Source organism: Myxine glutinosa, chromosome 6 (assembly GCF_964187855.1).
Source record: "Myxine glutinosa chromosome 6, kmMyxGlut1.1, whole genome shotgun sequence".
NCBI lineage: Eukaryota > Metazoa > Chordata > Myxini > Myxiniformes > Myxinidae > Myxine > Myxine glutinosa.
Genome location: NC_136266.1, coordinates 141,383,200 through 141,517,890, shown reverse-complemented (window position 1 = coordinate 141,517,890; position 134,691 = coordinate 141,383,200). Strand labels below are relative to the sequence as shown.

General features: G+C 44.8%; 3 protein-coding genes across 16 annotated transcripts in view; 2 read left to right on the top strand and 1 right to left on the bottom strand.

The window, feature by feature from the left end:
• CCDC47 (coiled-coil domain containing 47) overlaps positions 1–2,440 on the top strand; it is a 67,879-nt gene extending 65,439 nt beyond the window's left edge. For all 5 annotated transcript variants that reach the window (XM_068121216.2, XM_078780624.1, XM_078780625.1 and 2 more), the window contains one exon: positions 1,889–2,440. In XM_068121216.2, coding sequence (XP_067977317.2) covers positions 1,889–1,969 — 81 coding nt within the window. In that variant the 3' untranslated portion in view covers positions 1,970–2,440. The remainder of the gene's footprint in view (positions 1–1,888) is intronic.
• A 14,275-nt stretch (positions 2,441–16,715) lies between these two features.
• On the bottom strand, positions 16,716–84,625 carry ALDH18A1 (aldehyde dehydrogenase 18 family member A1). Of its 10 annotated transcripts, none has more exons than XM_078780621.1 (18): positions 84,567–84,625; positions 80,177–80,255; positions 70,454–70,683; positions 70,147–70,287; positions 58,932–59,036; positions 56,671–56,823; positions 56,475–56,565; positions 56,214–56,338; positions 55,954–56,098; positions 42,317–42,390; positions 40,289–40,388; positions 39,263–39,480; positions 31,708–31,845; positions 27,096–27,282; positions 26,668–26,789; positions 23,408–23,594; positions 17,260–17,355; positions 16,716–17,081 (listed from the first exon to the last, which is right to left on the bottom strand). In XM_078780621.1, exons 2-18 carry the CDS (start codon positions 80,244–80,246, stop codon positions 16,870–16,872), a joined length of 2,394 nt encoding a protein of 797 aa, XP_078636747.1. In that variant the 5' UTR covers positions 80,247–80,255; positions 84,567–84,625; the 3' UTR covers positions 16,716–16,869. The 10 variants fall into 10 exon arrangements, with proteins under 10 accessions (XP_078636747.1, XP_078636745.1, XP_078636748.1 ...); XM_078780619.1 differs by having other exon boundaries at positions 84,424–84,622; XM_078780622.1 differs by lacking the exon at positions 84,567–84,625 and adding an exon at positions 84,085–84,159.
• Positions 84,626–106,535: 21,910 nt separating this feature from the next.
• LOC137429467 (protein FAM200C-like) lies at positions 106,536–109,321 on the top strand. Its single transcript, XM_068119418.2, has 4 exons — positions 106,536–108,350; positions 108,464–108,535; positions 108,681–108,712; positions 109,309–109,321. The coding sequence occupies exons 1-4, from the start codon at positions 106,536–106,538 to the stop codon at positions 109,319–109,321; spliced, it is 1,932 nt and encodes a 643-aa protein (XP_067975519.2).
• Positions 109,322–134,691: the final 25,370 nt, after the last annotated feature.

Here is a 134,691-nt window from a genome sequence, read left to right as displayed (position 1 = left end):
CGGCCAAACTGAGAAATCGAGGGAGAAGGGCCGTGGTAATAGAGGTGACCAAGAACCTGATGGTCACTCTGGCTGAGCTCCAGAGATCCTGTGTGGAGATGGGAGAAACTTCCAGAAGGACAACCATCACTGCAACACTCCACCGATCTGGGCTTTATGGCAGAGTGGCCAACGGAAGCCAAACAGGTCAATCTTGGTTTCATCAGACCACAGAATCTTGTTTCTCACAGTCTGAGAGTCCTTTAGGTGCTTTTTTGCAAACTCCAAACCGGCTTTCATGTGTCTTTCACCGAGGATAGGATTCCGTCTGGCTTCCGTCTTCCAACATTCTGCATGGGTTTCACTCCTACGCTGAAAGATTTTGTTTCAATCGGACATGGAGGCCATGAGCAGGTCTGAGCTTTCACTCAATTTCATTCCATTAAAAGGGTGCAACTTATCTTAGAATGACTGAATGAATGATCGTTTTAAGGCCCTTATCTTAGCTTGAATAAATTTCAGAAACATATTTTCTCATCAATATAAAAAGTTTCAGTCATGAATTTTGGCCAACACTAAGTATTTCCGTTAATAATCAGCACTATTTTATTTTGGCGTAGCCATCGTGGGTACAATGAGTTGGTCGTGCGGCGTAGTAGTATTTACACCCAGCAGCCAATCATCAGCCATTGTTGTCACAGCTAGCGCTATATTTATCCAGCAATGGCGTCTTCCATGAAGATGTCGATAGAAAAGGCGTCAGTTCCTTCGACCTCATGGCTTGGTTTTTGCTCTGATATGCATTGTCAGCTGTGAGACCTTATATAGACAGGTGTGTGCCTTTCCAAATTATGTCCAATCAATTGAATTTACCACAGGTGGACTCCAAGCAAGGTGCAGAAACATCTCAAAGATGATCAAGAGAAATCGGAGGCACCTGAGCTAAATTTGAAGTGTCATAGCAAAGGGTATGAATACTTATGTAAATGTGATATTTCAGTTTTTTCTTTTTAATAAATTTGCAAAACTTTCTAAAATCCTGTTTTCTCATTGTCATTATGGGGTATGGAGTGTAGATTGATGAGGGAAAAAATGAATTTAAACGATTTCAGCATAAGGCTGCAACATAACAAAATGTGAAAAAAAGTGAAGGGGTCTGAATACTTTCTGAATGTACTGTAATTCCCTCCATAAGTATTGGAACAGTGAAATCAAATTTGTTATTGCTATATACTTAAGTAATTTGGATTTCAGATCAAAAGATGAATATGAAGCAAAAGTAGAGAAGGTCAGCTTCCATTTCTTGTTATTTCCATGCATATATGTTTTACCATTGTAGAACAATATCACTTTTTATGTTCAGTCCCCCCATTTTCGGTAAGCATAAGTATTGGAACACATTGACTTAAATTGAAGTCGTATAATAGTTATTATTTGGTTGCATATCCCATGCATGCAATAACTGCATCGAGCCTGTGAACCATAGACATCACCAAACTCTTGGTATCTTCCTTTGAAATACTTTTCCAAGCCTTTATTGCAGCCATTTTCAGTTGTTTGTTTTTGGGGTTTTCTGGCATTCGTCTCCTCTTCAGCAAGTGAAATTGCAATTGCCGCATTCAAACACAATCCTGAAGCTAACAGGTCCCTGCATGCTTACATTGAGATTTGCTTCCTACTCGCACACGGTCCATACTATTCTATACAGTTCTTCCTCATCTAAGGTAATCTTTAACCCTCTCCCCATAAACCTTATAATATTTACATTTTCAAAGGCCTTCACCATCATTATAATAAACATTAGTATTTATCAAACCTTGTGTGAGGATTTTGGAAATTTGCACGAACAAAAATGACAGTGAGCAGATGTGCTGTTACATTGTAATTAATGGAGGTATGTCACTTGCAGGAAGCGCAGCTTCGTAAAGACCAAAAGAAGCTAGAACGGAAGCAGATCAAGATGAAGCAGTTGAAAGTGAAAGCGATGTGAGAGGCTGCACCTTTTTAACTGGTACTGTCAAGCACAGTTTGTATCCTCATCAATTGTGAGGGGACATTGCCTTGAGGATTACAATTTCCACCCATGTTTGAAATATTGGAACTTTTACAACCTTCTTCTATATTATCCTCTGTGGTCGAGTCTTTATAAAGTTGTAATTCTGCTGCTACAACTCCTTTGGAGTTCCAGTGCACCATTTGCAGGTCTCGGGGTTTATTTGAGCCAACACAGTGGAGTCAAAACCTTTTGCATGGCATGTTGCATGTGCCTGGTGTTTTGAAAAGTATCTGCACAAAATCAAATGAATTGATGAAAATGTCATCTTTGTTTTGGAATAAAAATTAACATCAGTAAATGCGAAATGATGAAAATGAATATATTTACATCAGTAAATCAAAAGTGTGACTGAACAGCTTAAAGGATATCAGAAATAAAGTTTAATTACAAGGACATGAAAAATCATTTTGTTGTCCTATTACTGTTTTTTTTTTGTTGTTTTTTTTAACAAAAGTCAGTCTAATGCAAGAGCAAACTGACAGTGAGAAATGGGAAAAACAAACAGGATGTGGCTGGATAGCTGAGCGAGTGCACCCTGGGTCTGGCTCGTAAGGAACAAAGAGTGGAGAGGGCAGTTTGGACAAGACCATGTGAATGTGGTGACAAAAATCCGTTAGGCTACCAACCTCTCTGCAGTGGGAGAGGAACAGACATTGCACCTCAACCTCCAGCAAAGTAACTCGAAATAACCTCAGTGCCTTGAATTCCACTGCTCCTTGGGCTGCAAAAAGAGATCCAGTAGCACAATCCCACAGAGGATGCATACACTCCATCACACAGTGAATGAAGGCTTTATACATGGTGGCCTGTAAGTCACATTACCCCTTATAAATTTGTAGTACATCCCTCCCTCCCTTCGCCTTCCCCACCGTGCTATGCGGCAACACTGCCTTACGGACACAGGAGTCCGTAGGAAGTTATATGACATGGCAGACACAAGTTGCCAGTGTCGAAGAGCGGTTGGATGCTTGTGTTTGGGCATATGAAAGGGCACACACAAGCTAAACGATTGCTCAAGTGCAGACAGTTTTCGTGGAACGCTTTGGAAAACCTTCTCCACCAAAGCAAACGTTGTTGAAGTAGAAAAACAGGCTTTTGAAACCGGAAATATGAAGGACAAGAAGCACAGTGGAAGAAAGGTGACAAGAAAAAGCATGTGCTGCTGTGTTGGCATCCTTGGGCTGCCAGTCCTTGGACCAGTCGTTGAAAAAGTCTACAAAAAAGAGCCAATGAATTTAGGATTCAGTGGATCACTGTGCAACCTGTATGTTATATACACATATTATACATGACGTATTATACCGTATGTTACAGACACGTTATACATGGACGTATTGTACTGTATATTACATACACCTTTTACGCGACATATTATACTGTACAGTCGGACCCCGCTATTCACAGTTCCGCAATTCACGGTTGATAAATTGCGACCTGCTTCTCTATCCATGGCCCAAGTATTCGCGGTTTTTCTCGGGCGTGAATTTTTTTTTTCCACGAGCCGCGAGCATGACAACAACAACAACAACAACATGCATTTTAAGGCCATTTTCCCGGCTAGAGCGGGGGTTAGCCTTGCGGTCCCCATGACAATCATCTCCATTTTGCCCTATTTTCTGCATCTCTCCTTGTTAACCCCCTTGCCCGCATTTCTTCTTCAACAATCTTTAGCCAAGTCTTTCTCGGTCTTCCCCGTCCTCTACTTCCTTCTACATTAATTTCCATCACTTCTCAACCAGTCACTTTCATCCTTCCTCAACACATGACCAAACCATCTCAACCTGTTCCTCTTCACAGCATCAATCACAGGCAATATTCCCATCATCTTTCGCAATCATCATTTGTCTTCCTCTCTCTCAACGACACTCCGCAGATCCATCGAACCATTTGCATTTCCACCCTTTCCAGCCTTCGTTGCTGCTCTACATTCATTACCCATGTCTCGCTCCCATAAATCATAACACTTCTCACACATGCAGCATACACCTTTCCCTTCAGCTTCAGCGACACTCTCCTCATCAGCACGCCACTCAGTTCCCGAAACTTCTTCCATGCACATCTCGAGCAACCGTTGCCGAGTCTGATCCATCTTCTCCATTCAGCATGTCTCCAAGGTAGCAAAATGTTTTCACACCTTCCAGCTTCACGCCGTCTCCAAGATCCAACTCAACATTTCCTCCATCTGCAGCTCCCTCTGTGCACACCTTACATTTGAATGTAGCTGCCACACTGGTAAATGACCCTCTCAAACCACTACATTTTTGATGAACCCACTCAGCGCACATTGTACATTGAATGGAGTTCACTCCGACACCCTTCCTGCACATGGCCACTTCCCAGTTCTTTCCACCTCACCACATGCTTTACCACTTGCCATCACCTTCGTCTTTCCGATATTCACCTTCAGACCTTTTGTCTCCACACATTCCTTCCACTTGTTCATCTTTTCCTTCAGTCCATCCATACTTTCCGCAATCAACACCAGATCATCTGCATACAACAACTCCCACGGTAAACCCTCCTTTACGTTCTGAGCCAGCACCTCCATCACAGCTACAAATAGTGGTGGACTTAGTACCGACCCCTGATGCACTCCCACCTTCACCTCAAACTCGCCACTGTTCCCGGCCTTCGTCCTTACAGCTGTGCGCGCTCTTTTGTACATTGCCATCACTACTCTGATCAACCATTCCTCCACTCAGAACTTCCTCAATGCCCATGTCAATACTTTGCATGGAACCCGATCGAATGCTTTCTCCAGATCAACAAACCCAAAAAACAACTTCTTCCTCTTCTCCATGTACTTCTCCTGCAACTGCCTCACAATGAAAAGCGTGTCTGTCGTTCCTCTTCCTGGCATAAATCCAAACTGCATTTCGTCGATCTTCACTTTCTTCCTTATCCTCCTCTCCAACACCCTTTCCAATACCTTCATTCCATGCTCCAATAACTTTATCGCTCGGTACGAGCCACACTCCAGAGGGTCACCTTTCCCCTTGTATAGAGGGACGAGGGTACTCAGTTCCCAATCCACTGGAATGCGGCCTTCTTTCACCACCAGATTACAGATCTCTGTCATTCTCTTCACACCCCAACTTCCTGCTGCCTTCAACACATCTCCCACAACTCCCGTCGGCCCTCCCGCTTTTCCACTCTTCATTGCTTTTATCGCTTCCTCAACTTCCTTCTCGGTTATCTTCTCTGCCGGTCCTAAAACTGGGTTACTCTCTATGTTGCCATCCCATTCATTCTCTGTATTCAACAGCATTTCCATATATCTTTTCCATCTTCATTTAATTCCATCTGGGTCGACAACGATTTGTCCCACTTCATCCTTCAAGCAACTCACCCCCATCACATCACACCTCTCTTTCGCTATCTGCTTTGCAATAAAAATTATAATCATTCAATTATAATCAACAATTATAATCATTGTTATACAATTATAATAAATTCCTTGTTGACGTTTTCCTTTCAATCTGTTTGTGTCTGTCCCTTTCCTTCATTGATCCAGTGCTGTCCCCGCACCTAGAGTAGACTGGAAGGTCATAATTAGCCTGTTAATTGGCTCATTAGCACCAGCGAATATCAAGCGGTAAGTTTGGCCGCCATAATTACCATCTAACATAAGGTTGGTGCACCACTGGAAGGAACGTTCCCTGATTGGAAAAGCCACGTGGTGCAGGTAAACGGTGTCAGACGGTGGACCCTGATATTGCACGACAGACCAATTGGCGTTCATAGTTGCTTAGCAACATGCCACGGTACGAAGGTATTTGTGCGCGGCAGCCTCACGTCCGGTGAGTCCGGGTAGAACTAGGGATTCCCCCTCGTAGTACACTCGGACCCCATGGCCATAACAACATACCCCCTAAATAAAAACAAACCAAAAATAAATAAATGTAAAAACAGGGTTGAAATCTCAAAAAAAACAACCAAACAAGATAGGAATGACCCCACAATACGACACCACAATCCTATTATGGATTACCATCAGGCCATCTTTTGACGATCCATCACAATCCCACAACAAAAGTAAAACGTATACAAAAGTATTCACATCACAATTTTAAGATGTATTAAATCCTGAAATCTTTCCTTAAGGATGGTTTATGCAACCAGGCCAGACTGTTTAGGATTTAAATTAAAACAGATTCCCCATAATTTTATTGGTTCAACCCGGTTTGGCATGAACCAACCAGATTCTGAAGGGGAGGCTGCATGTGAGAGCATGCATGCAGGTCGCCCTTTGTGTGTATATCTTAGGGGATTATAAATGCTCCCATCAGGTTTTATACCAGGTCCGGTAGTTAAAAACAATCATTCATTAAAAACAATTGATCATTCCAATAGGCCCCTTTGGAGAGGGACAGAACAGCAAGGCAAACTGGGGGGGGGGAGGGCGGTGGGGGGGGGGGGGGGGATGGGGGAGGGGAAGGGGCAAATAAATCTCAAAAGAGCCTTGGAGGAAAGGAGCTTGGAATTAGGTAAATTTCTGCAGTGTCCCTGCGCTAATTGGCAGGTTAGCGGGGCACTACATACTGCAGGTAGGGGTCACGTGGTGACCCGGGATAAGTGTGCGCACCGGAAGTGCAGGCCTGGCCGTGCTTGGACGCACATGTGACATGGCGCACAGGATATGACCATGCAAGGGTTGTGTTGCAAGCACGGGGGTGACTATTGCGTTGCGGGCTCGCAGAATGCAACGTGGCAGTCCAGTGAGTAAGCACCGCGGGAAAGGGGATGGGGAGGAGGAGAAGGAGGGTTTGTGGCACTTTGACGCAGCATCACAACCACGCTCTACTCTTCCTCTCATCTTCTCATCTCTCTTGTCTGCATTCCTGGATGATTGATGGCACCTGTCTCTCGTGTCTGGAGCTAAGCAACATTGTGTAGGGGGCTTGAGTGCTCGGGTATTAATCTCTTGGTGTTTTTGAACGCTGTATTTGCTTGTTATGTAAATACCTGCATCTGAATAATGTTCCTGTAAATACGTGCGTTGATTGTTCTTCTAAATACATGCTTGTGCTCATTGCCGATTACAACTACAGTCGGACCCCGCTAGTCGAGGGGGATACGTTCCTGGGAAATGTTGCGAATTGCGAAACCGCGAATGGTGGGAAGGGTGGGGCATTCTTCCAATGGAAAAAGGGGGGATTGGTTTCCAAATCACGAAAAGCCGTGAATATCGAGGAACAAACCCCAAATGGCGAGGCAAAATCCGCAAATGGTGAGGCAAATCCCATGAATGTCGACGATAATCCACGAATGTCGATGAAAATCCCGGAAATGGCGAGGCAAAACCAGCAAATGTCGATGAAAATCTTGGAAATGGCGAGGCAAAACCCGCAAATGTTGATGAAAATCCCTGAAATGGTGAGGCAAAACCTGCAAATGTCTATGAAAATCCCTGAAATGGTGAGACAAAACCCACGAATGTCGATGAAAATCCCTGAAATGGTGAGGCTAAACCCACGAATGTCGATGAAAATCCCTGATATGGTGAGACAAAACCCACGAATGTCGATGAAAATCCCTGAAATGGTGAGGCAAAACCCACGAATGTCGATGAAAATCCCTGAAATGGTGAGGCAAAACCCGCGAATGTCGATGAATATCCCGGTAATGGTGAGGCAAAACTCACAAATGTCGATGAATATCCCGGAAATGGCAAGGCAAAACCCGCGAATGTCGATGAATATCCCTGAAATGGCGAGGCAAAACCCGCGAATGTCGATGAAAATCCTTGAAATGTTGAGGCAAAACCCGTGAATGTCGATGAATATCCCTGAAATGGTGAGGCAAAACCCGCGAATGTCGGTGAAAATCCCTGAAATGGTGAGGCAAAACCCAGGAATGACGATGAAAATCCCTGAAATGGTGAGGCAAAACCCATGAATGTCGATGAAAATCCCGGAAATGGTGAGGCAAAACCCATGAATGTCGATGAATATCCCGGAAATGGCAAGGCAAAACCCACGAATGTCGATGAATATCCCTGAAATGGCGAGGCAAAACCCACGAATGTCGATGAAAATCCCTGAAATGTTGAGGCAAAACCAACGAATGTCGATGAAAATCCCTGAAATGGTGAGACAAAACCCACGAATGTCGATGAAGATCCCTGAAATGGTGAGGCAAAACCCACAAATGTCGATGAATATCCCTGAAATGGTGAGACAAAACCCACGAATGTCGATGAATATCCCTGAAATGGTGAGACAAAACCCACGAATGTCGATGAAAATCCCTGAAATGGTGAGGCAAAACCCGCGAATGTCGATGAAAATCCCTGAAATGGCGAGGCAAAACCCGCGAATGTCGATGAATATCCCTGAAATGGTGAGGCAAAACCCGCGAATGTCAATGAATATCCCTGAAATGGTGAGACAAAACCCACGAATGTCGATGAATATCCCTGAAATGGCGAGGCAAAACCCGTGAATGTCGATGAATATCCCTGAAATGGCGAGGCAAAACCCACGAATGTCGATGAATATCCCTGAAATGGTGAGGCAAAACCCGCGAATGTCGATGAATATCCCTGAAATGGTGAGACAAAACCCACGAATGTCGATGAATATCCCTGAAATGGCGAGGCAAAACCCGTGAATGTCGATGAATATCCTGGAAATGACGAGGCAAAACCAGTGAATGTCGATGAATATCCCTGAAATGGCGAGGCAAAACCCGTGAATGTCGATGAATATCCCTGAAATGGTGAGACAAAACCCACGAATGTCGATGAATATCCCTGAAATGGTGAGACAAAACCCACGAATGTCGATGAATATCCCTGAAATGGTGAGACAAAACCCACGAATGTCGATGAATATCCCGGAAATGGCGAGGCAAAACCCACGAATGTCGATGAATATCCCAGAAATGGTGAGGCAAAACCCGTGAATGTCGATGAATATCCCTGAAATGGTGAGACAAAACCCACGAATGTCGATGAATATCCCTGAAATGGTGAGACAAAACCCACGAATGTCGATGAATATCCCGGAAATGGCGAGGCAAAACCCACGAATGTCGATGAATATCCCTGAAATGGCGAGGCAAAACCCATGAATGTCGATGAATATCCCGGAAATGACGAGGCAAAACCCGTGAATGTCGATGAATATCCCTGAAATGGTGAGGCAAAACCCACAAATGTCGATGATGATCCGCGAATGCATGCCATGCCATCTATCTATAATTCCAGTAATCTCTGTCTGTACGTTTGTACGTTTGTACGTCTGTACGTCTGTTTGTCTGTGACCGCTGTTTCTCGACAACCACGGGTCCGATATACTTTTAACTTGCCAGGTATATTGCTGGGGACCCGAGGATGTGCCTTTTCAAGGTTTCATATTAATCGGACAATTACTTACCGAGCTATGTCCAAAAAACGATTCAACCAATCAGAGAGCAGCGAACGATCGCGTGTGCCGAACGTGGCGGACACACTCTGCCTCGGATGGCACATTTGAGAGCGTATTCATTTATTTCACGTTTGCAAACTATGTTGGCGCTATGTTGGCGTTAAACGATGTTTTAAAACTAATAAAAACGAATTTGCGATTCATTCGCTTTCCTGCGCGTTTGTGTACGCGATGGCGATTTCTTTACCAAACTCCGGAAGCCGTTCGCTTTGGACCGAACCATTTCATGTAAATAGAGGGGGGGGATTGTCACCACTCGCAAGCCGTTCGCTTTGGACCAAACCATTTCATGTAAATAGAGGGGGGGGATATAATTTTAGATATATATATATAGTACGGGCATGCCCTAGTTGTTTCAATTGGGGAAAAGGGAGACAGTTAATTACACTCATAGATACTGTGGAGTGTTTTCATTCTGTACAGTAACTCGCGGGGATGACGTGTTATGCAGCTGGTGGGATATCACGTCAAACTATTCACAGTGTGAATGGTGGAATATTCTGCAAAACATTGTTTACCTGTGAACGGTGGGGGGATATCACGTCAAGCTATTCAGTGTGATTGACTAGATATCCTGCAAAAACCGTGAAAACAAGAAGCACACGGCAGCGAATGTAGAAGCAGGTCATGCTGGTGGCTCGTAGAATATGTTTTTTGTGTATGTCCACCTGCTTTATGCATGGCTGGTGAAAGATGGGTTTTATAAATGTGTGAAGTTTGCGGCTTGTGAATTTTTTTTTTTGCACCTCCGAAAAACCGCGAATTCGCGGAACAGCCGCAAATAGAAAGAAAAAAAACCTCCGCGAATAGAGAAACAGGTCGCATTTTATCAACCGTGGATAGTGGGGTCCGACTATGATTATGATTGATACGTACATGATTGTTTAATAGCTTGGTAAACTGTGCTTTCAAACCTGCTCGGTTGTCCCTTTTCCTTCATTGGTCCGTATTAGATAGACGGGATGATTATACCTCAGTGATTCGCTCCACTGGTTTAGCCAACATCCAACCCATGGTTGCACTCAGCTGTAATAATTAGACAGATGGGCATTGAGTGTGCGGTGCCCCAGTTGTGGTCATTGGGTCTCCAATAGGTAACACGTCACTGAAGGCATGAGTACACTGTTAGACATAATTATCCCAAACGGCGTCCGCGGTTGCTTAACCACCCGTTGGGTCGCAAAGTTATCCATGGCCTGGTGGTCTCTGGGTCAGAGGTCAGGGAATGGGTCTGAGCCTCCCCCTCACCACGCTCATGATACGGTGGGGGGATGTGGGGGGATGTGATGTGAATATCACGTGAACGATGTCGATCAAAATTTCCAAAAATTTATTCCAAAAATACACCACGCTCATGATACCCCCAGACTCCAAACCCATTACAATATTATCAGGAAATCAAACAGGAGGCTTTACTACCTTTAGGGTACTCTGAATATTTTTCTTTTTTTTCTTCTTTGTTTACAGTGCTAAGGCTTACTGAGACAACAGTGCAGTTTTACATAAATTTCACAGACATTTGTATAGAAAATGGATAAAGAAGCACACACAGTACATGGGATTTGAGTGTACAATCATAGCTTAATCACATTTAGTGTGCAATAATTGTAAACCTATATTTATGTATCTAATGGTATAAGCATTTGACTTTCAACAACCTGTTTCCATTTCTAATTAATATTTCTCCTGAACGTGTTTCTTTTCCACTTTATTCCAATCTTCTTTTTTGTAGAAATGGCAAGCAACAAGTATGAAAGGAAAATGTAAACGTTTGACGATCTTTCTTGAAATACGTGGAGTGTTCAAAAACTTATACAAGTGAGTTACTCACGTTACCATAGTCGAAGACTCGTTCTTGCTAGTCACATCTACTTAGACATGTATGTTGATAAAGAAAAACAATGTTGGCATGTCTTGGAATATTGTGAGGGTCTTCCTCAGATTTTTGGAATGCACCGTGGCAAAATTATTGCAAAACGGCTACAATAACTAGTTTATGCTTAAAGCACCAAATTCCACCCCACACCCCCCCCCCCAACCCCACCCAAAAAGAGTATTTTCCAAAATATGGATCAGACAATAGAAGAGAGTTTAAATCAGAATGCAAGGGAAATCATTTCTTTTTGACAGGAAATTTAAGTGTCCAAAAGTATGATGGTAAAAAATTGTTTTTTAAAGCCTTTTTTTTTTCTTTTTTTTGTATACTGAATCGAGGCTCGTGAAAGAGCTAACATTTATTTCACAAACAAATCAACCAGACAAACAAAATATACAAAAAGAGGGAGCGGAAGACAAGATGGGGAGAGAAGGGGAAGCACACAACCACAACATTTGAGAGCAGGGAGAAGTGTGGGAGGGAGAGGGCTTGGGGGCAGGAGGCGTGGGAAGGGGGGGGGGGTTGGGGGGGATGGGAGAAGTATAAAACACAAGGGGACCGAAATTAGCGGGGGTAGAAAAGATCAAGGTTTTGGATGGGGGAGGATAAGAGATGGTGGTGAACAGCTGTTTTAAAGACCTGGAGGGTGGAGTGGGATTGAAGAGAGTGAGGGAGTTTGTTCCAGAGGCGGGAGAAAAGAGGAATGAAGGTGAGCAGAAAGTCTTGATTTTGGCAGTTTAACCATAAGAGGGTTGCAGGCAGATCTTCTGCGACCTGTAGGAATATTTGGGGGACAGAGCCCAGAGAGGGCTGGGGGGGCAAGGCCAGAGAGGAGTCAGTAGAAGACGGAAAGACCACCAACCTGCCTGCGGTGAGTGAGTGAAAGGCCCTTGGAGTTAGCTTCATCGCGGGAGATTCCAATGATTCTGAACGCTTTGGTTTCAACAGCGTGAAGACAGGCTAGGTGTGAGGCAGGAGCACCAGACCAGAGGGGAGAGCAGTATTCCATAGAGCTGCGGATGAAAGCCTTGTATGTGGTGAGGAGCTCAGGTGTGCCGAGGAAGGACTTCGCATGACGGAGGATGCCCAGTCGGCGACTGGCTTTGGAGGCCAGATTTGAAATGTGGTTTTCCCAGGAAAGATCATGGCAAATAGTGAGACCCAAAACCTTGAGTGACAGAACTTCTTGGAGAGGATTATTCAGAAAGTGGATGGGAGGGTTTTCCAGTCGGTCTTTTCGGAGAGACATCGTAAGAGTGTGAGATTTATCAGGATTGAAAGACATGTTCCATTTGTTTGCCCAGTCTGTGATTTTGTCCAGGTCTGCAGAGAGTGAGGAGGCTGCAGACTGCCGATCTGAGGGATGAGGAATGGAGCGACAGAGAGTAGAGTCGTCAGCAAAGAGATAGAGAGGATTTTTAAGAGAGTCAGAGAGATCATTGATGAAGACCAGAAAAAGCACTGGGCCCAGAACACTACCTTGGGGAACTCCAGCCTGAACAGGAAGAGGAGATGAGAGAAACCCATTCAGGGCCACACGTTGACTACGACCAGAGAGGAAGTCCGCCAGCCATGCGTGGAGATTTCCATGGATACCAAAGGAGGAGAGTTTGGTGAGCAGAGCGGGGTGCCAGACCGTATCGAAGGCACGTGAAATGTCAAGGGAGACGGCTCTAATTTCCTGTTTGGCGTTGAGGACCTCCATCCATTGTTGAGAAAGCAGAAGCAGCATGTCCAGAGTAGAGTGACCAGGTCTGAAACCAAATTGATGATCAGAGATCAAGCCATTGGAGAAGAGGAAAGATTTCATATCTGAAGCAATGATGGATTCCATGACTTTGCTGATAATTGGGAGAAGGCTGATTGGTCTGTAGTTGCTGGAATCTGTTTTTGCACCTTTTTTGTGCAAAGCGGAGATGTTGGCTGATTTCCAAGCAGATGGCAGATGACCTTGAGCAAAAGAGAGGGTGAAGAGAACAGAAAGAGGGAGTGAAAGAGCGGAAGCACATGATTTTAGGACCCGTGGGCTGATGCCGTCAGGACCAGTTGCAGAATCAGAGTCGAGGGTTGACAGAAACTTTTCCACCTTGTCAGGAGGAAAGGACACGGAGTCCAGGAGCAGCTGGGTACGACTGGGTACGGTGGGTACAGAGAGGGATGGGTTTGGGACACAAGATTTAGAGGCAAACACAGAGTTGAGGCATGCAGCTTTTTCACGTGCGGAGTCAGCCGTTAAGCCGTTTGAGGTGAGGGAGGGGATGGAGGAGGAACAAACACCAGAAACAGATTTGACCAGACGCCACCAGGATTTGGAAGAGGGAGACAGATAAGAGAGTTCGGTCTTGAGAACGGTGAGATATTGTTTCCTGGCTCTCCTGAGGGTGGACACACACTTGTTTTGGGCTTTGTGAAAGGAAATGAGATTTCCTTCCGTTGGATTTGCTTTCCAGGAGACGAAAGCAAGTTGTTTCAGGGCAACAGCCTCACCACAAGATTCCGTGTACCATGGACGGGAGGAAGGGTATGACAACTGAAGACGAGATTGGATAAATCTGTGCATGAGAGAGAGCAATTTACTTTGAAAGAATTCCCAGGATGAGTTGATGTCAGAGGCGGTAGAGATGGGAGACCAGTCAAAATGGAAGCCTTGCTCATTAAAACTCCCTTCAATCCCACTCCACCCTCCAGGTCTTTAAAACAGCTGTTCACCACCATCTCTTATCTTCCCCCATCCAAAACCTTGATCTTTTCTACCCCCGCTAATTCACCCCAGATACACTTTTTTTTGAAATTCCAACTTCTTTCCTGGAAGTCCTTGCAGTGTCCATATGTTTTATACCTCTCCCACCTCCCCCCAAGCCCTCCCCCTCCCACATTTCTCCCGATGTCCCTGCTCTCAAATGTTGTGCTTGTGTCCTCCCCCCTCTCTCCCCATCTTGTCTACCGCTCCCCTTATTTTGTGTTTTATGTGTCGGTTTGACTTTTTGTGTGATTAATGTTAGCTCTTTCACGAGCCTCGATCTTGTATCCCCAAAAAAAAAAATTCTCCAAGGGATGATAAGCTAATGTAATCAGTCTGTGTATAAGTCGGTGAGTGTGTCCACACGCAAATCTACTTTTGATCTATTGATCGTTCATTCTCACAGATCTACTGTACTCGGTAAGGATCAGCATTGTTATTATCACGTCCCCGTGGTTTTATGGCAGGTGAGCCACTTCCCTCAAGCTCCACATGCGAGACCCCATACGTCGATGTTTTCCTGTACATTATCAGGCTTTTCCATCCATTTTATTAAGCACTTCAGTTTGTACCATCCAAATCTCTCACTCTTACTTTAGCAGGAGTTACCAGCCCGTCCCCACACGCAGTAGTTGTGTTTTAAAACGAAATCGCTCTATCGAGCCGAAGCCTTTGTAGCTATGTGAAAGGTAATATTAAATGATACCTGACGCCATTCCTTAGTGGTTGTCGGGAAGTATTTTGATGATGACCACTCCTTTTTGTATCTTCAGATGTATAGGGCTGCCGAAGCATTTTCTTGGCTATAGGGCACAATCCTAGACTTCAACACAGGATACTCGAATGGCTCATTCATCCCAGGAAGCTGGTACTCATTTTACTGACCTTAGAAGGATGACAGGTTGAGTCAACCCACCTGGAGTTAATTCAACGGCTGACAGGGGCTTGAACTCAGAACCTTGCGACTTTTAGCCTGCCACCTTAACCATTAAGCACCAGACTTGGGGAAGTGTTTCCAGGCACCTGCCAAAAATTTTTTAGAACAAAAAAAAATTTGATTTCTTTAAAATTCCAACAGAATTAGAACAGCACTGGGAAATGCCTGGTACCCCTTCAAGTCAATATAAATTATATAGGGGAAGAAATAATAGGAGAAAATGAAAAAGGAAAATATGTAGCTGGAACAACTGCTCACATCAGCAGAATTCCTGCAAATGCAGAAAGTTTTCACTTGGATTCCTGAGAGCTATAAATTCACCAAAAGGTGACTTCATTCTGGGTATGAAGAAAGCAAACCCAAAGACCCTATATGCCCGCCAGATAGTATAGAAAAAAGAACCACCTTTCGAGGCCATTTTTTCCCCCGCAGAGCAGGGGTTGGCGTTTTTCGGGCACCTGGTCCCCTTTTTGAAGCAATGTTTTATGGCTGGATGCCCTTCCTGCCGCCAACCCTGTTAGTCGCCTCTTGCGACACACAGGGAATAAGCAGTAAACTGGTACTCAATTTGCCGACCCCGGAAGGATGACAGGCTGTCAACCCTGAATGAATGAATGAATGAATGAATGAAACCCTCCTGGTGTTAATTCAGCGATCGACCGGGATTCGAAACCCCTCTGGTGTTAATTCAGCGATCGACCGGGATTCGAACCCAGGATCCTAGGATCCCTAACCGCTAAGCCAACACTAGGCTTGCCCCTCCAGATAGTATGGAGAAATGAATCTGGCATTACGTTCAAAACAACAAATCGGTTTTTCTATGGGATATACTTTCACTCACTCACCGCAGGCAGGTAGGTGGTCTTTCTGTCTTCTACCGACTCCTCTCCGGCCTTGCTCCCCCAGCTCTCTCTGTGCTCTGTCCCCCAAATATTCCTACAGGTCGCACAAGATCTGCCAGCAACCCTCTGATGGTTAAACTGCCGAAATCTCGGCTCTCTGCTCACCTTCACTCTTTCATTCCTCTTTTCTCCCGCCTCTGGAACAAACTCCCACACTCACTTCAATCACACTCCTCCTTCCAGGTCTTCAAAACAGCTGTTCACCACCATCTCTTATCTTCCCCCATCCAAAACCTTGATCTTTTCTACCCCCACTAATTCACGCCAGATCCACCTTGTTTGAAATTCCAACTTCTTTCCTGGAAGTCTTGGCAGTGTCCATATGTTTTATACCTCTCCCACCCCCCCCCCCCCCCCTTCCCATGCCTCCCCCCCAAAGCCCTCTCCCTCCCACAGTTCTCTCGATGTCTCCATATCTCTCGGTCCCTGCTCTCAAATGTTGTGTTTGTGTCCTTCCCCCTCTCTCCCCATCTTGTCTACCGCTCCCGATGTTATTTGTTTTGTGTGTCTGTTTGTCTTTCTGTGTGATTAATGTTCGCTCTTTCACGAGCCTCGATCTTGTATACAAAAAAAAAAAAAAAAAATCTCAAGTGCCTGTGGCGAGGCACTGTAATTGGGATTGGTGATGAATGCTCGACTGCAGATAGACGGATGCTGAGAAATTCAAAAAAATGATTCGTTATCACTGTCGGGCCACAAATGTCACTCTCGCATCAACACGACACTTGCTAATGGTCACTGCACTAAGAAGAAAAGATATACGCTATTCAATGTTATTTGCAGCGACAAGCCACAGAAGAAAAAAAAAAGTTTTAATGTCTACTTCATGATGATAAATGAAATTGTGTACGGAGAAATAGCTGGCATGTCCTGCTGAACACTCAGTCATAGCACAGATTTTAGGTGGAAATGTGGACATAATTGAAAGGGAATACCTCCTATCCTCCACTTAAACCCCTTTCCCAGCTTTTTCGAGTTCCCAGACTCCCCAGGAGTTGTCTGTGGGTAAGGCCTCATGTGTATACTGATGTCCTCCACCCTCGGAAAAATCTGCTGCGGCGTGGCCGCTCCCCCGCAAGACCCATTTGGTGGACAGGAGACCTTCAAGGCCTACGGGCCCACGGGCATGAATGCGAGATGTGCTCACGCCGACTTCTGCACCTGCAATGACAAATAGTCAGCGGAGTGAGTTACAGAAAATCAATTTTCTGTATTTGAAGCACTTTTAAAATCTCCTCCAAATCAATTATACTTATTCTAAACCCCCAAAAAGATAGGTAATATATACTAATACTAATATATTTGTGAGATAAAAATTCATCTTGATGTGCAGACAGACCGAGGCCAAACCGATAACCGTCCGCGAAGCGTGTCGATGCATTCCAGAAAACGCAGGCGCTGTCCACGTGGCACAGAAAATATTCAGCTGATGGTTCTGGAAAACCACGGGATAGAGAATGAGTTAGAAACACGAGAGACTACATCACAAAGATCATTATCAAGCAGTATCTTAGTCAATGAGTCAATGCTCGTTCTTACTGATCTATTTTACTGAATTACTCCCAAATTCAATCCTCTTTTATTCTCCTTACGATATCCAATAGCTAAATCAACTGTGCTTGTATACATGAGAGTACGATTCCCGGGAGAATGGATTCCGACAACAATATTTGGCTTGTAGTGAGTGCATTGATGGAGCATTGTGGACTGGTGCAAGTTTTCCTATAGTTGGGCTGTTAAATGGTGCATCCTCTGCATTGTGGATGATAAAAATTCCTTGGTATCTTTGGCTTGGATGAAGGAGGATAGATGGTGAGGATTGTCATGTATGCAGTGCAAATGTTCACCGTTGTATCCCTACACCGGGACCGGGTTGTATCCCTACGCCAGAGCTCGGATGGCGCTGCTGTGAATCGGGCCTTGATTGGCAGAGTGAATAAACGCGTACGACAATTGATCGCAGTTTGTCGAGATACTTTACATGGCGACGAAGGTAAACATCTAGACCATGACATCTTTCGGCCATATCGATGAATTCGACCCTCATGAGGGGGATTTTGACACGTATTCTGAGCGTTTGTCTTTCTACTTCGAGGCGAACGGCATTGCGACCGAAGGCCTGATGAAGGCCGTCTTCCTGTCCGTTTGCGGAGGTGAGACGTTCACACTCGTTAAAAACCTGATTCGGCCTCGGACAATCCAGGAGCTCACGTATGCAGAGCTCAAGGCCGCTTTGAAGGAACATTGCAACCCATCTCCTTCAGTCATCCTGTGTCGGTTTAATTTTTACATGTGCAGACAGCAGCAAGGTCAGTCGATCGCAGACTTCATTGCACACCTCAAAAAACTGTCACATCTGTGTGAGTTTGGGGACACAATTGATGACATGCTTCGTGATTTGCTGGTGGTTGGCATGTCCGATGACCGCACTCGTAGACGCCTGCTTGCTGAGAGAAGACTGACGTTCCAAAATGCCAGAGACACCGCAATTTCCATGGAAAGTGCTGAACGCAACGCTACAAGCATCGGTGCCACTCGCTCATCTGGTACCAGCCCTGCTGTGAATCGGTTGGATCATGTTCAGCCACAACGTTGGAACAAGGCTCCTCGTCAGAAGCCAGTGCAGTCTCAAACCCACAACAACTGTTTTCGGTGCAACGGAAAGCACCCTCCGGAGACGTGTCGGTTCAAAGATGCCACCTGCCATTTCTGTTCGAAAACTGGCCATATTGCTCCAGCTTGCATCACTCGCAAATCGGGAAAAGGAAAAGCTGCTGACAAGATTCATCAGTTTATCGGTTCGGAGGAACCCGAGCTTGACCAGGTGAGCTCTGTTTCCGACAACTCAGAATCGTATGACCTGCTTCATATTGATTCTCACCATAGGCGGGACCCTCTTCTTGCCAATGTTGTCGTCAACAATCGACCATTGCAAATGGAGGTCGACACTGGTGCGGCCGTCTCGCTCATCAGCCATGCTGTTTTCACAAACCTGTGGAGTGATGCTGACCGACCCCATCTGAAACCTACTACCTATGGACTCTCCACCTATACAGGTGAGAAGATTGTTCCCTGCGGTACATGTGATGTCACGGTGGGCTACGATAACCGTGAGTTTCACCTACCCCTGATCGTCATTCCTGGAAAGGGCCCTTCCTTACTCGGCAGGAACTGGTTGAGCATAATTCGACTGAAGTGGGAAAGCATTCATCAACTCCGGGCAGCCAATGTTTCTCCTACCGCAGCATACACACTCAAAAATGTGCTGGATACGTACCCGGATGTCTTCAAGGATGAGCTTGGAACCTTGAAAGGACATACGGCTAAACTCAGGGTTGACCGGGATGCCAATCCTATATTTTGCAGGGCTCGCCCAGTCCCTTTCGCCCTGCGTGAGCGGATTGACAAGGAACTGGATCATCTTGAAAATCTGGGGATCATCGAGCAAATCCAGTATGCCGAATGGGCGGCGCCCATCGTTCCAGTCATAAAATCGGACCAGTCCATCCGCATATGTGGAGATTATAAAATGACCGTGAACAGGTGTTCTTCATTGGATAAATATCCAATCCCGAGGATCGAAGACCTCTATGCTCGTCTCACGGGAGGCAAGACTTTTACGAAACTCGATCTCAAATCCGCCTATCTACAGCTCTGCTTGGACGAGAATTCGAAACAGTATCTTACCATCAACACGCATCGTGGGTTGTATAGGTACCACCGACTTAGTTTTGGAGTGAAATCTGCACCTGGAATTTATCAGCGTGTCATGGACAGTTTGTTTGCTGCCGAACGCAACGTCGTTTGTTACCAGGATGATATTCTGGTTACTGGTCGTACGGACGCGGAACATCTACAGAACCTGGAGAGAGTTCTGAAGAAGATTTCGGACTCCGGCCTACGTTTGCGTCGAGACAAGTGCAAGTTTATGGTGCCATCAGTCACGTACCTGGGTCATACGATTGATGCCGAGGGTCTACACCCGACAGATGAGAAAGTCCGAGCTATCAAGGATGCTCCTTCTCCACGAGATGTGACCGAATTGAAGTCATACCTCGGTTTGCTTCAGTTCTATGGTCGTTACATCCCGAATGTGACCGACGTTTTGGGCCCCCTTTATCGGCTTTTGAGGAAAGGAGTCTCCTGGAGCTGGGGGTCTAGTGAACAATCAGCATTCCAGACCTCTAAGGATCTGCTCAAATCGTCCAATGTTCTCGTTCATTTTGATCCAGAGAAGGATCTTGTGCTGACATGCGATGCCTGTCGGTATGGAGTGGGGAGTGTATTATCGCACGTGATGCATGATGGTACAGAAAGACCGGTTGCATTTGCATCCAGAACGTTGACCCCGGCAGAGAAAAACTATTCCCAACTTGACAAGGAAGGATTGGGAATCGTTTTCGGCGTTGGCAAATTTCGCCAGTACCTTCTTGGACATCATTTCACGATTCGCACTGATCACAAGCCGCTGATCAGTCTGTTTGGTCCAACTAAGGCGACATCTGACACACTACCGCCCAGGATCATCCGCTGGTCCCTGTTTCTCGCTGCTTATGACTACACCATATGTTATAAGCCCGGTTCGTCTATCACAAATGCAGATGCCATGAGTCGGTTACCCCTTCCAGAATCCGTTGATGATTCGCCTACACCAGGATCCATTATCGCACTGATGGATCATCTGGAAGATTGTGCTGTCGATTCTGGCCAGATCCGCACTCATACTCGACGAGACCCCGTTCTGTCCAGAACTGTCCAGGCTGTACAGCTTGGATGGCATTTGCTACCTGAGGGTGACCCAGATTTTGCGGCTTTTAAAGCACGTAAAAACGAACTCAGCGTGGAAAATGGTTGCCTACTCTGGGGATGTCGTGTCGTGATCCCGAAAAATCTGCGTTCCAGGGTCATGGATGAAATCCATGACTGTCACCCCGGGATTGTGAAGATGAAGTCACTCGCCAGAAACTATGTGTGGTGGCCGAATCTTGATGCTGATATCGAACATCATGTTCGACATTGTTACCCCTGCCAGAGCACCCGGAATACACCTGCGAAAGCGCCACTGCATCCCTGGGAATGGCCCAGCGAACCGTGGCATCGCCTACATCTCGATTATGCCGGGCCTATTAACGGCAGCATGATTCTAATAATTACGGACGCGCACACAAAATGGATTGATGCCTATGTGACGCGTGGTACTACGTCAGCCATTGTCATCGAAAGACTCAGACGCTGTTTCGCCACTCATGGTCTGCCCAGGATGATCCATGTTTTTCGTGTTTTTCCAGTACCGAGTTTGCCAAGTTCACACGTCGGAACGGCATCAAACATAAGTTTGTCAGCCCACATCACCAGGCTTCAAATGGCTTGGCCGAACGATCCGTGGGAATCATCAAATCCGGATTGCAGAAACTTCAGGAGGGAACCCTGGAAACAAAGCTGTCTCGTCTCCTGTTCAAATACCGCATCACGCCACAATCAACAACCGGTGCAGCTCCGTCTGAGTTATTGATGAAACGACACTTGAGATCGACACTTGACAATCTCAAACCAGACATATCATCAAATGTTTATCAGAGCCAGCTTAATCAAAAGTTGGTGCACGATAAGACGTCCAACAGTCGATGTATCAACATTGGAGATCCAGTGTTTGCCCGAAATTTTGGTGCAGGTGCGACGTGGCTACCGGGAGACATCATCGAGAAGCCAGGTCCACTGTCCAGTGTGATTCGCCTGCAGGACGGCCGCAAAATTCGTCGACATCAGGACCACATAACCTACCGTCACTGTGAGTCGATGGAGCCTGTAGCATCGTCACAGTCAGGACAACAGTTCGACCCGCCACTGCCGGAGATCGTCGTGGCCGCTCCAGCCAGCTCGGATGCCCCGAAAACCTCTGCAAACGCTACACCCTTCGTGGAGACCAAAGGAATCACCTCGGACTCTGTATCCACTGGTACACCGCGACCCAAAGGAATCACCTCGGACTCTGTATCCACTGGTACACCGCGACGCTCAATGCGTGAGAGAAAAGCACCCGACCGGTTGAATCTTTGAAGATGTTTTTTTTCACGTTGACACATGTTCTATTTTCACGTATTTTCATTATTCTCATAACCGTTTGCACACATATTTTCACATGTTTTGGAAATGTTGCTTTTGAAATGTCAATTCTGGAAATCTAGCACGTATATTGCTCTTGGTAATTTTGGACTTAAAGGGGAGGATGTCATGTATGCAGTGCAAATGTTCACCGTTGTATCCCTACACCGGGACCGGGTTGTATCCCTACGCCAGAGCTCGGATGGCGCTGCTGTGAATCGGGCCTTGATTGGCAGAGTGAATAAACGCGTACGACAATTGATCGCAGTTTGTCGAGATACTTTACAAGGATGGATGGTGTTCACGACTTCCAGAAGGAGGTCTGCAAGTAAGCATGATGGAGAGCTTTGTGAGAAACCGGCTGAAGTGGGCCTGACACTTGGTGCGGATGGGGAAGAGAGAATTGCAGAGAGCGGATAGGTTGAGGAAGTAAGGTGGGAGGAAAAGAGGTTGATATATGAATATTGTTTGAGGAGGGATATCAATAAGGTTGGAGAGTGGAGAGAGTTGGCTGGGGGCAAGGACATTCAGTTCTCGTAATGTTCCCACTTGGCCATCTACAACCTTTCCGTGTGCACCCCCAAGTAAAATCACCATTTTCAACCCATTCCGTCCAGAAATTAAAAGAAACACACAAACAGTATGATGTGATAACTCCCCCACTTCTATGATATCAATATTTTCATGCAGAGAATTGCACAGTATTTTATTACCGGTGGGCAGAGGTTAGGTTTTCACCCCTTCCTGTTTGTCTGCCTGTGCGCAGGATATCTCAAAAAGTTATGGATGGATTCGGACGAAACGTATTGGACAGGTTGGGTGTGTGACAAGGAATAATTGCTTAAATTTTAGTGAAGATCCGGATCCGGATAAGAGGAATTTTAAGTGATTCTTCAGAGAGATAGGGCCAAAATATAGCACGATATTTTAAATCATTGTGGATGGATTCGGACGGAACTTGGTTGATGAGTTGAGTAGGTTATAGGAACAAGCCAATTCGATTTTGGTTTAGGTCTGGATCCAGATCCGGTCTATCAATGGTTTACAAAATGTAAAATGGTATGAAAGGTGTGCGTTCTAGTTATGACTTGTAATAACCCCTCACATCAGGCATGGCGCGACATGATACACATTTACAAAGCCAATTCTCAAAACCCTGGGGGCTATGAAATATTGGTATCACTTAAAACCTTTCCATGTACACCCCTAGTACAACCACCAGTTTTCAACTCATTCCTTCCAGTGGTTATGGAATGCATAAAAGTCAAACAAACCCACACAAAGACACAAACAGTATGACAATTGACTTTACTATGAGTATTACTGGACTGTTTTCTTAAAGTGTAATGTTCTACGAAAATGTTGTAAGAAAATTGGGCAGAGACCATCCTCAGTGACGATGGTGTCTGTGTGCCCGCTTCCATAGTGATGAATGTGGGACACGGCTGCACGGACGTTGTCCACGACTTCCAGTGTACAGGCCAGTCCACCGTACTCAGTCCGCAGGTTGGCCGCCGTTGTTGGCCCAAAGGCCAGCTCCTTGGATAACCGTGGACCAGCCCTTATCTGTACCTGTATGCAAAGAAGTCAACATAACGAGAGACTCTAGTTTATGTCCACAAGATTGAGGGAAGAAGGTAGCATGCTCTATCAGAAACCTTGCTGATATGAAAAGCTCTGCTTTCATTTCCTTTGTTAACTTGTATAAATCAAATAAAACAAGAAAAAGAGCAATCAGAGATTGCAAACCCTCGCCAGGATGTATTTTCAGTGTTTTTTTTAAAGGCTTTTGTGTTAAAACAAATATGGAGGCCGAACCACGTGACTGATGACGTCATGATTTTTTTTTCTAAACTAATTTATTCCTAGATTATGCTCAAGAAATTTCATCTTGATCGGATGAAGTTTGTACTTGTCGAATTATGACGTCATAATGGAGGCACCTATGAAATCATAATTAACATATTTTATTCCCCTTGGAGAGTTCTTTACAATGAGCCATGTCTCAATTTTTTCTATTCAGCACTTTCTGAGATATAGATGTGTAAGTTTTTTCGATTTTTCCAAGATGGCGGCCGAACCACGTGACCTATGACGTCATAATTATCATTTAAAAATTCTACTGGTGGAGATGCACCTATGGTGAAAATTTCCTGTCAATTGGACCAACGGTTGCAGAGAAAATCATATTTATTCTGTGCGGACAAACAGACAAACAGACAAACAAACAAACGGACTCAAATGCAATACCCTCTCCTCTGGCGAGGGTAACAATGTCTCCGTGCCACACGCATTCACACTTATCCATAAACAGAGATAACAGCACATAAAGAGGCTAAGGAAGGTTGAATAAGATCATAACAGAGCAAAGAAAATCCGTGGTGAGGAGTGAAGAGCAATGGCCGGTAAGGTAAGTGGTTAAACTCGAATCACGTAGGATGCACATTGCTTGATCAACCTTGAGCTCGATACACACACAGATTTTGGATTCAAATCAGATAAGGGAAAAATCCGAAGAGTGGAAGAAAATTTACGCTGTAATCTATCGATGTTATAAAAGAAAAGGAGCGGATTAACGGATTTCCAAAAATCCAACTACGGTTGATTTGGGTAACTCCCGGGAATGTTCGTGATCCCAATTTTTTTTTTATGGGTACATGGACACGCATATCAAAACTGCAAATGCCAACATGTGACGTTGGTTATCCCTGTACGGAGAGCAGGATCTCCCAGGAATCTTTTTTTGTTTCTTCCCCCATAGATTTGTCATCGCAGCAAAGATTGGTATGTCCGTCAGCGAAGCGACGGGTCTTATATTCTTGTTATTGACAGAACATGAAAAAAGCAGTGAATTATACAATTACACAAGCTCAAGCTTTTATTCATCCAAAAGGAAACATAACCTCGGAAATTTCAATATCAAAATTATTTATTTCATTGTTAATAACAACATGTAATCAGATCTCAAAGTAATTAGTGTAATAATAATAATGGAATCTTCTTCTTTAATAGCCACTATTATTCCCACTTGTGAGGTTGGCCGGGAGAAACTTGGCCCGAGTCTTTACGAACCGGCTGGCCTGGCCTGATGTTCGACTAGTAAATTTGTAATTTGTTCATGGTGCCTGCGATAGCTCACCTACTCTATTGCAAAGGACACTGAAGATTCTTTAACGTCCACCAAATAACTCTGGCAGACAGGACGTCCGCTTAACGTCCATCCGAGGGACGGCACATTGATGAATCGCACTGCCTGTGAAACACCAGGATGACAGTTTATAGTTGGGTCAAAGAATAATGGAATAAAATATTAAAAACTAGTACTGTACGAAAATACTAGTACGAAAAACTAGTACGAAAATATTTTTAAAATAAATACTCCTATGGTGAAAATTTCGTGTCAATCGGAACAACAGTTGCAGAGAAAACGAATGTCAAAGGGAATAAACCCGCAAAATGCTGGCGGAAGGGACATACATACATACATACATACATACATACATACATACATACATACATACATACGCTGTTCCAGATGGCATTGCCCTACGTGCTATGCCTTAAAAAAATTAACTTTTTCAAATTGAATTATATCTAGTTTGAAGGGATGAAAGTATAGATTTCCTCGAGAGAGGTCTCCTCGGTGTTATCAAAGACAACAACCACGAATGGGAAGTGTGCAAGGCTATGTTAACCTTCTGTAGAGTTATGGTAGGAAAACTCAGTGGTCGAACGCTCGCCTCTGAGATGTCTAGTCTCTGTTAGATTCCCAACTGAATCGTGCTTCGCATGCAGTCCCATGCACGTCGGATGTTGTGTCACTCGGTATGCCATCTTTTGAAGAGGATGTTAAGTTGTTTGCCCCATTTACTGACATTTGCGTGTGAATGTTATAAAGATCCCACATCTTTTAAAAGACGAGTCCGTTGCATGGACTTACTTCGGCGAAATTCCAAATTTCTGTTAATAACGTGCACAAATTCCCAATGGATGCCAAATTGAGAAGGCAGCTCTGAATGAGGGCTGCTTCCAGCATCACCATGTGATGGAGCAGTAATCCATCCAGAGCGCATTCTCAACAATGGAAATGCCTACGCTTTAGTTTTGGCACTCAGGTGACTCTGATAAGGGGTATAGTAGTTGCTGGTAAAAAGTCCGTCAAAAATGACGTTGGAACAGTTTATTGGACAGTACAGCGTTATGAGCGTGACAGTCTGAAGCCTCGGCCTAGTGTCAGGTCCATCTGAGCTGGCCTGGTCCATTATATCTTCTTTATTTATTAGACATCATACGGATGTAAATAAACACTCATTTTACTCTGCGTACGTTGCACATCATGTGCAGAGAATTTCACCTCCCTGCGTCTTGTATTTATTACTATTTTAAAAAACCCTTCTGTACACCGCCCTTGAGGCTCGGTTTACAAGCCACCGTCTACAATTCCAATAGAAGAACCATAATTACTCTTTTATGGAAAATATTTTTCGAGTTTGTTTTATCCTCAAAAATAGACCGTACTGCGAAAAGGTTAGCCTTTAAAACCTACCTTACGAAGGGGGACTGACCTCTGTAAAAACACACAAACTGACATTGTGTTTTATATGGTAGATTCCAGAGTTATGGTCTCAGAAATGAAGTGACTTACATTTTCTGAGTGCAGCATGTCCACCAGTTGCTCAAAAGAAGGAGAACGGAGCAATGAGCGATGGATCAGCAAGCTTTCCATGGCATTGCAAGCCGCAGGGTAGTCACACTTGGAATCACGTACTGAAGCACAATATCACACCTTACATGTGCCCATTGAAACACAACACACCACATTACCTGTGCACACTATAATGCAACGTCACATGTTAACTGTGCATACTGAAACACAACATCACATATTACCTGTGAACTTGCATTCCTAACCTACGTCATTTCTGCCAATAACACCAGCTCCTACTCTATCATCTTATGCCTGATGTTCATCATCAGACGAGTACATCGTTCTATCGAACAAACACTGACATAGAAATAGAAATTTAAATTGAAATAGGTCAATATTCCCCACAATAAACGAGCCAACAGTACCGATCTTGAGTGCCATATTCATGCAGGCATGCTCATCCACGTACACATGGCAAATGCCCTCGCTATGCCCTAGTACGGGCACCGTGCCAGCAGCCTTTGCCACCGAGCGCACCAATGCAGAGCTTCCCCGTGGGATGGCAAGATCCACCAACTGGCACACGGCGGCCACGTCCTCTCGGCTGTTTACCTGATGTACATGAAACATAAAGACAGTGTCTGAGCTGCAAACAAAGCACATTTACAAGAAAATTTTAAGGGGCATTACAGGAGACATTTTCAATTAAAAGAGGTTTTCTGCCAATTTATTCACCCACATCCCACAAAGGTAACTATAACAACCATTGTACGTCAGTACTCATGGAGCTATATGACAGTCGGTGCCGCTTACTGTGATGATAAGGAAAGGAACCAGAGCACATTTCATCCTGAAATCTCTCTTGATTCTAAGATGATTGTTGCACAAATCTCTTTTTTTCAAGTGTAAGGACACGATGGTCACAGGTTAAGGTTTAACTATATCCTTGTTTTTCAACAACTATTACATCACACTGGTTTAATGAATTTTTTGGAAGCATACTGCATTTCTCAATGAAATGAGTGAATTCTATCTAAGATGACTTTATAACAACTTTCTAATTCAGAACAAACAAATCAATACTAAAAATATGCTCACAGTGGCCTGACTTTAAAAGCAAATTACACCATTGGTGGACTATTATGACAGTTTAGCACAAAAACAAGAACAGTGACGTCACGGTTTCTAAATGTAAATTCTTTTAATCACACTTTGCATTTTAAGAAAATTATTGAGGTGAATATAAAAACAATTATAAGCGAATCAGCAATACTAGAATGTCTCAAGTGGCCGTAAGGATCCATATGCTACAACTTAGTAAGCAAATTACTTTGAAACTATAATGCTGATGTTGACCAATTATGCCTCCGCCCACATTATTACATCATTATACACACTTGTCCCCAAGTTTGACTTCCATTCAGCTGTTCTCAAGCATGACATTTTTACCCGGCATGATCTCTGACCTCTCAGAAATCACAAAATCACCTCACTCCTCTCCTTTGATGCCAAAATCTAATCACTTCATCTTTGTATCATAATATATTCTTATACCAAGTTTGGTCAAAATCCCATCACTGGTACACAGATTGGTGCGGCAACATAATTGTTACTTAATGTGACCTCTCACATTTGGCCTCTTGACCTCAGAATGTAATCAGTTCATGTTTACATCATTATACATACCTGTACCAAGCTCGATTTAAATCCCTTCAACTGTTCTTAAGTTATCACATTTTCCCCTGACATGACCTCTGACCTTTGACCTGTTGATGCCATAATCCAATCAGTTCATCTTTGCATCATATATACTTATACCAAGTTTGTTCAAAATCCCATCACCAGTTCAAAAGTTAGAACAGTAACATAATTTTTACTTAACGAGACCTCTGACCTCTGACCTTTGCCCTGTTGACCCCAAATTTTCATCATTATAATACTTGTACCAAGTTTGACTTATGCCTTATCTTATGTTATCACAGCAACGAAAACCTATCACAGACGGATGGACGGACAGAATGACGGACAACCCGAAATCATAATGCCTCCGGCGACTTCATCAGTGGAGGTATAAAAATGAATGCTCCGACTCAATCTATCAATATAACTATATAATCTGTCTATAACTACAAGAGAGATGTTTGTGTCTGCGTATGTCTGTCACCATTTTTCTTTTCTCACACCATGTGTGCCAGAAATGGTCAAACTTTCAGAGGTTCAATAGTGAGTGCTGGAGTGCATTTCAGGCAAAACAAGTTTTTTGAAAAATTTTCAAATCGGATTTTTAATCGGATTTAATCGAAAATCGGATTTGGATTTATAAAATCGCTCTGTCGAGCCCAAGCCATTGTAGCTTTGTGAAAGACAATATTAAATGATCATCGACCTATAAACTAGAGAGGTGTGATGTGATGGGGGTGAGTTGCTTGAAGGATGAAGTGGGACAAATCCAGAGTAACCCAGTTTTAGGACCGGCAGAGAAGATAACTGAGAAGGACGTTGAGGAAGCGATAAAAGCAATGAAGAGTAGAAAAGCGGCAGGGCCGACGGGAGTTGTGGGAGATATGTTGAAGGCAGCAGGAAGTTGGGGTGTGAAGAGAATGACAGAGATCTGTAATCTGGTGGTGAAAGAAGGTCGCATTCCAGTGGTTTGGGAACTGAGTACCATCGTCCCTCTATACAAGGGGAAAGGTGACCCTCTGGAGTGTGGCTCGTACCGAGCGATAAAGTTATTGGAGCATGGAATGAAGGTATTGGAAAGGGTGTTGGAGAAGAGGATAAGGAAGAAAGTGAAGATCGACGAAATGCAGTTTGGATTTATGCCAGGAAGAGGAACGACAGACGCGCTTTTCATTGTGAGGCAGTTGCAGGAGAAGTACATGGAGAAGAGGAAGAAGTTGTTTCTTGGGTTTGTTGATCTGGAGAAAGCATTCGATAGGGTTCCACGCAAAGTATTGACATGGGCATTGAGGAAGTTAGGAGTGGAGGAATGGTTGATCAGAGTAGTGATGGCAATGTACAAAAGAGCGCGCACAGCTGTAAGGACGAAGGACAGGAACAGTGGTTGAGTTTGAGGTGAAGGTGGGAGTGCATCAGGGGTCAGTACTAAGTCCACTACTATTTGTAGCTGTGATGGAGGTGCTGGCTCAGAACGTAAAGGAGGGTTTACCGTGGGAGTTGTTGTATGCAGATGATCTGGTGTTGATTGCGGAAAGTATGGATGGACTGAAGGAAACGATGAACAAGTGGAAGGAATGCATGGAGACAAAAGGTCTGAAGGTGAATATCGGAAAGACGAAGGTGATGGCATGTGGTAAAGCATGTGGTGAGGTGGAAAGAACTGGGAAGTGGCCCTGTGCTGTGTGTAGGAAGGGTGTCGGAGTGAACTCCATTCAATGTACAATGTGCGCTGAGTGGGTTCATCAAAAATGTAGTGGTCTGAGAGGGTCATTAACCAGTGTGGCAGCTACATTCAAGTGTAAGGTGTGCACAGAGGGAGCTGCAGATGTAGGAAATGTTGAGTTGGATCTTGGAGATGGTGTGAAGTTGGAAGGTGTGAAAACATTTTGCTACCTCGGAGACATGCTGAATGGAGAAGGTGGATCAGACTCGGCAACGGTTGCTAGAGAGATGTGCATGGAAGAAGTTTCGGGAACTGAGTGGCATGCTGATGAAGAGGGGAGTGTCGTTGAAGCTGAAGGGAAAGGTGTATGCTGCATGTGTGAGAAGTGTTATGATTTATGGGAGCGAGACATGGGTAATGAACATAGAGCAGCAACGAAGGTTGGAAAGGGTGGAAATGCGAATGGTTCGGTGGTTTTGTGGAGTATCGTTGAGAGAGACGAAGACAAATGATGAATTGCGAAAGATGATAATGGGAATATTGCCTGTGATTGATGCTGTGAAGAGGAACAGGTTGAGATGGTTTGGTCATGTGTTGAGGAAGGATGAAAGTGACTGGTTGAGAAGAGTGAAGAAATGAATGTAGAAGGAAGTAGAGGACGGGGAAGACCGAGAAAGACTTGGCTAAAGATGGTGGAAGAAGAAATGCGGGCAAGGGGGTTAACAAGGAGAGATGCAGAAAATAGGGCAAAATGGAGAAGATTGTCATGGGGACCGCAAGGCTAACCCCCGCTCTAGTAGGGAAAATGGCCTTAAAATGCATGTAGCAGTATCGACCTATAAACTATTCACGTTGAATTCAGTGTTGTAGATCCACCTTCAGAGGTCATTTTCCCCACAGAGTGGGGGGTTGGCCTTTTTTGGGCACCGTGGTCCCCTTTTTGAAGCAATGTTTTGCAGCCGGATGCCCTTCCTGCCGCCAACCCTGTCAGTCGCCTCTTGCGACACACAGGGAATTACCAGTGAACTGGTACTCAATTTGCCGACCTCGGAAGGATGACAGGCTGAGTCAACCCCCCTGGTGTTAATTTAGCGATCGACCGGGATTCGAACCCAGGATCCTAGGATCCCAAGCCGGCACCCTAACCGCTAAGCCAACACCAGGCTTTGAATTCAGTGTTATAGCACAAGTAATAAAGCTATAATCAGAATTTTTATCATGCTGTCAAATAAGTTCGACAATAGTCGTCACTTTTCGCTCTTCCAACAGTGGTGATTTGGCTGAAGTCACTGCAGCTGGAAGGATCCGTAAAGTACACAGGAGCTATCGAGATAAGGGCATCCCAAGTTCCGCCCAACTTATTCACAGCTATTCGTTTCATTTTTGTGATTCGTTGCATTCAATTTGACAGCTGCTGGCTTTAGAGAGAAAAGCACCGCCACTCGATGGCATTGCATCGTTTTTCAGAAAAAAAATCATTGGGAAACCCATTGCCATGTTAAATTTCCATGCAATTTTACAGGAATATAAACGTCGATATAAACATGAGGCATAACCTGATCAGAAAAACTTATTAGCATTGTGATGCAATTCAACTCTCAAAGTGACCTGTTTTGTGGCCTTTAATGTCCCCGATTTCCACCAGACGGGAAGAGCTCCAGTATTCTGGACAGTGAGCGGGAAGAGATCTTTACCATTTGTGCTGCATTGGAGATGTCGTGCAGAGATAATGCCTCTTGCACGATGGCCATGAGGGCAGCATTTGACAACTTTGCCTCACTCCCTCCTTTGAGTAGAAGTCCGTTCCCACTTGCTATCGCCAAGCCAGCAACCTGCACACCTCAAAAAACATTCTTTCAATCCCAGGAAAAAAAACATTCCAACAAAGGCCATCTTTCCACTATTGCAACAGTACAATCAGACAAAATTACAGCTTTAGTTACATTTCATTTTGTGCTTTGGTAAATTAATTTCATCATAATGGATATAAATATATACCAGCAGATGTCCGTGGTTAAAAAAAATACAACGACAGAAAAGCTTTAGCGTATTATTCTATAGAAAGAGAAGAGAAGATCAGCTACAATCCCTTCAGTGAAAGTTCACTACGTCATTATACACTGTTGCTCAGCACACAAACATGGCGTGAATAGCCGGAGAAGCAAAGCTGGCATTCTTAGCAATGTGGACACCGAGAACGATGGAGACAGGAAAATCGAAGAGTGGATTGCACCATGGGACGACAAACTGCGTCGGACAGACGACGGGGTCGGCAGGGTTTGGGGCCCATCAGGGAAAAAGGCTTTCTCCAAAATGATTGATCACCTGGAGTCTGAGCATAACATTATATTATATGTATTAGGGTCGTCCAAAAATTTGAAGATTGGATTTTCATTTCTCCACAAGCCTGCCCCTATTCCTATTGAAGAAAGTAGTTTGTGGTGAAAATTTGAGCTTGATTGGACAATATTTAGAGGTTGCTCAAAATGTTGACAAATTTTAATGAATAATAAGATATAGAATTTTTAGCATCAGACATCAATTCATAGATTATTATCTATTTTCAATTACTCAAATTATTTATTATTGTTATTGTTGTTTGTTTGTAAACTAATAAATAATTATGTACAATGTACCATTGTACAATGTACATGTATGTTAAATTGTTCATTGTTCATTGTTCAATGTTCATTCATATAGTCAAATTAAGATTAAAAACAAAACAGTAGATTAAACATTGATGTTTTAATTTGACAATAAATCATTTATCGGAAAAAATAAATCATCCATCAGAAAATATAAAATATCTATCAGAGACGATAAAACAAATCTATCAGAACAATTAAAACAAAGTAAACAACAGAATACACATAATTTGAATGATTTTACGTAACATTGTTTTCAGAAACTTGTGTTTCAAAACATTGCCTACTTCTTTGACAAGATGGCTTTGGTTGACACTGGAAAGTTTTCACGATGAAGTTTCACAACTCTCAACAAAAATTGCTTCTGCTCTTCATTCTTGGTCAGAGTGTCATGGAAAGTTTGGATGAGAGCAACACCTCGCTCAGCACAGTCATTGATAACCTTCATGCTGCGTATCTTCTTCTCAAGCTCTTGGTATGAGTTGTCTGTGTTCCAGAGGTGTGGCTCCTTTTCCAGAAAACTCAGTGATACTTCTTTGTCAGACTCTGAGATGACAACACCAAATAATTCAAGAGATCGACCTGTGATGTAGGTGTCCACTGAGTCAGAAAGCCTGAAGGCTTTAGCATCTATCCTATGAAGATTGTTTGGCTTTGGAGCCCGCTTGAAGTTCTTCACCATCTTTGCCTTTGTCTCATCATCCACCCGGCTATCAAAAAGAGCTAATGCAGCAAGGTGTTCTGACAAATACCAGAGGTGTCTAGTGAATGCTTTGACAGCAGTTTCACGGACAACCATATCTGGGTAAGAATCAAGGGTTGAAAGAAGAAGCAAATCATTGAGAGGTGCCTTTGTGGGTAGCGGCACCTCATGCCAGAATCTCGCATACACAAGTGCAACAAAAAGAGCAATCTGTGTGATTCCCTTCAATTCACGTGATGTTAGCTTTATTTGGTCTTTGAAGAGAACCATCTTGAGAGCTTCCTATCCTCTTTGAAACATCTATGGCTTTCATCATCCAGCGGGCATTGTGCAAAGCTCCTGGGGCACGGAATTTCACCTCTCTGGCCTCACATCCACCCAGAAATGTATGGCATAGTCTCAGAAGTTCTTCATAGTCATCACGTGGGTGTTGTTCTTTGAGTGCAGCTGCATAAAAATGTATCATATTCTGACGTTCAACGAGGTTATCGGAAAATATTTTATCTTCTCCTACTTTGAACCTCTTCTTGTCAATTAAAGGCCACTGTTTCCTGAACCTCTTGAACAGTCTGATCTCAGGTCCGCTAGTGGGTCCTATGACCTTAGTTGTAACATCAGAGAGCATAACTTCAAACACATGATGACGACATGCAATCCAGACAAGCTCAGCATCCAAAGCTGCTTCAATGAGGGTACATGCTCCGTTATCAGCCCTGTGTTGGATGCAGTGGTGTCAAACACTATGCCTTTCACCAACTGTTTGACATTCCACTCCTAAAGAAGTTGTATGCATGCATTTGCTTGTGCTACACCAGTGCCATGGGGAATTTTTGGGACTCCAAGCAACTTCTCGGTATTCATACCAGTTACAAGTATCGCTACCCGATCAACAGATTCTTTGTGATTGCCAGTATAATCAGGGAGCAGTTTCCCATCCCAGTGTCGTCGGAGTGGGCTATTACATAAGAAATTTGCCTTTTTCTTCAGTGGGCATTATTTCCCTTCCACGAATTCGAGCATGACGAATTCCACTGCGTGACAGAGAAATGTCTTCAATGGTATGACCAAGAGATTGTGCAAAAGCACTGGCCACAAACATAGCACGCCGATCTGAGAGATTTACTCTGTCCAGAGTTGCCACAATTGCTGGAGTGTCACCTTGATGGGAGCCTTTTTCGCCTGTTTGGCAGAAGATGGACTTTGGAGTTTGAATTCATTGTCCCCTGAATCGGAGCTTTCAATCTCAGACTCATCATCATCATCAACCACAGCCGATGTTGATGGAACAGATTGCATTGCTGTTAGAGTCTCAGCACCATGTTTCTTCTTTCTTTTATCTTCATTCTCAAGCCTGATACGCTTTCTGTTCTCCTTCACTGCCAGAGTATTGTCAACAGATCCCATACGTGAACTTGAGGGATCCTCACGCTGCATGATAAGGAATGCTTTGTCTTCTTCATTCGTCATTTTCTCAAGCGCATCATTTGGTGAGATATCAAAGAGGGATTGAAGATCATCTTTGAACATCTGCTCCTTCACTCTGTAGTTTTCGAATGTCTTGGTTCTATTTTTCTTTACCAGTTTGTAGGCATCATACAACTTCAAAAGTTGGCGCTCACGGGAATCTACTCTCTGCACTGGAATTCGTGCTTTCTCCCAGTATGCACACACAGCTTGTACACTAGGTTTGGCACTTTCACGAACTGTATGGTGTTCTTGTATGTGATGGTACACCATTTTCTGCATTGTGTGTCCTTTGGTTGGGAGTCCCCCACATATTATTTCCTTTTTCAGACTTGCCCAGCAACCAAACTGTGGAAGAGCTGCGAGTTTCTGCCATCTGAAAAAAACAGGATAAATTAAAAATGTTATTTTTTGAGCAACCTCTAAATAAGTTCCAATTGACCTTATATTTGGTTCACATGATCTTTATAAACATAGGAACAAGGGCAGCCTTGTGGAGCATGGATTTTTAATAGTATTAAATGTAACATATATCTGTGGACTACCCTAATGTATATACATTATATATTTACATATATTTGTTTACATATATATATATATATATATATATATATATATATATATATATATATATATATATATATATATATATATATATATATATATATACACACACACACACTGTTGCGGTTTTTATGGGAAACCACTAAAAAGTAATGGCAACCACCAAACAGGTCCCTTAGAATAGTTATTTCATAGCAGACCATTATCTTAGTCCCTTTCCCTTATCTCCGGTTAGTATGTTTTGTGTTGGGGAAGGGTAAGACGGGTTCTCCACTCAAAGGGATAATAAACCAGGCAGATGCACCAAGATTGCATCCACAGATTGATTTGAAGTCTTGAAGGACAGAAGACAGACCAAACACCATTGGGATATGCACCAATCAGCACATAAGGAACTTCGGGGTAACTTGTGGGGCGGAGAACCGCCCCACAAGCTCTTTGGCATGAATGAAGTCCTCTCACCACGGCACATTGGCATGAATGAAGTCCTCTCACCATGGCCCATTGGCATGAACCAAGTCATCTCACCATGGCCCATTGGCATGAACCAAGTCATCTCACCATGGCCCATTGGCATGAACTAAGTCATCTCACCATGGCACATTGGCATGAACGATGTCCTCTCACCATGACCCATTGGCATGAACCAAGTCATCTCACCATGGCCCATTGGCATGAACCAAGTCATCTCACCATGGCCCATTGGCATGAACCAAGTCATCTCACCATGGCACATTGGCATGAACGAAGTCCTCTCACCATGACTCATTGGCATGAACCAAGTCATCTCACCATGGGCCCATTGGCATGAACCAAGTCATCTCACCATGGCCCATTGGCATGAACCAAGTCCTCTCACCATGGCACATTGGCATGAACCAAGTCCTCTCACCACGGCACATTGGCATGAACCAAGTCATCTCACCATGGCACATTGGCATGAACCAAGTCCTCTCACCATGGCACATTGGCATGAACCAAGTCATCTCACCATGGCCCATTGGCATGAACCAAGTCATCTCACCATGGCCCAAGTCATCTCACCATGGCCCATTGGCATGAACCAAGTCCTCTCACCATGGCCCATTGGCATGAACCAAGTCATGTCACCATGGCCCATTGGCATGAACCAAGTCCTCTCACCATGGCACATTGGCATGAACCAAGTCATCTCACCATGGCCCATTGGCATGAACCAAGTCATCTCACCATGGCCCATTGGCATGAACCAAGTCATCTCACCATGGCCCATTGGCATGAACAAAGTCATCTCACCATGGCCCATTGGCATGAACCAAGTCATCTCACCATGGCCCATTGGCATGAACCAAGTCCTCTCACCATGGCCCATTGGCATGAACCAAGTCATCTCACCATGGCCCATTGGCATGAACCAAGTCATCTCACCATGGCCCATTGGCATGAACCAAGTCATCTCACCATGGCCCATTGGCATGAACGAAGCCCTCACGGCACATTGGCATGAACGAAGTCCTCGCGGCCCATTGGCATGAACCAAATCCTCGCGGCCCATTGGCATGAACGAAGCCCTCGCGGCCCATTGGCATGAACCAAGCCCTCGCGGCCCATTGGCATGAATGAAGCCCTCGCGGCCTATTGGTATGAACCAAGCCCTCGCGGCCCATTGGCATGAACCAAGCCCTCGCGGCTCATTGGCATGAACCAAGCGCTCGCGGCACATTGGCATGAACGAAGTCCTCGCGGCCCATTGGCATGAACCAATTCCTCGTGGCCCATTGGCATGAACCAAGCCCTCGTGGCACATTGTCATGAACGAAGTCCTCGCGGCCCATTGGCATGAACCAAGCCCTGGCGGCCCATTGGCATGAACGAAGTCCTCGCGGCCCATTGGCATGAACCAAATCCTCGCGGCCCATTGGCATGAACGAAACCCTCGCGGCCCATTGGCATGAACCAAGCCCTCGCGGCCTATTGACATGAACCAAGCCCTCGCGGCCCATTGGCATGAACCAAGCCCTCGCGGCACATTGGCATGAACGATGTCCTCTCACCATGGCCCATTGGCATGAACCAAGTCATCTCACCATGGCCCATTGGCATGAACCAAGTCATCTCACCATGGCACATTGGCATGAACGAAGTCCTCTCACCATGACTCATTGGCATGAACCAAGTCATCTCACCATGGGCCCATTGGCATGAACCAAGTCATCTCACCATGGCCCATTGGCATGAACCAAGTCATCTCACCATGGCCCATTGGCATGAACCAAGTCCTCTCACCATGGCACATTGGCATGAACCAAGTCCTCTCACCACGGCACATTGGCATGAACCAAGTCATCTCACCATGGCACATTGGCATGAACCAAGTCCTCTCACCATGGCACATTGGCATGAACCAAGTCATCTCACCATGGCCCATTGGCATGAACCAAGTCATCTCACCATGGCCCAAGTCATCTCACCATGGCCCATTGGCATGAACCAAGTCCTCTCACCATGGCCCATTGGCATGAACCAAGTCATGTCACCATGGCCCATTGGCATGAACCAAGTCCTCTCACCATGGCACATTGGCATGAACCAAGTCATCTCACCATGGCCCATTGGCATGAACCAAGTCATCTCACCATGGCCCATTGGCATGAACCAAGTCATCTCACCATGGCCCATTGGCATGAACAAAGTCATCTCACCATGGCCCATTGGCATGAACCAAGTCATCTCACCATGGCCCATTGGCATGAACCAAGTCCTCTCACCATGGCCCATTGGCATGAACCAAGTCATCTCACCATGGCCCATTGGCATGAACCAAGTCATCTCACCATGGCCCATTGGCATGAACCAAGTCATCTCACCATGGCCCATTGGCATGAACGAAGCCCTCACGGCACATTGGCATGAACGAAGTCCTCGCGGCCCGTTGGCATGAACCAAATCCTCGCGGCCCATTGGCATGAACGAAGCCCTCGCGGCCCATTGGCATGAACCAAGCCCTCGCGGCCCATTGGCATGAATGAAGCCCTCGCGGCCTATTGGTATGAACCAAGCCCTCGTGGCCCATTGGCATGAACCAAGCCCTCGCGGCTCATTGGCATGAACCAAGCGCTCGCGGCACATTGGCATGAACGAAGTCCTCGTGGCCCATTGGCATGAACCAATTCCTCGTGGCCCATTGGCATGAACCAAGCCCTCGTGGCACATTGTCATGAACGAAGTCCTCGCGGCCCATTGGCATGAACCAAGCCCTGGCGGCCCATTGGCATGAACGAAGTCCTCGCGGCCCATTGGCATGAACCAAATCCTCGCGGCCCATTGGCATGAACGAAACCCTCGCGGCCCATTGGCATGAACCAAGCCCTCGCGGCCTATTGACATGAACCAAGCCCTCGCGGCCCATTGTCATGAACCAAGCCCTCGCGGCACATTGGCATGAACGAAGCCCTCGCGGCCCATTGTTTCCGAAATATCTTCTGTTTAATGAAGGAAATATCTCCAGTTTATTGCATCACCATAAGTAACAAAGTAATTTTCACAAAGTAAATTTGATTCGCAATTGTTAATTGAAATTTGTTTGTTTGTTCAAAAAAATTGTTTGTATCGGTTTGTCGCACAAAGTAAATTTAAAATCAGATTAATAATACAAGGAATCAACTAAGCTAACAATATACTACAAAATACCTTAGATTGTACGGCACCTGCGTACATGTCCTGGGTACAAAAATCGGTTAAATAAAAGAGCAAAAATGGGCTAAAAGCAGGTGAGGATAGACGAGAGTTACATTTGACAGGAAACAGAAGGCAATGCAAGCACACCAGTGGTCAAATTGACAGGACCTATTGTGATGACGTTATATTGCAGAGAATAATCTAATAATGATGGACCTGAGGAAGACAATCGGGACGAGATTCGAAGATGACGAGCAGTAAACCAATGGGGACAGTCACGTGCTCCAGGATCAGCCCGGAGGCGAGGCGCGTCCTCTTCAGAGCCTTTCCCAGAGCGTTGCCCGCACTGGAGGCTAGCTGCCTCAGGCCTACAGCCAAGGCACTTAACTTGCTTGGATTTAGTGACAGCCTATCACACAATAATGTATCAAGTCCTGTGAAAAAAGGGCAAGAATAATAAATATAAGGGAGGATGAACAACAGAAGGAATGCAGCAATTATTCCTTGTTTGTTAAATTTTCACATTTACAGAAATTAAGCAAATTTTATTTCAATTATGTCCTTAAGCAACTGCTTTATGTGAATGTTCATATTGAGCGGTGAAGCCAGAATCCTACTAATTAGGCGTTGGTTACTCTGTATCAAGTGCTGATGACGAGGTACCAAGTGCAGGTGACCAGGTACCAAGTGTTGATTACCTGGTGCTGACTGGCTATTGCAAGGTGTCCAGTGCTGATTTCCAGGGGCCAAATGGCAATTTCTGTGCCAAGTACTGATATAAATCATCGTTAAAATCTCTATGCACTTATAGAACTGATACATAGCATTAACTACACCTTCCATTTATCACTCAGCACTTACATATGTACCAAGTGTTGATATCTACTTTCAAAGTGATAAATGTAAGGTGTGGCTCATGCCAGGTGCCTCCTGATGATTTATATGTACCCAGTGCATATCGCTAAGTGTATATTGGCTATTGTGAGGTGCTGACTGACTATCACCAAGTACCGAATGGCTATTGATATGTGTTGGTTGGCTATTACAAGTTGTGCTGACTAACTATTGCCAGATGCTGAGTGCATAATGTCAATAAACTGAGTGCTCGTTATTGATGACGATTGCCGATTTCCGGAGTGCATTTTGCCAATTTTGAGCCATGTTAATGGTGGTCAGTTCTGCTTACCAGGTACCAAGTGTGTACTGTCAGGTGTGCTGATTATAGGTAGTGAGTCATGATACCTGACGCTCTGGCCTGTTCCATATCCTGCTTGTTGGCACTGAGGATTGTTTCCTGACGTTCAGTGAGCAGTTCAGCCAGGCGACACAAGATCTCCACTCGCTGCACAGAGCACACTCTCAATGTCCATCATATTTATTCGCACACAATCTCATATTTCTAACCCTGTACTATACGATTTAGAATCCTGAGTAATGGTTCATCCACTGCTCTTTGACTGTTCCCTCTGACTCTCTGCCACCACAGTCTGAGAGTATGTCATTGCCAATAAACCTTATCCGTATAAGGACAAAAGGACTTGCTGTGACATACAGACCACTTTTCCAGGTCCCAGGAAAGGGACAGGATCTTTCTATGATCTTCTTAAAGAATGACCATGGTAATGTGATAATAAAGTGCGAAGATTATTTATTGCTGCCATTTTGAAATTAAGTACTTTCAATAAACCAATATAAACTAGAAAGCATCTGAAAATGCAAAACCCCTTCATATCCGTTTGTATTCAGACATCTTCTTCTTCGTCTTCCATATGCTCAAAATAACGAACCGTTTTTAAAAAATTACCAAATGAAAATTGATGATTTTATGCAACTTTGACCTTTGACCTTTTGATTTAAAAAAAACCCAATCGACTCATACCTTTTGATAGGTGAACGAATTCAGTGACCTAATATGCAAATTCTTAAAATTTCAGGTCAATCGGTTGAAAATTAGTGATTTACACAACCTTGACCTTTGACCTTCTGAATTAATACAACAACCAGCTTCTAGCTTTTGATTAGTGAACCAATTCAGTGACACAATATGCAAATTCTTAAAATTTTAGGTCAATTGGATGAAAATGGACAATTTTTGTGATGTTGACCTTTGACCTTTTGACTAAGTTATTAATTAGTTTTCTCCGTATTGTCATAATAAAGATTTGTTGAAAATTTGATGACAAAACTCAAATGGTAAATTTAAATTTCAGGTTAATCGGATGAAATCTGATTATTTTATGTGACGCTGACCTTTGTCCTTTTGACATTTTGACATAATTATTAATTTACCTTCTCCGTATTGTCATAATAAAGATTTGTTGAAAATTTGATGACAAAACTCAAATGGTAAATGTAAATTTCAGGTTAATCGGATGAAATCTGATTATTTTATGTGACACTGACCTTTTACCTTTTGACATTTTGACATAATTATTGATTTACCTTCTCCGTACTGTCATAATAAAGATTTATTGAAAATTTGATGACAAAACTCAAATGGTAAATTTAAATTTCAGGTTAATCGGATGAAATCTGATTATTTTATGTGACGCTGACCTTTGTCCTTTTGACATTTTGACATAATTATTAATTTACCTTCTCCGTATTGTCATAATAAAGATTTGTTGAAAATTTGATGACAAAACTCAAATGGTAAATTTAAATTTCAGGTTAATCGGATGAAATCTGATTATTTTATGTGATGCTGACCTTTGTCCTTTTGACATTTTGACATAATTATTAATTTACCTTCTCCGTATTGTCATAATAAAGATTTGTTGAAAATTTGATGACAAAACTCAAATGGTAAATGTAAATTTCAGGTTAATCGGATGAAATCTGATTATTTTATGTGACGCTGACCTTTGTCCTTTTGACATTTTGACATAACTATTAATTTGCTTTCTCCGTATTGTCATAATAAAGATTTCTTGAAAATTTGATGACGGTCGCTCAAATGGTTAAAAAAAAAGTTACGGCCTGGACAGACACACAGACAGACACACATACGTGATAACAAAACCCCGTCTCCTACTATGCAGTGGACGGGCTAATTATTACTTTTATTAAATGTATAGAATACATACAAATTTAGGAATTGTAAAATAAAAAATAAAAAATAGTATTCTGGGGTAAAAATTTTCACAATATCCTCTTCTTGTGAGCAATCTTCAAAGTCATAAATACAATCACATTTCCTTCTCTTGTTTTCACAAGAAATGCATTCTCCTAAAACTTGTTTAAAAAAATAAAAAAGGAAGAGGTGTAAACCTGCTCTGGCTGCAGGGAAGCGAGTGTCCTTCCAGCTTCTCTTGCTGTGTCTGCTTGCTCCTCCACACTGGGGCCTAATGGAAGAAGTCAGAAATATGATAAAGAACAATGGGAGAGAGAGTCGAATGGTAAGTAAATAATACAGTACGACTTACTACAAATCACTGAAGAATCTCACTCTTATTACCCCGTGCAAGTGAAGCGAAAAGTGAGGTTAAGCAATTGGTTCACACCTGTCTGTCTGTCCTGTCTACAAACATCAGTTTATGATTGAGAAATAATTTAACTTGAACTGAATGTTACACAGTCACGTGACACCCCATGTAAAGTTTTGGCTTTTTCAACATATTTCAACATACAGCTATTTGATCTTCATTTCAACAATATTGATAGATAAAGGTGATATAAAATAACAAATATCATGAAACATTTACATTTTGTCATCCATTGTATAATTTAAATAAACATAAATGCAAATTTCGCATGTGGAAAAAGTAAGTACACCCTTGGCTCTAATAGGTGGTATTGCCCCCTTTGGCAGAAACAACCTCAAGTAGGCATTTCTTATAACTGTCTACCAGTCTCTGACATTGACTGGGAGAAATTTTTGCCCACTCCTCCATGCAGAATTCTTTCAGTTGTGCGATGTTTCAGGGGTTTCTTGCATGCACAGCTAGTTTCAAATCCCCCCACAACATCTCGAAGGGATTTAGATCCGGGCTTTGACTTTGCCATTCCAGAACCCTCCATTTCTTTCTTTTCAGCCATTCCTTGGTGGATTTACTCATATGTTTAGGGTCATTGTCATGTTGCAAGGTCTACCTTCGGTTGAGCTTCAACTTTCCGACAGATGGCCTCACATTATCCTCAAGCACCCTCTGGTACAATGAAGAATTCATCGTGGATTCTATGATGGTGAGCTGCCCAGGCCCTGATGCAGCAAAGCTGCCCCAAACCATAATATTTCCACCACCATGCTTTACAGTTGGTATCAGCTTCTTGTGGTGAAATGCTGTCTTTGGTTTTCGCCAAACATGTCTTCTGGTACTGTGGCCAAATAGCTCTACCTTTGACTCATCTGTCCAGAGCACATTGTTCCAGAAGTGCTGGTCTTTGCCGAGGTGTTCATTGGCAAACTTTAGTCTTGCCCTGATGTTCTTTCTGGACAGCAAAGGTTTCCTCCTGGCACACCTCCCATGTAGATCAAATTTGTGCAGCCTCTTTCGAATGGTAGACTCATGCACTTTGACATCAACAGTGGCAAGAGCTACCTGTCGGTCCCGTGATGACATTCTGGGCTTCTTAGAGACTTCTTTCAGCATCTTGCGGTCTGCTCTCGGGCTGAACTTGCCGGGGCGGCCTGGCCTGAACAAGTTGGCAGTTGTTTGGAATCTTCTCCACTTGTAGATGATCTCCCGGACAGTCGAATGATTGATTTCAAATTGTTTGGAGATCTTTTTAAATCCCTTCCCAGACTCGTAGGCATCTATAACCTTCTTTCTGAAGGCCTCAGAGAGCTCTTTTGATCTCGGCATTGTGACGCCGCATACATCAACAACAAAGAGCAAACCAAACTAAATGTCTGAGGTTTAAATAAGACAGGTTCCTCCAAGATCCTCTCTAACGATGTTCTAATCATTTGCACCTGAGCTGGTGCACCTGATTCTAATTTTAGGTATTTGAAGTAGTGATAAATGTAGGGGTGTACTTACTTTTTCCTCATGAGAAATTTGCATTTATGTTTATTTAAATTTTACAATGGACTACAAAATGTAAATGTTTCATGATATTTGTTATATTATATCACCTTTATCTATGAATATTGTTGAAATGAAGATCAAATAGCTGTATGTTGAAATATGTTGAAAAAGTCAAAACTTTACATGGGGTGTACTTACTTTTTCACGTGACTGTATATTTGAACACAAATTGGAACATGAATCGGAAAACTAACTTTCCAGCTTATCAGTGCTTTAGCGAGGAAGAAAAGACATCTGAGACGTTCGGATTCCGAGTCGATTCTTAATTAAACGGCAATAGTAAAACTCTCAAAACCACTGCAGGGAAACCCCATTAAACCAAAGCTAAAGCCTATTCACATAGTACAAAACCAAAGGCAAATATTTGTTGCATTACCGCCACACTACTCGATGCTGTAGTTGTCAATACATTACTCCCCCTCAGAGTGCAGCAATCAAACGGTACAAACAAAATATGGTGTAGGAGAAGAAATGAAGACTGTCCATGTAAAAAATAAAATAAAAGTCACAGCAAAGAAAAATGGGAACAAGCAAAATGTACTCTCATAAATATCGTGCATGATTCCCAGATGATTCCCAGAGTGTAGATGATTCCCAGAGCGAGTCGCATATGACGGTAAGGGTATTGTTATAGTACGTTTCGACCCGTTGGTCAGTGGGAGGGTCGGCTCTGGTGCTGCATCAAGAAAATCTGGCTTCAAACAATCTATGGAGAAAATCTATGTTTCACGACCTCCGTTAATATCGAGTCTCATATCGAGGAAGGTCTCATAAAAGGGTTGAAGAACTTTGTAAGGTCTGTCATTTCAGATTGTGGCTGTGCGATGTGCTGTGGTGGAGGTAACACATTAGCCACTGTCAGTGTAACAGTGTCAATGAGATTATCAGGAAACCTCTGCCAGGAAACCCCGTTAAACCAAAGCTGACATGTATTTACATATTACGAAACCAAAGGCAAAATAATGCCGCGACAGTACTTTGGCTCTGAATTTGTGGACATGTTAAATACTTGGACATGTTAAGTAAGGTGGTGTTTAAGATACTGCATCAACGGTGGTACACTTCCGGGTTTTTTTTTAATACGACCTTTAAAATCATTATTTAACTTCATAGAGGGGTCAATATATGGTTGAACCCCCAAAGAATTGATACAAAAGGTTTTTTCAATGGATTCTGGTACCATTGGGCATGCTAAATAACATACTAAAAATCTAGTAACATCTGACTTCCGGAAAGGGGTCATTTTCAAGATGGCGTCCAACATGGCCGCCAGGAGCTTAAAATGGCCATATCTCAAATTATTATTCAACCTAGAAAGGTGGTTTTGGCGTCTAACCCTAGGTTTTAGGGCCCAAGGAATCCAATTGAATCAATAAAATTACCATCAGTTAATTATTTAAAGACTTGAAGTTAACAACTTGAAGAATGTGACAATCCACATAACAAGTTTCTTCCAGAGGAGTCGGAGGATGACGATGAATAGCGACTAACTGTATAAGACAACAAATGCCTAATGGGCTGGTAACCCTGGCTTACTGGATTACCTGATTACTTTGTGCTTATTTAAGTAATTTTGATGATTTCCTGGGTGCCTTAAACCTAGGTATACACACTGAAAAAATCTCTCTAGGTTGACTACTATTCGACAGAGCCATTTTAGTGGATCAGGATGTCACCTTGGGATGCCATCTTGGACTTGTCAATAAATAATTAACTGATGGTAATTTTATTGATTCAATTTGATTCCTTGGGCCCTAAAACCTAGGGTTAGACACCAAAACCACCTTTCTAGGTTGAATAGTAATTGAGATATGGCCATTTTAAGCTCCCGGCGGCCATCTTAGCCGCCATCTTGAAAATGACCTCTTTCCGGAAGTCAGATGTTACTAGATTTTTAGTATGTTATTTAGCATGCCCAATGGTACCAGAATCCATTGAAAAACCTTTTGTATCAATCTTTTTGGGGTTAGGTGAGTTTTTTTCGTATATTGACCCTACTATCAATTGAAGTATATACTCGAACACTGCATGGGGTAAGGTGCTCGATGAACTTTCTAGTATGTAATAAGGATTTTATCAATCATTCAAATCTTGATTTTCCCGGTGATTGACCGGGATTCAAATGATCCAGGTGTGTACCCGGATTTAGAATAGGTACACTGTATCCCTGCGCATTGTAAGAGGCGTCTAAGGGTTGGCGTCAGGAAGGGTATCCGGCCATAAAAACATTGCCTCAAACAGGGAACCATGATTGTCATGGGGCCCGCAAGGCTAACCTCGAGGCTCGAGTGGGGAAAAATGGCCTTAAAACGATCATTCATTCATTTTCATTCATATTCATTCATTCAAATCTCGATTTTAATTAGAAAATGCTCTGCCTACGCATTTATCATGAGTAAATATAACATACTAGTGGGGTCACCCGTGGGAATCCCACGGGCATGGACGTGTGTGACATTTCGACATATTGAGTTAGATGCTGCACCTGTTTCACAATAACACACACACACACACACACACACACACACACACACACACACACACACACACACACACCTCGTTTTTTCATTTCTGTATCTCACAATTCGGTCTCTCTCTTATTCACACACCCACACAAACACACACACACACACATACACACACACACACGTACACCGACACACATATACACATACACACACACACGCAAACACACATACACATCCACACACACACACACACACATGCACGTACACGTACACACACATGTACACAGACACATGCATATACACATACACACATATACACATACACATATGGATACACACACATGCACACACATACACATATACACACACAGACACATACACATATACACATACACACACACAGACACACACACACACATGCATACACATACACACATATACATACATACACACACACACGCATACACACACATGTACACCCACACACATGCACACACATATATATATACACATACAGACACACATATATACACATACAGACACACACATATATACACATACACACATATATACACACACACATACACATGTGTACACACACATGTACACCGACACACATGTACACCGACACACATGCACACACATACACATATGCACATACACATATACACACACATATATATACACATACACACATGTACACCCACACACACACATACATACACACACACACACAAACACACACACACATATACACACACACACACACATATACACATACAGACACACACACACACACAGACATATATATACACATACACATATATGCACGCGCACGCACACACACACACACACACACACACACACACACACACACACACACACACACACACACACACACACATATGCACGCGCGCACACACGCACACACACACACACACACACACACACACACGTCCCACATGTATATATCCCACATCCCACATGTATATACATGTTTAAAGTGTACGTGCCCTTCCCCCCTCCCCCGCCCGGCAACGCTGAGTACTTCTGCTAGTAACTAATGAAATAAAAACGAAGAAATATCTCTGGGTAATTTCCTGAAACTCGGTGAAATTCGCTGAAATTCGCTGAAATTCGCTCGGTGTATCGGTGAAATATTTTATTTGGGCGGTGTATAATTGCCTCGAACGAAATATCTGTTAGCAATTTCCCGTCTGTGTTTCATGTCCATGCACACGTGAAATGGAGTTTGTTTTTGCACACGTGAAATGAACATGTGAACCTTTACTTCCGGATAATAATGTTGAATGAAATAAAAACGAAGAAATATAGTGGGGTCACCCGTGGGACATTTCGACATATTGAGTTAGATGCTGCACATTCAAAATGGTTACTGGCAATTCATCAGATCCAGAAATGGTGTAATGAACACAATTAATTTATTTCACATAATATGTGACCCCTCACTCCTCTCCACCTGACACTCTCCTCTCTCCACCTGACACTCTCCTGTCTCCACCTGACACTCTCCTCTCTCCACCTGACACTCTCCTGTCTCCACCTGACACTCTCCTCTCTCCACCTAGCACTCCTCTCCTCTCCAATCCCTCACATTCCTCTCCTCTCCAATCCCTCACCTCTCCAATCCCTCACACTCCTCTCCTCTCCAATCCCTCACTCTCCTCTCCAATCGCTCCTCACTCGCCTCTCCAATCGCTCCTCACTCGCCTCTCCAATCGCTCCTCACTCGCCTCTCCAATCGCTCCTCACTCGCCTCTCCAATCGCTCGTCACTCGCCTCTCCAATCGCTCGTCACTCGCCTCTCCAATTGCTCCTCACTCGCCTCTCCAATCGCTCCTCACTCGCCTCTCCAATCGCTCCTCACTCGCCCCTCCAATCGCTCCTCACTCGCCCCTCCAATCGCTCCTCACTCGCCTCTCCAATCGCTCCTCACTCGCCTCTCCAATCGCTCCTCACTCGCCTCTCCAATCGCTCCTCACTCGCCTCTCCAATCGCTCCTCACTCGCCTCTCCAATCGCTCCTCACTCGCCTCTCCAATCGCTCCCCACTCGCCTCTCCAATCGCTCCTCACTCGCCTCTCCAATCGCTCCTCACTCGCCTCTCCAATCGCTCGTCACTCGCCTCTCCAATCGCTCCTCACTCGCCTCTCCAATCGCTCCTCACTCGCCTCTCCAATCGCTCCTCACTCGCCCCTCCAATCGGCTTTCCCCGTCTCGTTTCTCTCGTTTTTCTCCCGTCTCGTTCTTTTTCTTGCTCCAAATCGGCCCGTCTCGCCCGTCGGCCCGTCTCGCCCGTCGGCCCGTCGGAATCGGAAATCGGGCCGTCTTGCTTTCTTGCTTGCGCGTAAATAAATTGTGTTCATTACACCATTTCTGGATCTGATGACTTGCCAGTAACCATTTTGTAAAAATGAATGTGCAGCATCTAACTCAATATGTCGAAATGTCACACACGTCCATGCCCGTGGGATTCCCACGGGTGACCCCGCAAGTTTGCATTGACGTTCGTCGATGGACTCGTTCGCCCGTCTCATTCGCTTTCTTGCTGCATCCTGTTCAAGTCTGCGTTCTTCATCGATCGTCTCATTCATTTTGGAAATAGAAGTTTCCACGCAGCGCATGAATTGTCGCGATCCTCAAGAGGAAGTGTCTCGTAATCATCAAATGATAAATGGCAAGTAAATTATATTGTGGAAAATTAAAGATTTCAAATAAACCTATTTAAAGTGTATGCGCACATAACTAATAAAAAAAACGAAGAAATATCTCTCGGTAATTTCCTGAAACATATTTTACTTCCGGCTAATGTTGAATGAAATAAAAACGAAGAAATATATGTCGGCATCATTGTTGACGTTTTTGTGACGACTGTCATCAAACGAAAAAGTAATATATCTTAACGGAAAAGCAAAAGCGAATTTAAAATAGATATCGACACATTGCCGTCGGTGTCATGTTGGGCGGTGTATGATACACCATGACGCGATTTTAAAAAATATATCTCTGCATTTTCCCGCGTGTGTGGAATGTTTGTGGAAAATTAAAGATTTCAAATAAACCTATTTAAAGTGTATGCGCACATAACGAATAAAAAAAACGAAGAAATATCTCTCGGTAATTTCCTGAAACATATTTTACTTCCGGCTAATATGTTGAATGAAATAAAAACGAAGAAATATATGTCGGCATCATTGTTGACGTTTTTGTGACGACTATCATCAAACGAAATAGTAATATATCATAACGGAAAAGCAAAAGCGAATTTTTAATATATATCGACACATTGCCGGCGGTGTCATGTTGGGCGGTGTATGATACACCATGACGCGATTTAAAAAAATATATCTCTGCATTTTCCCGCGTGTGTGGATTGTTCTCAATTATTGCTGACACCGAGTCTAAAAGTAAAACCATCGATAAAAATGAAATCATATGGTGAGTTAGATTGGAGATAAAGGCGTGAGAGAGACTCAATGGCCTTGAAGTTACAGGCCTTTGAGAATTCATTTCGTTCTATAAACGGCAACTTTCATCGGATTTTCTTCCCGTTTTTTTTCAACCGAGTCTAAAACTATGTTAGCGACTGTGAAAAATGAAATGATTTATCGAATTTGATTTGAAATAAAACTGGGGGAGAGCAAGACACCACGGGCCTACAAAACAGGACTCAAAGCTATGCGAGTTAATAAAATGGTGGATATTTGTTTATAGCCACTCCCAGAATGGGTGGAGCTATGGGTGGAGCTACTCTGCAAACCGAGTAAGCCACACCCCGGACAGACACCCAACAGATAGACAGACAGACAGAATCATCTACGGCTATTATAATATAGATATTTTGTCCCTCTCTGCATTATATATATTTTAAAAACTTTTCCATGTTTAAGTTTCATTCCTTTTTAAAAATTCAGATTCTCTCGTGTACAATCAAGTTTGTTTGGTAACTTTTTTACTGTCTGGGAAGGATATGTATGATTGAATAGTATATCAACATGTCACACATCTGTGGCTTGAGTTCATCTTCTTCGGAGCGGCAGTTATAGATGACCATGAGGAAGTAATGAAGTATCCATGTACAATCATATTGCTTCATTATTTTGCTCAATATAAGGTGGAGGCCTCACCTCAGTTTGCATCCAAATATCATGTAGACAATCCATCTCGCTTTGACCCACCTTACCCCTTTGTACCCACTACCTTCTCGACTCTAACTTTCATACCCGAGTAGGTAGAGAAAGTTCCATCCATCCTCAACTCTTCACCCGCGATGGCATCAGTACCAATGTTTTCAAATCCTATTCTCACTTCTCCTAAGTATGTTCTCTTTTTCAATCTGTCCTCCTTTGGCTGTCTCCTACCTACCTAGAAGTTCACCAACATCACTCAAATTCATTCACAAGAAGCATGAAAAAACAGATACAGTACTCCGTACTATAGGACAATGAGCTTACTTCCAATGACAAGTAGCGTCATGGAACCCATCAATGCTGCTGATTACAATTATCTTCTTTTCAAACAGCCTCATCTCTGACGATCACCTTGGATTCCATCCTAGTCTCTCGATTATGGACATGCTGCTGCTTCTCTCTCAGCGATAGTCAGAGGTCCTAAATCTCAAACAACAGGTAAGAGCATCTGCTCTGAGTCTGGGAGGTCAAAAGTTCGATTCTGCCTTGGCTGAGGTATAGCAAAGATTTACAAAACTACACAAGCTGCTGCTTCACTTGACACTCAGCAATTAGAGGATAGCATTTGGATGAACGCCATTGGTTGGCATCACTTGAGAGGAGGAGGTTTGGGGAATTTTCTCCTTAAACGTGCCCTGCTGACTGACGAGTCTAAACTGCCGCTATCTCGATGGTGCCTCCGGAGTGATTTCGGAAGTTAGTCCACCCCAAGTGTGCGTATTAGGTGTGTGTGATGAGTGCACATCGGATTTTTATGTGAAAAAATTTTTTTTTCACATAAAACGGCTTTTTTGCGCGCAAAAAAATTATTTTGCTATTTTCGGAGAAAAAAGATATTTCGCATTTTTGGGGAAAAATAAAATAAAATGCCCTTTTTGGTCGAAAATGTCTGGCAACGCTAAAAAAAATTAGGGAATTTTTCGAAATTTTCAACTGCGATCGAAATTTTTAACTGCGATCGAAATTTTTAACTGCGATCGATCTCAAAAACAAAACGTTGCATCCACTTGCGTGCGTTGCATCCCAAGCGTGTACAGCAGTGAGGCGGTATACTACAGTGAGAGAGTGTACACAAAGTGTGAACATGTCTCCTATCAAGATGAGTGCTGCTCTTCGTGACAAGTGGCTGAAGGAATTCAACGCTGGCGGCGATGGGGCCACCTTCAAGTACGTGTCGAGTGACACGGCTTTCTGTCGAGCTTGTGAAAAGACTTTCCGGGCGAAGCAGAAGTCTGAGCTGGCCCAACATGTCCGAGGAGACCGCCACAAGAGCAACTTGGCCTTGAAGAAGAAGAGGACGGTCACGCAAGCCACCATGGAGGACTTTGGTGGCAGAAAGAGGCACAAGTGCGACGTCGTGGCTCAGGAGCTGTGCCAGGCCATGCTGGCCGCTGGCATCCCAAGGTCGAAATTGGAAAACCCTGCCCTCCGGTCGTTCCTGGAGAAGCACATCACTCTCCAGATCCCCGATGAAAGCTGGATTCGAAAGCACAACCTCGACAAGTGCTACGACGAGGCCTTGGCGGGGATCCGTGCCGACCTCGGACAGCAGCCCATCTGGCTGTCCGTCGACGAGACGACCGATTCGGCAGGTCGATATGTGGCCAACATCATCGCGGGACGCTTGTCCAAGGAGGGGTACTTTCGTCCCCACCTCGTCCAGTGCATGTTTCTGGAGAAGACCAACTCCGGGGAGATCGTGCGCGCAGTCAATGACACGCTGCGCTATCTTTGGCCTGATTTCAAGCCGGAGTGCTTCAAGGTCATCGTCAGCGACGCCGCGGCCTATATGATCAAGGCCGGCCAAGCCCTGAAGGAACTCTTCCCGGACTTGCTGCATGTGACTTGCGTTGCCCACGCGCTCCACCGTGTCTGCGAGACAGTCCGAGAAATGTTCAAGGACGTCAACGACCTGATTGCCACGACGAAGAAGGTGTTCGTCAAAGCCCCTGTTGTCCTTTGGAAGGAGCAGCAGCCCAATCTTTCTCTCCCCCCGGAGCCCATTCTGACTCGGTGGGGGACGTGGATCGACGCCGCGGTGTTTTACGCCGAGCACTTCGAGGCCGTCAAGGACATTGTGGACCAGCTGAACGATGACGACGCGATGGCAATCCGGAGTGCCAAGGACCTGTTCGGAAAGTCGGACATCAAGCTCAGTTTGGTCTTTTTAAATGCCCACGTGTCGTTCATCCCGAAGATCCTTAAGCAGCTGGAGGAGGCCGGCATGGAGCTGGCCAAGGCCTTCCAGCTCCTTGATCAGGCCAAGGAGGAGCTCGAAAAGATCCGAGGCTGCCGTAAGGAGATCCTGCTCACCAAGTTCAAGGCGGTGCTGCAGCGCAATCCCGACATTGGTGTGCTGAGGACAGTGGCTTTGATCCTGGATGGAGATCAGCACGGATCTGAGGTTGGTGTGCCGGCTGGAGTCAAGCTTGCCGACATCCCCCTCTTGAGGTACTGCCCCATCTTCAGCGTCGACGTGGAAAGGTCCTTCTCCGTCTACAGAAACGTCCTCACCGACCGCCGACACCGCCTCACCAAGGAGAACATTACCAAGATAATGATTTCAAACACCTACTTTAACCGTTCCTAAAAGGGTCTTGTCAATTTCTTCTAGTCCTCTACTTATCAAACAATGCGGTTGCAATAAAGGTACCTGAACGTCATTTTTTACCTGTTTACTAGCCCAGAGTGCTTAATGTTGTGCAGGAAAAAGCTTACCATTTTTTGTTCTTTTTTTGACTGATTTCTGAAAAACTTTGTAATAATAAAAAATGAATAAAACGGGGGAAAAAAATATTTCGGGATTTTTTCACATAAAAAAAATATATTTCCGCTTTTCAAAACATAAAAGGCCTATTTTCTTAACATAAAAATCCGTAGTCTAGTGATGAGTGTAGCAGATCATCTAAGAGCCTTAGAAACCCATGGGGAAAATAAAAAAAGAACTGTCTCGTTGGACATATATTGGGTATTCGACAAAATCTGGCATCCTGCTCTGATTGTCAAACTCTCTGTCTGTGGCAGTAAACGCCACCTTAATACCTGCTATCTACTTCCTCTACTCACACAGTCAATGCATTTCTTTCAATAGAACCCTCTCCTCTCCCAGTGGAGGCTGAAGTGCCGCAAGCCAGTATCTTGAGGTCCAGTCGTGTTCCACATCTACATCAACGACCTCTACAACGCGCTGGAAAGCCTTCTCGTCCTTCTCGCAGATTTATCCACATTTCGTCTTTCTGTACCCCAATCCCACTGACAAGCAGTCAGCAGCTGTGTCTCTGCTGATCTGGAATCGATTAGATGTTGCACTGACAAATATAATGCCTTTCAATTCTCGCACGGTCTCAGTCTGTCACTCGGGATAAAGACCAAAAAAACCCACGCATCGATGTCCATGGTCAGCCATTGGAAGAGGTTCAGTCTCTTGAACTTTTCGGCCCCACCATCAGCTATGATCTCTGATTGGCTGATTAATTGAAAGCTGGCCTCTAAGGTCAGCCGCAGATTGGGTATCTTTTGTTATTCCAAGTCATTCCTTGAAAGATCAGAACTACTCAAAGCCGATAAGAGCCAATAGATTAATTAAGCACTGCTCTCCCCTGCAGGCCGATGTTTAGCATCACTTCTGTGTCTCCCTCTCCTAAATTCCTTCTGTGTCTTCTGTGTCTCCATCTAATCCAAAGCACTCAAATGTACTGGAATCTTCCACGATGAGACTGACTCTCCTCAGCTTCTCCAGAATTCAAACATTCTTCCAGTAATTATCTCCTGTATAAAGTCCGAAAATCCAGGTTTGCTGCACATCTCCCCTGTTTCGCTCCTCTTTTTGCATGTTTGTGGAATTGCCTTGTTGAGGCTGTTCATTCCCACCCGCCATAGCTTCAGACAGGTGGTGGACTATCATCTCACATCACCTCCTATCCCTATTCACAATCATTACTACTCCTGTTAACCCTATGTCGCCCTCTTAACTGCTGGTGACTGTGTTCCCTCCCCTCCTCCCTTTCCTTCCTTTTCGGTCATTCCCTGTTTGTTGAACACCAAATATGGCTCCACTGTCAGTTCTTTACCTTTTTACCCTCTGTCCTCTCATTCTCTCATGAGTCTTCACGTTGTATTTAAATAAATAAATAAAAACAAGAAGATGTCATGCGTAGCACAATACTTGCAAAATCCGCCCCCCACCCCCAAAAAGTTTCCATTCATACAGCAAATTGTCCATTTCATGAAGATTAAAATTTACGATCTTGATCAAAGCTCGGGTCAACAGGATGAAAAGTGACGATTTTTCAGATGAAAAATGATGATTTTAGAAGTTTGACCTTGAGTTGACCTTTGACCTCAAAAATAGTTGGTTTCCCAATTCAGTGAGGCAGTACACAAATGCTGTTCTATTTTCAAGTCAATTGGATGAAAATTGATGGGTTTTCAGATGAAAATTAATGATTTTGGAAGTTTGACCTCGAGTTGACCTTTGACCTTTCCTCAAAAAGTTGATTTTCCTATTTAGTGACAATTTGCAAATGCTGTTCAATTTCCAAGTCGATCAGATGAAAATTGACGGGTTTTTTTTCAGATGAAAATTTATGATTTTGGAAGTTTGACCTTCAGTTGACCTTTGACCTTTTGACCCCAAAAATAGTTGTTTCCCAATTCAGTGAGGCAATATGCAAATGTTGTTCAATTTTCAAGTAAATCGGTTGAAGAATTGACGGCTTTTCAGATGAAAATTGATTTTAAAAATTTGACCTTGAGTTGACCTTTGACCTTTTGACCTCAAAAATACGTTTTTTTTTTGTTTTTTTTGTATACTGAATCGAGGCTCGTGAAAGAGCTAACATTTATTTCACAAACAAATCAACCAGACAAACAAAATATATAATTTCCCAGTTTAGTGACTCAATATACAAATGCTATTCAATTTTCAAGTCAATCGGATTTAAAATGGCGATTTTAGAAATTTGACCTCCAGGTGACTTTTGACCTTTGACCTCAAAATCAATAGGCTTCTCAATTGGGACGACCTATACAGCTTGGTGAAGTTTTGTGACGATCGGTTCTGAATTGTGAGCTGTAGGCCGGTGACAAACAGACAGACAGACAGACAGACAGACAGACAGAACCACAAACGCAACCGACCAATATACTTGAAAAATCTTCGATTTTGCAAGTGATAAATGATTTTTTTTTTTTTCGAACCTTGCTGTTTGACGTGAGAAAAGAACGTCCCAACTCGCTTCCCTGCATATACGTCTGCAAGTACGCGGCCGGTGAGTTTGGGATCCGTTCCGTTAGCAATGACCACAGCCGTTCCACTCTGAAGTGCTAGTTGTGCCGCTTTCACCTGCACACGTATGGGTCACAGTAACCGATCGTTACATGAAAGCCTTATATACCATCGTTATGACCGAGCTACCATGAGTGGGTCACAGATTACCTTGGCTACACGGCAGCCTCACCTTGCTCTCCATGCCTCCCAAACCCACACTTGACTTCCCTCCAAATGCTACGGCATCCTGGTCTCCGGGGTAAAACGTATGAATGAGTTTGGCTTCGACTGATCCTGGAGGACTGTCATAAAGGCCTGTGGCATTGATAAAATCACGAGTTTCATCATAACGAACCTTTATTATAAACAATACCATCCAGCATTACTACACTAAGCAGGAAGAACATATTCAAGTCCAGCAATTGGCATAAGTCTGGCATGTACTAGATACCGTCCACATTGGAGAGCAGGAGGAGGAGGTCCGCTCGCATCTCAACTGCCAAGCGTGCAGCAAGCATGTCATTATCCTGTATGTTTATTTCCTGAGAGCACGGAAACAAAGGGGAACAGGTGAAATTTTGTTGAGGAAGTGATGCAGGTGTTGCCATTAGATGCAGGATAACTACAGAGGCATGGAGGAAGCTCACCCCGTGTTGTTCTCTTCTTGCATCGTCAGGCGGCGCAACTGCATCGTTGGCATTAACAATGGGCACGATGTTCATCCTGAGGAGTTCAGAGAGCGTTCCTGCCAGATTCCTCCTCTTCTGCTCGTCATTAAAGTCCATGTTTGTTACCAGAATCTGAAAATCAAATGGGTTTTCGGATCTCAAATTAAGTTTGAAGTGAGTTTAGAGTCAAAAAAAAACCAAATACTCAGGAATAATTCACAGAATGTCTGATTACCTCCATCACCGAAGATTATGTTTTCACTCCTGATTGGCTGTCTGTCTGTCGGTTTGTGAGCAGGATATCTCGGAAAGTTGCGGCCGGATTTGGATGAAATTTGGTGGGCAGGTTGGGTGTGTGACGAGGATCAATTGATTCGATTTTAATCAAGATCTGGATATGAGAATTTTTTTTTTTTTAAGCGATTCTTCCCCAATGGGAGACAGGGCCAAAACCAATATATAGCATAATATCTCAAAAAGTTGTGGACGGATCCGGACGAAACTTGGTGGATGAGTTGGGTAGGTGCCAGACAAGCCGATTTGGTTTTGGTCCAGGTGCGGATACAAATCCGGCGTATAGTCAGGTTCACTATGTTAACAAATATAATTTCGTTCCAAATTTTGGGAGATTAGCAAACCTGTACATTTTTGGAATCATCAGAGCATGGAGAATCCCAAAATCAATGTTGGCGTTTGCACAGACACCTGCATGGCCGCCATTTTCGATTTCAAAATGGCCGCCATAAAATACATATTTTGCGCGATCTCGGCTTCTAGTCAACCTAGAAACTTAATTAAATATGCTAATCCTATGTTTTCTGGGTCAAGGAATCCAATAAAGGCCTCAAAATAGTGCTCAGGGTTATAGAAAAGCAACAAACAAAGGTAATTGAAAACCATTGTCTTTATATTTGTGATATAATGTATTTATATTTCCCTTGGTGGTCTTTCCGTCTTCTACCGACTCCTCTCCGGCCTTGCCCCCCCAACTCTCTCTGGGCTCTGTCCCCCAACTATTCCTACAGGTCGCACAAGTTCTGCCTGAAACCCTCTTATGGTTAAACTGCCAAAATCAAGACTCTCTGCTCACCTTCACTCCTTCATTCCTCTTTTCTCCCACCTCTGGAACAAACTCCCTCACTCTCTTCAATCCCACTCCTCCCTCCAGGTCTTTAAAACAGCTGTTCACCACCATCTCTTATCTTCCCCCATCCAAAACCTTGATCTTTTCTACCCCCGCTAATTTCACCCCAAATCCACTTTTTTGAAATACCAACTTCTATCCTGGAAGTCCTTGGTGTCCTTGTGTTTTATACTTCCCCCGCCCCCCCCCCTTCCCACGCCTCCTCCCCCCCCCAAGCCCTCTCCCTCCCACAAATCTCCCGATGTCCCTGCTCTCAAATGTTGTGTTTGTGTGCTTCCCCTTCTCTCCCCATCTTGTCTACCGCTCCCTCTTTTTATATATTTTGTTTGTCTGTTTGATTTGTTTGTGAAATAAATGTTAGCTCTTTCACGAGCCTCGATTCTGTATACCAAAAAAATTTAAAAAACTATTACATAATACATGATATTGCAAGTCCTTTGAAGTTATAGGTATGGGTTTATAAAGCAAGAAAGCAGCCTTGTTAGTATCAGATTGAACTATAAGTCATATACACAGGATCTACTAGGTCTATACCGTTCAGGAATATGCTTTTACAGATCTTCATCACTGTCCTGAGTGTCATTTTCGCAAAGGTGTCTACGCAAACGCCAACATTAATTTTTGGATTCCTCATGCTCTGAGTATTCCAAAAATGTATAGTTTTGCTAATCTCCAAAAATTTTGAACGAAAAAACATAGTTAACCTGACTACTATCAGTGGGATCCAAAACTTAAACTGTTGAACCTGGCAGAGAGAGGTGTGTGCTGTAATAGTTTAAATTGTTCTTCCACCTTGCAAAGTGAAACCATGAGGATCAAATTGACGTTTGTTAAATTTTGTGTTATAATTATCTACAAACCAACTTTCTATTACAAACACAATGTCTGGAATGTTAATCATGCTTCAATTTAATTCAACCTTAATCATGTTTAAAGAGACCAGGATGAATTTCAATAATCCGTATCCACTTCCATCCTTCATCCATATATTTCATATCGCATGACTCCTGACTGAGATCTAGACCTCATCAGTGTCTGGACCGTCTGAGAAGCTCAATGATCGTGTGCAACACTTTAACATGGAGCGGTTGCCTGCCTGTGCGGAGCAGATGCTGTACTGGGAGAACATGGCCTCGTAAAGTGCCATTAAACCACTTTGACCAGCTGCAGCACAGGCACGACCTTCGAGTAGTGCAAGAGACTGTGTGAAGATTTGGGAGAGGGTGAGGGGGGCAGGGAGGTTCAGGATCCGGAGAGAGAAACAGAAGCAGCAATAAACAGGTAAATTAGTATAAATGCCAATAATTATATTACTTAAGCATTGCCAGCTAATGGTTATTCAATCATTGGATAAGTCTATAAATTCCAGTTGTGTAATTATCACCTGTAAAATTGACTAAAAGGTAAATATCAAAAAGGTGCACAATATAGAACAATAAAGTTGTGAGAATAAATATGAATGCTTTGAAGCAGTCACACTCAAGGTGGAAAAGAGGAACTATGAGGCAATAACATTTAGCATTTTTATAACCAGCATAACTACAAACCAATAAAAAGCTGTTTTTTCGTTTCACTACAACCATTACTATCTTCATTGCAGGCTAATTCAATATGTTTTTTTTGGCTTTTACATCCACACAGGAACAGTCAGGGTCCAACTTTCTGAGAGCATCTATCTCGGGGTTGAGCAAGGGCTTTTAGAAGAGATCCATGTCGGAGTAGCAGAAGTGAAGAAACAGCTACAAAAATTAATGGATGATAAATCTCCAGGGCCGGATAATGAACATCTTCAACAACCCAGATAATGTGTAACAGACAGAGCAGAGGAACTTGGTGTTAGCGGATATCTTCAACAACTCGTTGGAGTCAGGAGACGTACCGGCCGATTAGATAATAGCAAGTGTAAGGCTCCAGAGAATAGGGGGAACTATTGACCTGTTAGTTTGACTTCAGTTGTGGGGAAGGTGTTGGAGACGTTAATAAAGCAATGTGGACAGGAAACCATTTAAATACATTTGAAAGTAATTAAAAGTGGATTGACCAAACGGAGATCTTGTTTCACAAATTTAATGGAGTATAATATTGTTATGTCGGGGGTAAAGGAATATCTAGAGCCAGGTAGATCTGTATAGGTAGGTATCCGACTGTCGTGATAGGAATCTACATGTAATAAGTTTTATGTTTAGCCGGTTTGTCGGTATAAGCTGTATTGGTGTCCCCGCCACGGGGGGCGGGGCTTGCTAATTAGTGCATGGATTATGGATAAAGTTCCCTCGTTTGTCGTTTCTCCCTGTCGCCAAACCTGTGTCCCTTATGGCAAAGCATTCACATAGACACTTAGATAGATCCCTTAGTGCACACATTAAATAATTCCCTCCCCTTACAATGACTGACCGGAAAGACAAGCAGGCAGCGGCCGCGTACAACACCGGCGTGGGCGACCAAGCATCGAGCAAGGCTGGGAGCCATGCCCAGGAGGACTGCTGATTGGCCAGGGGGAGGGGCGAGCAACACCACACGGCGGGAAGCACATGGCCAATGGGAGGGCACCAGCACAGTCAGAACATTTGAGAGGTCGAGAGACGAGGCTCTGATTGGTAACACGCCAGAACTGACGAGTCTGACGTTCGCGGGACGAGCCAGAACTGACGAGGGCGAGTGACAAAACGTCTCGTTCGCGGGCATTCGCTCTCTTAGCTCTTAGCTCTTAGCTCTTCTCTTCGCGCTGGACCTTTTCGTGTTGGAGATCGCCCTTCGTGCTTTTTGCCTCTGCGTTGGACCGTCGTGCTTCGCTCTCTTTTGGCCTGGGTTTATTCGCGCTCCTCCCTGCGTTCTTGACTGGTGGTCGTTGGTTTGCCATCTTCGTGGTGCTTGGAGCGGTGCTCGGTCCTTCGCGGTGCTTTTGGTGCGGGAGCAAGGTTCGGTGCTGTGAGCGGGTGGGACCTCGTGGGCGGTCGACGAGGAGCCTGGAGTGGGGCGGGTCGCTCGGGGCCTGGCAGAGCGCGTGGGTGAAGCGGACGGAGGGTTTCTTCGCGCCGGAGCTTGGAGCCGCGTTGGACAGCGGACACGACGACAGACAAAGATAAGACACACCACATTTCCCAAGTACACGACGGACAATCATTTTATCAATTCATTTTCATTTGTCTTGTATTCTGAAGTGAATTGTGGGGACTTCCCAACCTAGGATTTATTTATCATCGCGTTTTCCTGTCCCGATCTTTATTTCAAATTAACCCTTGTATTATTTTCCATTTCCTTCTAAACCCGGATTCCCGTTTGAGTTCATTCCCTCCACAGGTACGCGCTTTTGCCGCTTCTTCCTCTTCATTCTTCCTCCCATGCTTCTATAGCAAAATCCGTATTTGGTCGTCGCCTCAAGTTAAAGCCGTTTGGTCATCCGCGAGCCCTGGAATTAACCTGAAGGGTTCGCGCGACAATATGATGGAGTCTTTGACTGGGTGGATGAGGGAAGTGTTGTGGATGTAATATTTAAAGACATTCCGAAGGCTTTTGATGAGCTAACACATAGGAGGTGTTACCCAAGTTGGGGGCATGTGCAGTGGCTGGTCAGGTAACTAAATCGATTGGAAGGTGGTTTATTGAGAGGAGGAAAAGAGTGGCTGTGATTGTGAGGATCCCTGATTGGGAGGAGCTCCACGCATGGCTTGTGGACTTCCTCTCTGGTCGTAGTCAACGTGTGGCCCTGAATGGATTTCTCTTATCTCCCCCTTCCTGTTCAGGCTGGAGGTCCCCAAGGCAGTGTTCTGGGCCCTGTGCTTCTTCTGGCCTTCATCAATGATCTCCCTGACTCTCTCGGAAATCTTTTCTATCTCTTTGCTGATGACTCTACTCTATGCCGCTCCATTCCTCATCCCTCAGATCGGCAGTCTGCAGCCTCCTCACTCTCTGCAGACCTGCACAATATCACAAACTGGTCAAACAAGTGGAACACGTCTTTCAATCCTGACAAATCTCACACTCTTACTATGTCTCTCCGAAAAGACCGACTTGAAAACCCTCCCATCTACTTTCTCAACAATCCTCTCTAATAAGTTTTGTCGCTCAAGCTTTTGGGTATCACTATCTGCCAGGATCTTTCTTGGGAAAACCACATTTCAAATCTGGCCTCCAAAGCCAGTCGCCGACTGGGCATCCTCCGTCGTGCGAAGTCCTTCCTTGGCACACCTGAGCTCCTCACCACATACAAGGCTTTCATCCGCAGCTCAATGGAATACTGTTCTCCCCTCTGGGCCGGTGCTCCTGCCTCACACCTAGCTCGGCTTCACGCTGTTGAAACCAAAGCTTTCAGAATCATTGGAATCTCCTGCGATGAAGCTAACTCCGAGGGCCTTTCACTCGCTCACCGCAGGCAGGTTTGTGGTCTTTCTGTCTTCTACCGCCTCCTCTCCGGCCTTGCTCCCCGTGCTCTCTCTGTGCTCTGTCCCCCAAATATTCCTCCAGGTCGCACAAGATCTGCCAGCAACCCTCTCATGGTTAAACTGCCAAAATCAAGACTCTCTCCTCACCTTCACTCTTTCATTCCCTTTTTCTCCCGCCTCTGGAACAAACTCCCCCACTCCGTTCAATCCCACTCCTCCCTCCAGGTCTTTAAAACAGCTGTTCACCACCATCTCTTATCTTCCCCCATCCAAAACCTTGATCTCTAATACCCCCGCTAATTCACCCCAGATACACTTTTTTGAATTTCCAACTTCTTTCCTGGAAGTCCTTGCAGTGTCCATATATTTTATACCTCTCCGACCTCCCCCAAAGCCCTCTCCCTCCCACAGATCTCTGGATGTCCCTGCTCTCAAATGTTGTGTTTGTGTCCTTCCCCCTCTCTCCCCATCTTGTCTACCGCTCCCCTTATTTTATGATTTATGTGTCGGTTTGACTTTTTGTGTGATTAATGTCAGCTCTTTCACGAGCCTCGATCTTGTATACAAAAAAACAAAAAAAAAAAAAATCTAAAGGTGAATAAAGTAGGTAGCTATCGATAAAGCTAACGAGGTTTTAGGTTACATACATATATATAGGGGGTGGGGGATAAATTATTATCGATATCTTCCAATCGATAAATTAAAATTATAAATCAAAGGAGGTAGTGTAGTACTGTATAGGTATTTAGTGAGGCCTCATCTGGAGTATTGTGTGTAGTTTTGGTCACCACATCTGAGGAAGGAAATAGATGACGTAAAGAGGGTTCAGTGTCGGGCTACTCGATTGATTCTGGGCCTAGCTAGACTAAGCTATGAAGGGTGTTTGAAGGAGACAGGACTTTATATATTAAAAAGGAGGTGATTATGAGATGTTTAAGATCATGAAGGGTAAGGACAAAAAAATGTGGAAGAGTTCTTCAGCAAAAAAGAGAATGACAAGTCAGGAGACGACGATGGTTCATGAGCGAGCGGTATTCAATGACAAAGGACGGACTATAACCGAAACAGGCCAGGCCCGGAAATGTCAAAACGAAGGTTACTGACCTTGAAACGAGATAGAAAATAATGTATCATCAGTTATGAGGTTAGTTAGCTACACAATACCGAAAATTCGGTGAAAAATGAAATGAAAAAAAAAAATGAAAAAAAAAAGATGAAAAATCGAGCTCCGTGGGGCTAGACACATGACATTGGCCTCGAAACCAAATCTATATATATAAAACACAGTTTGTGTGTGTGTGTGTGTGTGCGTGTGTGTGTGTGTGTGTGTGTAATGTTACCGATAGACTCCGAAACGGAGAGGCTCACGTGCTTGATATTTGGTATAGACATGGCCATTGAGCCTGGGACGAACATGGCCGACCTCAAAATATTTGACGATCCATATTTTTTATTCATATTTACCTCAGCGCATTTCAGCGAAGTACCCGCTAATCTCAGCCGGTGTCAGAACAGCTCGCTGATTCGCTCAGAGCGATCACGTGATGTTCCATCCCCGCCGCTAGACTGATTCGCTCAGAGCGATCACGTGATGTGACCATTGCCATTCACTCCACATAGGTGGAGATGCAGTTACCGGGCGCCATCTTGGTTGGCATTCGATGCTGGGCGATGGTGATTTCCGTCACACGTTTGCACGTAATTCAGAGCGAAAAGCGATCGTGTTTTGTGTCGATTTTGTGCGATATGAATTAAATGTCTTTGATAGGGACCGGTAATTCCGCCAGGGGCACTGCGCGCACTACTTACGTCACGCTGTGCATGACACTCTGTGACCGCCGTTGCGGTGCAATGCTTTGCGGGCAAATCGTTTTTATGCCATGGTATGCCATATTTTGGACTTAACCACTCTTCATGACCGATCATGTGACATCTACACACTCATGGCTACCACCGAGACGGATCCTGGTTTCACGTGAGTAATATTTACCATATTTGCTCGATTTTTGAAACCGATGCATGCAAATATCGTGTCTATACCACACCTAAGATATTTTTTAGAAAGAATAAGCACATCTCCCCTTTGAAAGTGCCCCCTGAAGTGTGTCCAGGTGGAATTTCTAAGTCGTAGGTCTTAGCAACTCTCAGCAATCTTTTACCGCATGGATTTATCTCGAGTATTTACTAAACTGTGCTAAGTTGAAGTTGCGTACATATTTCAGCAGTTTTCAATGTAAATCGGTGTAATGTAACCTCCCCCCTCCCCCCCCTCCCCCTACCCCTCCCCCCTACCCCTCCCCCTCCACTCCTACCCCTCCCCTCCTACCCCTCCCCCTCCACCCCTCCCCTCCCCCTTCCCCCCTCCCTCCTCCCCTCCCCGCCCCCTCCCTCCTCCCCCCCTCCCTTACCCCTCCCCCCTCCCCCCTTCCCCTCCCCTCCCCCATCCACCTCCCCCTACCCCCTCCCCCTCCCACCCCTTCCCATCCCTCACCCTCCCCATCCCCCCCTGTTCTCCCCTCTCCCCCTCCCCCTCTTCTCCCCTCTCCCCCTCCCCCCTCCCCCTCTTCTCCCCTCCCCCCATATTCTCCCCTCCCCCCCCCGTTCCCCTCCCCTCCCCCCTCCCCTCCCCCACCCGGCAATGCCGGGTACTTCTGCTCGTACCAAATATCGAAACCCCTGTCAGATTCCACCAAACCCCTCGGAGAAGATGTCGCTTGAACTTGATTACCCCCTAAAAAGACATCTTTTTCGGGAGTGGCTCCGCCCACAATGGGCGCAATACGCCCACTCTAGGCAGGACGCAACTAGATCATGATATCAACCTCCCACCCAAGTTTCATCAAGATCGGATGATATCATCGGGTAGTTATGCTGCGGATAGACAGACACACAGACACACACACAGACAGACGCACACACATGACGAATATAGTGGTCACTTGATAACTAGTGACCCAACAGGACCAAGCCTGATAGTGAAGAGGAGGAGAGTTAGGACAGAATTAAGGCAGGGGTCTTTCCGTCAAGGAGTAGTAAATGCATGGAATAGTCTCCCTCAAAAGGTAGTGGCAGCAGAAACAGTAGATCAGTTTAAATTGGAATTTATAGGTTGTGTGATGCATTGGAGATAGAGGGGTACAGAGATATTAGCAGGACTTGTAGGGAGCTTGGGTGTGAAAGGCTGCAGTGCAGATGGCATCTGGTGTTGGTGTAGCACAGACATGATGGTCCAAATGGCCCCTTCCTGCACCAAAGTTCCTTGAAGTTATTATAACACAAGCTAAGCATGTGTACTCCAGCCCAAAGACCAAACGACACCGTGTAACAAAGCTTGTCAAACTAATGCACATGTTTCTTGGCCCAAAGCTAAATCTAATGCTCATAAAAAAACAAATATATACATCCCAGCCCACAATTCGACCAGAACGAAAGGTCATCGAGCATAGTGCAAACATTCTGTTTGCGGACCATTTGGCTGTCTCTTGAGAAGTGTGCTTCAATCCTGGAAAATCACACAGTCTCAGCCTATTGCTCTATTTCCATTGTTATCCACCAGAAGATGTTCAGTCTCTTGAACCATCAGTCATGAACTTTCCTGGGCTGACTCCATAGCAAAGCTAGCCATAGACTGGGCATCCTCCGTCCCTCTGTCGAACCGAGTCTTCCCTTGGAAACTCAGAGCTGCTCAGTCTGCAAGGCCTCCGTTCATAGCTCGATCGAGCACTGCTTTTCTCTATGGGTTCACGCTCCAGCATCACATCTGTCTCTCGTGGATTCCAAAGCTCTCTAAATAAATTGCAATCTCCCATGATGAGGCCAAAACACAAGGATTGTTTCTTTCACATCTCAGGCAGGTCGGTGGTCTCTCTGTTTTCTACTGTCTATTCTCCAATATGGCTCCCTCTGTTCTCAGTTCTCTGTCCCTCTCCGGAAATTCCAGGATGCACAAATTCTTGCAGTAATCCCCTCCTGCTCAATCTTCCAAAATCTAGGATGCCCTCGACTCTTTTATTCCTCACTTCTCCCATCTAGGCCTACCTTCCAGAGGCTATTCTGTCTCACTCATTCCTCAAGGACTTCAAACGAGCAGTGCAGCACCATCTCTCATCATCTCAAATTCTGAGCCATTATCTTTTTTTTTAACCCCTTCACCTTTGCTTAACTCAATTATTTTCCTCATTTCTGTTTCCTCCCCTCCTCCATCTCCTCTTTTCCCATTCATTCATTCATTCCCTTGATGTTTTTCTCACTGTTAGTTGTACCTTGCTCTTACATGAAAAAGAGCCAAAGATCATGGTCATACCAAAACAAATATATCCTTGCCCTCAGAGCCGCAATGCATTGTTATTCCATAAACGTTGGTTACCACTGACCTAATGCGACTGCCGTTTTTGAATAACAAGCGTTAAAAAAACAAGCATACAATGTGATAGCGCTAAGAATGTGCTCCTCCGCCCTACTAACAAAGTACACAGTCCAACAAAACTTGTCAAACTAGTATACGGCCTATATGCACACTTTGGCCCGAAGGCCAAAGCACATGGTCAAACACATGCACCTTGGCCCACAGTGTCGCATGGTCATTGCATCAACATTGGGGACCACTGACCATCCATCTTATGACAGCACCTTTTCATAAAAAAAACAAAAAAAACAGGTTAACAATCAAAATGGTAACAAAGATGGAGCAAGAGAACAAACCGAATTGTTGTCCTTCCGAGATGACGATGTATATTACAATGGTCAAAACACTTTTGCAGTTTATCAAAGCTGTGAGGGCTTCACATTAACTTCTCTATCTCTCATCAACAGCAGCTCTGACACAACACCTCTATTTGATGGACAGGAACATCTACGCATGCCACCAGTGTACCTGGGCAACATGAATCAACTGTCAATTGGCAAAGGTAAAGCTACAGTATAGTGTCTCTGAGCCGTCCTGTCCTTGATTATCATGGATTCTCATTCGATTACAACTACCATCAGTCATACTTTATCCTGGCTACACAATGTCACCGATTCATTCGTGCTTTGGAGATGTTAAGCTGACTGTCTCATCTGCATGGACTCACTTATAAAAGTTGAAAAAGTCGAGTATACTCTCGTTGAGTGAGACTGACTTACAAGTAACTTGGACATAGAAGGAGGCCATTTGGCCGATAATACCTGTTCCTCATTCACACCACAATGATTCAATCTATCATTCTATTAGCCATCTATGATATGAACCAAATCTTAAGTATTTACCCAATTTCAGTGGGAAGTGCAGAGAAGGAGTGTGGAGGAGACCAGTGGGGCAGGCAAAGGGACATCGCTGGGGGAGTTTGTTTTTTAAAATAATAAAAATAATAATTTTCAGAAGAAAAAGGGTGAGGAAGTAAAAATAAACACGAACGGCACATTCAATTTTTGGCGAGACCCTCTCACAGACGTCATCAATACACATGTATACAATCACTACTCCAAACTCAAGCTAACTAATAGTCCTGCCAATTTCCATGTAGGCCTCTATTCCCGATGCTTCTAGGTAAGTATCTAATTTCATCTTGAACTTAAATCTATCCAAGCATAGTATTCCATCTTAAACCTATCCACTGTTTATACTGCTACCTCTCCAGGAAGACCATGCCATGCATTAACTCATCCCGGAGTAAAAGACTCCTCACTTACTACCAACCTTGGTGGGAACCACATTTCCAAGCTGGCCTCCAAAGCCAGTCGCCGACTGGGCATCCTCCATCGTGCGAAGTCCTTTCTTGGCATACCTGAGCTCCTCACCACATACAAGGCTTTCATCCGCAGCTCAATGGAATACTGCTCTCCCCTCTGGGCTGGTGCTCCTGCCTCACACCTAGCTCGTCTTCACGCTGTTGAAACCAAAGCGTTCAGAATCATTGGAATCTCCTGCGATGAAGCTATCTCCGAGGGCCTTTCACTCACTCACCGCAGGCAGGTTGGTGGTCTTTCCGTCTTCTACCGACTCCTCTCCGGCCTTGCCCCCCCCAGCTCTCTCTGGGCTCTGTCCCCCAAATATTCCTACAGGTCACACAAGATCTGCTTGCAACTCTCTTATGGTTAAACTGCCAAAATCAAGACTCTCTGCTCACCTTCACTCCTTCATTCCTCTTTTCTCCCGCCTCTGGAACAAACTCCCTCACTCTCTTCAATCCCACTCCTCCCTCCAGGTCTTTAAAACAGCTGTTCACCACCATCTCTTATCTTCCAGCATCCAAAACCTTGATCTTTTCTACCCCCGCTAATTTCACCCAAAATCCACTTTTTTGAAATACCAACTTCTTTCCTGGAATTCCTTGGTGTCCTTGTGTTTTATACTTCTCCCACCCTCCCTCCCCCCCCCCCTTCCCCCAATCCCTCTCCCTCCCACACATTCCCGATGTCCCTGCTCTCAAATGTTGTGTTTATGTGCTTCCCCTTCTCTCCCCATCTTGTCTACCGCTCCCCTTTTTATATACTTTGTTTGTTTGTTTGATATGTTTGTGTGATAAATGTTAGCTCTTTCACGAGCCTCGATTCTGTATTTAAAAAAAACAACAAAAAAAAACTAAATCTCCTGTTTATCATTAATCTGAAGCTGTTGCACCTGGACCTGGACCAGTCACTGTCCATTCTGCTAAAAAGGCAAAATATATTCTCATCTGGTATTTAATGGGACTGAAAGGAAATCAAATAGTGATTTAGGACTTTGCATTAACATTGTCAAGTTTAAAGGTCTGCTAACATGGATGGACATGGACTGGCCTCCCTGAAGCAGAATGGACCAGCCCACAGCGACGGCATCCAGCCACCAGATGAAGGCACCCAGCCTATACCGCCGCTTATGGCACACCTAAGAACAGAGCAACTTCACTCGAACCTGTCCCTGGTTACAAAAAATGTTCTAACCTATACGAACACACGGACCATGCTGAAGGAGCTGCGCTCCAACGCGAGTCGAAAGAATTGACGCGACCAAAGACAGAATTCGTCCGAGTTGCTTTATTGAAACAAAACAGCTCAGGTATTCTGACAAAAGCCCGTTTATCGGGCAGCAATATATATACACATTTATGTCGGGAAGTTTGCCCGGCAAAAGCTATACCGGGCATGCCCGGGTGTCAAGGGCGAGCCTTGGAAAGGCGAGTCTGGACCTGCCCGGGCGTGTTTGGCTGCGGCCTGGCAAGTCGAGGCTGGGCGTGCCCGGGCGCTCTGGACGAGCACTGGAAAGGTGAGAGCGGGCATGCCCAGACGCTCTGGGCGAGCCCTGGAAAGGCGATAGCGGGCATGCCCGGACGCTCTGGGCGAGCCCTGGAAAGGCGATAGCGGGCATGCCTGGACGCTCTGGGCGAGCCCTGGAAAGGCGATAGCGGGCATGCCCGGACGCTCTGGGCGAGCCCTGGAAAGGCGATAGCGGGCATGCCCGGACGCTCTGGGCGAGCCCTGGAAAGGCGAGAGCGGGCATGCCCGGACGCTCTGGGCGAGCCCTGGAAAGGCGAGAGCGGGCATGCCCGGGAAAGACGAGACCGGGCGTGCCCGGGAGGTTCGGGCGTGCCCGGGAACAGTGAGTCCGGGCATGCCCGGGAGAGGCGCGTCTGGCCGTGTTCTGGCCGGTGCAAGGCGATTGTGTGCATCCAGCGGTAACTGCTACAATGCTAACTTAACAAACGAGCTAAAACATACCCCCTCCAATGTAACAATATTCTTCCTGGTTAATAAGAGTTTGAGTAGCTTGCTTAAGGCTTAATCAACAATTCACTTCCAATGGAAGATTGAATCAGATTGTTGTTGTTGTTGTTGATAAATTCCTTCTCAATTACTCTAGTAATAATGCAAACGAGAGGGTGAGAATTGAAATAAGTGCACAGTGATAGAAAGTGAAATGGTTATCGTGACATTAAGAGTATAGAGTGAAGTGATTAATGAGTAACCTACTGAATCCAGAGATGTGGAGTGCAGTGCTTGCCGCACACTCTGAGAAAGGAGCACTTCATGACGGAGCCTCTGCCGTCCAAAAGCCACTGCACCACTGGTCACCAAGAGCATCTCACGACCCTGGCTCTGCAGCTCTGCTATCTGCACAATGATACAAATTGAACAGCCAGAGAATGGACTTGAGGGGATTGGTTAAGTCAGAAATACCTGGAGGGAAGTAGTTAATATACACAGATGTTGAGCTATGAGGGATTTGGAAGACTGCTTTAAGTAGTTGGTGTTATGCATTGGAAATGAAGTGGTTTACCTGCTCCACGATGGAGGCAAGCCGTCCCAGAGCCAGGCCACACCCATCTATTCGAGTGACTACAGCAGAGCCAAGCTTCACTACGATACGCCGGGCATTACGCAGGTCTGCGCGAGTCAAAAGTCTTGGAACGTCACGTTCTACCTCCCAAGATGATTGCAATCGTGACCGTAATGCTGATCTTGAGTTGAACCGTCCAATGGAGAACACGAAGCACTGAATTTGTCCTCCTGTGTAAAGAAATGTGAGGGTATATTAGTGATGCAAAAGGCCAAGATTAAGGATTGCAGAGGAAAATGGGAGGAAAGTGTTTTTGTGTGTTTGTGTGTGTGTGTGTTTGTGTGTGTTTGTGTTGTGTGTTTTCACAATTGTGTTTTTGTCGAAACTGGTCTTGTATGTACCTATTGGGGTGTCTTTAATAGTATTCTTGGCGTTGGTTTTTCATACCTGTGTACAGAATCGTCGGTCTTTCTTATCGCGTATTCTGAGGCCTAAGTGTAGTACTAGGCTACTGTGTCCAACCTTGGCTTGAGGCTTTGTTTTTGTCTCAGCGGTTCTCCGATCGCGCTGCAATTATTTTCTGGTCGCTGTTTTTCATGGTCTTTTCATCCCATACTTCCTTGTTTTAAAATCTCAAAAAAAAAACAAAAAAAAAAAAAACATTTCCTTCCGTTCTTATTCGTTTATTCGTTCTTATTTGTTCGTTCGTTCTTCGACCACGTTGTTTGTGATCACGTTGTTAAAAAATGTCTCATCTGAACCCTGAAGACCTGTATTCTGTCATATTCTATAACACCTTTTTCTTCTTCTTCTATAAAAGGATGCGTTCGACTTGCTCACCAAATCCATTCATTCCAAAAAAAAATTCCATCTCTTATAGTGCATCTTTCATTCATTCCTTAAACTCTCCAGCACTCCATCCTCCCTCCAGCGTCCTCAAACGTATTTTTGACTCGAATGTCTCAAGAAACTCATTTTGCAATAAATGTTCGTTTCCCATTAATCGTACATTTTTCAAAATCCCATCACCCCAAAATCCCATTTCCCATCACCCCTCCCTTCTAAATCTACCCCCTTGCCCATCCCCTCCAAATCATCCCCATCACCCATCTCTTTCAAATCTTCCCCCTTGCCCCTCCCCTCCAAATCTTCCCAATCACCCATTCCTTTCAAATCTCCCCCCACACCCCTCCCCTCCGAGACTCTCCCTCGCTCCTCCCCTCCTAGACTCCCCTCTCACCCCTCCCCCTCAAAACGTCCTCCCCGCTTCTTCCCCCTTCCAATTTTCACCTTCATCTCCCTCAACCTTCTGCCTCGCTCTTCCCCCTCGTCAAATCACCCCTCACTGCGCCTCTCCCAATCACCATCAAACCTTTTGTCTGCCCCATTCTTCCCTTTCTCCAAGCTATTCTGTAATCTCCGACACACCTTCAACAGCTCTCCCTACTGTTACGTGGTCCTCCCGGTAACTACCTGGTCTTGGTGACCCCCGGACCGTGGGAGGACCCCGCCAGAAAGATATATGATCTATACGCTTTCGTAATGCAATCAATATGAAAGACACAAACAATTCAGGTCAATAAGCAACCCCACACCAAGGATCCGGATTAATTAATAATATATTCTCAATCCATCAACAACAATCAACAATCAATCACAATATTACTAAGATGGCCATCTCATATATGTCCCCCCTTTCTCCACTCACGACCCCTCAATCAATGGTCACTGTCCCTCACAATGTCTATGGGCCCCTCCAGACCAAGGTGAAGGTCGACTTCTCCGCACACGGGCGGTTGAACGAACCCCTGGCTGACGTGCTCCAAACGTGCACATCGCGTACCTGGAACAGCTGCTGCAGCGCACACCTCCTTGCAAAGCAAAGCGGGCAAAGCAAAGCGCGGCTCGCAAAGCGCGCGAGGCCCAAGGTGCGACCCGTACGCGTCCTTGTAGATGTTGAGGCGAACGGTGCCGGATGCTTGGTTCCGTGCACGAACCCACGGCAACTTGACGCGTAACCGGTAATTACCCCGCGCAGGTAACTCCTCTCGCCAGATGGGCTTTCAAACGCAGCGTTCCCCACGCTGCTCAATATCGACACCGCTCGCGTCGGAGCTGGGCGAGGAGCAGAAGATGGCCGCTTTTTCTCCGACCTCGTGTCTTTTTTTTCTTCCGGGTCACCATCCCGTTTCTGGTCTCCTGTTATCCGGAGCCTCTCAATCATTTAACCACAACAACCTTTAATAGAATAAACATTAATAAGCAATGACATGAATAGTAATTCACCTAAACCCGGAATCCGTAACACTCCCCCCCTTCAAGAAAGAAAGTTTGAACCCCGCGAAAACTTTCTGGGCCGGCCAACTTTGATAAACAAACCCGATACCCCAAATCATCAGTTCCCCCCGGGCACAATTATCGCATCTCAAAAATAAAGCAACAAACTTTCACCAAAACCCCCCAGAGATTCCAAGGTAATTCCCTCTAGACCAAGCGTCAACAACTTCTAGTTGCTCTTGGATGGAGGCCCAGCTGAGTACTCACTACATGGACGCCTTAAGGAATGTGGGGTTCACGGTGAGTCCGGGGAGGAAAGTTCATTACATGGACGCCTTTAAGAACGTGGAGTTCACTGTTAGTCCGTGCAGGAACGTTCCCTAACCGGATGCCTTTTAAGAACGTGGCGTTCACGGTTAGCCCGTGTAGGAGCCTAGGCTCGGCGGCTCCGCCGTATATCGAGTGCTTCAACTTCTCCAGACTCCTAACAGTTACGGTGGGACCCCTTGTCCCAGCAGTCACCTGACTGGCGGTCTCCTTCTCGGCCAGTCCTCTGCCAATCATTCTTTCGGGAGATGCCGTAACTCTGGGAGCCTCCATAGTAATATCGGCTGCTGCCAACACCAAAACTACCGCCAAGTGGTCCTCTTCTGTAGACCTCTCGACGCCTATGAAATGCCTTCCCTACTGTTATGGTCCGACCCTCCAAATCCTTACCATTCCAATTCTTCTCTGCCTCCCTGGCGTCTTTTGTGCTTGCAAACGTGACAAAGCCGAACCCTCTTGACCGTTGCATTTCTCTGTCTTTTACCACCCGCACTTCCACCAGCGGCCCATATCTGTTGAAGACAGAGGTCAGAACTTCTTCCTCTGTGTTGAAGTTCAGTCCCCCTACAAATAACTTGGCAGTTTTGTCGCCATCCCGAGCTGGGGTGGTGTTATTTCCCCTGCGGTGCTCTTTACCCACCCTCGGGTTACCATAAATTTGCCCCCCGGCCAAATCATTTCCGATAATCACAGATACTCCCTCTACAGGAAGCGTGGCTTGTAAACCGACGGTGACCGGTCCTGACACCAAATCGGATTCCAAATGGATAACATGAAGTGGGGCACTAACACAGCCACCGATCCCTTGTAACCGAACCCTATCACCAGTTGCGGTACTCTTTGACAATGGCAAAATGCCTTCAAGCATGAAGGATTGATGGGCTCCTGTGTCCCTCAATACCCTAACAGGTCTTGGGTTAGTCAAGTCTCCCTCGAGTGAGACCAACCCCTCATAAATAAATGGTTGGTAACTCTTCTGTGGGCCATTTCTTACGCTTGCCATCGCATTCGGAGTTGTAATAGTCGGACTCCGCTCTGGGGTGTCCCTTTTCATGAGGTAACAACTGGACATCAAGTGTCCAGGTTTTTTGCAAAAGGCGCAAGTAGGCCCGGAGGAAAAACTCGTGGTCTGCCTCGGGCCCCCCGGAAAATAAGTTTGTCTTGGGCCCGTCGCCCTCTGATTTCGAACAGTTCGGGTATCAGCGTTGTCCCCATAATCATCTTGAGGCCGCCGCCATGTATTGTCGTTCTCCGCACCTGCTGTTCCACAACTCCCCTGCGGAAATCTAGGCGAGGAGTTAGGTTCGTGGACCCCTATCCGGTGTGTTAAGGCATAATCATCTGCCATGGTGGCTGCGTCCCACAACTTCGGTACTTTCTTTTCCTGCAGGTACACTTTGATGTCCTCGTGGACACACTGTTGAAATTCCTCCACCAGGATCAAGTCACGCAATGCTTCGAAGTCGTTCCCGACTCCTTTTGACTCACACCACCGATCAAACATGTTTTCTTTCACTCTGGCAAACTCCACATGGGTCTCACTCTCCCTCTTCCTGGCATTCCTGAATTTTTGCCGGTAAGCTTCAGGAACCAACTCATAGGCTTTGAGGATGTGCTTCTTCAATACCTCATAATCTGCACATTGGTCCATTGGTAGCGCCGAATAAATCTCTTGAGCTTTACCCACCAGCACACTTTGCACTAGTATGGTCCAGGCCTCCTCCGGCCAGTTTAACTGTCGAGCCACTTTCTCAAAGTGTGGAAAAAATTGAGTGACTTCCTTTTCACTGAAGGGTGGAACCAGCCTCACATGTCTGCCCACATTCCAGGTGTTCTGGCTAGGTGTCGGCCCAGTCAGCAAGGGTGGTACCTCTCCCCGTTCTCTTTTTAACTCCAGCTCCTTGAATTTAATTTCTTGCTGAAGCTCCATGTCACGTTCCTTTAATTCCCTTTCGGCTTTTCTCTCCTCTGCTTCGAGTTCCCTTGCAGCTCTCCTCTCCTCTGCTTTTCTCCCTTCTAACCTTTCCTGGAGTTCTCGTTCCACTCTCCTTTCCTCTGCTTGTTTCTCTTCTCTCCTCTCTTCTGCTTTCCTTTCCTCTTCTGATCCGTTCCTGGCTCCGTAATTGCAACTCCAGTTTCCGGAGCTCAACGTCTTCTGGTTCTTCGGGTAGCCACTCCCAGGCTAACTCGTCCCATGTTCCTAATCCCACCATAGATTGTATCACCGTGGTCTGCAACTCTGCCTTCCTCAAATTAGTTCGGACCTCCAAGTTAAAATGTTTGGCCAATTTCAAGAGGTCCGACTTTAGTAACGCTCGGAACTGTGCCTCACTCAGGGTTACGGCAAATTTCTGTGCCACAAACGCCATGGTGCCTATCGTTAACACCTGTTAACCTTCTTTACCACAACTTTACCACAATTTCCCCAAAATTTACCAATTAATAAATTTTAATTAATAAAAATATTATTTTATTATTTTATACAATTTTATATCCCGGCTTTCAATTGGACGAGCCCCCAATTCTGTCACGTGGTCCTCCCGGTAACTACCTGGTCTTGGTGACCCCGGGACCGTGGGAGGACCCCGCCAGAAAGATATATGATCTATATGCTTTCGTAATGCAATCAATATGAAAGACACAAACAATTCAGGTCAATAAGCAACCCCACACCAAGGATCCGGATTAATTAATATAATATATTCTCAATCCATCAACAACAATCAACAATCAATCACAATATTACTAAGATGGCCATCTCATATATGTCTCCCCTTTCCCCACTCACGACCCCTCAATGGTCACTGTCCCTCACAATGTTTCTGGGCCCCTCCAGACCAAGGTGAAGGTCGACTTCTCCGCACACGGGCGGTTGAACGAACCCCTGGCTGACGTGCTCCAAACGTGCACATCGCGTACCGGGAACAGCTGCTGCAGCGCACACCTCCTTGCAAAGCAAAGCGGGCAAAGCAAAGCGCGGCTCGCAAAGCGCGCAAGGCCCAAGGTGCGACCCGTATGCGTCCTTGTAGATGTTGAGGCGAACGGTGCCGGATGCTTGGTTCCGTGCACGAACCCACGGCAACTTGACGCGTAACCGGTAATTACCCCGTGCAGGTAACTCCTCTCGCCAGACGGGCTTTCAAACGCAGCGTTCCCCACGCTGCTCAATATCGACACCGCTCACGTCGGAGCTGGGCGAGGAGCAGAAGATGGCCGCTTTTTCTCCGACCTAGGTGTCTTTTTTTTCTTCCGGGTCACCATCCCGTTTCCGGTCTCCTGTTATCCGGAGCCTCTCTAACCATTTAACCACAACAACCTTTAATAGAATAAACATTAATAAGCAATGACATGAATAGTAATTCACCTAAACCCGGAATCCGTAACACTACCTCTTCCTCCTCTTCCACATCTTACCCTACCGCTCCCTCCCCCCTGTTCTGTATCCGATGCTCCCCCTTCCTCTTCCTTAACAGTATGGACCTCAAACATCTGGGGCCTTCGCTCAAACTTGTCTGATCTCTCCATACAGGTTGCTTCTGACAAACCAGACGTGATCTGCTTAACAGAAACTTTCCTCCTTCATGATGTCTCTGATTCTTTGGTATCTCTCCCAGGTTACTCCCTCCTCCGGTATGATAGACCTGAGCCTCGTCCTGGAGGTGGGGTTGCTATCTTTATAAAAAAAACTCTCTTCCTCACTCGCCCTGCACTGCCCTCTCTCCACCTCACCCCCAGGAATACCTTTGGCTACGGCTTCCCCATCGCTCCCACCTTTTGTTCATATGTGTGTTGTACCATCCACCAAACAGTGATGACTCCATCTACATCTCGCTGTCTGAGAATATGGACCAACTTCTATCTACCCATCCCAACTCTCTCTTCCTCATATGTGGTGATTTCAACTGTCACCATGCCAGTTGGCTGGGTGTGGGTACCTCTCTCACCAGCCATGGCTCTTCAGCAAAGGACTTCTGTGAATCACTGGGACTGACACAATCTGTCAATTTCCCGACCTGGATTTCAGTCAACGGAGCATCTTCTCTTCTGGACTTGGTTATGACTAACTTCCCTGAAAATGTCTGCTGCTCTTCTTCTGCTCCAATCGGCTCTTCTGATCATGTGCTTGTTAAAGTGGAGATCTCTCTGACCATTCTCAGAGAGCCTCCTCAGCGTCGACGAGTCTGGCATTTCACTCAGGCCAACTGGCATGGTCTTCAAGCAGCCATCAATCATCTGGACTGGTCTCTCATCTCTACTGCCTCTGACATAAATTCTTCCTGGGAATTCTTCCAAAGCAAACTGCTCTCTCTCATGCACATATTTATCCCATCTCGTCTTCTGTTGTCATACCCTTCCTCCCGTCCATGGTACACGGAATCTTGTGGTGAGGCTATTGCCCAGAAACAACTTGCTTTCGTCTCCTGGAAAGCAAATCCAACGGAAGGAAATCTCATTTCCTTTCACAAAGCCCGAAACAAGTGTGTGTCCACCCTCAGGACAGCCAGGAAACAATATCTCTCCGTTCTCAGGACCGAACTCTCTTATCTGTCTCCCTCTTCCAAATCCTGGTGGCGTCTGGTCAAATCTGTTTCTGGTGTTTGTTCCCCCTCCATCCCCTCCCTTACCTCAAATGGCTACACAGTTGACACCGCACGTGACAAAGCCGAATGCCTCAACTCTGTGTTTGCCTCTAAATCTTGTGTCCCAAACCCATCCCTCTCTGTACCCACCGTACCCAGTCGTACCCAGCTGCTCCTGGACTCTGTGTCCTTTCCTCCTGACAAGGTGGAAAAGTTTCTGTCAACCCTCGACTCGGATTCTGCAACTGGACCTGACGGCATCAGCCCACGGGTCCTAAAATCCTGTTCTTCCGCTCTTTCACTCCCTCTCTCTGTTCTCTTCACCCTCTCTTTTGCTCAAGGTCATCTTCCATCTGCTTGGAAATCTGCCAACATCACCGCTTTGCACAAAAAAGGTGCAAAAACAGATCCCAGCAACTACAGTCCAATCAGGTTCTCCCAATTATCAGCAAAGTCATGGAATCCATCATTGCTTCAGATATGAAATCTTTCCTCTTCTCCAATGGCTTGATCTCTGATCACTAATTTGGTTTCAGACCTGGACACTCTACTCTGGACATGCTGCTTCTGCTTTCTCATCAATGGATGGAGGTCCTCAATGCCAAACAGGAAATTAGAGCAGTCTCCCTTGACATATCACGTGCCTTCGATACGGTCTGGCACCCCGCTCTGCTCACCAAACTCTCCTCTTTTGGTATCCATGGAAATCTCCACGCATGGCTGGCGGACTTCCTCTCTAGTCGTAGTCAACGTGTGGCCCTGAATGGGTTTCTCTCATCTCCTCTTCCTGTTCAGGCTGGAGTTCCACAAGGCAGTGTTCTGGGCCCTGTGCTTTTTCTGGTCTTCATCAATGATCTCTCTGACTCTCTTGAAAATCCTCTGTATCTCTTTGCTGATGACTCTACTCTCTGTCGCTCCATTCTTCATCCCTCAGATCGGCAGTCTGCAGCCTCCTCACTCTCTGCAGACCTGGACAAAATCACAGACTGGGCAAACAAGTGGAACATGTCTTTCAATCCTGACAAATCTCACACTCTTACGATGCCTCTCCGAAAAGACCGACTGGACAACCCTCCCATCCACTTTCTGAATAATCCTCTCCAAGAAGTTCTGTCACTCAAGCTTTTGGGTCTCACTATCTGCCATGATCTTTCCTGGGAAAACCACATTTCAAATCTGGCCTCCAAAGCCAGTCGCCGACTGGGCATCCTCCATTGTGCGAAGTCCTTCCTTGGCACACCTGAGCTCCTCACCACATACAAGGCTTTCATCTGCAGCTCAATGGAATACTGCTCTCCCCTCTGGGCTGGTGCTCCTGCCTCACACCTAGCTCGTCTTCACGCTGTTGAAACCAAAGCATTCAGAATCATTGGAATCTCCCGTGATGAAGCTAACTCCAAGGGCCTCTCACTCACTCACCGCAGGCAGGTTGGTGGTCTTTCCATCTTCTACCGACTCCTCTCTGGCCTTGCCCCCCCAGCTCTCTCTGGGCTCTGTCCCGCAAATATTCCTACAGGTCGCACAAGATCTGCCTGCAACCCTCTTATGGTCAAACTGCCAAAATCAAGACTCTCTGCTCACCTTCACTCCTTCATTCCTCTTTTCTCCCGCCTCTGGAACAAACTCCCTCACTCTCTTCAATCCCACTCCACCCTCCAGGTCTTTAAAACAGCTGTTCACCACCATCTCTTATCTTCCCCCATCCAAAACCTTGATTTTTCTACCCCCGCTAATTTCACCCCAATTCCACTTTTTTGAAATACCAACTTATGTCCTGGAAGTCCTTGGTGTCCTTGTGTTTTATACTTCTCCCTCCACCCCCCCCCCCCTTCCCATGCCTCCTCCCCCCAAGCCCTCTCCTTTCCACACATCTCCCTGCTCTCAAATGTTGTGTTTGTGTGCTTCCCCTTCTCTCCCCATCTTGTTTTCTGCTCCCTCTTTTTGTGTGTTTTGTTTGTCTGGTTGATTTGTTTGTGAAGTAAATGTTAGCTTTCACGAGCCTCGATTCAGTATACAAAAAAGAGAGAGAAAAAAAAAAGAGAGTCTTCAAGAAGGCTGTTCATTACCATCACCACCCCAATTCCTCTCCTTCTTCCAAATTTCCAGTTTTTCCAGTTTGGAGGTGCCCTTTGTATCCATCTTGTCCATGCTATGTGTCCTCTCCTGCTCCCATTCCTCTCCACACCCATTGTTTGTTCAAGTGTCCCTCTATCTAGGCCTTCAACTCCACTGTTGGTATTTCCCCCTCTCTTCGCTGTTCCTGTTACATCCTGATCCGTTTAGTGTACTAGCTCTTCCACGAGCCTCGACTATGTATACAAAAAAGACAGTGAGATGGATTATCATCAGGTATTTCAAGATATTTAAAATGTCGAAAGAAATAGCAACATGTAAATTGTTGAATACACTGTCCACCCCACCCACCAATGGTCCTCGGTCACCTCAAACAGTTTTAGCAAATCTCTAGAAACTTGTAAGATAAAGATAATTATTTATGGAATAAGGTGGAAGATTTTAAAGAAAAAATTAAATTCCTCACCTGACACTCTTTGGCACACCTTTCCTGCCAGACTCGCACCACGGTAGCCCCACAGCAAGCACCCCGCCATCACTGCACCCTGCATCCCAACACAGAGATTGAATATACTATGGAACCACTCATTGATTAAATGGATGGTTAAAAGTGCTGAATCTAGGAGCAGTGGGCTGTTATGTCGGCAACTGCGCTGTTGTTACCCCATAACCTTCTGGGCCTTCAGGGGCTTCAGCCCAGTCATCGACCCTTCATGTTTGGAAATGGGGCAGCAGGCTTCAGAAAAATGATGCACAATCATTGATCTAATTGCTGCCTCACTCTCATTTTGTCACAAGTACAGGAGCCTCTTTAAACAGAGATTAGCATCACCATACATGGAATTGAATTGATAAATCAAGCAACCACTGGGAGAAAACAAAATGCCAACAGCACCAATAATGAGTGCTGAGCATCATAATCACATTGTTTTTACACATCCAAAAGCATAGTTGAGTGAGCTGTGGCTTCGGACTCGAGAAGGATCACTCATTCAAACTTTGGGACCTCATCGTGGAAACCTCTCTGCTCGTCGCATGAAGCGAGAACAAACGGAGAAAACGCAGATCCCCAGAAATCCACAACCACACCCTTACCTTTTAAGTTGCACCCACACACACACACACCGCGTTGAAGTTCGAACCGTGAAGGTGTACACCAGCGTGCTGGTCAGCAGTTGTGAGGACCGCTTCAAAAATGATTCCTCACATCTGGGTTTCAAAGAGTTTTTTTTATCGATTTGACCCTTGGACTTTACAAACCACGTTCAGACATTGTACCTGGGTCATGGCCAGGACAGGTCTCCACTCTTCAAAACACCGCGGTTTATTTGCATTCTCGGTTTACTACATTCTGTATACTATCGTCCTTTTAAGATTTATTTTCATCCTCATCTGCAGTTCAGAATAGCGTCAAAGGTATATCAAGCTCGTGTGGACTCCAAAAGGTGGTTTGCATCAATTTTAATGGAGCATCCATGCCACTGATGTGTAGCTCAAGACCAAGGTCCCCATGTAGATGAAAGAAAAAAAATTATGATTGGGAATAATATGATTTGAAAGGTGCAGTGGGACTTTCTTTGACTTCCACAAGCGAATACTTGCAGATGGAACACCTGGCTTAACATCCCCTCTGAAGGTGGGTGTAGTCATTCATGTAACACATTGCCTGCGAAACATGAGGTATATAACAGTCTAAAGAGAGGGGGGTGATTTGAATCAAATCAGATCTTAACAAATTCCCCATGCCTCGTTGATCATGCAGTATGTATGAGGTGTGGCATCGATCTGCTCTGTGGTTCTCAAGAGGATTTTAAAAACCGTTTTTTTCAATCCAATATGGCTGCCAGACCATGTGACCAATGACGTCATAAATTGAATTCTTCACTCACATCGGGTCACAGATCAGATACATGAAGTTTCAGATTTTTCAGATAAGGATTTCGATTCAACCAATTATGGTTGGTATACCACTTCACCGATGACATAATTTTCACCCTGTATACCCCATGGGTAGTTGATCACATTTGCTAAGTTTAAAAAATTTTCGTTGAGCGGTTTCAGAGAAGTCCAAATTATTTCCTTTAATCCAATATGGCTGCCATACCATGTGATCTATGACTTCAGAGGTTTTAATAAACTATTATCCATTGGGAATCCCTCCTATGTTTAAAGTTTCGCATCGATCAGACCAGCGGTTGCAGAGAAAGAATTTTTAAAGCAAAAATATATCGACGTGGACATGCAGATACACAAACAGACAGATTGACACGAGCGATACAATCGTCTGACAACGTCTTCGGGGCGAGACTAACACGCCTCATTTTGAAGGTCTGCATCTGTATTCGAGGACATTCTCAGGACAAATGTTGCACAGCTTATGTGGAAAAGTGTTAACATTATTAAGCTCAAGATCTTTGATGAGGTTTTATACATACTTTTTGTTTCTTTCGAAGACCGAGGCACATGGGAGACTGGGAGAGTGAAGTGACGAAAGGTATGAAATGAGAGTGGGGGAGTCAGGACAACAGTTGGACGCTAAGCAAGGGAATGAACAAACAGGAAGAGACAACTATTGGGGACGCCTCTTTTTGGTGATTGAACCCCCCAATGCAAGTGGGGCTAAATCTTCCCCCTTCTTCCCTGCTGCCAAAATTTGTTATGGCAGCACAGTCAGAGTGCCAATCGGTCCCCACGGACCTGCTCTTTCCCTCTCGTCTCTTCCCTCTCTCTCTAACTCTGTTGTGGCCCTGACTTCGTGAAGGCCTGAGGAACCAAAAGACCCAAAAGCCCCTGAAGACACCAAAGACCCAAAAGACCCTGAAGACCCCGAAGACCCCAAAGACCCAAAAGACCCTGAAGACCCTAAATACCCCGAAGACCCCGAAGACCCAAAACACCCCGAAGACCCAAAACACCCTAAACACCCCGAAGACCCAAAACACCCTAAAGACCCAAAACACCCCGAAGACCCAAAACACCCCAAAGACCAAAAACACCCCGAAGACCTTTCCCCCCCCCCCCCCGAAGACCCAAAACACCCAGAAGACCCAAAACACCCCGAAGACCCAAAACACCCCGAAGACCCAAAACACCCCGAAGACCCAAAACACCCCGAAGACCCAAAACACCCCGAAGATCCAAAACACCCCGAAGACCCAAAACACCCAGAAGACTCAAAACACCCCGAAGACCCAAAACACCCCGAAGACCCAAAACACCCCGAAGACCCAAAACACCCCGAAGACCCAAAACACCCCGAAGACCCAAAACACCCCGAAGACCCAAAACACCCCGAAGACCTAAAACGCCCCGAAGACCCAAAACACCCCGAAGACCCAAAACGCCCCGAAGACCCAAAACACCCCGAAGACCCAAAACACCCCGAAGACCCAAAACACCCCGAAGACCCAAAACACCCCGGTACATCATCCTATATGTGGGGGATCTCTCGGTCGCTCCTGCGAGATCAATCGGCTGCTTCCGTGCCTCGGGCTTTTTCAAGAGAACTGTCTGGGACTATACAACAACAACAAACGGGTAGAGAGAGAGAGAGAGGGGGAGGGAAAACAATAAGGATGTATTGCGGAACATCTTAACAATGGGTCAAATGTCCAGTGCTTCAAGCTGCTTGAGTTCATGTTTCCTTTTCAACCTCGGCTTTTTAATCACCCCTTCTCCTGAAGGTTTCACGGTACACTAATAAACGAACATTTCAACATACCTTTCAGACTCGTTTTACTATCAGCCGTAGCTGAAACCACGTTGACAATAACCCAGCTAACGCAATAATGTTGTTGCATCATAAAACTAAACCTGGTGTTGGCTTAGGCCTAATGGATAAGGTGAATGGCTTAAGATCTTAGGGTCTTGAGTTTGAGCCCCTGTCATGCCATTAAATAACACCACGTGGGTTCATCCAGCCTGTCATCCTTCTGAGGTCGGCAAAATGAGTACCAGCTTACGCATGGAAACAGGGGCACCGCATCAGTGGCACAGCTACACTTCCAGAAAATGATGCAACCAGCATCCTCAGGCTGCATTCAAAACAACATCATAAAACTATTATTCCAAACATTATGAACACATTGTTTTGTAGGGTTTTAAAAACATAATTGAATAACTTTTTATTTAAGAAATTTTTTTAATGGCAATGATATTACAAATTATTATCATACATGTCAAGCAAAAACTTTTTCATAATAATTGGCTGCAACTTTTTTTTAAATGTCGAATGTTTCGTTCGCTGGGAATTGACCAATGGGAAGCATTACCCATGGTCATGTGACCGGATAGCAGCGAGCGTTTAACCCGTTAAATTAAGTTTCCCATTTACAAAACTCCAACCCACAAGGACGTTTCGCTGAAGTATCTCACCCGCAAACCAGCAAACCTCCCTCCGTAAATCGACCTCTCAATAAATGCAGTTGAGAGCCTTGCTGAAAACAAAAGTAAGGCAAGGCCAATGGGGCGGAGCATAACGGCTGTGATTGACACCGAGATGGACGAATGACGTTGTGACTCCTCGGCGATGACTGGATAGCATAGACTACCCCTTAAAATCTGTCGACGTGTCCCGTGCTGTTATTATTATTTATTATCCTTATAAACAACATTGTAACAATTATTTTAACTGTTCACGTAACAATGACTAATCCGCGTCGTTACGCCAACGTGCCTCTTGTTTTCCTTCGCATCCGAAATACCTGTATTTACCTTGTTGATATTTGGCCTTTTGTCTTTAAAACGTCAATCCCACCAGCACCACGTGTTCTTTTCTCATCGTCATTTCTTCCTCCACAACCCGAACTTTTGTCACTTTACAAATATTCATACAGTTTACCCCAATTACCACTCACCCCATTTGCTCCCTCACAGCTCTCACTTTCTCTCTCTCTCTCTCCCGGTGATCTCCGGTTCGTCCTCCAACCCCCCCTCCCCTCCCCTTTTGTTGAATATCATCAAACTTTTCACAAGCTTCTTCCCACTGTTTCTTTGTAGGATTTAAACAATTTTCATGAGGATGAAAGTTCCTCATGGAAAAGACTCCGACCTCACCTAAAAAATGGGACATGTAGATTTTGCATTTAAATAAATAATAAATGTGTAGGTAGGTAGTGGACATGGTAATTGAATGTGCATACAAATAAATAATAAATCTGTAGGTAGGTAGTGGAGATGGTAATTTAATGTGTGTATAAATAAATAATAAATGTGTAGGTAGGTAGTGGACATGGTAATTTAATGTGTATATAAATAAATAATAAATGTGTAGGTAGGTAGTGGACATGGTAATTTAATGTGTATATAAATAAATAATAAATGTGTAGGTAGGTAGTGGAGATGGTAATTTAATGTGTATATAAATAAATAATAAATGTGTAGGTAGGTAGTGGAGATGGTAATTTAATGTGTGTATAAATAAATAATAAATGTGTAGGTAGGTAGTGGAGATGGTAATTTAATGTGTATATAAATAAATAATAAATGTGTAGGTAGGTAGTGGAGATGGTAATTTAATGTGTATATAAATAAATAATAAATGTGTAGGTAGGTAGTGGAGATGGTAATTTAATGTGTGTATAAATAAATAATAAATGTGTAGGTAGGTAGTGGACATGGTAATTTAATGTGTATATAAATAAATAATAAATGTGTAGGTAGGTAGTGGACATGGTAATTTAATGTGTATATAAATAAATAATAAATGTGTAGGTAGGTAGTGGAGATGGTAATTTAATGTGTATATAAATAATTAACAAATGTGTAGGTAGGTAGTGGAGATGGTAATTTAATGAGTGTATAAATATGTAGGTAGGTAGTGGAGATGGTAATTTAATGAGTATATAAATATGTAGGTAGGTAGTGGAGATGGTAATTTAATGAGTGTATAAATATGTAGGTAGGTAGTGGAGATGGTAATTTAATGAGTGTATAAATATGTAGGTAGGTCGTGGAGATGGTAATTTAATGAGTGTATAAATATGTAGGTAGGTCGTGGAGATGGTAATTTAATGAGTGTAGAAATATGTAGGTAGGTAGTGGAGATGGTAATTTAATGAGTGTATAAATATGTAGGTAGGTAGTGGAGATGGTAATTTAATGAGTGTATAAATATGTAGGTAGGTAGTGGAGATGGTAATTTAATGAGTATATAAATATGTAGGTAGGTAGTGGAGATGGTAATTTAATGAGTGTATAAATATGTAGGTAGGTAGTGGAGATGGTAATTTAATGAGTGTATAAATATGTAGGTAGGTCGTGGAGATGGTAATTTAATGTGTATATAAATATGTAGGTAGGTCGTGGAGATGGTAATTTAATGAGTGTATAAATATGTAGGTAGGTAGTGGAGATGGTAATTTAATGAGTGTATAAATATGTAGGTAGGTCGTGGAGATGGTAATTTAATGTGTATATAAATATGTAGGTAGGTAGTGGAGATGGTAATTTAATGTGTATATAAATATGTAGGTCGGTAGTGGAGATGGTAATTTAATGTGTATATAAATATGTAGGTAGGTCGTGGAGATGGTAATTTAATGTGTATATAAATATGTAGGTAGGTCGTGGAGATGGTAATTTAATGTGTATATAAATATGTAGGTAGGTAGTGGAGATGGTAATTTAATGTGTATATAAATATGTAGGTAGGTAGTGGAGATGGTAATTTAATGAGTATATAAATATGTAGGTAGGTAGTGGAGATGGTAATTTAATGAGTATATAAATATGTAGGTAGGTAGTGGAGATGGTAATTTAATGTGTATATAAATATGTAGGTAGGTAGTGGAGATGGTAATTTAATGAGTATATAAATATGTAGGTAGGTAGTGGAGATGGTAATTTAATGAGTATATAAATATGTAGGTAGGTAGTGGAGATGGTAATTTAATGAGTATATAAATATGTAGGTAGGTCGTGGAGATGGTAATTTAATGAGTATATAAATATGTAGGTAGGTAGTGGAGATGGTAATTTAATGAGTATATAAATATGTAGGTAGGTAGTGGAGATGGTAATTTAATGAGTATATAAATATGTAGGTAGGTAGTGGAGATGGTAATTTAATGAGTATATAAATATGTAGGTAGGTAGTGGAGATGGTAATTTAATGAGTATATAAATATGTAGGTAGGTCGTGGAGATGGTAATTTAATGAGTATATAAATATGTAGGTAGGTAGTGGAGATGGTAATTTAATGAGTATATAAATATGTAGGTAGGTCGTGGAGATGGTAATTTAATGAGTATATAAATATGTAGGTAGGTCGTGGAGATGGTAATTTAATGTGTTTATAAATAAATATATACAGTGCATTCAGAAAGTATTCAGACCCCTTCACTCTTTTCACATTTTGTTATGTTGCAGCCTTATGCTGAAATCGTTATAAATTCATTTTTTCCCCTCATAAATCTACACTCAATACCCCATCATGACAAAGAGAAAACAGGATTTTAGAAAGTTTTGCAAATTTATTAAAAAGAATAAACTGAAATATCACATTGACATAAGTATTCAGACCCTGAACTCAGTACTTGGTTGAAGCACCTTTGGCAGCGATTACAGCCTCGAGTCTTCTTGGGTTTGACGTGACAAGCTTTGCACACCTGGATTTGGGTATTTTCTGCCATTCTTCTCTGCAGATCCTCTGAAGCTCTATCAGGTTGGATGGGGACCGTTGGTGGACAGCCATTTTCAGGTCTCTCCAGAGATGTTCGATTGGGTTCAAGTCAGGGCTCTGGCTGGGCCACTCAAGGACCTTCACAGAGTTGTCCCTAAGCCACTCCTGCGTTGCCTTGGCTGTGTGCTTAGGGTCATTGTCCTGTTGGAAGGTGAACCTTTGGCCCAGTCTGAGGTCCTGAGTGCTCTGTTTCAGGTTTTCATTAAGGATATCTCTGTACTTTGCTCCGTTCATTGATCCCTCAACCCTGACCAGTCCCCCAGTCCCTGCTGCTGAAAAACACCCCCACATCATGATGCTGCCACCACCATGCTTCACCGTTGGGATGGTATTGGGCAGGTGATTAGCGGTGCCTGGTTTCCTCCAGACATAACGCTTAGAATTGCTGCCAAACAGTTCAATCTTAGTTTCATCAGACCACAGAATCTTATTTCTTACAGTCTGAAAGTCCTTTAGGTGCTTTTTTTGCAAACTCCAAGAGGGCTTTCATGTGTCTTTCACTGAGGAGAGGCTTCCGTCTGGCCATTCTGCCATAAAGCCCAGATCGGTGGAGTGTTGCAGTGATGGTTGTCCTGGAAGTTTCTCCCATCTCCACACAGGATCTCTGGAGCTCAGCCAGAGTAACCATCGGGTTCTTGGTCACCTCTCCTACCAAGGCCCTTCTCCCCCGATTGCTCATTTTGGCCGGGCGTCCAGCTCTAGGAAGAGTCCAGGATGTTCCAAACTTCTTCCATTGAAGAATTATGGAGGTCACTGTGCTCTTGGGAACCTTCAATGGTTCTTTATCAAAAACTCCCTTCCTCACTCGCCCTGCACTGCCCTCTCTCCACCTCACCCCCAGGAATACCTCTGGCTACGGCTTCCCCTTCGCTCCCACCTCTTGTTCATATGTGTGTTCTACCGTCCACCAAACAGTGATGACTCCATCTACATCTCGCTGTCTGATAATATGGACCAACTTCTGTCTAATCATCCTAACTCTCTTTTCCTCATATGTGGTGATTTCATTTGTCACCATGCCAGTTGGCTGGGTGTGGGTACCTCTCTCACCAGCCATGGCTCCTCAGCAAAGGACTTCTGCGACTCACTGGGACTGACACAATCTGTCAATTTCCCGACCCGGATCTCAGTCAATGGAGCATCTTCTCTTCTGGACTTGGTTATAACTAACTTCCCTGAAAATGTCTGCTGCTCTTCTTCTGCTCCAATCAGCTCATCTGATCATGTGCTTGTTAAAGTGAACATCTCTCTGACCATTCTCGGGGAGCCTGCTCAGCATCGACGAGTCTGGCATTTCACTCAGGCCAACTGGCACGGTCTTCAAGCAGCCATCAATCATCTGGACTGGTCTCCCATCTCTACCACCTCTGACATCAACTCATCCTGGGAATTCTTCCAAAGTAAATTGCTCTCTCTCATGCACAGATTAATCCCATCTCATCTTCAGTTGTCATACCCTTCCTCCCATCCATGGTACACGGAATCTTGTGGTGAGGCTGTTGCCCAGAAACAACTTGCCTTCGTCTCCTGGAAAGCAAATCCAACAGAAGGAAATCTCATTTCCTTTCACAAAGCCCGAAACAAGTGTGTGTCCACCCTCAGGAGAGCCAGGAAACAATATCTCTCCATTCTCAAGACCGAACTCTCTTATCTGTCTCCCTCATCCAAATCCTGGTGGCGTCTGGTCAAATCTGTTTCTGGTGTTTGTTCCCCCTCCATCCCCTCCCTTACCTCAAACGGCTACACAGCTGACTCCGCACGTGAAAAAGCTGAATGCCTCAACTCTGTGTTTGCCTCTAAATCTTGTGTCCCAAACCCATCCCTCTCTGTACCCACCCTACCCAGTCGTACCCAGCTGCTCCTGGACTCCGTGTCCTTTCCTCCTGACAAGGTGGAAAAGTTTCTGTCAACCCTCGACTCTGATTCTGCAACTGGACCTGACGGCATCAGCCCACGGGTCCTAAAATCCTGTTCTTCCGCTCTTTCACTCCCTCTCTCTGTTCTCTTCACCCTCTCTTTTGCTCAAGGTCAACTGCCATCTGCTTGGAAATCAGCCAACATCACCGCTTTGCACAAAAAAGGTGCAAAAACAGATCCTAGCAACTACAGACCAATCAGCCTTCTCCCAATTATCAGCAAAGTCATGGAATCCATCATTTCTTCGGATATGAAATCTTTCCTCTTCTCCAATGGCTTGATCTCTGATCATCAATTTGGTTTCAGACCAGGTCACTCTACTCGGGACATGCTGCTTCTGCTGTCTCAACAATGGATGGAGGTCCTCAATGCCAAACAGGAAATTAGAGCTGTCTCCCTCGACATATCACGTGCCTTCGATACAGTTTGGCACCCCGCTCTGCTCACCAAACTCCTCCTTTGGTATCTATGGAAATCTCCACGCATGGCTGGCGGACTTCCTCTCTCGTCGTAGTCAACGTGTGGCCCTGAATGGGTTTCTCTAATCTCCTCTTCCTGTTCAGGCTGGAGTTCCACAAGGCAGTGTTCTGGGCCCTGTGCTTTTTCTGGTCTTCATCAATGATCTCTCTGACTCTCTTGAAAATCCTCTCTATCTCTTTGCTGATGACTCCACTCTCTGCCGCTCCATTCCTCATCCCTCAGATCGGCAGTCTGCAGCCTCCTCATTCTCTGCAGACCTGGACAAAATCACAGACTGGGCAAACAAGTGGAACATGTCTTTCAATCCTGACAAATCTCACACTCTTACGATGTCTCTCCGAAAAGACCGACTGGACAACCCTCCCATCTACTTTCTGAATAATCCTCTCCAAGAAGTTCTGTCACTCAAGCTTTCGGGTCTCACTATCTGCCATGATCTTTCCTGGGAAAACCACATTTCCAAGCTGGCCTCCAAAGCCAGTTGCCGACTGGGCATCCTCCGTTGTGCGAAGTCCTTCCTTGGCACACCTGAGCTCCTCACTACATATAAGGCTTTCATCCGCAGCTCAATGGAATACTGCTCTCCCCTCTGGGCTGGTGCTCCTGCCTCACACCTAGCTCGTCTTCACGCTGTTGAAACCAAAGCGTTCAGAATCATTGGAATCTCCCGCGATGACGCTATCTCCGAGGGCCTTTCACTTACTCACCGCAGGCAGGTTCGTGGTCTTTCCGTCTTCTGCCGACTCCTCTCCGGCCTTGCTCCCCCAGCTGTCTCTGGGGTCTGTCCCCCAAATATTCCTGCAGGTTGCACAAGATCTGCCTGCAACGCTCTTATGGTTAAACTGCCAAAATCAAGACTCTCTGCTCACCTTCACTCCTTCATTCCTCTTTTCTCCCGTCTCTGGAACAAACTCCCTCACTCTCTTCAATCCCACTCCTCCCTCCAGGTCTTTGAAACGGCTGTTCACCACCATCTCTTATCTTCCCCAATCCAAAACCTTGATCTTTTCTACCCCCGCTAATTTCACCCCAAATCCACTTTTTTGAGGTGACTTTTGTCTTCTTTCCTGGAAGTCCTTGGTGTCCTTGCGTTTTATACCTATCCTGCCTCCCCCCAGGCCCTCTCCCTCCCACACATCTCCCGATGTCCCTGCTCTCAAATGTTGTGTTTGTGTGCTTCCTCCCCTTCTCTCCCCATCTTGTCGACCGCTCCCCTTTTTATATACTTTGTTTGCTTGTTTGTTTGATTTGTTTGTTTGATAAATGTTAGCACTTTCACGAGCCTCGACTCTGTATACAAAAAAACAAAACAAACAAAAAAAAAATGCAGCAAAATTTTTTTGTAGGCTTCCCCAGATCTGTGCCTCGACACAATCCTGTCTCTGAGCTCTGCAGGCAGTTCCTTTGACCTCATGGCTTGGTTTTTGCTCTGATATGCATTGTCAGCTGTGAGACCTTATATAGACAGGTGTGTCTGATACAAAGTGTGAAAGGCACAAAGGCACAAAGGCACAAAGTGTGCCTCTACCTTTGAAAGGCACAAAGTGTGCCTTTCCAAATCATGTCCAATCAATTGAATTTACCACAGGTGGACTCCAATCAAGGTGTGGGAACATCTCAAAGATGATCAAGAGAAATGGGAGGCACCTGAACTAAATTTCAAGTGTCATAGCAAAGGGTATGAATACCTATGTCAATGTGATATTTCAGTTTTTTCTTTTTAATAAATCTGCAAAACTTTCTAAAATCCTGTTTTCTCTTTGTCATTATGGGGTATTGAGTGTAGATTGATGAGGGAAAAAATGAATTTAAATGATTTCAGCATAAGGCTGCAACATAACAAAATGTGAAAAAAGTGAAGGGGTCTGAATACTTTCTGAATGCACTGTAGGTAGGTAGTGGATGACAAATGGTAATTTAATGTGTATATAAATAAATAATTCACGGTGATATGTTTGTCGTGGAGATGGTAAAGTGTATATAAGTAATTAAATAAATAAAAGTTGCTTGATAGTTGAATAAATAGTCTATAAGAAATAAATGAATAACCCCAAATCAGCCTCGATGGTGTAATGGTGGAGCGTCCACCCTGAGTCTCAGCACCAGCATCAATGGTGTAATGTTGGGACCATCCATCATGAGTCTAAACACCAGCATCAATGGTGCAATGTTGGGACCATCCATCATGAGTTTAAACACCAGCATCAATGGTGTAATGGTGGGACCATCCATCAAGAGTCTAAGCACCAGCATCAATGGTGCAATGTTGGGACCATCCATCATGAGTCTAAGCACCAGCATCAATGGTGTAATGTTGGGACCATCCACTCTGATTCTAAGCACCAGCAACAATGGTGCAATGTTGGGACCATTCATCATGAGTCTAAACACCAGCATCAATGGTGTAATTGTGGGACCATCCATCATGAGTCTAAGCACCAGCATCAATGGTGCAATGTTGGGACCATCCATCATGAGTCTAAGCACCAGCATCAATGTTGTAATGGTGGGACCATCCATCATGAGTCTAAGCACCAGCATCAATGGTGTAATGTTGGGACCATCCACTCTGAGTCTAATTACCTGCCTCAATGGTGGAATGGTGGGACCATCCATCATGAGTCTAAGCACCAGCATCAATGGTGTAATGTTGGGACCATCCACTCTGAGTCTAAGGACCAGCATCAATGGTGCAATGTTGGGACCATCCATCATGAGTCTAAACACCAGCATCAATGGTGTAATGGTGGGACCATCCATCACGAGTCTAAACACCAGCATCAATGGTGAAATGGTGGAACCATCCATCATGAGTCTAAGCACCTGCATTAATGGTGTAATGTTGGGACCATCCACTCTGAGTCTAATCACCTGCCTCAATGGTGTAATGTTGGGACCATCCATCATGAGTCTAAACACCAGCATCAATGGTGCAATGGTGGGACCATCCATCATGAGTCTAAGCACCAGCATCAATGGTGCAATGTTGGGACCATCCATCATGAGTCTAAGCACCAGCATCAATGGTGCAATGTTGGAACCATCCATCATGAGTCTAAACACCAGCATCAATGGTGTAATGGTGGGACCATACATCATGAGTCTAAGCACCAGCATCAATGGTGCAATGTTGGGACCATCCATCATGAGTCTAAACACCAGCATCAATGGTGTAATGGTGGGACCATCCATCATGAGTCTAAGCACCAGCATCAATGGTGCAATGTTGGGACCATCCATCATGAGTCTAAACACCAGCATCAATGGTGCAATGTTGGGACCATCCATCATGAGTCTAAACACCAGCATCAATGGTGCAATGGTGGGACCATCCATCATGAGTCTAAACACCAGCATCAATGGTGCAATGGTGGGACCATCCATCATGAGTCACCAGCATCATCGATGGTGTAATGGCGAGAGCATCGCTCCTGAGTCCATCCGACTTAGTGAGAGAAGACTGACGTTCCAAAATACCAGAGACACCGCCATTTCCATGGAAAGTGCTGAACGCAACGCTTCAAGCATCAGTGCCACTCGCTCGTCTGGTACTAGCCCTGCTGTGAAAGGATTGTACATCATGATCAGCCAAAACGTTGGAACAAGTCTCCTCATCAGAAGCCAGTGTGGTCTCAAACCCACAACAAATGTTTCATGTGCGACGGAAAGCACCCTCCAGAGCCGAGACATGTCTATTCAAAGATGCAACCTGCCATTTATTTTTTTTGAAAAACTGGCCATATTGCCCCAGCTTGCATCACTCGTAAATGGGAGAAAGACCCGCAGTCACACGGTAACGTTTGCACGTCCGTATATGACAGCCTTTGATCCCATAATAATTTGATTTGCATGAGCATCATGCCCAGATGTGCTTACATGTGCCAAACATGAAAGAAAAGCTCATTTTTCAGAAAGGCTCCAAGTGTCCAGTCATTTTTGAGTAGAGTCATGACGCAAGGACGGACAGACAGACAGCACCCAAAATATAAGCCTCCAAACAGGCTGATGCCAGGTTGGGAGTGAGTCAATAATTCAATGTGGTTATGGACGTTGGAAAACCCTAATGTCTTTATAAATAAATAAGTAAATAATTAAAGGTGGTATGTGTTGGTAGCGGTGAAGGTAAAGTTTAAATACAACAACAACAACAGGCATTTTAAGGCCATTTTCCCTGCAAGAGAGGGGGTTAGCCTTGCGGTCCCCATGACAATCTTCTCCATTTTGCGTTATTTTCTGCATCTCCCCTTGTTAACCCCCTTGCCCGCATTTCTTCTTCGACCATCTTCAGCCAAGTCTTTCTCGGTCTTCCCCATCCTCTACTTCCTTCTACATTCATTTCCATCACTCTTCTCAACCAGTCACTTTCATCCTTCCTCAACACATGACCAAACCATCTCAACCTGTTTCTCTTCACAGCATCCATCATAGGCTCTATTTCCATCATCTTTCACAACTCATCATTTGTCTTCCTCTCTCTCAACGATACTCCACACATCCACTGAACCATTTGCATTTCCACCCTTTCCAGCCTTCGTTGCTGCTCTACGTTCATTACCCATGTCTCGCTCCCATAAATCATAACACTTCTCACACATGCAGCATACACCTTTCCCTTCAGCTTCAACGACACTCCCCTCCTCGTCAGCACGCCACTCAGTTCCCGAAACTTCTTCCATGCACATCTCACTTGAGCAACCGTTGCCAAGTCTGATCCACCTTCTCCATTCAGCATGTCTCCGAGGTAACAAAATGTTTTCACACCTTCCAGCTTCACGCCGTCTCCAAGATCCAACTCAACATTTCCTCAACTTGCAGCTCCCTCTGTGCACACCTTACACTTGAATGTAGCTGCCACACTGGTTAATGACCCTCTCAAACCACTACATTTTTGATGAACCAACTCAGCGCACATTGAACATTGAATGGAATTCACTCCAACACCCTTCCTGCACACAGCACACGGCCACTTCCCAGTTCTTTCCACCTCAACACATGCTTTACCACTTGCCATCACCTTCGTCTTTCCTATATTCACCTTCAGACCTTTTGTCTCCATACATTCCTTCCACTTGTTCATCTTCTCCTTCAGTCCATCCATACTTTTGGCAATCAACACCACATCATCTGCATACAATTCCCACGGTAAACCCTCCTTTACGTACCGAGCCAACACGTCCATCACAGCTACAAATAGTAGTGGGCTTAGTACCGACCCCTGATGCACTCCCACCTTCACCTCAAACTCACCACTGTTCCCGTCCTTCATCCTTACAGCTGTGCGCGCTCTTTTGTACATTGCCATCACTACTCTGATCAACCATTCCTCCACTCCTAACTTCCTCAATGCCCATGTCACTACTTCACGTGGAACCCTATCGAATGCTTTCTCCAGATCAACAAAACCAATAAACAACTTCTTCCTCTTCTCCATATACTTCTCCTGCAACTGCCTCACAATAAAAAGCGCGTCTGTCGTTCCTCTTCCTAGCATAAATCCAAACTGCATTTCGTCAATCTTCACTTTCTTCCTTATCCTCCTCTCCAACACCTTCATCCCATGCTCCAATAACTTTATCGCTCGATACAAGCCACAGTCCAGAGGATCACCTTTCCCCTTGTATAAAGGGACGAGGGTACTCAGTTCCCAATCCACTGGAATGCGGCCTTCTTTCACCACCAGATTGCAGATGTCTGTCATTCTCTTCACACCCCAATTTTCCGCTGCCTTCAACTTATCTCCCACAACTCCCGTCGGCCCTCCCGCTTTTCTACTCTTCATTGCTTTTATCGCGTCCTCAACTTCCTTCTTGGTTATCTTCTCTGCCGGTCCTAAAACTGGGTTACTCTCTATGTTGCCATCCCATTAATACTCTGTATTCAACATTATTTCCATATATCTCTTCCATCTTCCTTTAATTCCATCTGGGTCCACAACGATTTGTCCCACTTCATCCTTCAAGCAACTCACCCCCATCACATCACACCTCTCTTTTGCTATCTGCTTTGCAATCCTGAATACTGCTCTCTGACCCTCTTCCGAATCCAAGCGTTCTCCAAACATTTTCCTACATACCTCCTGCGCCTTTGCTACCTCTTTCTTTGCAGCCTTCCTGGCTGCCTTATAACTTTCATGCTCTGCTTTTTCTGCTCCCGTACCCTTCGCCTTCTGCCACTCCTTGAAGTTCTTCCTCTTCTCGTCAATCCTCTTTCCAACTTCATCATCCCACGACCATGTTTCCGAGTGCCTCGGTGGTCCTTTTATCCATCCACATACCTCACCAACGGCTCCCAACAGACTATCGTTCATTGACATCCAACCACGTTCAAGCTCAACCACATCATCCTCTACCCTACTCAGCCTCTCTTTTAATGCCTCCCTCACTGTCACTTCTTTCAACCTCCACACCTTCATTCTCGGTTGGTACTTCACCCGCCGAGCTCTCCTCGCACCTTTCACCCTTATGTCGCGGACAACCAAGTGGTGCTGTGAAACAGCCTCCTCCCCCGGGATCACCTTTGTGTCCCGGAGGTGCCCCCTATCTCGCCTACACAAATCTCGCCTGTCTCGCTATGAAGGTAAAGTTTAAATCTACCATATAAAACGCAATGTCCGTTTTGTGTGTTTGTGTAGCCGCTATAAGTTGCACACCAACTCGAGGTCTTCTTCCAATCGTTTAATGAATGTTTTGGTTTGAAGGGAACACAAGATAAGAAAAAGGGGCAGCAACATGCTGTAAATACAATCGGAACAATAATCAGGTAAATAATGATTAATAACAATGAACATCTTTGGTAAGCAATACATTTTGATACACTAACATGTGTATCAACAATAATAGCCATGTAATATTTTAACCAATAACATCAAGCATACCGAAATATAATACAGCATCACCTGGTTGTTACCATGGATCTCCCCGAGACATTAACGGGTGTACCAGCATTAATAGCTCCAACTACTGTAGCCAATAATCCAACCCTCGTCATTGTGGCTAAAACGTGCGTCTCCGTGCTGCATCCATACATTACTATCGGTTGCTTTGCCAATTCCTACGCAACCTGATTAAGGTAATTGCACAACCATTACGAGCCCGCACAGACCACCAACTTAACAACGGAAAATGGCGCGTTCTTTGCCGATGAGGAACACAAAGCAGCGGCTTTACCCTGCTATCTTCACGGTGGTCAGAGCGGAAGCGTGCTTTCGATTTCCGGTGGCCAACGACTAAGCTTAATTTTACATTTTATCACCCTCCTGGCACAAATCACTATAAATCACACAACGATCGATCGCTAGATATTAAACTACAGTGGCAAGGAAAATTTATTGAAATTAATATACCAGCCAATGAGAACAACTCCGTATGGCCACACCTTACGTCCACATTTGTACAGATGTCTGTCCCCCTTCATAACAGGGCCGGATTTAGACATGTGGAGGCCCCTGGGCAGCCTTCAGTAGTGGAGGCCCACCCTACCTTAGAATACTAAAAATGTGACAAGACATAGTTACAGTCATCCATAAAGTATATTTTTCAAGTTCAAAGAATCTGAATAAAAAAGTACATCTATAAACATCATCATCAATCTACAGTCACATGAAAAAGTAAGTACACCCCATGTAAAGTTTTGACTTTTTCAACATATTTCAACATACAGCTATTTGATCTTCATTTCAACAATATTGATAGATAAAGGTGATATAATATAACAAATATCATGAAACATTTACATTTTGTAGTCCATTGTAAAATTTAAATAAACATAAATGCAAATTTCTCATGAGGAAAAAGTAAGTACACCCCTACATTTATCACTACTTCAAATACCTAAAATTAGAATCAGGTGCACCAGTTCAGGTGCAAATGATTAGAACATCGTTAGAGAGGATCTTGCAGGAACCTGTCTCATTTAAACCTCAGACATTTAGTTTAGTTTGCTCTTTGTTGTTGAAGTGTGCGGCGTCACCATGCCTAGATCAAAAGAGCTCTCTGAGGCCTTCAGAAAGAAGGTTATTGATGCCCACGAGTCTGGGAAGGGATTTAAAAAGATCTCCAAACAATTTGAAATCAATCATTCAACTGTCCGGAAGATCATCTACAAGTGGAGAAGATTCCAAACAACTGCCAACTTGTTCAGGCCAGGCCGCCCCAGCAAGTTCAGCCCGAGAGCAGACCGCAAGATGCTGAAAGAAGTCTCTAAGAACCCCAAAATGTCATCACGGGACCTACAGGTAGCTCTTGCCACTGTTGATGTCAAAGTGCACGAGTCTACCATTAGAAAGAGGCTGCACAAATTTGATCTACATGGGAGGTGTGCTAGGAGGAAACCTTTGCTGTCCAGAAAGAACATCAGGGCAAGACTAAAGTTTGCCAATGAACACCTAGGCAAAGACCAGCACTTCTGGAACAATGTGCTCTGGACAGATGAGTCAAAGGTAGAGCTATTTGGCCACAGTACCAGAAGACATGTTTGGCGAAAACCAAAGACAGCATTTGAACACAAGAACCTGATACCAACTGTAAAGCATGGAGGTGGAAATATTATGATTTGGGGGCAGCTTTGCTGCATCAGGGCCTGAGCAGCTCACCATCATAGAATCCACTATGAATTCTTCATTGTAGCAGAGGGTGCTTGAGGATAATGTGAGGCCATCTGTCGGAAAGTTGAAGCTCAATCGAAGGTGGACCTTGCAACCTGACAATGACCCTAAACATACCAGTAAATCCACCAAGGAATGGCTGAAAAGAAAGAAATGCAGGGTTCTGGAATGGCCAAGTCAAAGCCCGGATCTAAATCCCATCGAGATGTTGTGGGGGGATTTGAAACGAGCTGTGCATGCAAGAAACCCCTCAAACATCGCACAGCTGAAATAATTCTGCATTGAGGAGTGGGCAAAAATTTCTCCCAGTCGATGTCAGAGACTGGTAGACAGTTATAAGAAACGCCTACTTGAGGTTGTTTCTGTCAAAGGGGGCAATGCCACCTATTAGAGCCAAGGGTGTACTTACTTTTTCCACATGCCAAATTTGCATTTATGTTTATTTAAATTATACAATGGACTACAAAATGTAAATGTTTCATGATATTGTTATATTATATCACCTTTATCTATCAATATTGTTGAAATGAAGATCAAATAGCTGTATGTTGAAATATGTTGAAAAAGTCAAAACTTTACATGGGATGTACTTACTTTTTGACGTGACTGTATATAAGAATCTAGTTCCGATGTTTCAAGCATAAAGAATTTGAATAAGCAAGCATGCACATATTTAAACATCATGATCAATCTATAAGAATCTACGAAGTTCCTATGTTTCAAGTATGAAGAATCTGAATTGTGAATAAGCAAGCAGGTCAATCATGATCAATCCTAAGAATCTAGTAAAGTACCGAATACCTATATTTACAGACCAGGCACTTTACGAGACTTGACCCTTGCAAAGTCTTGGATCAATTTGTCGAAGTCAATCTCTCTGAGAATGTCACATTCAATACTCATCAAGGCCAGGTGACTGATCCGATCATGACACATTGCAATACAGAGTCTGTTCTTGATGAACTTCATTTTCCTGAATGAGCGTTCTCCAGAACAGTTTGTGACCATGAGCACCAAGTACATCCGTATTCATTTTCTCGACATTTGGAAATGTATCCGCAACTTTGGATCTCGCGAGATCTTGGAGACGGCGGCAGGGATTTTCGAAGCTCCACACGGTCTCCACGTTTTCAAAGTTAAGTCTGTTCACAATTGTATTTTGTCGAAACTGTATTTATCTTTCGGTGTGTTAAGTTATAGTGTGCACCTTGGAAGTTTCTCGGTGTTTATCTTTCATAAATTAATCGTCTGTTTGCCGCGTCGCGAGCGATTTGAAATCGAAGTTAAGTAATTGTTCCCATTTGTATTTTCGTTATAACTGTATTTATTTTATGGTGTGTGTACGTATATTGTGTCCCGAGGAAGATTTTCGGTGCAAATCTTTCATACCTTTATTGAAAATCGTGTTAATTCGTGTCGTGTCTTGAGGCCTTGTACAGTGTACAACCTTGAGGCTTTGTTTTTCTCTCAGCGGTCCGTCGTTTGTGCTCCAATAACTTTCGTTCTCTGCTTTTCCCAGTCTTTTCACCCCATAGCCTACTTCCTTGTGTAAATCTCAACTCAAAAAAAACAAAAAAAACCATTTCCTTCTCTGTTCTTATTCCTTGTTCTCATTCGTTTATTCATTCTTAGCCGTTCGTTCGTTCTTCGACCACGTGTTTCTCCCCCATTTCCCCAGATAGTTTTCACTGTTATTAACCTTCAATGTTTACACTTTCCCCTCAAGTTCTGTATTCCGTCATATATTATAACACCTTTTTCTTCTTCTTCTTTAAAAGGCTGCTTTCGACTTGCTCACCAAATCTATTCATCCCAAAAAAAAATTCCATCTCCTATAATGCCTTTTTTCTACATTCCCTAAACTCTCCTGCACTCCATCCTCCCTCCAGCATCCTCAAACGTATTTTTAACTCGAAGGTCACAAGAAACTCATTTTGCAATAAATGTTCGTTTTGTAGCGGCTACCGCTGGGTTTTCACAATCGCCTTGCACCTATCAAGGACGCGGAGCGATCACCATGCCGGGCTCGTCCAGGACGCCCGGGCAGGCCCGCGCTCAACTTGCCAGGCCTCGGTTGGGACGCCCGGGCAGGCTCGCCCTCAACTTGCCAGGCCGCAGCCAGGACGCTCGGCCACGCCCCCTCTCGCCTTTCCTGGGCAAATGCTCCGGGATAATGTGTGTATATATATTGCTGCCCGATAAACGGGCTTTTCAGAGTACCTGAGTGTTTTGTTTGAATAAAGCAACTCGGACGAATTCCAGCTTTTTGTCGCGTCCATTCTTCCGATCGACGTGGGAGCCCGAGCTCCTTCATTGGTGACCTACCGACATGGACACGGCAGTGGCCCTTAAACTGCCTACCTTCTGGGAGGCTCACGCGGCGGTTTGGTTCGCAGAGGCGGACTCCCTGTTCGCCCTGCGAGGCATCACGGCCGACGACACCCGCTTCCACCATGTGGTAGCAGCGCTCGGTTCAGCCACCGCGGCCCACGCCCTGAGCCTCCTCGAGAGCCCGCCAGCTGCTGACAAATACGGCGCGATTAAAAAGCTTCTCCTCGACGCTTTCGCCCTCCCATCGGCGGAACGCGCACGGCGCCTGCTCGACCTGCCCGAGCTCGGCGACACGCGCCCTTCCGAGCGAATGGACTACATGCTTTCGCTGCTCGGCGAGCACTCTCCGGCATTCCTGTTCCGGGAGCTGTTCCTCCATCAGCTGCCTAGCCCGGTACGCCTCGCCCTGGCAAGCACGACGATCACGGATCCCCGTGCCCTTGCCAGGGAAGCCGACAAGATCTCCGCCGCAGGCCAGCGCATCACAGCAGCGACCTGGGGCCCACCGCCGTCCGACGCAACACCCATGGCGCCCGAGCACCCGGTACCGTCGACGACCGAAATGCCGATGCAATTGGCGGCCGCTACACCGAGCCGACCACCTCCAGCACGATGACCGGGGCCTCCACCTGACCAAGCGTGGTGTTACTATCATGCCAGGTTCGGACAGAAGGCCCGGACATGCCGACCCCCGTGCACCTTCGGCAGGCCGGGAAATGGCCGGGCCGGCGTTCATTACCAGCCATGAGCGCCGGCCACACGGGCAACTTACTGTTCATCACGGATAAAGCGTCCGGACGGCACTTCCTGTGCGACACCGGCGCCCAACTGAGCGTCATACCCGCCTCTGACCAGGACAGGCAGTCCGCGGTTTGCAGCCCCTCCTTGGTTGCGGCGAACGGATCGGCCATCCGCACCTTCGGCCCGCGCAACGTCACCCTCTGCTTTGGCAGCCAACGCTTTGCTTGGACGTTTGTAACCGCAAACGTGCCCATGGCTCTGCTAGGCGCCGACTTCCTCTGCGCACATGGACTGCTGGTGGACGTCCAACGGCGTCGTTTAATCAATGCCGAAACCTTCAGCTCCCTGGTATGCACATTGAGCAGCTCCGCGCCGACCGAGCTGGCATGCGCCCTCCCGGCGGCGAACGAGTTTGCTCGCCTGTTCACGGAGTTCCCGGCCCTCACGCGGCCGACGTTTTCGGCCGTCGCAGTACGGCATGGGATCGAGCACCACATACCAACCACGGGCCCGCCGGTCTACGCCAGAGCCCGCCGCCTCGACCCAGCCAAGCTCGCCGTGGCCAAAGCCGAGTTCGACGCTTTAGAACATCTCGGCATCGTGCGGCGCTCCGATAGCGCGTGGGCTTCGCCACTACACATCGTCCCAAAGCCAGGGGGCGGCTGGCGCCCATGTGGCGACTACCGCCACCTTAACGACGCTACCACCCCCGACAGGTATCCGATCCCGCACATCCAAGACTTCTCCGCCCGTCTGGCGGGAAGGGGTAATTTTTTTCGAAAATTGATCTCATACGGGGATATCACCAGGTACCTGTCAGGGCGGCCGACGTCCCTAAAATGGCAGTCATCACGCCGTTCGGCTTATTCGAATTCTTATGGATGCCATTTGGTCTCAAGAACGCGGCTCAGGCATTCCAGCGCTTGATGGACGGCGTGCTGCGTGACCTGCCGTGCCTTTTCGTTTACCTGGACGACATCCTCGTCGCCAGCACGTCCCGGGCCGAGCACCTCCTCCACCTCCGAACACTGTTCGGGCGCCTCAGCGAGCACGGCCTCATCGTCAACCCGGCCAATGCCATTTCGGCACGACGGCCATTGATTTTTTGGGCCACCACATCACCAAGAACGGGGCCGTGCCACTGCCAACCAAGGTCGAGGCCATCACCACGTTCCCGCCTCCCCGCACCATAAAGGCCCTGCAGGAATTCCTGGGAATGGTGAATTTTTATCACCGCTTCGTGCCACGCGCTGCTCAACTCATGCGGCCCCTCTACGAAGCCCTCCGGGGCAAGCCGGCCAAGCACGACATCGCCTGGTCCGCAGCAATGGACGCGGCCTTCCAAAGCTCAAAGCGGGCCCTCGCCGACGCAACACTGCTCGCTCACCCGGTGCTCAACGCTCCCATCGCCCTCACCACGGATGCCTCCGACTACGCGGTGGGCGCCGTACATGAGCAATGGGTGAACGGGGTTTGGCAGCCACTCGCTTTTTTCAGCCGGCAGCTCCGGCCGAACGAGCTCAAATACAGCACGTTTGACCGTGAGCTCCTCGGTCTACACCTGGCCGTCCGCCATTTCCGCCACCTCCTGGAGGGCCGACCTTTCACGGCGTTCGTCGACCACAAGCCGTTGGTTTACGCAATGGCCAAGGTCACGGAGCCGTGGTCGGCCCGCCAACAGCGCCACCTCTCCGCCGTGTCGGAGTTTACCACGGACATCCGGCACGTCGCCGGCAAAAACAACGCCGTGGCCGACTGTCTTTCCCGGGCCAGCGTGAACGCGGTCCACCTGGGCGTGGACTTCGCGCTTATGGCGGTGGACCAAACCACCGACACCATGGTGCAAGCCCTCCGGGCGGCGGACACGGGCCTCCGCCTGGCCGACATCCCCTTCGCGGACACTGTCCTGCTCTGTGACGTCTCCCAAGGCCAGCCTCGCCCCATCGTGCCCGTCACCTGGCAACGCCGCATCTTCGCCTCCCTCCACGGCCTTTCCCACCCGGGCCGGAAAGCTTCCCAGAAGCTGGTGTCGGCGCGATTCGTCTGGCACGGCCTTCGTCAGGACGTCCGCGATTGGACCAGCACCTGCACAGCCTGCCAACGGGCCAAGGTCCACCGACACACCCAGGCCCCGCTGGCACCTTTCACCGTGCCCGAACGACGTTTCGACCACGTCAACATGGATCTGGTGGGCCCCCTCCCCCCGTCACGGGGGTTCACACACCTGCTCACCATGGTGGACAGGACCACCAGGTGGCCGGAGGCCGTTCCCCTCGTCTCCACCACCATCGCCGATGTGGCGCAGGCTTTCATCGCCACCTGGGTCGCCCGCTTCGGTGCACCGGCGGACATCTCGTCAGACCGCAGACCACAGTTCACCTCCGAGCTGTGGGGTGCGGTCGCCCGCAACCTGGGGGTCAAGCTCCACCGTACTACGGCCTACCACCCCCAAGCAAACGGGTTGTGCGAGCGATTCCACCGCTCCATGAAGGCCGCGCTCATGGCCGGCCTTCAAGACGGCGGTTGGGCCGACCGGCTGCCGTGGGTCCTTTTGGGCCTCCGCACGGCCCCCAAGGAGGACCTCCAGGCATCCACCGCCGAGCTTGTCTACGGCCAGGCGCTACGCGTCCCGGGCGAATTCGTGCCCGATGCTACCAGTCCCTGGTCCGCAGCTCACCAGCGCTCGGACCTCCAGGAGGCCGCCCGACGGTTTGCCCCCGTGCCAACATCCCACCACGGTGACCCCCAGTCCTACGTCCCCCCAGCACTTTGCACAGCGGAGTATGTTTTTGTGCGTCACGACGCACATCGGGGGCCACTCCGGCCGCCGTATGACGGGCCCTTCCGGGTCCTGCGACGGGACGACAAGTCGTTCATCATCGACATCGGCGGCAGGTCGGACCGGATTGCGGCGGACCGCCTCAAGCCGGCGCACGTGGACGTCGACCACCCACCATGGGTGTCCCTTCCGCCGCGGCGAGGCCACCCCCCGTCCACGGTGCCCCCCACTCGACCGCCCACCACCACACCGGACCCCCCCCCCCCACGACCCGCCAGGGGTCGCTTCGGCCGGGTCATCAGGGCCCCCCTCAAATTGACCCTGCCGGTGCAAGTCGATTCTGGGGGGACATGTGTAGCAGCTACCGCTGGGTTTTCACAATCGCCTTGCACCTATCAAGGACGCGGAGCGATCACCATGCCGGGCTCGTCCAGGACGCCCGGGCAGGCCCGCGCTCAACTTGCCAGGCCTCGGTCGGGACGCTCGGCCACGCCCCCTCTCGCCTTTCCTGGGCAAACGCTCCGGGATAATGTGTGTATATATATTGCTGCCCAATAAACGGGCTTTTCAGAGTACCTGAGTGTTTTGTTTGAATAAAGCAACTCGGACGAATTCCAGCTTTTTGTCGCGTCCATTCTTCCGATCGACGTGGATGCCCGAGCTCCTTCAGTTTCCCATTAATCGTACACTTTCAAAAATCCAATCTCACCCCTCCCCTCCAAATCTTCCCCATAACCCCTCCCCTCCAAATCTTCCCCATCACCCCTCCCCTCCAAATCTTCCCCATCACCCCTCCCCTCCAAATCTTCCCCATCACCCATCCCTTTCAAATCTTCCCCCTTTCCCCTCCCCTCCTAATCCTCCCCATCACCCATCCCTTTCAAATCTCCCCCCTTGCCCCCTCCCTCCTAAACTACCCCCTCACCCCTCCCCTCCAAGACTCCCCCTCACCCCTCCCCTCCTAGACTCCTCCCTCACCCCTCCCCTCCAAATCTCACCCATATCCCATCCCTTTCAAATCCCTCCCCTTGTCCCTTCCCTCCCAAACTCCCCCCTCTCCCCTCCCCTTCAAATCTCCCCACCCTCATTTCTTCTCAATTTTCCCCCTCTCACTCCCCCTCCTCAAAGTGTCCTCCCCGCTTCTTCCCCCTTCCAACTCTCACCTCCATCTCCCCCAACTTTCTGCCTCGCTCTTCCCCATCCTCAAATAACACCTCATTGTGCCTCACCCAATCACCATCAAACCTTTTGTCCGCCCCATCCTTCCCTTTCTCCGAGCTATTCTGAAATCTCTGACACACCTTCAACAGCTCTCCCTACCTCCTCCACCTCTTCCACATCTTACCCTACCCCGCCTCCCCCCTGTTCTGTATCCGATGCTCCCCCTTACGCTTCATTAACGGTATGGACCTCAAACATCCGGGGCCTTCGTTCAAACTTAACTGTTTGCACATGCGCAAGATTGGAGGATCTGCGCATGCGCAAGATTGGAGGTCTCGTCTCTTCAAAGTTGTCCATGCGCGCTCGCTTTCGAAGTTAAGTAACTTTTCACAATTGTGTTTTTGTCGAAACTGTATCTTTCTCTCGGTGTATGTACCTATTTGGGTGTCTTTAATAGTATTCTTGGCGTTGGTTTTTCATACCTGTGTACAGAATCGTCGGTCTTTCTTATCGCGTATTCTGAGGCCTAAGTGTAGTACTAGGCGACCGTGTCCGACCTTGGCTTGAGGCTTTGTTTTTGTCTCAGCGGTTCTCCGATCGCGCTGCAATTACTTTCCGGTCTCTGTTTTTCATGGTCTTTTCATCCCATACTTCCTTGTTTTAAAATCTCAAAAAAAAAAAAATATATATATATTTCCTTCTGTTCTTATTCGTTTATTCGTTCTTATTTGTTCGTTCGTTCTTCGACCACGTTGTTTGTGATCACGTAAGATCACGTTGTTAAAAAATGTCTCATCTGACCCCTGAAGACCTGTATTCTGTCATATTCTATAACACCTTTTTCTTCCTCTTCTATAAAAGGATGCTTTCGACTTGCTCACCAAATCTATTCATTCCAAAAAAAAATTCCATCTCTTATAGTGCATCTTTCATTCATTCCCTAAACCAGGGGTTCCCTAACTGGGGTGCATGAACCCCCAGGGGGTGCATGAGTCCATCCCAGGGGGTTCGTGAGACGTTTCTGAAAGTCAAAACTAGAGTACTTTTTGTTGAAATAAAATCTGATATATCATATAATTTATATCAACATCATATATATATATTTTTTCACAGATTCAGACCGCAATCCATGATGTCTAAGAAGCGCAAATATGATGATTCGTACATCAAGTGGGGGTTCATGAAGTTTGTGGAGAAGGATGGGACTGAACATCTGCAATGCGTTCTGTGTTACAAAGTGCTGGTGGAGGCGTCGATGAAGCCATCGAAACTAAAAGCCCACCTCGCCAGCACCCATCCGACTCATCAGAACGACTCTGAAGACGTGTTCCGAAGCAAGAAAGCTCGCTTCATGGCGAAGGGTAGCTTGACTCGGCACGGGTTCCAACCGTCGACGAAGCCTATCCTTGAAGCCTCCTACGAAGTAGCGCTCCTCATTGCAAAAGACAAAAAGGCTCATACGATTAGTAAAACGCTTGTAAAGCCCTGCGCCGTGGTGATGGCGAACTTGGTTTGCGGACCCGAGGAGGCCAAGAAACTCAAGAGTGTTCCCCTGTGCAACAACACCATCACGCGCAGAATTGAAGACATGTCAAAGGATATTGTGGCTCAGGTCACACAAGAACTCCGGGAATCGCGCTGCCGTTTCAGCTTGCAACTCGACAAATCCACCGACGTAGCGAGCTGCAGTCAATTGCTGGTTTTTGCACGCTACTTGGCGGGATTTGCTGTGAAGGAAGAGTTCCTGTTCTGTTCTCCTCTCAAAACAACAACCAAATCGGTGGACATTATGAATATCGTGAACCATTTCATGGAAGAAAACGGCATCGAGTGGAGGAAGCTCGGATCGTTGTGTACGGATGGGGCCCCGGCGATGATGGGAAAGCGATCCGGGTTCGTTGCGCTGGTGAAAGACAAGTGCCCCGACGTCATCGTGACACACTGTGTGCTCTATCGCCACGCCCTTGCGACCAAGACGCTCCCCAAGGAGCTCGGTGATGTAATGGCTATCGTTGTCACAGCAGTGAACTTCATCCGCGCTCGGGCTCTCAACCACCGCCTCTTCCAGGTCTTCTGTGAAGACATCGGTGCTGCATACCCTCATCTTCTGTACTACACCGAGGTGCGTTGGCTATCCCGGGGCCAAATTCTGAACCGTGTCCTCCAGCTGCGTCAGGAGATTGAAATTTTCCTGCGTGAGAAAGGCAACGACTTGGCAGACTACTTCGGCGACCCTGTCTTCGTCGCGAGGCTTGCATACATCAGCGACATTTTCGGGCACCTTAACGCTCTCAACATATCACTTCAAGGGAGCAGCCTCACGATCGTCGAAGCAGTGGAACGGATCAACTCGCTTCGAGAAAAGCTGCAGCTTTGGAGCAACCACGTGGAGAAGCGGTCATTCGTCAACTTCCCGGAGCTCGCTCAAATCCTCGCGGATGACGACGCTCAGAAAGTTTTCTGCTCCACGCTTGTCGTCGACATCAAGGGTCATCTGAAGTCTCTGTCTGACAGTTTTGATGGATACTTTCCGAATCTGTTGGTCGATCCGTGTTTACAGGATCCTTTCACGATTCTAATTGATGACATTGACGACAACAACGAGCTCAAGGATGATCTGATCGAGCTGAAGGCCTCTGGTCGCCTGAAGATGCAGTTCTCCACCGTCGCCAGTCCCTCGGAGTTTTGGGCAAGCAACTACGAGGCCTTCCCCAATCTAGCGGCGAAAGCGCTCCGAATGACACTGCCTTTCGTCACGACCTACCTCTGCGAAGCCGGGTTCTCCGCGTTGGTCATCATGAAAACAAAGCTGCGGGCACGCCTTGACGTCGGCCCCGACATGAGGGTGGCCCTCTCCAAGACAGCTCCGAGGATCAAGCCTCGTGGAGGAAAAACAGGAGCATCCGTCTCATCGTGTGTGATGGGTGATCGATGCGTGATGCAATTCGTGATCTGATCTTGAAGTTTCCGAATAAATATTTGTTCATCTCTTGTTTTTTTTCATTACAATATTACACTATGAACTTGATCTTTTACGAAGCACTGTTATGCGTATTATAGTATAATAATAACTCAGATCGTGTCTCGATCAAACGCCTCGTGGAGGAAAAACAGGAGCATCCGTCTCATCGTGTGTGATGGGTGATCGATGCGTGATACAATTCGTGATCTGATCTTGAAGTTTCCGAATAAATATTTGTTCATCTCTTGTTTTTTTTCATTACAATATTACACTATGAACTTGATCTTTTACGAAGCACTGTTATGCGTATTATAGTATAATAATAACTCAGATCGTGTCTCGAAAAGGTGGGGGTTCGTGGACACCTCTGACATCCACATAGTAACCCTAAATTAGCCATATATTAGCCAATCTGTGAAAAAATTTAAAAGAAGCTAGTTTCAACTGATTTTGGTGGGTATGGGTACGGACAACTTCCAAAAAAAAGTAAGGAGGGATAGGGGTTGGGGAAACCTTTTTATTAGAGGTCAAAGGTCATTGACCTCTGCCTAAATCATATAAAATTGTATTTCAGCAACAAAATATGGTATATAGATGATCTTGGTGTCAAAATGCACAGGATTACGAAAGAAGATGACATAAGATAATTATTGACCCTTGGGACCAAATCCTGACCTCTGTAAATGAGGTCAAAGGTCAAAAAAGCTGTTTTATCACTAAAATGTCATATTTATAACAGGAAAATTACCATATTATATAAAAATGAGCAAAAAAAAAACCGAAGAGGTTAATTTCAACTTACGTGGTGGATATGGGGGTTATTATTTATTCCAAGAGCAGAGGGGGAGGGGGAAATTACCTTTCTTGGGATCAAATGTCATTGACCCTAGACTAAAACACTATATATTGCATGAATGAAGTCTTTGTTTTGTCTTTGTTTCAGGAGTGATTACTGAGAAAACCTAGCTAGCCTACATGTACCTTGACTACCCCAGTGCAGTGAGATGTCCCAAAAGTTCCCTGAGGCCTTTGGAACAATACTGTAAAATAACAAAATTACCAGGATGGATATATGTGAAATATGTAGTGAGGACTTTTCAGAAGCAGGAAAGCTACAGAGGTTGTACAGAAAGGGATATGAGAATCTAATAGAGCAGTGTAGACTTATCAACAACTCTTCATTATTGGAGCGATTGGAACAAAAATGGAGTAGCAACACTCCTATGACAGTCCATCGTAGATGCCGAACCCTTTTCATGCAAAAGGAGCCAGATGTTGAGGAGCAAGAGCATGCGCCAAGACCAAAGCGACAAAAGGTGTCTCAAGCAGTAAATGATGACAAAGTTGATGGTAAGATAAAGTAATTCTTTACTTGATTCATGTAAATTTCATTAAGATTCCAAGCCCATACCTGTTTTATGTTATTTTGTTTGAATTTTGAATGTTTGAAGTTAGTATGGTGATTTACATGGGATGGCAACTAACTTTGTCCATGTTTTCATGTAATGTTTTCAGGCCAGGGTTCTACTCGATTTCCGTACAGTGAAAGATGTTTCATATGCAATGAGGACATCCATTTTGATGAAAGACATCCTGATAGACAGCAGACCATACATCGAGCATCAACTATGACGCTAAAGAAATCACTTCTGAGAATCGCAAGTGAAAGAAAAGATAGTCTTGGAATGGCTGTGAAAGGACGCTTGGAAGGAATGGCAGATCTTGTAGCGGAAGAGGCTGTCTATCATAATAAATGCTACTGTTCCCGTGTTCCATGTACAATGTTCCAGGACAATGCAATGTAAGTATATTAATACAATATACATACATGTACATATTTGTTAAGTTCCTTGTAATATGGGGTACTGCGGAATAGTAAAGTATGTCACAATGTGAAATACATTCAAATATTCACATTTCAAAAGAGGCATTCAACAGTTGGTCAAGGCTTATAAGCGGTCATTTTGAAATAAACGCAGTCCTACACACATTTAAACAATTCATTTTGAAGAAAATTCGTTTGATGAAACAAGCTAGTTTTTTGTACGTTCGTCCTTGCAGTTTCTTCATACTGTTAATATCTTTTTCCTTCTCCATTGCACTATTTCTTTATAATTATTTAATAAAATGACGTACTTTGTTTCTTTTCAATCTATCATGACAATGAATGTTTCTATTTTTCTTCAGAAACCAGGCAGGCCTGTACATAGTTGCAAGGAAAATGCCTTCCACCAGCTTTGCGGATGGCTTGACAGTGAAATGGAGAGTGGTGTGTATACAGTAGGTCGACTGCATGAACAGATGAAGACAATAGTAGGTGATGACATTCCAGTTTATCATGAGATACTTCAAAGAAGCACTTGAAAGGTACTATGGTGATAGTATATTCATTACTAATCAAGAACGTAGGAAGGATGTTGGCTGCTTTAGAAGCTGTACAGCAAGCATCGTCCGAGACCACCATGAGATGAAAACTGATGATGAAGACGCAAAGAAAAGAGCCATCATCAAAACAGCGGGTTCATTCATTATTATCGATGACATCAAGTGCCTTAATTTCAGCAAAGATGACTTTCCTTCGCTCAAAGAAATGACATCAATGTATGAGCTGCCAGATTCTCTTGAACTGATGTTAACATGCTTAATGCCTCATTCATCCGTTCGACGAAATGTTGCAGGGCAGAATATCATATCTTCACAACGCCCAAGATCATCTAAGATGCCTTTCCAGCTTGGTATGAGCTTATATCTTGATCACAAGTTTGGTTCAGATAAGCTGATTGATGTCATGCACAGGCTGGGCATATGTGAAAGTCAAAAAGAGACCGTGAACTACAAGTACACGTACATTGACTCGACTAATAACACAAATGCAGCATCAATGGCAGTCCTTGAGAATCAGCTTGAGCAACACATTGGTGACAACATGGATCATGATTTGATTACATTAGATGGAAAGTCAGGTTTTCATGCCATGGGGCAGATCAAAGTTACCACTCCAGAAAATGCCAATCAAATTGAAGTTGATGAGAATAGGAAGTTGCAGAGAAAGCCAATCGTGAAGAGTGATACTCTGTCAAATATGGAAGGTCTGCAAAACTACGTGCCTCAACGAACGAATGCCCTACTGGACACAAAACTCATTAAGTATGAAGAGCTTCAGCACAAAATACCAGAAAGATCCATTCGTACAGATGCATCTGTCATAGACTGGTACCATGGATGGGTAGAAGGAAGAACCGTTCATCCCAACTTCATGGGGTTCATGCATCAGAAATACAACGGACTAGCATTGAAATCTTCTATTGAGTTTCTGCGAATCATCAATGCGAATCCTAATGACATGCAGACAATATACACCACCATCATGAGAGCTATCAAAGGAACATACAAATCCCCAGCAATAATAACCTTTGATTTGCCTCTGAAGAGAGATGAAGGGATCGAACACATGTTCAAATTTGAGCTGACCCCGGTCCCAACATCTCTCTTCACAATGGATCGCATGATGAGAAAACCCAAAAAGCATGAATTTGGCAAGATGCTCAAGGAAACAGCTACAATACTTGACGTGGACATAAACAGCAAGATGCATGTTGTTGATGGAGGGTGGCTACTTCATCAGGTAAAGTGGTCCAGCGGTGCAACCATCAAGACTATAGTTGATACATATGTCAGATATGTTGACAACAAATTCAAGGATGCTACTGTAGTGTTTGATGGCTACGGGGAGGAATCATCAACGAAAGACCATGAACATATGCGGCGGATGGCTGGGAAGAAGGTTTCTCCGGACATGAGGGTCACACCGGAATTGACTATATCATGTGACAGAGAGGTTTTCCTGGCAAATGAGAAGAACAAAGGAGCCTTAATCATGATGATATCTGCAGAGATGGCAAGCCACAATATCACTGTACGCCAAGCAAAAGATGATGGTGACACGCTGATTGTTAGGTCTGCAATGGACTTGGTCGCAAGTGTTAAATCCCCAGTTGTTGTTGTCGCCCAGGACACTGATATTTTGATATTGCTCTGCTATCATAGGCCTATCCACTGTACTAATTTCTATTTACAAGCAGATTTTGGTGGTCTTTACGACATCTCTAGCATACACATCGGAGACAAAGAAGAGTTCCTCTTCAAGTATGGCTGGTCTGGAAACGACACTGTTTCATGCATTCATGGACATACCAAATGTGCTCTCTACAAATGCAGATTTCCTGCCAGTGTCATTACTGCATTCACAAGTCCCACTTCAACCGACTCCATAATTCGAACAGCTGGATTAAAAGCCATGCAGATCACATATGGCTGTGGGGATACTCCCCTAGAAAAGTCTCGCTACATGAAGTTCAAGAAGCAAGCAGCCAAGGGCAAAATCGATCCTGACCGCCTACCACCAACGGAAGATGCAACAGCTCAACATTCCCTTCGTGTCCATCTTCAAGTTGTGGTATGGAAGCATCTTGACACCTCTATTCTTGATCCCAAAGGAAGAGGATGGGAGTTAGATTCCAACAGAAAACTCAGACCAAAAATGCTATCTGTTGGTATCGCGCCAGACAACCTTCTGAAAGTAATTTGTTGCAACTGCAAGGAAGGGGAGAGGCAATGTCAAACAATGAGATGCAGCTGCATGAAAGCTCGCATGTCGTGTGTATCTGCATGTGGAGTGTGCTGTGGGCATTGCGACAATGGAACAGATAGCATAGATGCAGAAGAAGAAATTGGTAGCGATGAAGAGGAAACAGACTGAGTATTATTAATTTGTTGTTGCCGATAGATACTGTAAGTTCTAAGTTGTGAGTAGTATTCTGCAAATTGTTGATTATAAATTCACATATACTTTACATACACAAACTATTTGACACTAATGAACTTTACCCCCCCCCCCCCCCCTGCTTATTTTGACCATTAACCTCGTATTTTGGTGGTGAAGAATCCATTTCATATTTAGTTTGTATCTTGGTATAATTCTGTTACTGTTACCAATATGATATTTGATATGATATTTTGGTGATAAGACGTCTATTTTTGACCTTTGACCTCATTTTCGGAGGTCTGTAATTGGTTCCATGGGTCAGTCATTATTCTATGTCATCTTCTTTCGTAATCCTGTGCATTTTGACACCAAGATCATCTATATACCATATTTTGTTGCTGAAATACAATTTTATATGATTTAGGTTTGTATTTGTATTTTTAAATGATTTTATATGATTTTTATATATTTAGGTCAATGACCTTTGACCTCTAATAAAAAGGTTTCCCCAACCCCTATCCCTCCTTATTTTTTTTGGTAGTTGTCCATACCCATACCTACCCAAATCAGTTGAAATTAGCTTCTTTTAAATTTTTTCACAGATGAACCTTAAGTTAGGGATACTAACAGGGGGTTCGTGGGGGGATAAAGTTAGCGAAACACTGCCCTAAACTCTCCAGCACTCCATCCTCCCTCCAGCGTCCTCAAACGTATTTTTGACTCGAATGTCTCAAGAAACTCATTTTGCAATAAATGTTCGTTTCCCATTAATCGTACATTTTTCAAAATCCCATCACCCCAAAATCCCATTTCCCATCACCCCTCCCCTCTAAACCTACCCCCTTGCCCCTCCCCTCCAAATCATCCCCATCACCCATCTCTTTCAAATCTTCCCCCTTGCCCCTCCCCTCCAAATCTTCCCAATCACCCATTCCTTTCAAATCTCCCCCCACACCCCTCCCCTCCGAGACTCTCCCTCACTCCTCCCCTCCTAGACTCCCCTCTCACCCCTCCTCCTCAAAGCGGTCTCCCCGCTTCTTCCCCCTTCCAACTTTCACCTTCATCTCCCTCAACCTTCTGCCTCGCTCTTCCCCCTCGTCAAATAACACCTCACTGCGCCTCTCCCAATCACCATCAAACCTTTTGTCTGCCCAATTCTTCCCTTTCTCCAAGCTATTCTGTAATCTCCGACACACCTTCAACAGCTCTCCCTACCTCTTCCTCCTCTTCCACATCTAACCCTACCGCTCCCCCCCCCCCTGTTCTGTATCCGATGCTCCCCCTTCCTCTTCCTTAACAGTATGGACCTCAAACATCCGGGGCCTTCGCTCAAACTTGTCTGATCTCTCCATGCAGGTTGCTTCTGACAAACCAGAGGTGATCTGCTTAACAGAAACTTTCCTCCTTCAAGATGTCTCTGATTCCTTGGCATCTCTCCCAGGTTACTCCCTCCTCCGGTATGATAGACCTGAGCCTCGTCCTGGAGGTGGGGTTGCTATCTTTATAAAAAACTCTCTTCCTCACTCGCCCTGCACTGCCCTCTCTCGACCTCACCCCCAGGAATACCTTTGGCTACGGCTTCCCCTTCACTCCCACCTTTTGTTCATATGTGTGTTGTACCGTCCACCAAACAGTGATCACTACATCTACATCTCGCTGTCTGAGAATATGGACCAACTTCTATCTACCCATCCCAACTCTCTCTTCCTCATATGCGGTGATTTCAACTGTCACCATGCCAGTTGGCTGGGTGTGGGTACCTCTCTCACCAGCCATGGCTCTTCAGCAAAGGACTTCTGTGACTCACTGGGACTGACACAATCTGTCAATTTCCCGACCCGGATTTCAGTCAACGGAGCATCTTCTCTTCTGGACTTGGTTATGACTAACTTCCCTGAAAATGTCTGCTGCTCTTCTTCTGCTCCAATCGGCTCTTCTGATCATGTGCTTGTTAAAGTGGACATCTCTCTGACCATTCTCAGAGAGCCTCCTCAGCGTTGACGAGTCTGGCATTTCACTCAGGCCAACTGGCACGGTCTTCAAGCAGCCATCAATCATCTGGACTGGTCTCCCATCTCCACTGCCTCTGACATAAATTCTTCCTGGGAATTCTTCCAAAGCAAACTGCTCTCTCTCATGCACAGATTTATCCCATCTCGTCTTCTGTTGTCATACCCTTCCTCCCGTCCATGGTACACGGAATCTTGTGGTGAGGCTATTGCCCAGAAATAACTTGCTTTCGTCTCCTGGAAAGCAAATCCAATGGAAGGAAATCTTATTTTCTTTCACAAAGCCCGAAAGAAGTGTGTGTCCACCCTCAGTTGAGCCAGGAAACAATATCTCTCCGTTCTCAGGACCGAACTCTCTTATCTGTCTCCCTCTTCCAAATCCTGGTGGCGTCTGGTCAAATCTGTTTCTGGTGCTTGTTCCCCCTCCATCCCCTCCCTCACCTCAAACGGCCACACGGCTGACTCCGCACGTGAAAAAGCTGAATGCCTCAACTCTGTGTTTGCCTCTAAATCTTGTGTCCCAAACCCATCCCTCTCTGTACCCACCGTACCCAGTCGTACCCAGCTGCTCCTGGACTCTGTGTCCTTTCCTCCTGACAAGGTGGAAAAGTTTCTGTCAACCCTCGACTCGGATTCTGCAACTGGACCTGACGGCATCAGCCCACGGGTCCTAAAATCCTGTTCTTCCGCTCTTTCACTCCCTCTCTCTGTTCTCTTCACCCTCTCTTTTGCTCAAGGTCATCTTCCATCTGCTTGGAAATCTGCCAACATCTCCGCTTTGCACAAAAAAGGTGCAAAAACAGATACTAGCAACTACAGACCAATCAGCCTTCTCCCAATTATCAGCAGTCATGGAATCCATCATTGCTTCAGATATGAAATCTTTCCTCTTCTCCAATGGCTTGATCTCTGATCATCAATTTGGTTTCAGACCTGGACAATCTACTCTGGACATGCTGCTTCTGCTTTCTCATCAATGGATGGAGGTCCTCAATGCCAAACAGGAAATTAGAGCAGTCTCCCTTGACATATCACGTGCCTTCGATACGGTTTGGCACCCCGCTCTGCTCACCAAACTCTCCTCTTTTGGTATCCATGGAAATCTCCACGCATGGCTGGCGGACTTCCTCTCTAGTCGTAGTCAACGTGTGGCCCTGAATGGGTTTCTCTCATCTCCTCTTCCTGTTCAGGCTGGAGTTCCACAAGGCAGTGTTCTGGGCCCTGTGCTTTTTCTGGTCTTCATCAATGATCTCTCTGACTCTCTTGAAAATCCTCTGTTTCTCTTTGCTGATGACTCTACTCTCTGTCGCTCCATTCTTCATCCCTCAGATCGGCAGTCTGCAGCCTCCTCACTCTCTGCAGACCTGGACAAAATCACAGACTGGGCAAACAAGTGGAACATGTCTTTCAATCCTGACAAATCTCACACTCTTACGATGTCTCTCCGAAAAGACCGACTGGACCACCCTCCCATCCACTTTCTGAATAATCCTCTCCAAGAAGTTCTGTCACTCAAGCTTTTGGGTCTCACTATCTGCCATGATCTTTCCTGGGAAAACCACATTTCAAATCTGGCCTCCAAAGCCAGTCGCCGACTGGGCATCCTCCGTCGTGCGAAGTCCTTCCTTGGCACACCTGAGCTCCTCACCACATACAAGGCTTTCATCCGCAGCTCAATGGAATACTGCTCTCCCCTTTGGGCTGGTGCTCCTTCCTCACACCTAGCTCGTCTTCACGCTCTTGAAACCAAAGCATTCAGAATCATTGGAATCTCCCGCGATGAAGCTAACTACAAGGGCCTCTCACTCACTCACCGCAGGCAGGTTGGTGGTCTTTCCGTCTTCTACCGACACCTCTCTGGCCTTGCCCCCCCAGCTCTCTCTGGGTTCTGTCCCGCAAATATTCCTACAGGTCGCACAAGATCTGCCTGCAACCCTCTTTTTTTTTCTTTTTTTTTTTAAATACAAGATCGAGGCTCGTGAAAGAGCTAACATTAATCACACAAAAAGACAAACCGACACACAAAACACAAAAAACAAGGGGAGCGGCAGACAAGATGGGGAGAGAGGGGGAAGGACACAAACAACATTTGAGAGCAGGGACATCGGGAGGACTTGGGGGGAGGTGGGAGAGGAATAAAACATATGAACACTGCAAGGACTCTGGGGTGAATTACCGGGGGTAGAAAAGATCAAGTTTTTCGATGGGGGAAGATAAGAGATGGTGGTGCACAGCTGTTTTAAAGACCTGGAGGGAGGAGTGGGATTGAAGGGAGTGGGGGAGTTTGTTCCAGAGGTGGGAGAAAAGGGGAATGAAAGAGTGAAGGTGAGCAGAGAGCCTAGACTTTGGCAATTTAACCATAAGAGGGTTGCAGGCAGATCTTGTGCGACCTGAAGGAATATTGGGGGGACAGAGCACAGAGAGAGCTGGGGGAGCAAGGCCGGAGAGGAGTCGGTAGAAGACAGAAAGACCACCAACCTGCCTGCGGTGAGTGAGTGAAAGGCCCTCAGAGTTGACTACTTCGCAGGAGATTCCAATGATTCTGAAAGCTTTGGCCTCAACAGCGTGAAGCCGAGCAAGGTGTGAGGCAGGAGCACCAGCCCAGAAGGGGGAACAGTATTCCATTGAGCTGCGGATGAAAGCCTTGTATGTGGTGAGGAGCTCAGGTGTGCTAAGGAAGGACTTCGCATGACGGAGGATGCTGTGGAAATGTAACTCATTGATTGGGACTGGTAACTCATTGATTGGGACTGGTAACGAAGCAGATAGACGATTTCGTAAATGAATGTCAGGAATGTGCACGAACATGGTAATCTCTTGTCCACCTGGTCACAGCCCCAGGCTGGAGCACCCCCCTATTGTTTGGTAAATGGAACTTGCAGCAGGAGGGGAGCGAGCTGGTGCCAGTGAGGCGACCGAGTAACGTTTGCGGAGAACGGATTAGGATTAGCGGAGGAAGGATTAATACTGCGGTGCCCATAAAAGAGTGAACATCTCCTTGACTCAGGAGCACTCATCCTCAGAAGCCCTGCCCGATGGAATGAACGCGTACCACGAGTACGGCGCTGCAGAGAAGACATCAGCCACGAAAGAGGGACTATGCGGATAGAGTTACCTGGTCCATTGAGTTAAACGGTAGTTATTTGGTATTGGAATGAAGTGAACAACCAGTTAATAAAGTTGTGATCTTTTGTAAACCTGTGACATCATTGGAGTCTTGAGTCTCACAACACTTCCACGACAATCTGGAGGCACCGCTGGGATTTCGAGTGGACTTCGCCAAGGTAAGCATGGCGTCTTGGGGATGGTCCATTATGAAATACGAACCTGTGTTTAATTCTGAACATGGTGGAGGATGTGTGTGTGGGGCTTGCCGCGATATAGGTAACATAACGACAATCCAAGGAGTGTAAACGTATTTTTGTCACGACCGTCCGAGGTAAAAGTCACGGATGGAACGTTTTAAATGATTCTATTATTCGTGTGCTTGCGAGGATGCGTACGTTATACGCTGGGTGTTAAGAGCCTTACTCTGGTCTGCAGGCAAATCGGCTCATGAAGTGCACCATGAGGCGATTTGTTTGCCGGTTCGGTAAGGTCCGTACACGTGTACAATCGTGTACACCCGTTTTAAATTAATAAATAAATAATTTTTTTTTCAGTTTTCCCGCCATGTCTAAAACTCGTTTGATCAACGTATAAATTAATGACAGACAACGCCATCTCATGCCGGTCCAGAATTATTGTGAAAGATGGCGATTGGATGAAAATTGCATACCGACACTCCCTCACTGTCCCTCATTGTCCCTCATTTCCATTTCGGCTACCTGTCTCTTGCCCCCGCTCTTTCTTGCGAAATGAACGTTATTTGAACAAGTGGAATGATTTAGGAATGTTTAGAGGTCATTGCAATATTAATTACTTGGGATCATTTGTGAAATTTCATGAACAGATATGTGCAATGGATCTAATTTGAGTGAGTATGAGAAAATTTGGTGCAGGATTCGTGGAATGTACAAGGCTGGTACATGTGTTTAGCACTTGAAGACGTACCCCTGAGCTGCCCGCTCAAGGTGTGCGATTAAGGCGGCGGACAAAGAAAGTATTATATACAGATATTTTTTCTCAGTCAAATTGGATGGGAAAAATGCACTTTTATATTTTCCCCCATTGCAATGTGCTTATATTTTGGAACGGCTAGGGGGATTTAAATAAAATAAAAATGAGTAAGCTTTTCAGACATGCTTCACGGTTAAATGAAAGACAATAATTAAGCGCTTTGGGGAAGGCAATGGCAAACCACCCAATGTCGTACATGATATTTTCAGCACGATCATGGATTTGAGAATGCATGTAACTTGCAGTGTTGAACAAATTAATACAGAGAGAAAGAGATAGACAGGGAGAGAGAAAGACATAGAGAGAGAGACAGAGAGAGAGAGATAGACAGAGAGAGACAAACAGACAGAGAGACATAGAGACAGACAGAGATAAAGATGATATTTAGACAGATAGAGAGAGACAGACTGACAGACAGAGAGAGATAGACAGAGAGAGACAGACAGAGAGAGACAGACCGAGAGAGATAGACAGAGAGAGACAAACAGACAGAGAGACAGAGAGAGAGAGACAGACAGAGACAGAAAGTGAGAGAGAGACAGACAGAGAGAGATAGACAGAGAGAGACAAACAGACAGAGAGACAGAGAGAGAGACAGAAAGAAAGAGAGAGAGAGACATAGAGACAGACAGAGATAAAGATGATATTCAGACAGATAGAGAGAGACAGACAGACAGACAGAGAGAGATAGACAGAGAGAGACAAACAGACAGAGAGACAGAGAGAGAGAGACAGAAAGAAAGAGAGAGAGACATAGAGACAGACAGAGATAAAGATGATATTCAGACAGATAGAGAGAGACAGACAGACAGACAGAGAGAGATAGACAGAGAGAGACAGAAAGTGAGAGAGAGACAGACAGAGAGAGATAGACAGACAGAGACAGAAAGTGAGAGAGAGACAGACAGAGAGAGATAGACAGAGAGAGACAAACAGACAGAGAGACAGAGAGAGAGACAGAAAGAAAGAGAGAGAGACATAGAGACAGACAGAGATAAAGATGATATTCAGACAGATAGAGAGAGACAGACAGACAGACAGAGAGAGATAGACAGAGAGAGACAAACAGACAGAGAGACAGAGAGAGAGAGACAGAAAGAAAGAGAGAGAGACATAGAGACAGACAGAGATAAAGATGATATTCAGACAGATAGAGAGAGACAGACAGACAGACAGAGAGAGATAGACAGAGAGAGACAGAAAGTGAGAGAGAGACAGACAGAGAGAGATAGACAGAGAGAGACAGACAGAGAGAGATAGACAGAGAGAGACAAACAGACAGAGAGACAGAGAGAGAGACAGAAAGAAAGAGAGAGAGACATAGAGACAGACAGAGATAAAGATGATATTCAGACAGATAGAGAGAGACAGACAGACAGACAGAGAGAGATAGACAGAGAGAGACAGAAAGTGAGAGAGAGACAGAGAGAGATAGACAGAGAGAGACAAACAGACAGAGAGACAGAGAGAGAGAGACAGAAAGAAAGAGAGAGAGAGACATAGAGACAGACAGAGATAAAGATGATATTCAGACAGATAGAGAGAGACAGACAGACAGACAGAGAGAGATAGACAGAGAGAGACAGAAAGTGAGAGAGAGACAGACAGAGAGAGATAGACAGAGAGAGACAAACAGACAGAGAGACAGAGAGAGAGAGACAGAAAGAAAGAGAGAGAGACATAGAGACAGACAGAGATAAAGATGATATTCAGACAGATAGAGAGAGACAGACAGACAGACAGAGAGAGATAGACAGAGAGAGACAGAAAGTGAGAGAGAGACAGACAGAGAGAGATAGACAGAGAGAGACAGACAGAGAGAGACATAGACAGACAGAAAGAGAGACAGACAGAGAGAACCACAGACAGAGAGAGAGAGATAGACAGACAGAGAGAGACAGACAGAGAGAGAGACAGACAGAGAGAACCACAGACAGAGAGAGAGAGATAGACAGACAGAGAGAGAGATAGACAGACAGAGAGAGACAGACAGAGAGAGAGAGACAGACAGAAAGAGAGAGAGATAGACAGAGAGAGAGACAGAGAGAGAGAGACAAACAGAGAGAGACATAGACAGACAGAAAGAGAGACAGACAGAGAGAGAACATTTTTGGGAACGTTTTGGGAACATTCAAATGTTGGGTTTTGCTAACGTTTCCACAACGTCGCCACAACGTTTCACTTTCGTTGTTGCAACATTTTGCTCCAACGTTTTGGGAACATTCAAATGTTGGGTTTTGCTAACGTTTCCACAACGTCGCCACAACGTTTCACTTTCGTTGTTGCAACATTTTGCTCCAACGTTTTGGGAACATTCAAATGTTGGGTTTTGCTGACGTTTCCACAACGTCGCTACAACGTTTCACTTTCGTTGTTGCAACGTTTTGCTCCAACGTTTTGGGGACACTCAAATGTTAAGTAAATCGGATAAGAATTCACGAGTTATTTAATTATTAGCGATTAATGAAGTACTTATTTAATTAATTACATTTCTTATTACATTACAGTAATTACATTACAGTAATTACCTGAGGTAATTACAGTAATTACAGTTCCGGTAATTACAGTAATTACAGTAATCATTACAGTAATTGCAGTAATCTTATTACAGTAATTACATTACATTAACTCAGGCACCTTTTGAGTAAGGAAGCTGATATTTGGACATGACACTGACCAAGTGATGTGGCTGTCAAGGAAAATTTTGATTTATTGATTAATCATTTAATAAATTAACTCGTTGATTTATAAATGACTTATTTAATTAAAATTCCTCAGAGATACATCTTCGGATGAAATACTTGCAGATTGGTTATGCTATGAGCCAATTGATTAAGGAAAATATTTTGTGATGGCCATATTGGCAATTTCGTGGCCATATTCGTGGCAACTCAGTTAGTGCCACTGCACCTTTAAAATGCATCCCTGCGTTCATTTTTCGATCGATTGAGTTGAAATTTTGAACAATCGGATCTGGACTGTCGTTGTTAACGACTCTAGCACGCACCCGTCCAATCAGGATGGAGCGGTATGGTCCCCGGATCATCACTGCCCGCAGTTTTAATTAGTTTTACTTTTTCTCTTGGTCATATAATTTTGAAGACATGCATGTCATGATATAGGAAATGTTTGTTCTGTTGAACGGAATAAATGTTGTTTATTTGTGTGGGTGTGTATTTTTGTGTATTTTGTATATATTTTCACGGCTAATTCCAGTTAACATCCTGGTGTTGGGCTAGCAGCTAGGGTGCCGGCTTAGGATCCTAGGATCCTGGGTTCGGAATCCCGGTCAATCGCTGAATTAACGCCAGGGGGGTTGACTCAGCCTGTCATCCTTCCGAGGTCGGCAAATTGAGTACCAGTTCACTGGTAATTCCCTGCTTGTCGTTAAAGGCGGCAAAAAGGGTTGGCGTCAGGAAGGGCATCCGGCCGTAAAACATTGCTTCAAAAAGGGGACCGAAAAACAACAACAACCACAGTTCCCGAAAAAGGCCAACCCCCGCTTGCGGGGAAAAATGGCCTCTAAAAGGTGTTTTTTTTTTTATCCTGCAAAATTTGCTCGTTTTTCTGGCCGAGTCGAAATTGCGTTGAGTTCCTATGGCATGCGCCATTAAAAGCGCTGTGTAATGGTTGAGCTCCCTTTATTTCGTTTTGGTCATGCGGATGAGCAGACAAAGTGACGAATGCTGCGGCTGGAGCAGTAGAAGCGATGTTTTTAATTGAAACGATGTAATTTAATTAAAAGTGGGAGGGGGCAACACCACGCATACCTCTTTTAAGGTGTGTATAAACCCTGGAATAAACGTGGGAGGGGGCAACACCACACATACCTCTTTTAAGGTGTGTATAAACCCTGGAATATTTCAGCAATCAATACAATGCTGAAACTATGTAAGTTAATTTAATGAGTAATTTAATGAGTAATTTAATGAGTAATTTAATGAGTAATTTAATGAGTAATTTAATGAGTAATTTAATAAGTTAATTTAATGAGTAATTTAATGAGTAATTTAATGAGTAATTTAATGAGTAATTTAATGAGTAATTTAATGAGTAATTTAATGAGTAATTAAAAGTGGGAGGGGGCAACACCACGCATACCTCTTTTAAGGTGTGTATAAACCCTGGAATAAACGTGGGAGGGGGCAACACCACAAAGCATACCTCTTTTAAGGTGTGTATAAACCCTGGAATATTTCAGCAATCAATACGATGCTGAAATGATGTAATTTACTGTGTAAGTTGGTCGACCTTGGGTTTGTTTGGGTTTTGTTGTTTATTTTTGTGGGTGTGTATTTTTGTGTATTTTGTATATATTTTCACGGCTAATTCCAGTTAACATCCTGCAAAATTTGCTCGTTTTTCTGGCCGAGTCGAAATTGCGTTGAGTTCCTATGGCATGCACCATTAAAAGCGCTGTGTAATGGTTGAGCTCCCTTTATTTCGTTCTGGTCACGCGGATGAGTAGACAAAATGACGAATGCTGCGGCTGGAGCAGTGGAAGCGATTTTTTAATTGTTCAATGATTATTCGATATTGTTATGACTTATTGTCAATAGGTATACTAAGTGGCCATGAGGTAGCCTGTTGCTATGTACAGTTTTATTCTATTGTTGATTATACCACATAGCTGTGGTGATAAAGGAAATGTTCGTTTTAAATAGATGATTATGATAGGACCATGACTATAAAATCATGATGATTATTATGAATGATATCATAGGGTTCAAATGCAGAATGATTGCATGAACTTGGGAAAGAACTTTCAAGCCCTATGGGATAAATTGGGTGTTACAAGCGATGGAGTTTCAAAATTTAGCATGATTGAAGGAATTTTACAGTCTTATTTCAGGAGTTTTACGAAATTTATATTGACAAGAGATTTGGGTACTATTAAAAGAAAAATGATGAGATATTTTTCCCAAAGAACTTTAATATCTGCCATCCATTTTGGCGGTCTCACGAATGAAGAATGAGTTGCCTTTAGTGGTTGCAAAGAAAATTTGTGAAGACCAGGCAAAATGGAAAAATAGGTCAGATATGACCCTAGGACAGAACAGTGATTCGTCAATTGACATGAGGTATGAACCAGAGGTGACGACCGATGAGCTTCGATCTCAGTCAATAGATGGACCTGTCCTGACATCATTGGGGAAAGGGCTTAGGCAAGGAGTCATCCAAAATGATTAATTTGATTTATTGATGAATATTGATAAATTAATTGAAATTGAATAATTGAATTGAACTGAATAAATTTAATTGAATAAATTTAACTGAATAAATTGAACTGAATAAATTGAATTGAATATATTGATTGTTTGATTGATGAAAATGCGGTCTCAAGAAAGAAGCTTTGATATCTTTGTGAGATATTATCAATGTGAAGACAACCTTGGAAAATTGAGCAAGGTGGTGAGTTTATATATAGATATATATGTGCGGTTACCATTGTGTGATTTCCCCTTCAACAGAGTGGACACCTGAGGATTCACCCATTTCATACTGACCCTCTGGCTCATCTGCAAATACTGATCTGTGAGATTGGATTGTGCAAAAGCCACAGGTGAGAGAGATTCTCTGGAAATCACCGTTTGAACAGGTGGAGAGATCCTTCCTGGAGGTACGAGTGAAGCTTTAGAGGAACAAACTACAACACATCCAACGCTACTTTGATAAAAGGCAGAATGGGAAATGGAGCCTGCAAGAATACACAAGGACAACCAGAGATTCCACAAAAAGGTACTTGTACACATCATATGTACGACCGTTATGGTGCCGAAGCTATGAGGCAGGTCGAGAATTGGTATTTGTGGACAAAGGGACATGATGAGGAGTTTCCAAGAGATGGTACATTTGAGCGAAGTCGATTGGAAAGATTGGAACAAAGATTGAAAGCCAGGAAGAGACAGAATCTAACGGTAGACTGGCTTGCATTCCATCTTTGGGATGGTGAATCCAGACAACGGGAACAGCAAGAACGGATAACGGACCTAGAACTTAAAATAAAAAGGATACAGGATACAGTGGAGGAGACAAATGCACAACTGCCCTCGAAATTAGGAATGAAAGTGACAGTTGTCCCATCTGATTTCCAGTTGTCTCCCCAAAAAGGACGGTACAGAGAATTTTTTCGTGTTTCAGGAGATAACGAGAGATTGCAGTGGCAACTCAGGGATGTGGAGATGCAGCCCAGTAATACAAGTGCACAGGTGCACAGACCAGGCAACGACAGAAACCGGTGTTTCAAGTGTGGACGGATGGGACATTGGAAAAGAGGATGTCCGTATACCAAAAGTAAGACAAGTTCATAGGGTAAACCAAGATCAAGGGTACCAGTGCTGACCGATACCTCAGACAATGATTAGGCCTTCATTGCGACAAATCCCAAATGACGATTGGCCTCAACAAATTAGATTACTGGACAAACATGAATAACTGTCGATGATTCTTGGGTCTGAAAAGTTTTCGGAGCAAGAATTATTCATTTTTCTTTTGCTTGTAAGCAAATTGATAATTAATTGATCAAATGCCGAAATTGGATCTTTTATGTTGGGCACAAAATTTTAAATTTACAAAGTTTGGAACAATTGCTTTGCAATTTTTTTTGGCAAACCAAGTGACAAGAGTCACATCATGATCAGGTGGGAATTTCGGACTATTGTTCCGCACGATTGATAGGTCAGTGGTCGACTGACATACAAATGGGTGGGTAGTCAAATTTGGATAAATTATTGTGGGAACTGAAAGGGTAATGTCAATGTGACGGCATAGGGGTTTTCTAAGAATAAACCTTTTGGTCCATTTGTGTATTAGCGCTTATAAAATTGAAGGACAAATTTTGAGAAATTGAAATAAAGTTGACACCCATCCGGATCTGTAAATAAGGGTTCCAACGCAAACAAATACGCATAATGCATGTGTGTGTGGGTATTTTGTGTGTCAGTGTTTTTGTTTTTGTGTATCAATCTTACAAGATTGTTGACACCGACAGTGTGCCTTGTCTGAAAAATAGATAGTTCCATGGGGATGGGATCGCATATCGAGAGAATTCGTAAAATAAAAAATAGAAATATAATTTGATTATGAAAATTATCACTTTTGTCAAGGGAGATGGAGAATAAAGATTTGATTTGCTGAGTTATGAGCAGCTATTCATTAATAGTAAAAAATTGGAAGTAATCTTGGGATTCCATTGTGATAGAATTTATATGAGAATCAAAGCTATTTATGGATATGAGCTTCATAAAAAATGTGGGAGTACAAAATTAGCCAAATTTTGGAGAGGTCTTACACTGACTTCCCAGAGTACTCTGCTCACGGATTTTATATATATATAAACTTGAATTTTATCAGAATATAAATTGGGCTGTATGTATGGATGTGTATAAGGCATAGATGATATGGGAAAATAGTAAAGGAAATTTTGCTGGTTTGAACTATTGTGAGTTTTGAGTTCTGGAGTTCAAACAAAGTCACTGGTTAACAGATGAGAATGGATAGTAAATAAATTATTCGATGCTGGGTAAATTAACTACGATATTACTAAGACTTATGAGAGCTATTGTTCTTCCTTACACCAGTGCGAAATTATTGGGAAAAAAATATATATATATATATTAGATCCAACATAATGAATCTATAAATGAATGTCAGATGGATAATATCCTCAATTTGTACTAATTATTTGATTGTGGGTAAAGGAATTAATTTATCATAGTGGATTGTTAACAGCAGCCTGAAAATGTCCTGAGAGTGCATCCATGTAATCGGAAATCCCAGATTTGTTTTTACAAACAACATTTTGGTAGAGGTCTTGTGTGGACGAGCACTTCCTTGGTAGATAAAAAACGGTACTGCATGCTGGCAGCCACTTTTGTGGCCAGTTAGGCCAAACAAATTGAGAGGAAATTGTAGTTAAATACGTAAGTTACACATGGCTATTTGTAAAAAGGAAATTTGTTGAGATGGGAAACATTTTTCGAAGGTTTATTAAAGTGTTATAATATGACATGTGGCAAGGCAAATTATTGGATGGGAAAATTAGATCTGGCTATAGAATAAATTTATTGACCCCTTGAAGTTAATTCTTCGAATCATTGTTTCACTGGCATTTTTTGTTCAAATTGGAAATAGTTTGGTAGAGCTTTGGTTAAAACCTTTGGTTGCGGTATCTTGGAACGAAATGATAAACCATAGGAGATTGATAAGAATAGGAAAAAAAAAAAATATGGACCCAAAATAGAAAGTTGGATTCATGCCTCTCATTGCAAGCAAGCACATGGGGCTAAGGTGGACGATCCCACAGAAAATGAGGCTGCACCTAGCAGCCCAGCAGAACATTCAGTGGCAGATAAATGATAGTCGTGATTTACAGTCATTTGAATTACATTTTAACACCCCTTGCATTGATAAACATTAAATTTTCAACATGTGATATTCCTACTTGGGATAGTGACATTTATTTGCCTACATGACATACAATTACCTGCTGATATTAATACAACATGAGTGAAAAAAATGTATCACAACTACACTCATGATCAGGGGATTGAGTTCAACCCCGGGAGATAGGGGGATCAGGGTAAGACAAATAATCTGATTTATGTTACATATTAAGGGATTTTCTTTATTTACCTTTTAGGAAGCTTGTTACTTTGGTATATAATGTTGAATGTCATCGACATATAATTATGTCATAGGTATGAATATATATAAGGAGTAGCAGACTTGTTTGTTGGTTTAGTAGTTATATTGGCAATTGTTTTAGTGGTGGCTTGCTTGAAAGCCTTAGTGACGGTGTGTTTGAATAAGGTAACCAACAACACGATGATAACGCATGAAGTGACAAATGAGGAAAGAAATGTGGAACCACAAGAGGAAGACTTTTATGGCGACATAAATACTGAGATTAAAAGATTAAATCAAGTGATGTTGCAAATGAATACAGTAGAATTAAGATAATGGCATAACGACAATGTTATGAGTTGTGTCAATTACAAGATCAGTGAACTCATATCACCACGAGAGACACACTGTTAAAAAAAAAAAAAAAAAAAAAAAAAAAGGGAAAAGAAAAAGTGGAGAGGAATTATGGTAATAATACATTATGCTTAATTTGTTGGTTTGGGAAAATTTTTGGTGGGAATTAGATATTCCTGTTTGAGATTGTAATCATATACAATTTATTTTCTTAGAGTAGTGCTAAAATACCTGCGCGAGTTAATTTTGAACTATATTAACCTGAAAGCAATTGTGGATGCTATTCTTAGTTTAGTAGTAAAATATATACCTGATTGAATATTATTTGTGTGACGCATATAAATGAATATAACTTTTTTTGTGTTAAGGAAAAACAACAAATTGTTGAATGTGAAACTGTCGGAAGATATACATGATTATGCTGATTTCATGGTAAGATGTACCCTATCTGATTCAGTGTGTGTGGAAAGCAGATTCAGATGTGACTGAGCATAAGGATAAGACGAGATCACATTTGAAGGGGGTGCTAATGGAATTGGGAAGAAGTTCGAGAAAGAAAATTTGTGGCTAAAAAAAAAAAATGAAGTTAAACGTGGCATACACCCTCTTTCTCAAAGAATGATGAAGACATTCTCCCGTGTAACTTGGAGATGGATGCTTACCTTCACCAAGGAAATTTATGTGACCATTTGCCTGGATCACACTGCAACATATGAAAGAAAGGCGATCACTTACTCTTGTTCGAAGGCTTGGAACATTCATCACATCAGAAGTTGCAGGACAACGACACCTTACCTGCAACCTCTGTGAAATGCGGGGACATATGTTATTACTTCACCAACTTCCGGGGAGCCAGCATGGAGCTGCAAACCAATGGCTGTGCCTTTTCACAACAGCTGTGCACGATTCTGCGGGCCACTCCTGGTATGGACCATGGATGACCTGAACACCATGGTCCCAACATCATTGTGGATGCATCCGGCATCCCTGTTCCACATCTTGCTGGCCAATCAACGTCACACCAATACTTGCTGCCCACTCACAATGAGGGAGGAGGCAAGTCGACTACAACTGAGTGAAGGCCTTGTTCAGGAATTACTATGGTTTACAGCAAAAAGTGGCAAGAATGCTACATGGAGAGCAGGGTCAGTCTATGACTCCGCAATGTTACCACAACAGCGAAATCCTAAACGAAGTAGTGCAGGTGCTATGAAGACATTAGGAGAAAATGTTTCATACCTGGATTCAAACACAAGTGATCAGCCCTTCCTTTCAAACAAAGTCAACATTTGTGTGGAGGCAAACGTTTTTGCCAGATGGTGCAGATGCTTTACAAAACTTGAAAATGAAGTGAAATTGTTGTATCTTGGTGATGGTGAAGTGTTGTTTTGAAAAGATATTTGTGATGCAAATGCAATAGATTGAACAATATGGAAGGAGTCAATGACCAACGAAATGTTTTGTGATTCTTGCAGGATGACGGTGTATGCCTAAGGGAATTTGATTACCAAAGTTATGGTTTGAATACTTGTATTGATATTTACTTGTAGATATTGATTATTTACTTATACTTGTAATGATGTTTACTTGCAGTGATTGATTATTTACTTATACTTGTATTGATGTTTACTTGCAGTGATTGATTGTTTACTTATATTGATGTTTAGATTAATGGTTAATATAAACAAAAACAAAAAGATGAGGGAATTGTGGAAATGTAACTCATTGATTGGGACTGGTAACTCATTGATTGGGACTGGTAACGAAGCAGATAGACGATTTCGTAAATGAATGTCAGGAATGTGCACGAACATGGTAATCTCTTGTCCACCTGGTCACAGCCCCAGGCCGGAGCACCCCCCTATTGTTTGGTAAATGGAACTCGCAGCAGGAGGGGAGCGAGCTGGTGCCAGTGAGGCGACCGAGTAACGTTTGCGGAGAACGGATTAGGATTAGCGGAGGAAGGATTAATACTGCGGTGCCCATAAAAGAGTGAACATCTCCTTGACTCAGGAGCACTCATCCTCAGAAGCCCTGCCCGACGGAATGAAGGCGTACCACGAGTACGGCGCTGCAGAGAAGACATCAGCCACGAAAGAGGGACTATGCGGATAGAGTTACCTGGTCCATTGAGTTAAACAGTAGTTATTTGGTATTGGAATGAAGTGAACAACCTGTTAATAAAGTTGTGATCTTTTGTAAACCTGTGACATCATTGGAGTCTTGAGTCTCACAACACTTCTTCGACAATGCCCAGACAGCGACTGGCTTTGGAGGCCAGCTTGGAAATGTGGTTTTCCCAAGAAAGATCATGGCAGATAGTGAGACCCAAAAGCTTGAGCGACAGAACTTCTTTGAGAGGATTGTTGAGAAAGTAGATGGGAGGGTTGTCCAGTCGGTCTTTTCGGAGAGACATTGTAAGAGTGTGTGATTTGTCAGGATTGCTGCAGACTGCCGATCTGAGGGATAAGGAATGGAGCGGCAGATAGTGGAGTCATCAGCAAAGAGATAGAGAGGATTTTCCAGAGAGTCGGAGAGGTCATTGATGAAGACCAGAAATACCACAGGGCCCAGAACACTACCTTGGGGAACTCCAGCCAGAACAGGAAGGGAAGATGAGAGAAATCCATTCAGGGCCACACGTTGCCTACGACCAGAGAGGAAATCCGCAAGCCATGAGTGGAGATTTCCCTGAATACCATAGGAGGTGAGTTTGGTGAGCAGAGCTGGTTGCCAGACCGTATCGAAGGCAGGTGATATGTCAAGTGAGACAGCTCTGATTTCCTGTTTGGCATTGAGGACGTCCATCCATTGTTGAGATAGCAGAAGCAACATGTCCAGAGTAGAATGACCTGGTCTGAATCCAAATTGATGATCAGAGATCAAGCCATTGGAGAAGAGGAAGGATTTGATATCTGAAGCAATGATGGATTCCATGACTTTGCTGATAATTGGGAGCAGGCTGATTGGTCTGCAGTTGCAAGGATCTGTTTTTGCACCTTTTTTGTGTAAAGCGGTAATGTTTGCTGATTTCCATGATGCTGGCAGATGACCTTGAGCATAGGAGAGGGTGAAAAGAACAGAGAGAGGGTGAGATAGAGTGGCAGAGCAGGATTTTAGGACCCGAGGGCTGATGCCATCTGGTCCAGTTGCAGAATCAGAGTTGAGGTTTGATAAAAACTTCTCCACCTTGTCAGGAGAGAAGGACACAGAGTCCAGGAGCAGTTGGGTTCGACTGGGAAAGGTGGGAACAGAGAGAGATGGGTTTGGGACACAAGATTTTGAGGCAAACACAGAGTTGAGGCATTCGGCTTTGTCACGTGCGGTGTCAACTGTGTAGCCATTTGAGGTAAGGGAGGGGATGGAGGGGGAACAAACACCAGAAACGGATTCGACCAGATGCCACCAGGATTTGGAGGAAGGAGACACGTTTGAGAGTTCAATCTTGAGTGTGGAGAGATAGTGCTTCCTGGCACTCCTGAGGGTAGAAACGCACTTGTTTCGAGCTTGGTGGAAGGTACTGAGATTGCCTTCAGTTGGATTTGCCTTCCAAGACGCAAAGGCAAGTTGTTTCAAGGCAACTGCCTCACCACAAGATTCAGTGTACCATGGACGGGAGGAAGGGTACGACAACTGAAGACGAGATGGGATAAATCTGTGCATGAGAGAGAGCAGTTTGCTTTGGAAGAATTCCCAGGAAGAATTGATGTCAGAGGCATTAGAGATGGGAGACCAGTCCAGTTGATTGATGGCTGCTTGCAGACCATGCCAGTCGGCCTGAGTGAAATGCTAGACTCGTCGGCGCTGAGGAGGCTCTCTGAGAATGGCCAGTGAGATGTCCACTTTAACAAGCACATGATCAGAAGAACCGATTGGAGCAGAAGAAGAGCAGCAGACATTTGCAGGGAAGTTAGTCATAACCAAGTCCAGAAGAGAAGATACTCCATTGACTGAGATCCGGGTCGGGAAATTGACAGATTGTGTCAGTCCCAATGAGTCGCAGAAGTCTTTTGCTAAGGTGCCATAGCTGGTGAGAGATGAACCCACATCCAGCCAGCTGGCATGATGACAGTTGAAGTCGCCACATATGAGGAAGAGAGAGTTTGGATGAGTTGATAGAAGTTGGTCCATGTTGTCCGACAGAGAAATGTAAATGGAGTCATCACTGTTTGGAGGACGGTACAGAACACATATGAACAAAAGTTGGGAGCGGAGAGGAAGCCGTAGCCAGGGGTACTCCTGTGGGTGGGGTGGAGAGAGGGCAGTGCAGGGAGAGTGAGGAAGAGAGTTTTTGATAAAGATAGCCACCCCACCACCAGGACGAGGATCAGGTCTATCGTACCGGAGGAGGGAGTAACCAGGAAGAGATATTAAGGAATCAGAGACATCTTGAAGGAGGAAAGTTTCTGTTAAGCAGATCAAGTCTGGAATTTCAGAAGCAACCTGAATGGAGAGATCAATCAGGTTTGAGCGAAGGCCCCGGATGTTTGAGGTCCATACCGTTAGTGAGGAGAGAGGTGGAAATCGGGTGCAGGACAGGGGAGGGGAGGGGTAGGGTCAGAAGTAGTGTATATATGTTGCTTCTGGGACACTCTCATTTTCCCATTGACTTACATGTTAATTTTCCTCTTAACCTCATTGCCCATTAACACCTCTATTTCTCCCACCCTAATCTTTATGAACCTTTTGTCTATAGTACCTGTCCTTAATGTTGTTCATTAGACCACTCAAACACTACAAATATTTGTTTTCCCTTATAGACCTATAATCCTTCTTTTACATATCATTTGGCAGATTATCTTTGACCCACTCAAACATTGACCCATTCACTTACATGTTAATTTTCTTCTCACCTCTTTACGAACCTTTTAGCCTTTTGACACTCAAACAATGATTCCCCCTTGGTCTTATGGTACTCTTACTATCAATGATCCCGAGTAGACCACTCAAACATCGACCCTACAAATATTTGTTTATGCGTGGGAAATAATTTAATTCTCTTACCACTCTCTTCTCCATCTCATCCAACTCACCGGTATTTAAATTAATTCTCTTATTTGTTTTGTGAACTTTTTTACCAGTTGCCTTTTCAATAAGACTTATTTGATATTTTTTACATTCATTTTGTTTTCCATTTATATACCAAGGCTACCATACTCGAACCTTTTCTAATTAATAGCTCACTGTTGAGAAATGACGTTGTTTCACTTGGATAACTTCCAAGGAATTCTCTTTGTCTTGTTTCCTGTTTTTCACAAACACACGCCCTCAGTTTCCAAAAGCTGACAAGCAGTTCAGTTCCCCGAAATACATTTTGTTCATTATAAAAAGAGAGGTCTCCGAATGGGACATTTAAACATTGTGAACAAAGATGAGCTTGTCTTATTCCAGTCTTTCCTCTGATGAAGAATACTCGCCAGGACATTGGTAAGTTCATTTGGTATTAAACACTGTTAATGAGAGCTTTGTATGTGATTAATTATACAACTAATAATTTATTTTTCCTCTTCATTGCAGCAATTCAAATATTGTAAATATCCTGGCAGAATTTCAAGTTGTTTCTCAAGAGTTCCACAACGAACTGAATACGGGTTTGAATAACCTACCTTGGATGGTGGGCTCAGAATGAATTCAATGTTTCACCGTTCTTAGAAAATTCATGTGAAAGGTATGATAGAAAATAAAAAACGAGAGGTGTGTGCATGTGTGTGCATGTGTGTGTGTGTATGTGTGTGTGTGTGTGTGTGTGTCTGTGAATAAAAGAGAGAGATCGAATTGTGAGGAACAGAAATGAAAAAACGAGATTGTGTGTGTGTGTGTGTGTGTGTGTGTGTGTGTGTCTGTGAATAAAATAGAGAGATCGAATTGTGAGGAACAGAAATGAAAAAACGAGATTGTGTGTGTGTGTGTGTATGTGTATGTGTGTGTGTGTCTGTGAATAAAATAGAGATCGAATTGTGAGGAACAGAAATGAAAAAACGAGATTGTGTGTGTGTGTGTGTGTGTGTGTGTGTGTGTGTGTGTGTGTGTGTGTGTATGTGTGTGTGTGTGTCTGTGAATAAAATAGAGAGATCGAATTGTGAAGAACAGAAATGAAAAAACGAGATTGTGTGTGTGTGTGTGTATGTGTGTGTGTATGTATCTGTGAATGTGTGTGTGTGTGTGTGTGTGTGCGTGTGTGTGATGTTTTGTCAGGCTTACTTCAGCATAGTAATTTCTCCTTATTTTGTTTGCAGTATTAACCTCGAAGACCAAAATTTTGAGTGGGATGATTTTGATCCCCAAGGAGTGGTTATTTCCTACCAACCTGTGAACCTCTACATTTTCAACTCAAAGATCTTGACGCTAAGCTGGATTTTTTCGAGGTAAGCATGTGTGTACGTGTGTGTGTGTGGTTCACCGTTTATAATAGGTACACCATATCCCTGCGCATCGTAAGAGGTGATTCAGGGTT

What these genes read in the sequence shown, in the direction of transcription:
- ALDH18A1 (XM_078780623.1), bottom strand. Translation starts at nt 80,261, where the DNA reads ATGCAGGGTGCAGTGATGGCGGGGTGCTTGCTGTGGGGCTACCGTGGT. An exon ending in ACAGCATCTGCTCCGCACAG is followed by an intron (nt 56,824 to 58,931) that starts GCAGGCAACCGC and finishes TTTGATTTTCAG; the next exon opens with ATTCTGGTAACAAACATGGA. An exon ending in TTCTCACGTCAAACAGCAAG is followed by an intron (nt 42,391 to 55,953) that starts GTTCGAAAAAAA and finishes TTCTTCCATTAG; the next exon opens with GCCCCAGTGTGGAGGAGCAA.
- LOC137429467 (XM_068119418.2), top strand. Translation starts at nt 106,536, where the DNA reads ATGTCTAAGAAGCGCAAATATGATGATTCGTACATCAAGTGGGGGTTC. An exon ending in ATCGATGCGTGATGCAATTC is followed by an intron (nt 108,351 to 108,463) that starts GTGATCTGATCT and finishes TGCGTATTATAG; the next exon opens with TATAATAATAACTCAGATCG. An exon ending in AGGAGCATCCGTCTCATCGT is followed by an intron (nt 108,536 to 108,680) that starts GTGTGATGGGTG and finishes TGCGTATTATAG; the next exon opens with TATAATAATAACTCAGATCG.